Source organism: Pseudophryne corroboree, unplaced genomic scaffold, assembly GCF_028390025.1.
Source record: "Pseudophryne corroboree isolate aPseCor3 unplaced genomic scaffold, aPseCor3.hap2 scaffold_719, whole genome shotgun sequence".
Taxonomy (NCBI): Eukaryota; Metazoa; Chordata; class Amphibia; order Anura; family Myobatrachidae; genus Pseudophryne; species Pseudophryne corroboree.
This window is the reverse complement of record NW_026970301.1, coordinates 33115-164942: the sequence shown is the minus strand read 5'-3', so window position 1 is coordinate 164942 and position 131828 is coordinate 33115. Positions and strand designations below refer to the sequence as shown.

The 131828-nt window shown below is 42.4% G+C and overlaps 52 non-coding genes and 3 pseudogenes across 52 annotated transcripts; 27 read left to right on the top strand and 28 right to left on the bottom strand.

Annotated features, from left to right (window-relative positions):
• The first annotated feature begins 32105 nt into the window (after nucleotides 1–32105).
• Nucleotides 32106–32269, top strand: LOC135039903 (U1 spliceosomal RNA). Its single transcript, XR_010233877.1, has one exon. It is a non-coding gene; the product is annotated as a U1 spliceosomal RNA (small nuclear RNA).
• Nucleotides 32270–32421: 152 nt separating this feature from the next.
• LOC135039911 (U1 spliceosomal RNA) lies at nucleotides 32422–32584 on the top strand. The gene has a single exon (XR_010233883.1). It is a non-coding gene; the product is annotated as a U1 spliceosomal RNA (small nuclear RNA).
• Nucleotides 32585–33258: 674 nt separating this feature from the next.
• LOC135039971 (U1 spliceosomal RNA) lies at nucleotides 33259–33422 on the top strand. The gene has a single exon (XR_010233937.1). It is a non-coding gene; the product is annotated as a U1 spliceosomal RNA (small nuclear RNA).
• A 152-nt stretch (nucleotides 33423–33574) lies between these two features.
• Nucleotides 33575–33737, top strand: LOC135039910 (U1 spliceosomal RNA). Its single transcript, XR_010233882.1, has one exon. It is a non-coding gene; the product is annotated as a U1 spliceosomal RNA (small nuclear RNA).
• A 674-nt stretch (nucleotides 33738–34411) lies between these two features.
• LOC135039994 (U1 spliceosomal RNA) lies at nucleotides 34412–34575 on the top strand. The gene has a single exon (XR_010233960.1). It is a non-coding gene; the product is annotated as a U1 spliceosomal RNA (small nuclear RNA).
• A 150-nt stretch (nucleotides 34576–34725) lies between these two features.
• On the top strand, nucleotides 34726–34889 carry LOC135039880 (U1 spliceosomal RNA). Its single transcript, XR_010233854.1, has one exon. It is a non-coding gene; the product is annotated as a U1 spliceosomal RNA (small nuclear RNA).
• A 6876-nt stretch (nucleotides 34890–41765) lies between these two features.
• Nucleotides 41766–41881, bottom strand: LOC135039959 (U5 spliceosomal RNA). The gene has a single exon (XR_010233925.1). It is a non-coding gene; the product is annotated as a U5 spliceosomal RNA (small nuclear RNA).
• A 274-nt stretch (nucleotides 41882–42155) lies between these two features.
• LOC135039952 (U5 spliceosomal RNA) lies at nucleotides 42156–42271 on the bottom strand. The gene has a single exon (XR_010233918.1). It is a non-coding gene; the product is annotated as a U5 spliceosomal RNA (small nuclear RNA).
• A 275-nt stretch (nucleotides 42272–42546) lies between these two features.
• Nucleotides 42547–42662, bottom strand: LOC135039943 (U5 spliceosomal RNA). Its single transcript, XR_010233910.1, has one exon. It is a non-coding gene; the product is annotated as a U5 spliceosomal RNA (small nuclear RNA).
• Nucleotides 42663–42936: 274 nt separating this feature from the next.
• LOC135039941 (U5 spliceosomal RNA) lies at nucleotides 42937–43052 on the bottom strand. Its single transcript, XR_010233908.1, has one exon. It is a non-coding gene; the product is annotated as a U5 spliceosomal RNA (small nuclear RNA).
• A 264-nt stretch (nucleotides 43053–43316) lies between these two features.
• LOC135039956 (U5 spliceosomal RNA) lies at nucleotides 43317–43432 on the bottom strand. Its single transcript, XR_010233922.1, has one exon. It is a non-coding gene; the product is annotated as a U5 spliceosomal RNA (small nuclear RNA).
• A 270-nt stretch (nucleotides 43433–43702) lies between these two features.
• LOC135039948 (U5 spliceosomal RNA) lies at nucleotides 43703–43818 on the bottom strand. The gene has a single exon (XR_010233915.1). It is a non-coding gene; the product is annotated as a U5 spliceosomal RNA (small nuclear RNA).
• A 144-nt stretch (nucleotides 43819–43962) lies between these two features.
• Nucleotides 43963–44090, top strand: LOC135039936 (U1 spliceosomal RNA; annotated as a pseudogene).
• Nucleotides 44091–44683: 593 nt separating this feature from the next.
• On the top strand, nucleotides 44684–44847 carry LOC135039990 (U1 spliceosomal RNA). Its single transcript, XR_010233956.1, has one exon. It is a non-coding gene; the product is annotated as a U1 spliceosomal RNA (small nuclear RNA).
• A 152-nt stretch (nucleotides 44848–44999) lies between these two features.
• On the top strand, nucleotides 45000–45162 carry LOC135039899 (U1 spliceosomal RNA). The gene has a single exon (XR_010233873.1). It is a non-coding gene; the product is annotated as a U1 spliceosomal RNA (small nuclear RNA).
• Nucleotides 45163–45837: 675 nt separating this feature from the next.
• On the top strand, nucleotides 45838–46001 carry LOC135039871 (U1 spliceosomal RNA). The gene has a single exon (XR_010233845.1). It is a non-coding gene; the product is annotated as a U1 spliceosomal RNA (small nuclear RNA).
• A 152-nt stretch (nucleotides 46002–46153) lies between these two features.
• Nucleotides 46154–46316, top strand: LOC135039920 (U1 spliceosomal RNA). Its single transcript, XR_010233892.1, has one exon. It is a non-coding gene; the product is annotated as a U1 spliceosomal RNA (small nuclear RNA).
• Nucleotides 46317–55530: 9214 nt separating this feature from the next.
• On the top strand, nucleotides 55531–55694 carry LOC135039874 (U1 spliceosomal RNA). Its single transcript, XR_010233848.1, has one exon. It is a non-coding gene; the product is annotated as a U1 spliceosomal RNA (small nuclear RNA).
• A 152-nt stretch (nucleotides 55695–55846) lies between these two features.
• LOC135039900 (U1 spliceosomal RNA) lies at nucleotides 55847–56009 on the top strand. Its single transcript, XR_010233874.1, has one exon. It is a non-coding gene; the product is annotated as a U1 spliceosomal RNA (small nuclear RNA).
• A 655-nt stretch (nucleotides 56010–56664) lies between these two features.
• Nucleotides 56665–56828, top strand: LOC135039981 (U1 spliceosomal RNA). The gene has a single exon (XR_010233947.1). It is a non-coding gene; the product is annotated as a U1 spliceosomal RNA (small nuclear RNA).
• Nucleotides 56829–66572: 9744 nt separating this feature from the next.
• Nucleotides 66573–66735, bottom strand: LOC135039919 (U1 spliceosomal RNA). The gene has a single exon (XR_010233891.1). It is a non-coding gene; the product is annotated as a U1 spliceosomal RNA (small nuclear RNA).
• A 152-nt stretch (nucleotides 66736–66887) lies between these two features.
• LOC135039866 (U1 spliceosomal RNA) lies at nucleotides 66888–67051 on the bottom strand. The gene has a single exon (XR_010233840.1). It is a non-coding gene; the product is annotated as a U1 spliceosomal RNA (small nuclear RNA).
• A 675-nt stretch (nucleotides 67052–67726) lies between these two features.
• On the bottom strand, nucleotides 67727–67889 carry LOC135039898 (U1 spliceosomal RNA). Its single transcript, XR_010233872.1, has one exon. It is a non-coding gene; the product is annotated as a U1 spliceosomal RNA (small nuclear RNA).
• Nucleotides 67890–68041: 152 nt separating this feature from the next.
• LOC135039979 (U1 spliceosomal RNA) lies at nucleotides 68042–68205 on the bottom strand. Its single transcript, XR_010233945.1, has one exon. It is a non-coding gene; the product is annotated as a U1 spliceosomal RNA (small nuclear RNA).
• Nucleotides 68206–68798: 593 nt separating this feature from the next.
• On the bottom strand, nucleotides 68799–68926 carry LOC135039935 (U1 spliceosomal RNA; annotated as a pseudogene).
• Nucleotides 68927–69070: 144 nt separating this feature from the next.
• LOC135039947 (U5 spliceosomal RNA) lies at nucleotides 69071–69186 on the top strand. The gene has a single exon (XR_010233914.1). It is a non-coding gene; the product is annotated as a U5 spliceosomal RNA (small nuclear RNA).
• Nucleotides 69187–69456: 270 nt separating this feature from the next.
• Nucleotides 69457–69572, top strand: LOC135039955 (U5 spliceosomal RNA). The gene has a single exon (XR_010233921.1). It is a non-coding gene; the product is annotated as a U5 spliceosomal RNA (small nuclear RNA).
• Nucleotides 69573–69836: 264 nt separating this feature from the next.
• On the top strand, nucleotides 69837–69952 carry LOC135039940 (U5 spliceosomal RNA). Its single transcript, XR_010233907.1, has one exon. It is a non-coding gene; the product is annotated as a U5 spliceosomal RNA (small nuclear RNA).
• Nucleotides 69953–70226: 274 nt separating this feature from the next.
• LOC135039942 (U5 spliceosomal RNA) lies at nucleotides 70227–70342 on the top strand. Its single transcript, XR_010233909.1, has one exon. It is a non-coding gene; the product is annotated as a U5 spliceosomal RNA (small nuclear RNA).
• Nucleotides 70343–70617: 275 nt separating this feature from the next.
• Nucleotides 70618–70733, top strand: LOC135039950 (U5 spliceosomal RNA). Its single transcript, XR_010233916.1, has one exon. It is a non-coding gene; the product is annotated as a U5 spliceosomal RNA (small nuclear RNA).
• Nucleotides 70734–71007: 274 nt separating this feature from the next.
• LOC135039958 (U5 spliceosomal RNA) lies at nucleotides 71008–71123 on the top strand. Its single transcript, XR_010233924.1, has one exon. It is a non-coding gene; the product is annotated as a U5 spliceosomal RNA (small nuclear RNA).
• Nucleotides 71124–77999: 6876 nt separating this feature from the next.
• Nucleotides 78000–78163, bottom strand: LOC135039879 (U1 spliceosomal RNA). The gene has a single exon (XR_010233853.1). It is a non-coding gene; the product is annotated as a U1 spliceosomal RNA (small nuclear RNA).
• Nucleotides 78164–78313: 150 nt separating this feature from the next.
• LOC135039993 (U1 spliceosomal RNA) lies at nucleotides 78314–78477 on the bottom strand. The gene has a single exon (XR_010233959.1). It is a non-coding gene; the product is annotated as a U1 spliceosomal RNA (small nuclear RNA).
• Nucleotides 78478–79151: 674 nt separating this feature from the next.
• Nucleotides 79152–79314, bottom strand: LOC135039909 (U1 spliceosomal RNA). Its single transcript, XR_010233881.1, has one exon. It is a non-coding gene; the product is annotated as a U1 spliceosomal RNA (small nuclear RNA).
• Nucleotides 79315–79466: 152 nt separating this feature from the next.
• Nucleotides 79467–79630, bottom strand: LOC135039970 (U1 spliceosomal RNA). The gene has a single exon (XR_010233936.1). It is a non-coding gene; the product is annotated as a U1 spliceosomal RNA (small nuclear RNA).
• Nucleotides 79631–80304: 674 nt separating this feature from the next.
• LOC135039908 (U1 spliceosomal RNA) lies at nucleotides 80305–80467 on the bottom strand. Its single transcript, XR_010233880.1, has one exon. It is a non-coding gene; the product is annotated as a U1 spliceosomal RNA (small nuclear RNA).
• A 152-nt stretch (nucleotides 80468–80619) lies between these two features.
• LOC135039892 (U1 spliceosomal RNA) lies at nucleotides 80620–80783 on the bottom strand. The gene has a single exon (XR_010233866.1). It is a non-coding gene; the product is annotated as a U1 spliceosomal RNA (small nuclear RNA).
• Nucleotides 80784–100901: 20118 nt separating this feature from the next.
• Nucleotides 100902–101065, top strand: LOC135039988 (U1 spliceosomal RNA). Its single transcript, XR_010233954.1, has one exon. It is a non-coding gene; the product is annotated as a U1 spliceosomal RNA (small nuclear RNA).
• A 152-nt stretch (nucleotides 101066–101217) lies between these two features.
• LOC135039902 (U1 spliceosomal RNA) lies at nucleotides 101218–101380 on the top strand. Its single transcript, XR_010233876.1, has one exon. It is a non-coding gene; the product is annotated as a U1 spliceosomal RNA (small nuclear RNA).
• A 655-nt stretch (nucleotides 101381–102035) lies between these two features.
• On the top strand, nucleotides 102036–102198 carry LOC135040006 (U1 spliceosomal RNA). Its single transcript, XR_010233971.1, has one exon. It is a non-coding gene; the product is annotated as a U1 spliceosomal RNA (small nuclear RNA).
• A 9470-nt stretch (nucleotides 102199–111668) lies between these two features.
• Nucleotides 111669–111831, bottom strand: LOC135039887 (U1 spliceosomal RNA). Its single transcript, XR_010233861.1, has one exon. It is a non-coding gene; the product is annotated as a U1 spliceosomal RNA (small nuclear RNA).
• Nucleotides 111832–111983: 152 nt separating this feature from the next.
• On the bottom strand, nucleotides 111984–112147 carry LOC135039951 (U1 spliceosomal RNA). Its single transcript, XR_010233917.1, has one exon. It is a non-coding gene; the product is annotated as a U1 spliceosomal RNA (small nuclear RNA).
• A 674-nt stretch (nucleotides 112148–112821) lies between these two features.
• Nucleotides 112822–112984, bottom strand: LOC135039886 (U1 spliceosomal RNA). The gene has a single exon (XR_010233860.1). It is a non-coding gene; the product is annotated as a U1 spliceosomal RNA (small nuclear RNA).
• Nucleotides 112985–113136: 152 nt separating this feature from the next.
• Nucleotides 113137–113300, bottom strand: LOC135039998 (U1 spliceosomal RNA). The gene has a single exon (XR_010233963.1). It is a non-coding gene; the product is annotated as a U1 spliceosomal RNA (small nuclear RNA).
• Nucleotides 113301–113994: 694 nt separating this feature from the next.
• Nucleotides 113995–114135, bottom strand: LOC135039926 (U1 spliceosomal RNA; annotated as a pseudogene).
• Nucleotides 114136–114287: 152 nt separating this feature from the next.
• Nucleotides 114288–114451, bottom strand: LOC135039868 (U1 spliceosomal RNA). The gene has a single exon (XR_010233842.1). It is a non-coding gene; the product is annotated as a U1 spliceosomal RNA (small nuclear RNA).
• Nucleotides 114452–115125: 674 nt separating this feature from the next.
• LOC135039894 (U1 spliceosomal RNA) lies at nucleotides 115126–115288 on the bottom strand. The gene has a single exon (XR_010233868.1). It is a non-coding gene; the product is annotated as a U1 spliceosomal RNA (small nuclear RNA).
• Nucleotides 115289–115440: 152 nt separating this feature from the next.
• Nucleotides 115441–115604, bottom strand: LOC135039983 (U1 spliceosomal RNA). The gene has a single exon (XR_010233949.1). It is a non-coding gene; the product is annotated as a U1 spliceosomal RNA (small nuclear RNA).
• A 49-nt stretch (nucleotides 115605–115653) lies between these two features.
• On the top strand, nucleotides 115654–115817 carry LOC135039997 (U1 spliceosomal RNA). Its single transcript, XR_010233962.1, has one exon. It is a non-coding gene; the product is annotated as a U1 spliceosomal RNA (small nuclear RNA).
• A 98-nt stretch (nucleotides 115818–115915) lies between these two features.
• On the top strand, nucleotides 115916–116078 carry LOC135039929 (U1 spliceosomal RNA). The gene has a single exon (XR_010233899.1). It is a non-coding gene; the product is annotated as a U1 spliceosomal RNA (small nuclear RNA).
• Nucleotides 116079–116752: 674 nt separating this feature from the next.
• Nucleotides 116753–116916, top strand: LOC135039939 (U1 spliceosomal RNA). The gene has a single exon (XR_010233906.1). It is a non-coding gene; the product is annotated as a U1 spliceosomal RNA (small nuclear RNA).
• A 152-nt stretch (nucleotides 116917–117068) lies between these two features.
• Nucleotides 117069–117231, top strand: LOC135039885 (U1 spliceosomal RNA). The gene has a single exon (XR_010233859.1). It is a non-coding gene; the product is annotated as a U1 spliceosomal RNA (small nuclear RNA).
• A 9470-nt stretch (nucleotides 117232–126701) lies between these two features.
• Nucleotides 126702–126864, bottom strand: LOC135040005 (U1 spliceosomal RNA). Its single transcript, XR_010233970.1, has one exon. It is a non-coding gene; the product is annotated as a U1 spliceosomal RNA (small nuclear RNA).
• A 655-nt stretch (nucleotides 126865–127519) lies between these two features.
• Nucleotides 127520–127682, bottom strand: LOC135039901 (U1 spliceosomal RNA). Its single transcript, XR_010233875.1, has one exon. It is a non-coding gene; the product is annotated as a U1 spliceosomal RNA (small nuclear RNA).
• A 152-nt stretch (nucleotides 127683–127834) lies between these two features.
• On the bottom strand, nucleotides 127835–127998 carry LOC135039987 (U1 spliceosomal RNA). Its single transcript, XR_010233953.1, has one exon. It is a non-coding gene; the product is annotated as a U1 spliceosomal RNA (small nuclear RNA).
• Between the last annotated feature and the right edge of the window lie 3830 nt (nucleotides 127999–131828).

Genomic DNA, 131828 nt, shown 5'->3' with positions numbered 1-131828 from the left:
TATCCTCTGCTATATGCATTTTTTTTTGTTAATTAAAGTAATCCAAAACTGGGATTGATATTTTTGCTCTTTTATTTTTACTTAAAGTACAATAACTTTTACCATTTTAATTTGTTTTAATAGTATATTGACAGTATTGTTTTCTTTCAAAAATCCAATTAATTTTCTTTACCCGATTATTAAAATGGTAATTGACAAAAGCAAACTACATTGTCACCAGAAGAGCAATACAAAATGTACAAGTGATATATTAAAATCATCTTTCCAGCTTGAATTTCAATGATGCATTGGGGCAACGATTTTGTGAGAAACATCTTCAGCCTTAAATAAAGATTTTCTTAATTCCTTACCTGTGTGCTAATTAGATATCACCTTGTTTTCACATTAAACAGACTTCCACATGAGAAAGCAGCAAGGATGCAGTGGCGTTAATGTTTCCTGGTGTCAACCTGTATTATTTCAGTAGATATTGAAATGAGGATGCATCTTGCTGCCTTTCCAATGAAGCAAGTTTAATTTAGTAATAGGTGAAAAACCATCCCTACAAAGATGTTAATCAGATACTTGGCTTTGTGGACACTTTTCAGAGAACAAATTTGTTAGCATAAAAATAAAGCCAGAAAATGAAGAGCTGTTTAATCAGTCAATTGGATTTTTTTGCCAGCATATTTCTTTTTCTCTGCAACCCACTGCTAAATTGTGCTTCCTAGCTGTTTTTATAAAATCACTGAATCAAATCTAACTCTGATTACATCAGAGAAGGCCAGGTACCCTACACCATAACAGGGGTTTTCGAAATTTTGACTTGTCTACTTAAATATCACCAAAATCTGATCACAAGGTCAATTACATCCCTGGGTGGGATTGAACCACCAACCTTTTGATTAATAGCTGAACACACTAACCGATTGCGCCACAGAGACACTTTGCAAAAAGTACATACTGACAAAGACTAATAAGCATTCATCTAGAACGTTTCCTAGAAAAACTTTAAAAAGTCAATAATCTGGAGAGTTTTTGTAAGATGTTTCTTCCAGCAACCAATGAAGAAACACATTGGTACTTTCGCATGATGAGTGAGTGCTTCAGGATCTCTTGCACTTACATGTGCAGCAGAGTACTGCACTGGAAGCATGCTGGGCCCATAACCCAGAGGTAGGCAGATTGAAACTATCCTTTGCTATATGCATTTTTTTTTTGTTCATTAAAGTAATCCAAAACTGGGATTGATATTTTAGCTTTTATTTTTACTTAAAGTACAATAACTTTTACCATTTTAATTTTTTTTAATAGTATATTGACAGTATTGTTTTCTTTCAAAAATCCAATTAATTTTCTTTACCCGATTATTAAAATGGTAATTGACAAAAACAAACTACATTGTCACCAGAAGGGCAATACAAAATGTACAAGTGATATATTAAAATCATCTTTCCAGCTTGAATTTCAATGATGCATTGGGGCAACGATTTTGTGAGAAACATCTTCACCCTTAAATAAAGATTTTCTTAATTCCTTACCTGTGTGCTAATTAGATATCACCTTGTTTTCACATTAAACAGACTTCCACATGAGAAAGCAGCAAGGATGCAGTGGCGTTAATGTTTCCTGGTGTCAACCTGTATTATTTCAGTAGATATTGAAATGAGGATGCATCTTGCTGCCTTTCCAATGAAGCAAGTTTAATTTAGTAATAGGTGAAAAACCATCCCTACAAATATGTTAATCAGATACTTGGCTTTGTGGACACTTTTCAGAGAACAAATTAGTTAGCATAAAAATAAAGCCAGAAAATGAAGAGCTGTTTAATCACTCAATTGGATTTTTCTGCCAGCATTTTTCTTTTTCTCTGCAACCCACTGCTAAATTGTGCTTCCTAGCTGTTTTTATAAAATCACTGAATCAAATCTAACTCTGATTACATCAGAGAAGGCCAGGTACCCTACACCATAACAGGGGGTTTGAAATTTTGACTTGTCTACTTAAAGATCACCAAAATCTGATAACAAGGTCAATTAAGTCCCTGGGTGGGATTGAACCACCAACCTTTTGGTTAAAAGCCTTACACACTAACTGATTGCGCCACCGCGACACTTTGCAAAAGTACATACTGACAAAGGCTAATAAGCATTCATCTAGAACGATTCCTAGAAACATTTTAAAAAGTCAATAATGTGGAGAGTTTTTGTATGATGTTTCTTCCATCAACCAATGAAGAAACACATTGGTACTTTCCCATGATGAGTGAGTGCTTCAGGATCTCTTGCACTTACATGTGCAGCAGAGTACTGTAATGGAAGCATGCTGGGTCCATAACCCAGAGGTAGGCAGATTGAAACTATCCTCTGCTATATGCATTTTTTTTTTGTTAATTAAAGTAATCCAAAACTGGGATTGATATTTTTGCTCTTTTATTTTTACTTAAAGTACAATAACTTTTACCATTTTAATTTGTTTTAATAGTATATTGACAGTATTGTTTTCTTTCAAAAATCCAATTAATTTTCTTTACCCGATTATTAAAATGGTAATTGACAAAAGCAAACTACATTGTCACCAGAAGAGCAATACAAAATGTACAAGTGATATATTAAAATCATCTTTCCAGCTTGAATTTCAATGATGCATTGGGGCAACGATTTTGTGAGAAACATCTTCACCCTTAAATAAAGATTTTCTTAATTCCTTACCTGTGTGCTAATTAGATATCACCTTGTTTTCACATTAAACAGACTTCCACATGAGAAAGCAGCAAGGATGCAGTGGCGTTAATGTTTCCTGGTGTCAACCTGTATTATTTCAGTAGATATTGAAATGAGGATGCATCTTGCTGCCTTTCCAATGAAGCAAGTTTAATTTAGTAATAGGTGAAAAACCATCCCTACAAAGATGTTAATCAGATACTTGGCTTTGTGGACACTTTTCAGAGAACAAATTTGTTAGCATAAAAATAAAGCCAGAAAATGAAGAGCTGTTTAATCAGTCAATTGGATTTTTTTGCCAGCATATTTCTTTTTCTCTGCAACCCACTGCTAAATTGTGCTTCCTAGCTGTTTTTATAAAATCACTGAATCAAATCTAACTCTGATTACATCAGAGAAGGCCAGGTACCCTACACCATAACAGGGGTTTTCGAAATTTTGACTTGTCTACTTAAATATCACCAAAATCTGATCACAAGGTCAATTACGTCCCTGGGTGGGATTGAACCACCAACCTTTTGATTAATAGCTGAACACACTAACCGATTGCGCCACAGAGACACTTTGCAAAAAGTACATACTGACAAAGACTAATAAGCATTCATCTAGAACGTTTCCTAGAAAAACTTTAAAAAGTCAATAATCTGGAGAGTTTTTGTAAGATGTTTCTTCCAGCAACCAATGAAGAAACACATTGGTACTTTCGCATGATGAGTGAGTGCTTCAGGATCTCTTGCACTTACATGTGCAGCAGAGTACTGCACTGGAAGCATGCTGGGCCCATAACCCAGAGGTAGGCAGATTGAAACTATCCTTTGCTATATGCATTTTTTTTTTGTTCATTAAAGTAATCCAAAACTGGGATTGATATTTTAGCTTTTATTTTTACTTAAAGTACAATAACTTTTACCATTTTAATTTTTTTTAATAGTATATTGACAGTATTGTTTTCTTTCAAAAATCCAATTAATTTTCTTTACCCGATTATTAAAATGGTAATTGACAAAAACAAACTACATTGTCACCAGAAGAGCAATACAAAATGTACAAGTGATATATTAAAATCATCTTTTCAGCTTGAATTTCAATGATGCATTGGGGCAACGATTTTGTGAGAAACATCTTCACCCTTAAATAAAGATTTTCTTAATTCCTTACCTGTGTGCTAATTAGATATCACCTTGTTTTCACATTAAACAGACTTCCACATGAGAAAGCAGCAAGGATGCAGTGGCGTTAATGTTTCCTGGTGTCAACCTGTATTATTTCAGTAGATATTGAAATGAGGATGCATCTTGCTGCCTTTCCAATGAAGCAAGTTTAATTTAGTAATAGGTGAAAAACCATCACTACAAATATGTTAATCAGATACTTGGCTTTGTGGACACTTTTCAGAGAACAAATTAGTTAGCATAAAAATAAAGCCAGAAAATGAAGAGCTGTTTAATCATTCAATTGGATTTTTCTGCCAGCATATTTCTTTTTCTCTGCAACCCACTGCTAAATTGTGCTTCCTAGCTGTTTTTATAAAATCACTGAATCAAATCTAACTCTGATTACATCAGAGAAGGCCAGGTACCCTACACCATAAGAGGGGGTTTGCAATTTTGACTTGTCTACTTAAATATCACCAAAATCTGATCACAAGGTCAATTACGTCCCTGGGTGGGATTGAACCACCAACCTTTTGATTAATAGCTGAACACACTAACCGATTGCGCCACAGAGACACTTTGCGAAAAGTATATACTGACAAAGACTAATAAGCATTCATCTAGAACGTTTCCTAGAAAAACTTTAAAAAGTCAATAATCTGGAGAGTGTTTGTAAGATGTTTCTTCCAGCAACCAATGAAGAAACACATTGGTACTTTCGCATGATGAGTGAGTGCTTCAGGATCTCTTGCACTTACATGTGCAGCAGAGTACTGCACTGGAAGCATGCTGGGCCCATAACCCAGAGGTAGGCAGATTGAAACTATCCTTTGCTATATGCATTTTTTTTTTGTTCATTAAAGTAATCCAAAACTGGGATTGATATTTTAGCTTTTATTTTTACTTAAAGTACAATAACTTTTACCATTTTAATTTTTTGTAATAGTATATTGACAGTATTGTTTTCTTTCAAAAATCCAATTAATTTTCTTTACCCGATTATTAAAATGGTAATTGACAAAAACAAACTACATTGTCACCAGAAGAGCAATACAAAATGTACAAGTGATATATTAAAATCATCTTTCCAGCTTGAATTTCAATGATGCATTGGGGCAACGATTTTGTGAGAAACATCTTCACCCTTAAATAAAGATTTTCTTAATTCCTTACCTGTGTGCTAATTAGATATCACCTTGTTTTCACATTAAACAGACTTCCACATGAGAAAGCAGCAAGGATGCAGTGGCGTTAATGTTTCCTGGTGTCAACCTGTATTATTTCAGTAGATATTGAAATGAGGATGCATCTTGCTGCCTTTCCAATGAAGCAAGTTTAATTTAGTAATAGGTGAAAAACCATCCCTACAAATATGTTAATCAGATACTTGGCTTTGTGGACACTTTTCAGAGAACAAATTAGTTAGCATAAAAATAAAGCCAGAAAATGAAGAGCTGTTTAATCACTCAATTGGATTTTTCTGCCAGCATTTTTCTTTTTCTCTGCAACCCACTGCTAAATTGTGCTTCCTAGCTGTTTTTATAAAATCACTGAATCAAATCTAACTCTGATTACATCAGAGAAGGCCAGGTACCCTACACCATAACAGGGGGTTTGAAATTTTGACTTGTCTACTTAAAGATCACCAAAATCTGATAACAAGGTCAATTAAGTCCCTGGGTGGGATTGAACCACCAACCTTTTGGTTAAAAGCCTTACACACTAACTGATTGCGCCTCCGCGACACTTTGCAAAAGTACATACTGACAAAGGCTAATAAGCATTCATCTAGAACGATTCCTAGAAACATTTTAAAAAGTCAATAATGTGGAGAGTTTTTGTATGATGTTTCTTCCATCAACCAATGAAGAAACACATTGGTACTTTCCCATGATGAGTGAGTGCTTCAGGATCTCTTGCACTTACATGTGCAGCAGAGTACTGTAATGGAAGCATGCTGGGTCCATAACCCAGAGGTAGGCAGATTGAAACTATCCTCTGCTATATGCATTTTTTTTTTGTTAATTAAAGTAATCCAAAACTGGGATTGATATTTTTGCTCTTTTATTTTTACTTAAAGTACAATAACTTTTACCATTTTAATTTGTTTTAATAGTATATTGACAGTATTGTTTTCTTTCAAAAATCCAATTAATTTTCTTTACCCGATTATTAAAATGGTAATTGACAAAAGCAAACTACATTGTCACCAGAAGAGCAATACAAAATGTACAAGTGATATATTAAAATCATCTTTCCAGCTTGAATTTCAATGATGCATTGGGGCAACGATTTTGTGAGAAACATCTTCACCCTTAAATAAAGATTTTCTTAATTCCTTACCTGTGTGCTAATTAGATATCACCTTGTTTTCACATTAAACAGACTTCCACATGAGAAAGCAGCAAGGATGCAGTGGCGTTAATGTTTCCTGGTGTCAACCTGTATTATTTCAGTAGATATTGAAATGAGGATGCATCTTGCTGCCTTTCCAATGAAGCAAGTTTAATTTAGTAATAGGTGAAAAACCATCCCTACAAAGATGTTAATCAGATACTTGGCTTTGTGGACACTTTTCAGAGAACAAATTTGTTAGCATAAAAATAAAGCCAGAAAATGAAGAGCTGTTTAATCAGTCAATTGGATTTTTTTGCCAGCATATTTCTTTTTCTCTGCAACCCACTGCTAAATTGTGCTTCCTAGCTGTTTTTATAAAATCACTGAATCAAATCTAACTCTGATTACATCAGAGAAGGCCAGGTACCCTACACCATAACAGGGGTTTTCGAAATTTTGACTTGTCTACTTAAATATCACCAAAATCTGATCACAAGGTCAATTACGTCCCTGGGTGGGATTGAACCACCAACCTTTTGATTAATAGCTGAACACACTAACCGATTGCGCCACAGAGACACTTTGCAAAAAGTACATACTGACAAAGACTAATAAGCATTCATCTAGAACGTTTCCTAGAAAAACTTTAAAAAGTCAATAATCTGGAGAGTTTTTGTAAGATGTTTCTTCCAGCAACCAATGAAGAAACACATTGGTACTTTCGCATGATGAGTGAGTGCTTCAGGATCTCTTGCACTTACATGTGCAGCAGAGTACTGCACTGGAAGCATGCTGGGCCCATAACCCAGAGGTAGGCAGATTGAAACTATCCTTTGCTATATGCATTTTTTTTTTGTTCATTAAAGTAATCCAAAACTGGGATTGATATTTTAGCTTTTATTTTTACTTAAAGTACAATAACTTTTACCATTTTAATTTTTTTTAATAGTATATTGACAGTATTGTTTTCTTTCAAAAATCCAATTAATTTTCTTTACCCGATTATTAAAATGGTAATTGACAAAAACAAACTACATTGTCACCAGAAGAGCAATACAAAATGTACAAGTGATATATTAAAATCATCTTTTCAGCTTGAATTTCAATGATGCATTGGGGCAACGATTTTGTGAGAAACATCTTCACCCTTAAATAAAGATTTTCTTAATTCCTTACCTGTGTGCTAATTAGATATCACCTTGTTTTCACATTAAACAGACTTCCACATGAGAAAGCAGCAAGGATGCAGTGGCGTTAATGTTTCCTGGTGTCAACCTGTATTATTTCAGTAGATATTGAAATGAGGATGCATCTTGCTGCCTTTCCAATGAAGCAAGTTTAATTTAGTAATAGGTGAAAAACCATCACTACAAATATGTTAATCAGATACTTGGCTTTGTGGACACTTTTCAGAGAACAAATTAGTTAGCATAAAAATAAAGCCAGAAAATGAAGAGCTGTTTAATCATTCAATTGGATTTTTCTGCCAGCATATTTCTTTTTCTCTGCAACCCACTGCTAAATTGTGCTTCCTAGCTGTTTTTATAAAATCACTGAATCAAATCTAACTCTGATTACATCAGAGAAGGCCAGGTACCCTACACCATAAGAGGGGGTTTGCAATTTTGACTTGTCTACTTAAATATCACCAAAATCTGATCACAAGGTCAATTACGTCCCTGGGTGGGATTGAACCACCAACCTTTTGATTAATAGCTGAACACACTAACCGATTGCGCCACAGAGACACTTTGCGAAAAGTATATACTGACAAAGACTAATAAGCATTCATCTAGAACGTTTCCTAGAAAAACTTTAAAAAGTCAATAATCTGGAGAGTGTTTGTAAGATGTTTCTTCCAGCAACCAATGAAGAAACACATTGGTACTTTCGCATGATGAGTGAGTGCTTCAGGATCTCTTGCACTTACATGTGCAGCAGAGTACTGCACTGGAAGCATGCTGGGCCCATAACCCAGAGGTAGGCAGATTGAAACTATCCTTTGCTATATGCATTTTTTTTTTGTTCATTAAAGTAATCCAAAACTGGGATTGATATTTTAGCTTTTATTTTTACTTAAAGTACAATAACTTTTACCATTTTAATTTTTTTTAATAGTATATTGACAGTATTGTTTTCTTTCAAAAATCCAATTAATTTTCTTTACCCGATTATTAAAATGGTAATTGACAAAAACAAACTACATTGTCACCAGAAGAGCAATACAAAATGTACAAGTGATATATTAAAATCATCTTTCCAGCTTGAATTTCAATGATGCATTGGGGCAACGATTTTGTGAGAAACATCTTCACCCTTAAATAAAGATTTTCTTAATTCCTTACCTGTGTGCTAATTAGATATCACCTTGTTTTCACATTAAACAGACTTCCACATGAGAAAGCAGCAAGGATGCAGTGGCGTTAATGTTTCCTGGTGTCAACCTGTATTATTTCAGTAGATATTGAAATGAGGATGCATCTTGCTGCCTTTCCAATGAAGCAAGTTTAATTTAGTAATAGGTGAAAAACCATCCCTACAAATATGTTAATCAGATACTTGGCTTTGTGGACACTTTTCAGAGAACAAATTAGTTAGCATAAAAATAAAGCCAGAAAATGAAGAGCTGTTTAATCACTCAATTGGATTTTTCTGCCAGCATTTTTCTTTTTCTCTGCAACCCACTGCTAAATTGTGCTTCCTAGCTGTTTTTATAAAATCACTGAATCAAATCTAACTCTGATTACATCAGAGAAGGCCAGGTACCCTACACCATAACAGGGGGTTTGAAATTTTGACTTGTCTACTTAAAGATCACCAAAATCTGATAACAAGGTCAATTAAGTCCCTGGGTGGGATTGAACCACCAACCTTTTGGTTAAAAGCCTTACACACTAACTGATTGCGCCTCCGCGACACTTTGCAAAAGTACATACTGACAAAGGCTAATAAGCATTCATCTAGAACGATTCCTAGAAACATTTTAAAAAGTCAATAATGTGGAGAGTTTTTGTATGATGTTTCTTCCATCAACCAATGAAGAAACACATTGGTACTTTCCCATGATGAGTGAGTGCTTCAGGATCTCTTGCACTTACATGTGCAGCAGAGTACTGTAATGGAAGCATGCTGGGTCCATAACCCAGAGGTAGGCAGATTGAAACTATCCTCTGCTATATGCATTTTTTTTTTGTTAATTAAAGTAATCCAAAACTGGGATTGATATTTTTGCTCTTTTATTTTTACTTAAAGTACAATAACTTTTACCATTTTAATTTGTTTTAATAGTATATTGACAGTATTGTTTTCTTTCAAAAATCCAATTAATTTTCTTTACCCGATTATTAAAATGGTAATTGACAAAAGCAAACTACATTGTCACCAGAAGAGCAATACAAAATGTACAAGTGATATATTAAAATCATCTTTCCAGCTTGAATTTCAATGATGCATTGGGGCAACGATTTTGTGAGAAACATCTTCACCCTTAAATAAAGATTTTCTTAATTCCTTACCTGTGTGCTAATTAGATATCACCTTGTTTTCACATTAAACAGACTTCCACATGAGAAAGCAGCAAGGATGCAGTGGCGTTAATGTTTCCTGGTGTCAACCTGTATTATTTCAGTAGATATTGAAATGAGGATGCATCTTGCTGCCTTTCCAATGAAGCAAGTTTAATTTAGTAATAGGTGAAAAACCATCCCTACAAAGATGTTAATCAGATACTTGGCTTTGTGGACACTTTTCAGAGAACAAATTTGTTAGCATAAAAATAAAGCCAGAAAATGAAGAGCTGTTTAATCAGTCAATTGGATTTTTTTGCCAGCATATTTCTTTTTCTCTGCAACCCACTGCTAAATTGTGCTTCCTAGCTGTTTTTATAAAATCACTGAATCAAATCTAACTCTGATTACATCAGAGAAGGCCAGGTACCCTACACCATAACAGGGGTTTTCGAAATTTTGACTTGTCTACTTAAATATCACCAAAATCTGATCACAAGGTCAATTACGTCCCTGGGTGGGATTGAACCACCAACCTTTTGATTAATAGCTGAACACACTAACCGATTGCGCCACAGAGACACTTTGCAAAAAGTACATACTGACAAAGACTAATAAGCATTCATCTAGAACGTTTCCTAGAAAAACTTTAAAAAGTCAATAATCTGGAGAGTTTTTGTAAGATGTTTCTTCCAGCAACCAATGAAGAAACACATTGGTACTTTCGCATGATGAGTGAGTGCTTCAGGATCTCTTGCACTTACATGTGCAGCAGAGTACTGCACTGGAAGCATGCTGGGCCCATAACCCAGAGGTAGGCAGATTGAAACTATCCTTTGCTATATGCATTTTTTTTTTGTTCATTAAAGTAATCCAAAACTGGGATTGATATTTTAGCTTTTATTTTTACTTAAAGTACAATAACTTTTACCATTTTAATTTTTTTTAATAGTATATTGACAGTATTGTTTTCTTTCAAAAATCCAATTAATTTTCTTTACCCGATTATTAAAATGGTAATTGACAAAAACAAACTACATTGTCACCAGAAGAGCAATACAAAATGTACAAGTGATATATTAAAATCATCTTTTCAGCTTGAATTTCAATGATGCATTGGGGCAACGATTTTGTGAGAAACATCTTCACCCTTAAATAAAGATTTTCTTAATTCCTTACCTGTGTGCTAATTAGATATCACCTTGTTTTCACATTAAACAGACTTCCACATGAGAAAGCAGCAAGGATGCAGTGGCGTTAATGTTTCCTGGTGTCAACCTGTATTATTTCAGTAGATATTGAAATGAGGATGCATCTTGCTGCCTTTCCAATGAAGCAAGTTTAATTTAGTAATAGGTGAAAAACCATCACTACAAATATGTTAATCAGATACTTGGCTTTGTGGACACTTTTCAGAGAACAAATTAGTTAGCATAAAAATAAAGCCAGAAAATGAAGAGCTGTTTAATCATTCAATTGGATTTTTCTGCCAGCATATTTCTTTTTCTCTGCAACCCACTGCTAAATTGTGCTTCCTAGCTGTTTTTATAAAATCACTGAATCAAATCTAACTCTGATTACATCAGAGAAGGCCAGGTACCCTACACCATAAGAGGGGGTTTGCAATTTTGACTTGTCTACTTAAATATCACCAAAATCTGATCACAAGGTCAATTACGTCCCTGGGTGGGATTGAACCACCAACCTTTTGATTAATAGCTGAACACACTAACCGATTGCGCCACAGAGACACTTTGCGAAAAGTATATACTGACAAAGACTAATAAGCATTCATCTAGAACGTTTCCTAGAAAAACTTTAAAAAGTCAATAATCTGGAGAGTGTTTGTAAGATGTTTCTTCCAGCAACCAATGAAGAAACACATTGGTACTTTCGCATGATGAGTGAGTGCTTCAGGATCTCTTGCACTTACATGTGCAGCAGAGTACTGTAATGGAAGCATGCTGGGTCCATAACCCAGAGGTAGGCAGATTGAAACTATCCTCTGCTATATGCATTTTTTTTTTGTTAATTAAAGTAATCCAAAACTGGGATTGATATTTTTGCTCTTTTATTTTTACTTAAAGTACAATAACTTTTACCATTTTAATTTGTTTTAATAGTATATTGACAGTATTGTTTTCTTTCAAAAATCCAATTAATTTTCTTTACCCGATTATTAAAATGGTAATTGACAAAAACAAACTACATTGTCACCAGAAGAGCAATACAAAATGTACAAGTGATATATTAAAATCATCTTTCCAGCTTGAATTTCAATGATGCATTGGGGCAACGATTTTGTGAGAAACATCTTCACCCTTAAATAAAGATTTTCTTAATTCCTTACCTGTGTGCTAATTAGATATCACCTTGTTTTCACATTAAACAGACTTCCACATGAGAAAGCAGCAAGGATGCAGTGGCGTTAATGTTTCCTGGTGTCAACCTGTATTATTTCAGTAGATATTGAAATGAGGATGCATCTTGCTGCCTTTCCAATGAAGCAAGTTTAATTTAGTAATAGGTGAAAAACCATCCCTACAAAGATGTTAATCAGATACTTGGCTTTGTGGACACTTTTCAGAGAACAAATTTGTTAGCATAAAAATAAAGCCAGAAAATGAAGAGCTGTTTAATCAGTCAATTGGATTTTTTTGCCAGCATATTTCTTTTTCTCTGCAACCCACTGCTAAATTGTGCTTCCTAGCTGTTTTTATAAAATCACTGAATCAAATCTAACTCTGATTACATCAGAGAAGGCCAGGTACCCTACACCATAACAGGGGTTTTCGAAATTTTGACTTGTCTACTTAAATATCACCAAAATCTGATCACAAAGTCAATTACGTCCCTGGGTGGGATTGAACCACCAACCTTTTGATTAATAGCTGAACACACTAACCGATTGCGCCACAGAGACACTTTGCAAAAAGTACATACTGACAAAGACTAATAAGCATTCATCTAGAACGTTTCCTAGAAAAACTTTAAAAAGTCAATAATCTGGAGAGTTTTTGTAAGATGTTTCTTCCAGCAACCAATGAAGAAACACATTGGTACTTTCGCATGATGAGTGAGTGCTTCAGGATCTCTTGCACTTACATGTGCAGCAGAGTACTGCACTGGAAGCATGCTGGGCCCATAACCCAGAGGTAGGCAGATTGAAACTATCCTTTGCTATATGCATTTTTTTTTTGTTCATTAAAGTAATCCAAAACTGGGATTGATATTTTAGCTTTTATTTTTACTTAAAGTACAATAACTTTTACCATTTTAATTTGTTTTAATAGTATATTGACAGTATTGTTTTCTTTCAAAAATCCAATTAATTTTCTTTACCCGATTATTAAAATGGTAATTGACAAAAACAAACTACATTGTCACCAGAAGAGCAATACAAAATGTACAAGTGATATATTAAAATCATCTTTCCAGCTTGAATTTCAATGATGCATTGGGGCAACGATTTTGTGAGAAACATCTTCACCCTTAAATAAAGATTTTCTTAATTCCTTACCTGTGTGCTAATTAGATATCACCTTGTTTTCACATTAAACAGACTTCCACATGAGAAAGCAGCAAGGATGCAGTGGCGTTAATGTTTCCTGGTGTCAACCTGTATTATTTCAGTAGATATTGAAATGAGGATGCATCTTGCTGCCTTTCCAATGAAGCAAGTTTAATTTAGTAATAGGTGAAAAACCATCACTACAAATATGTTAATCAGATACTTGGCTTTGTGGACACTTTTCAGAGAACAAATTAGTTAGCATAAAAATAAAGCCAGAAAATGAAGAGCTGTTTAATCACTCAATTGGATTTTTCTGCCAGCATATTTCTTTTTCTCTGCAACCCACTGCTAAATTGTGCTTCCTAGCTGTTTTTATAAAATCACTGAATCAAATCTAACTCTGATTACATCAGAGAAGGCCAGGTACCCTACACCATAACAGGGGGTTTGAAATTTTGACTTGTCTACTTAAAGATCACCAAAATCTGATAACAAGGTCAATTAAGTCCCTGGGTGGGATTGAACCACCAACCTTTTGGTTAATAGCCTTACACACTAACTGATTGCGCCACAGCGACACTTTGCAAAACTATATACTGACAAAGGCTAATAAGCATTCATCTAGAACGATTCCTAGAAACATTTTAAAAAGTCAATAATGTTGAGAGTTTTTGTAAGATGTTTCTTCCATCAACCAATGAAGAAACACATTGGTACTTTCCCATGATGAGTGAGTGCTTCAGGATCTCTTGCACTTACATGTGCAGCAGAGTACTGTAATGGAAGCATGCTGGGTCCATAACCCAGAGGTAGGCAGATTGAAACTATCCTCTGCTATATGCATTTTTTTTGTTAATTAAAGTAATCCAAAACTGGGATTGATATTTTTGCTCTTTTATTTTTACTTAAAGTACAATAACTTTTACCATTTTAATTTGTTTTAATAGTATATTGACAGTATTGTTTTCTTTCAAAAATCCAATTAATTTTCTTTACCCGATTATTAAAATGGTAATTGACAAAAACAAACTACATTGTCACCAGAAGAGCAATACAAAATGTACAAGTGATATATTAAAATCATCTTTCCAGCTTGAATTTCAATGATGCATTGGGGCAACGATTTTGTGAGAAACATCTTCACCCTTAAATAAAGATTTTCTTAATTCCTTACCTGTGTGCTAATTAGATATCACCTTGTTTTCACATTAAACAGACTTCCACATGAGAAAACAGCAAAGATGCAGTGGCGTTAATGTTTCCTGGTGTCAACCTGTATTATTTCCGTAGATATTGAAATGAGGATGCATCTTGCTGCCTTTCCAATGAAGCAAGTTTAATTTAGTAATAGGTGAAAAACCATCCCTACAAAGATGTTAATCAGATACTTGGCTTTGTGGACACTTTTCAGAGAACAAATTTGTTATCATAAAAATAAAGCCAGAAAATGAAGAGCTGTTTAATCACTCAATTGGATTTTTCTGCCAGCATTTTTCTTTTTCTCTGCAACCCACTGCTAAATTGTGCTTCCTAGCTGATTTTTTATAAAATCACTTAATCAAATCTAACTCTGATTACATCAGAGAAGGCCAGGTACCCTACACCATAAGAGGGGGTTTGCAATTTTGACTTGTCTACTTAAATATCACCAAAATCTGATCACAAGGTCAATTACGTCCCTGGGTGGGATTGAACCACCAACCTTTTGACTAATAGCTGAACACACTAACCGATTGCGCCACAGAGACACTTTGCAAAAAGTCCATACTGACAAAGACTAATAAGCATTCATCTAGAACGTTTCCTAGAAAAACTTTAAAAAGTCAATAATCTGGAGAGTTTTTGTAAGATGTTTCTTCCAGCAACCAATGAAGAAACACATTGGTACTTTCCCATGATGAGTGAGTGCTTCAGGATCTCTTGCACTTACATGTGCAGCAGAGTACAGTAATGGAAGCATGCTGGGTCCATAACCCAGAGGTAGGCAGATTGAAACTATCCTATGCTATATGCATTTTTTTTTTGTTAATTAAAGTAATCCAAAACTGGGATTGATATTTTTGCTCTTTTATTTTTACTTAAAGTACAATAACTTTTACCATTTTAATTTGTTTTAATAGTATATTGACAGTATTGTTTTCTTTCAAAAATCCAATTAATTTTCTTTACCCGATTATTAAAATGGTAATTGACAAAAGCAAACTACATTGTCACCAGAAGAGCAATACAAAATGTACAAGTGATATATTAAAATCATCTTTCCAGCTTGAATTTCAATGATGCATTGGGGCAACGATTTTGTGAGAAACATCTTCACCCTTAAATAAAGATTTTCTTAATTCCTTACCTGTGTGCTAATTAGATATCACCTTGTTTTCACATTAAACAGACTTCCACATGAGAAAGCAGCAAGGATGCAGTGGCGTTAATGTTTCCTGGTGTCAACCTGTATTATTTCAGTAGATATTGAAATGAGGATGCATCTTGCTGCCTTTCCAATGAAGCAAGTTTAATTTAGTAATAGGTGAAAAACCATCCCTACAAAGATGTTAATCAGATACTTGGCTTTGTGGACACTTTTCAGAGAACAAATTTGTTAGCATAAAAATAAAGCCAGAAAATGAAGAGCTGTTTAATCAGTCAATTGGATTTTTTTGCCAGCATATTTCTTTTTCTCTGCAACCCACTGCTAAATTGTGCTTCCTAGCTGTTTTTATAAAATCACTGAATCAAATCTAACTCTGATTACATCAGAGAAGGCCAGGTACCCTACACCATAACAGGGGTTTTCGAAATTTTGACTTGTCTACTTAAATATCACCAAAATCTGATCACAAGGTCAATTACGTCCCTGGGTGGGATTGAACCACCAACCTTTTGATTAATAGCTGAACACACTAACCGATTGCGCCACAGAGACACTTTGCAAAAAGTACATACTGACAAAGACTAATAAGCATTCATCTAGAACGTTTCCTAGAAAAACTTTAAAAAGTCAATAATCTGGAGAGTTTTTGTAAGATGTTTCTTCCAGCAACCAATGAAGAAACACATTGGTACTTTCGCATGATGAGTGAGTGCTTCAGGATCTCTTGCACTTACATGTGCAGCAGAGTACTGCACTGGAAGCATGCTGGGCCCATAACCCAGAGGTAGGCAGATTGAAACTATCCTTTGCTATATGCATTTTTTTTTGTTCATTAAAGTAATCCAAAACTGGGATTGATATTTTAGCTTTTATTTTTACTTAAAGTACAATAACTTTTACCATTTTAATTTTTTTTAATAGTATATTGACAGTATTGTTTTCTTTCAAAAATCCAATTAATTTTCTTTACCCGATTATTAAAATGGTAATTGACAAAAACAAACTACATTGTCACCAGAAGAGCAATACAAAATGTACAAGTGATATATTAAAATCATCTTTCCAGCTTGAATTTCAATGATGCATTGGGGCAACGATTTTGTGAGAAACATCTTCACCCTTAAATAAAGATTTTCTTAATTCCTTACCTGTGTGCTAATTAGATATCACCTTGTTTTCACATTAAACAGACTTCCACATGAGAAAGCAGCAAGGATGCAGTGGCGTTAATGTTTCCTGGTGTCAACCTGTATTATTTCAGTAGATATTGAAATGAGGATGCATCTTGCTGCCTTTCCAATGAAGCAAGTTTAATTTAGTAATAGGTGAAAAACCATCACTACAAATATGTTAATCAGATACTTGGCTTTGTGGACACTTTTCAGAGAACAAATTAGTTAGCATAAAAATAAAGCCAGAAAATGAAGAGCTGTTTAATCACTCAATTGGATTTTTCTGCCAGCATATTTCTTTTTCTCTGCAACCCACTGCTAAATTGTGCTTCCTAGCTGTTTTTATAAAATCACTGAATCAAATCTAACTCTGATTACATCAGAGAAGGCCAGGTACCCTACACCATAAGAGGGGGTTTGCAATTTTGACTTGTCTACTTAAATATCACCAAAATCTGATCACAAGGTCAATTACGTCCCTGGGTGGGATTGAACCACCAACCTTTTGATTAATAGCTGAACACACTAACCGATTGCGCCACAGAGACACTTTGCAAAAAGTATATACTGACAAAGACTAATAAGCATTCATCTAGAACGTTTCCTAGAAAAACTTTAAAAAGTCAATAATCTGGAGAGTGTTTGTAAGATGTTTCTTCCAGCAACCAATGAAGAAACACATTGGTACTTTCGCATGATGAGTGAGTGCTTCAGGATCTCTTGCACTTACATGTGCAGCAGAGTACTGCAATGGAAGCATGCTGGGCCCATAACCCAGAGGTAGGCAGATTGAAACTATCCTTTGCTATATGCATTTTTTTTTGTTCATTAAAGTAATCCAAAACTGGGATTGATATTTTAGCTTTTATTTTTACTTAAAGTACAATAACTTTTACCATTTTAATTTGTTTTAATAGTATATTGACAGTATTGTTTTCTTTCAAAAATCCACTTAATTTTCTTTACCCTATTATTAAAATGGTAATTGACAAAAACAAACTACATTGTCACCAGAAGAGCAATACAAAATGTACAAGTGATATATTAAAATCATCTTTCCAGCTTGAATTTCAATGATGCATTGGGGCAACGATTTTGTGAGAAACATCTTCACCCTTAAATAAAGATTTTCTTAATTCCTTACCTGTGTGCTAATTAGATATCACCTTGTTTTCACATTAAACAGACTTCCACATGAGAAAGCAGCAAGGATGCAGTGGCGTTAATGTTTCCTGGTGTCAACCTGTATTATTTCAGTAGATATTGAAATGAGGATGCATCTTGCTGCCTTTCCAATGAAGCAAGTTTAATTTAGTAATAGGTGAAAAACCATCCCTACAAATATGTTAATCAGATACTTGGCTTTGTGGACACTTTTCAGAGAACAAATTAGTTAGCATAAAAATAAAGCCAGAAAATGAAGAGCTGTTTAATCACTCAATTGGATTTTTCTGCCAGCATTTTTCTTTTTCTCTGCAACCCACTGCTAAATTGTGCTTCCTAGCTGTTTTTATAAAATCACTGAATCAAATCTAACTCTGATTACATCAGAGAAGGCCAGGTACCCTACACCATAACAGGGGGTTTGAAATTTTGACTTGTCTACTTAAAGATCACCAAAATCTGATAACAAGGTCAATTAAGTCCCTGGGTGGGATTGAACCACCAACCTTTTGGTTAATAGCCTTACACACTAACTGATTGCGCCACTGCGACACTTTGCAAAAGTACATTCTGACAAAGGCTAATAAGCATTCATCTAGAACGATTCCTAGAAACATTTTAAAAAGTCAATAATGTGGAGAGTTTTTGTATGATGTTTCTTCCATCAACCAATGAAGAAACACATTGGTACTTTCCCATGATGAGTGAGTGCTTCAGGATCTCTTGCACTTACATGTGCAGCAGAGTACTGTAATGGAAGCATGCTGGGTCCATAACCCAGAGGTAGGCAGATTGAAACTATCCTCTGCTATATGCATTTTTTTTTTGTTAATTAAAGTAATCCAAAACTGGGATTGATATTTTTGCTCTTTTATTTTTACTTAAAGTACAATAACTTTTACCATTTTAATTTGTTTTAATAGTATATTGACAGTATTGTTTTCTTTCAAAAATCCAATTAATTTTCTTTACCCGATTATTAAAATGGTAATTGACAAAAGCAAACTACATTGTCACCAGAAGAGCAATACAAAATGTACAAGTGATATATTAAAATCATCTTTCCAGCTTGAATTTCAATGATGCATTGGGGCAACGATTTTGTGAGAAACATCTTCACCCTTAAATAAAGATTTTCTTAATTCCTTACCTGTGTGCTAATTAGATATCACCTTGTTTTCACATTAAACAGACTTCCACATGAGAAAGCAGCAAGGATGCAGTGGCGTTAATGTTTCCTGGTGTCAACCTGTATTATTTCAGTAGATATTGAAATGAGGATGCATCTTGCTGCCTTTCCAATGAAGCAAGTTTAATTTAGTAATAGGTGAAAAACCATCCCTACAAAGATGTTAATCAGATACTTGGCTTTGTGGACACTTTTCAGAGAACAAATTTGTTAGCATAAAAATAAAGCCAGAAAATGAAGAGCTGTTTAATCAGTCAATTTGATTTTTTTGCCAGCATATTTCTTTTTCTCTGCAACCCACTGCTAAATTGTGCTTCCTAGCTGTTTTTATAAAATCACTGAATCAAATCTAACTCTGATTACATCAGAGAAGGCCAGGTACCCTACACCATAACAGGGGTTTTCGAAATTTTGACTTGTCTACTTAAATATCACCAAAATCTGATCACAAGGTCAATTACGTCCCTGGGTGGGATTGAACCACCAACCTTTTGATTAATAGCTGAACACACTAACCGATTGCGCCACAGAGACACTTTGCAAAAAGTACATACTGACAAAGACTAATAAGCATTCATCTAGAACGTTTCCTAGAAAAACTTTAAAAAGTCAATAATCTGGAGAGTTTTTGTAAGATGTTTCTTCCAGCAACCAATGAAGAAACACATTGGTACTTTCGCATGATGAGTGAGTGCTTCAGGATCTCTTGCACTTACATGTGCAGCAGAGTACTGCACTGGAAGCATGCTGGGCCCATAACCCAGAGGTAGGCAGATTGAAACTATCCTTTGCTATATGCATTTTTTTTTGTTCATTAAAGTAATCCAAAACTGGGATTGATATTTTAGCTTTTATTTTTACTTAAAGTACAATAACTTTTACCATTTTAATTTTTTTTAATAGTATATTGACAGTATTGTTTTCTTTCAAAAATCCAATTAATTTTCTTTACCCGATTATTAAAATGGTAATTGACAAAAACAAACTACATTGTCACCAGAAGAGCAATACAAAATGTACAAGTGATATATTAAAATCATCTTTCCAGCTTGAATTTCAATGATGCATTGGGGCAACGATTTTGTGAGAAACATCTTCACCCTTAAATAAAGATTTTCTTAATTCCTTACCTGTGTGCTAATTAGATATCACCTTGTTTTCACATTAAACAGACTTCCACATGAGAAAGCAGCAAGGATGCAGTGGCGTTAATGTTTCCTGGTGTCAACCTGTATTATTTCAGTAGATATTGAAATGAGGATGCATCTTGCTGCCTTTCCAATGAAGCAAGTTTAATTTAGTAATAGGTGAAAAACCATCACTACAAATATGTTAATCAGATACTTGGCTTTGTGGACACTTTTCAGAGAACAAATTAGTTAGCATAAAAATAAAGCCAGAAAATGAAGAGCTGTTTAATCACTCAATTGGATTTTTCTGCCAGCATATTTCTTTTTCTCTGCAACCCACTGCTAAATTGTGCTTCCTAGCTGTTTTTATAAAATCACTGAATCAAATCTAACTCTGATTACATCAGAGAAGGCCAGGTACCCTACACCATAACAGGGGGTTTGAAATTTTGACTTGTCTACTTAAAGATCACCAAAATCTGATCACAAGGTCAATTAAGTCCCTGGGTGGGATTGAACCACCAACCTTTTGGTTAATAGCCTTACACACTAACTGATTGCGCCACAGCGACACTTTGCAAAACTATATACTGACAAAGGCTAATAAGCATTCATCTAGAACGATTCCTAGAAACATTTTAAAAAGTCAATAATGTGGAGAGTTTTTGTAAGATGTTTCTTCCATCAACCAATGAAGAAACACATTGGTACTTTCCCATGATGAGTGAGTGCTTCAGGATCTCTTGCACTTACATGTGCAGCAGAGTACTGTAATGGAAGCATGCTGGGTCCATAACCCAGAGGTAGGCAGATTGAAACTATCCTCTGCTATATGCATTTTTTTTGTTAATTAAAGTAATCCAAAACTGGGATTGATATTTTTGCTCTTTTATTTTTACTTAAAGTACAATAACTTTTACCATTTTAATTTGTTTTAATAGTATATTGACAGTATTGTTTTCTTTCAAAAATCCAATTAATTTTCTTTACCCGATTATTAAAATGGTAATTGACAAAAACAAACTACATTGTCACCAGAAGAGCAATACAAAATGTACAAGTGATATATTAAAATCATCTTTCCAGCTTGAATTTCAATGATGCATTGGGGCAACGATTTTGTGAGAAACATCTTCACCCTTAAATAAAGATTTTCTTAATTCCTTACCTGTGTGCTAATTAGATATCACCTTGTTTTCACATTAAACAGACTTCCACATGAGAAAACAGCAAAGATGCAGTGGCGTTAATGTTTCCTGGTGTCAACCTGTATTATTTCCGTAGATATTGAAATGAGGATGCATCTTGCTGCCTTTCCAATGAAGCAAGTTTAATTTAGTAATAGGTGAAAAACCATCCCTACAAAGATGTTAATCAGATACTTGGCTTTGTGGACACTTTTCAGAGAACAAATTTGTTATCATAAAAATAAAGCCAGTAAATGAAGAGCTGTTTAATCACTCAATTGGATTTTTCTGCCAGCATTTTTCTTTTTCTCTGCAACCCACTGCTAAATTGTGCTTCCTAGCTGATTTTTTATAAAATCACTTAATCAAATCTAACTCTGATTACATCAGAGAAGGCCAGGTACCCTACACCATAAGAGGGGGTTTGCAATTTTGACTTGTCTACTTAAATATCACCAAAATCTGATCACAAGGTCAATTACGTCCCTGGGTGGGATTGAACCACCAACCTTTTGACTAATAGCTGAACACACTAACCGATTGCGCCACAGAGACACTTTGCAAAAAGTCCATACTGACAAAGACTAATAAGCATTCATCTAGAACGTTTCCTAGAAAAACTTTAAAAAGTCAATAATCTGGAGAGTTTTTGTAAGATGTTTCTTCCAGCAACCAATGAAGAAACACATTGGTACTTTCGCATGATGAGTGAGTGCTTCAGGATCTCTTGCACTTACATGTGCAGCAGAGTACTGCAATGGAAGCATGCTGGGCCCATAACCCAGAGGTAGGCAGATTGAAACTATCCTTTGCTATATGCATTTTTTTTTTGTTCATTAAAGTAATCCAAAACTGGGATTGATATTTTAGCTTTTATTTTTACTTAAAGTACAATAACTTTTACCATTTTAATTTGTTTTAATAGTATATTGACAGTATTGTTTTCTTTCAAAAATCCACTTAATTTTCTTTACCCTATTATTAAAATGGTAATTGACAAAAACAAACTACATTGTCACCAGAAGAGCAATACAAAATGTACAAGTGATATATTAAAATCATCTTTCCAGCTTGAATTTCAATGATGCATTGGGGCAACGATTTTGTGAGAAACATCTTCACCCTTAAATAAAGATTTTCTTAATTCCTTACCTGTGTGCTAATTAGATATCACCTTGTTTTCACATTAAACAGACTTCCACATGAGAAAGCAGCAAGGATGCAGTGGCGTTAATGTTTCCTGGTGTCAACCTGTATTATTTCAGTAGATATTGAAATGAGGATGCATCTTGCTGCCTTTCCAATGAAGCAAGTTTAATTTAGTAATAGGTGAAAAACCATCCCTACAAATATGTTAATCAGATACTTGGCTTTGTGGACACTTTTCAGAGAACAAATTAGTTAGCATAAAAATAAAGCCAGAAAATGAAGAGCTGTTTAATCACTCAATTGGATTTTTCTGCCAGCATATTTCTTTTTCTCTGCAACCCACTGCTAAATTGTGCTTCCTAGCTGTTTTTATAAAATCACTGAATCAAATCTAACTCTGATTACATCAGAGAAGGCCAGGTACCCTACACCATAACAGGGGGTTTGAAATTTTGACTTGTCTACTTAAAGATCACCAAAATCTGATAACAAGGTCAATTAAGTCCCTGGGTAGGATTGAACCACCAACCTTTTGGTTAATAGCCTTACACACTAACTGATTGCGCCACAGCGACACTTTGCGAAAGTACATACTTACAAAGGCTAATAAGCATTCATCTAGAACGATTCCTAGAAACATTTTAAAAAGTCAATAATGTGGAGAGTTTTTGTAAGATGTTTCTTCCATCAACCAATGAAGAAACACATTGGTACTTTCCCATGACGAGTGAGTGCTTCAGGATCTCTTGCACTTACATGTGCAGCAGAGTACTGTAATGGAAGCATGCTGGGTCCATAACCCAGAGGTAGGCAGATTGAAACTATCCTCTGCTATATGCATTTTGTTTTGTTAATTAAATTAATCCAAAACTGGGATTGATATTTTTGCTCTTTTATTTTTACTTAAAGTACAATAACTTTTACCATTTTAATTTGTTTTAATAGTATATTGACAGTATTGTTTTCTTTCAAAAATCCAATTAATTTTCTTTACCCGATTATTAAAATGGTAATTGACAAAAACAAACTACATTGTCACCAGAAGAGCAATACAAAATGTACAAGTGATATATTAAAATCATCTTTCCAGCTTGAATTTCAATGATGCATTGGGGCAACGATTTTGTGAGAAACATCTTCACCCTTAAATAAAGATTTTCTTAATTCCTTACCTGTGTGCTAATTAGATATCACCTTGTTTTCACATTAAACAGACTTCCACATGAGAAAACAGCAAAGATGCAGTGGCGTTAATGTTTCCTGGTGTCAACCTGTATTATTTCCGTAGATATTGAAATGAGGATGCATCTTGCTGCCTTTCCAATGAAGCAAGTTTAATTTAGTAATAGGTGAAAAAACATCCCTACAAAGATGTTAATCAGATACTTGGCTTTGTGGACACTTTTCAGAGAACAAATTTGTTATCATAAAAATAAACCCAGAAAATGAAGAGCTGTTTAATCACTCAATTGGATTTTTCTGCCAGCATTTTTCTTTTTCTCTGCAACCCACTGCTAAATTGTGCTTCCTAGCTGTTTTTTTTATAAAATCACTTAATCAAATCTAACTCTGATTACATCAGAGAAGGCCAGGTACCCTACACCATAAGAGGGGGTTTGCAATTTTGACTTGTCTACTTAAATATCACCAAAATCTGATTACAAGGTCAATTACGTCCCTGGGTGGGATTGAACCACCAACCTTTTGATTAATAGCTGAACACACTAACCGATTGCGCCACAGAGACACTTTGCAAAAAGTCCATACTGACAAAGATTAATAAGCATTCATCTAGAACGTTTCCTAGAAAAACTTTAAAAAGTCAATAATCTGGAGAGTTTTTGTAAGATGTTTCTTCCAGCAACCAATGAAGAAACACATTGGTACTTTCGCATGATGAGTGAGTGCTTCAGGATCTCTTGCACTTACATGTGCAGCAGAGTACTGCAATGGAAGCATGCTGGGCCCATAACCCAGAGGTAGGCAGATTGAAACTATCCTTTGCTATATGCATTTTTTTTTTGTTCATTAAAGTAATCCAAAACTGGGATTGATATTTTAGCTTTTATTTTTACTTAAAGTACAATAACTTTTACCATTTTAATTTGTTTTAGTGCAAAAGGCATATCAGCAGTCAGCACTAACTGGTGACATGCCATTTGTACAAGTAAGCCATGTGTGACTAATATATAAACATACTTTATTAAATAACACCTCAAACTATCATACCCTGGATTCAAACCTATAACCTGTTGAATTCTAATCAAACACCCTACCCATGGAGCTACTTGATCCTGCATCTTTTCTAACCTCCAAAAACAGATTCAGTTGCATTTTCCAGCGTGTTTTGTTTGCGCCTTTGCAAATGTCTTACATCGACAAACTTATTTAGTACTATTTTGCAAATAGGGTTACATTGTCGCAACATTGTGTTCCCTAATTGCTTGATTTTTTAAATGCAACAATTGATAAAGACACCTGATAATTGCTCTGTGGAGTCTTATTTTGTGTTTTGTGTTTAGTCTTTAGATCTGAATTTGAATGTACTTGTGAACTAACTTAATTTCCTACTTCTAAATTCATTCCTAAATTCACTACTTACATGAATCCTGTAGTTGGGCATTTTGGGACTTCGATTGTGGGCATTGTTTTGTGTCCAGACCAGCAGCAGGTGGTGTGCATTTGCTGGAAAGGCATCGAAGACCTCCGATATGCTGCATCTCCTGATGTGTGTCTCCCTCAAGTGGCTGTCAGCAAATGCCTGCTAGACACCCCATTCCAAGCTGATTGTGACATCATGGAACATGCATCATAGAACAGGCATGCTAAAACATGGGTCTTCAACCTGCGACCCTCCAGCTGCTGTGGAACTACACATCCCAGCATGCCCTGCCTCAGTTTTAGCATACCTTAATAGCAAAACTGTGGCAGGGCATGCTGGGATGTGTAGTTTCACAGCAGCTGGAGGGCCACAGGATGAAGACCCATGTGCTAGAGCCAAGCCGCAGGTACATTGAATGCTAGCAAGCTGAATATTTAAATCCTTTTTGTTCCGCAGCATTCCAATGCGGAAGATTGCATGGAACCAGAGATCCTTCCATTGAGAAGGACATGCTGCCTGGATGACTACACTGTGCAAATTAAATCACGGAGCCAGTTGGCTTGTGGGTGGCTCTGGTGACTGGGTGGTTGGGTGGGTGGTGTGTCGGAAGTGGAGCGCATGCAAATGATTGTGTATCATCCAGCTAGTGAGAGAGAAAACTCATGCAGGAGTGTGCCTGCTTGTCAGTGGGTTATGCACCTTGCCAGACGTTAAATCTACATAGAGCAGCTGGAGGGGACAAGAGCAGGTTTGCAAAATATAGATAGAAGAGCATATATGCTGGCGCATTCTCCATGATTGTGTCAGCTTATGTTTTGGTGCACTGCACTTTCCTCCACTAAGTTTTAGCCATTTTTGTTAAGCTCAAGTGTAGTTGCTTCTCGGCCTTTTGGCTGTGATCTTGTATCGTGGTTGAAGGGTCTGCTGGAGGGAGGGATTGTTTTCTTCATTGGCGAAAGACCAAAGATATTCCAGGATGGAAGGCTTGGGAACACTATCTGTTTTTCAGTTGTGGAAGAGCACAGAGGTCGGATTGGACTACATTCTATAGTAAAGGATATCTTTCTATTTATTGACCCTCCCCTTATATGTGTCTGTGTTACAATAAAGCTTCGGTTTTGTGAATCCCTCACCCTCTTACACTCCACACCCATAGCCTTATTAACTGTTGTATTATTGTATAGTTTAAATGTATAGTGCAGTTCATGATTTATAGTGTAGGCTGGCCTGTGCTGTAGTTCTGGAACTGTACTATACCGTCAGCATTTGTATTGTGTTTTGGCTGTGCTGCAACACTGTACTTATGTGTGTAATGTTTATGTATGTTTTTTAATGTCAATAAAAACTGCTTTTTCAAGCCAATATCTGAAAACAATCAATGTTTATCTTTGATGGCAATAAAAGTGGTATGATATTTGATGCTTTTGAAAGGCAATATCTGATATGTCCCCTATCTGGGAACCATATATTAAATGGCTTTTCAGAAAAGGGAGATGGGAGAAGAGCTTTCAGTACTTGTAGGACCGATGCACATAAAGAAGCAAAAAAACATACATAAACATTACACACATAAGTACCGCGTTGCGGCAATGCCAAAACACAATAGAAATGCTGACGGTATAGTACAGTTCAAGAACTACAGCACAGGCCAGCCTACACTATAAATCATGAACTGCACTATACATTTAAACTGTACAATAATACAACAGTTAATAAGGCTATGGGTGTGGAGTGTAAGAGGGTGAGGGAATCACAAGCCCGAAGCTTTATTGAAAGACTGACACATATAAGGGGAGGATTAATAAATAGAAAGACATCCTTTACTATAGAATGTAGTCCAATCCGGTCTTTCAACTCTTCCACAATTGAAAAACGGATAGTGTTCCCAAGCCTTCCATCCTGGAATATCTTTGGTCTTTCGCCAATGAAGAAAGCAATCCCTCCCTCCAGCAGACCCTTCAACCACAATACAAGATCACAGCCAAAAGGCCGAGAAGCAACTACACTTGAGCTTAACAAAAATGGCTAAAACTTAGTGGAGGAAAGTGCAGTGCACCAAAACATAAGCTGACACAATCATGGAGAATGCGCCAGCATATATGCTCTTCTATCTATATTTTGCAAACCTGCTCTTGTCCCCTCCAGCTGCTCTATGTAGATTTAACGTCTGGCAAGGTGCATAACCCACTGACAAGCAGGCACACTCCTGCATGAGTTTTCACTCTCACTAGCTGGATGATACACAATCATTTGCATGTGCTCCACCTCCGACACACCACCCACCCAACCACCCAGTCACCAGAGCCACCCACAAACCAACTGGCTCCGTGATTTAATTTGCACAGTGTAGTCATCCAGGCAGCATGTCCTTCTCAATGGAAGGATCTCTGGTTCCATGGAATCTTCCGCATTGGAATGCTGCGGAACAAAAAGGATTTAAATATTCAGCTTGCTAGCATTCAATGTACCTGCGGCTTGGCTCTAGCACATGGGTCTTCATCCTGTGGCCCTCCAGCTGCTGTGAAACTACACATCCCAGCATGCCCTGCCACAGTTTTGCTATAAGGTATGCTAAAACTGAGGCAGGGCATGCTGGGATGTGTAGTTCCACAGCAGCTGGAGGGTCGCAGGTTGAAGACCCATGTTTTAGCATGCCTGTTCTATGATGCATGTTCCGTGATGTCACAATCAGCTTGGAATGGGGTGTCTAGCAGGCATTTGCTGACAGCCACTTGAGGGAGACACACATCAGGAGATGCAGCATATCGGAGGTCTTCGATGCCTTTCCAGCAAATGCACACCACCTGCTGCTGGTCTGGACACAAAACAATGCCCACAATCGAAGTCCCAAAATGCCCAACTACAGGATTCATGTAAGTAGTGAATTTAGGAATGAATTTAGAAGTAGGAAATTAAGTTAGTTCACAAGTACATTCAAATTCAGATCTAAAGTCTAGTTAGTCCACACGTTCTGGCAGTCGCCAGCATTTAAAAATGCCTTGATTAGAGGTACGGAATTAAATGTAGATAAGAAGTAGACACAAAATAAGACTCCGCAGAGCAGTTATCAGGTGTTTTTATCAATTGTTGCATTTAAAAAATCAAGCAATTAGGGAACACAATGTTGCAACAATGTAACCCTATTTGCAAAATAGTACTAAATAAGTTTGTCGATGTAAGACATTTGCAAAGGCGCATCCAAAACACGCTGGAAAATGCAACTGAATCTGTTTTTGGAGGCTAGAATAGGAAATGTGCATCGGTCCTACAAGTACTGAAAGCTCTTCTCCCATCTCCCTTTTCTGAAAAGCCATTTAATATATGGTTCCCAGATAGGGGACATATCAGATATTGCCTTTCAAAAGCAGCAAATATCATACCACTTCTATTGCCATCAAAGATAAACATTGATTGTTTTCAGATATTGGATTGAAAAAGCAGTCTTTATTGACATAAAGAAGCAAAAAAACATACATAAACATTACACACATAAGTACTGTGTTGCAGCACAGCCAAAACACAATACAAATGCTGTCGGTATAGTACAGTTCAAGAACTACAGCACAGGTCAGCCTACACTATAAATCATGAACTGCACTATACATTTAAACAATACAATAGTTAATAAGGCTATGGGTGTGGAGTGTAAGAGGGTGACGGAATCACAAGCCCAAAGCTTTATTGAAAGACAGACACATATAAAGGGAGGATTAATAAATACAAAGATACCCTTTACTATAGAATGTAGTCCAATCCGGTCTTTCAACTCTTCCACAACTGAAAAACGGATAGTGTTCCCAAGCCTTCCATCCTGGAATATCTTCAGTCTCTCGCCAATGAAGAAAACAATCCCTCCAGCAGACTCTTCAACCACAATACAATATCACAGCCAAAAGAGCGAGAAGCAACTACACTTGCGTTTAAACAAAATGGCTAAAACTTAGTGGAGGAAAGTGCAGTGCACCAAAACATAAGCTGACACAATCATGGAGAATGCGCCAGCATATATGCTCTTCTGTCTATATTTTCCAAACCTGCTCTTGTCCCCTCCAGTTGCTCCATGTAGATTTGAAGTCTGGCAAGGTGCATAACTCACTGACAAGCAGGCACACTCCTACATGAGTTTTCTCTCTCACTAGCTGGATGATACACATTCATTTGCATGTGCTCCACCTCCGACACACCGCCCACCCAACCACCCAGTCACCAGAGCCACCCACAAGCCAACTGGCTCCGTGATTTAATTTGCACAGTGCAGTCATCCAGGCAGCATGTCCTTCTCAATGGAATAATCTCTGGTTCCATGGAATCTTCCGCATTGGAATGCTGCGGAACAAAAAGGATTTAAACATTCAGCTTGCTAGCATTCAATGTACCTGCGGTTTGGTTCTAGCACATGGGTCTTCATCCTGTGGCCCTCCAGCTGCTGTGAAACTACACATCCCAGCATGCCCTGCCACAGTTTTGCTTTTAAGGTATGCTAAAACTGAGGCAGGGCATGCTGGGATATGTAGTTCCACAGCAGCTGGAGGGTCGCAGGTTGAAGACCCATGTTCTAGCATGCCTGTTCTATGATGCATGTTCCGTGATGTCACAATCAGCTTGGAATGGGGTGTCTAGCATGCATTTGCTGACAGCCACTTGAGGCAGACACACATCAGGGGATGCAGCATATCGGAGGTCTTCGATGCCTTTCCAGCAAATGCACACCACCAGCTGCTGGTCTGGACACAAAACAATGCCCACAATTGAAGGCTCAAAATGCCAAACTACAGGATTAATGTAAGTAGTGAATTTAGGAATGAATTTAGAAGTAGGAAATTAAGTTAGTTCACAAGTACATTCAAATTCAGATCTAAAGACTAGGTAGGCCTCACGTCCTGGCAGCACCCAGCATTTAAAAATGCCTTGATTATAGGTAGGGAATTAAATGTAGATAAGAAGTAGACACAAAAGAAGACTCCACAGAGCAATTATCAGGTGTCTTTATCAATTTTTGCATTTAAAAAATCAAGCAATTAGGGAACACAATGTTGCGACAATGTAACCCTATTTGCAAAATAGTACTAAATAAGTTTGTCGATGTAAGACATTTGCAAAGGCGCAAACAAAACACGCTGGAAAATGCAACTGAATCTGTTTTTGGAGGTTAGAATAGATGCAGGATCAAGTAGCTCAATGGGTAGGGTGTTTGATTAGAATTTAACAGGTTTTAGGTTTGAATCCTGGGTATGATAGTTTGAGGTGTTATTTAATAAAGTATGTTTATATATTAGTCACACATGGCTTACTTGTACAAATGGCATGTCACCAGTTAGTGCTGACTGCTGATATGCCATTTACACAAACATGCCATGTGTGACTGTATATGCATTTAAGGAGGGCACCCCTGCAATACCACAAACCATTGAGTGTCAAGTATACTAGATATATCTTCATATCTCATGTGCTTTCTCTGAGACCAATCTTGTTATGCCCCTTCCCCACAAGGCATGCGCCTTTTGTCCATATTGCAAAAATGGGGGGGAGGGCATATAATTCTCTGTCACAGGGCACCAAAAAGTCTAGTTATGGCTCTGGTATGCATTATGTAATCTGGCAGACCATCTCTCCAACACTGGCTGGTTGGAATAGAAATCCGGTTATCTATGTGAGCAAATGACCATCAACGATTTACTCTCAAACACTAAAAAATGGACAAAAATGGTCCCCTAAACAAATTGGTTAAATTTTGGGTTTAACCAATTTGTGTAATGACCATTTTTGACCACTTTTCTAGTGTTTGGGAGCAAATGGTTAATTGACATTTGCTCCTATACATTACCAGATTTTCATTCCAACCATCCAGACTGGATAGATAGCCTGACAGATAATTGTGTAGTGTACGCCCAGGATAACTGTTAGTCATGCTTTATTTTATGGCGGCACATAAATGGGTGGACAGATCCAGGGCAAGCACTGCCCACTCATGCATAGTTGTCAACTGATGTGAAGTTCCAGGGGGCAATCTCAGTTATAAAGGGAAGTATCTGGAAATTGTCCCTAGTTAAAAAAAAAAAAAAAAATTTGATCAACTCCATTTATTTAGTATGATATCCCAGGTGATAGGATGCCGGCAGTCAGAACAACATACTTTATTAAATAACACATCTCAAACTACCATACCCAGGATTCAAACCTATAACCTGTTGAATTCTAATCAAACACCCTACCTATTGAGCTATTTGATCCTGCATAAAAATTGTGAACATTATATGAAGCTATTGGTACTTTGCAAAAAAAAAGAATCAGCATTACAACGCAGCAGATCCATGCAGTTTGCAGCCACACACTACATGTATCTGCTCAGCCACAATGCTGATTATTTCTTCACAAAGTACAAGGTGAGCTCCAAACAGAATTCTCTAGCTTAGAATTATACCTTTCTTTGCCAAACCTAGAAGTCGGGCCCCCCACCCTGGGATCCCCCAGAGGGAGGCCTGCACCGTCATGCGGCAGGCTTGTCCGTTTTGGAAGCAGGCTGATGGGCAGCCCAGGATTGCTTCAGTCTGGGCTTGGCAGGTCTGGAAACATGAGCTTGCTTTGGGTATGCCTGACCTTGGGTACGCTTTACCTGGAGGATGAAAGGGCCAAGAAAAGTACTTTTAGCCTTCTGCGTGGTAGGAGTCATACTAGGTAGGCAAGCTGTTTTAGCAGTAGCCAGATCAGCTACAATCTTATTGAGGTCTTCTCCAAAAGGAGATTCAACTGAGGCAGCACAAGGGAACTCTCATCTGGGGACAACAACTGCAGGGAGAACACATATTTTCAGATGAACATGGTAGGGCAGAAGGCTGCCTAATACTGAAGCACCCCCAAACAACAAATCAAATGCAACTTACTTGACAGAGATGTGCCTGAGCAACGGCCCTCCCCAGCCCTATCCCAAATCATACTTATTTTGCATAGGAGATACCATGGTCATGAAGATTGTTCTCCCAGGGTTAGGTTCATTCATTGCATTCTGGGTATGCTGACCCCTGTGATTTCCCCAAATGTGGGAAACTCGACTGCATTATTTGTGGTAGTGGGGGACTGTATTTGTGCTTTCCTCTGGTCAGCTCTGGTAAAATTCAGATTTCTTTGTCTCAGATCTTCCTCTAGCCTTGTTCTTCTTTCGAGAGTTCCCTTGTGCTGCCTCAGTTGGATCTCCTTCACTTGACAGGGGGGTGCCCGAGCAGCGACCCTCCCCAGCTCTAGCCCAACTCCTACTTACCTGCCAGGTGAGATACTATGATCATGAAGTTGCTTCTCCCAGGGCAAGGCTCACCCATTGCACTCTGGGTGTGCTGCCCCTGCGATTTCCCCAAATGTGGGAAACTTGACTGCATAATTTGAGTTTTCCCTGGTCGGCTCTCATGTAATTCAGATCTCTTTGTCTCAGGTCTCTCTCCAGCCTAGTTTGCTGTCTGGTTCCACTTCTTTTTTCTTGAGCCCCTCCCTTCTATACCCTTGTGCACTATCCTGACTTCTCCTCCCGTCTGCTTACTTTGTGCCTCCCAATGCACAATGCAAACTACGGGTAGTGCTGCAGGGCCCACACCCTTTTACTTGCTTTACAGAGCAGCTCTGGAGCTGTTACAGTGCCCAGCTGCTGCAAGAAATCAGCTTGAATGCTTCAGGGGCTGGGGAATGGCCAACATGAGCCCCACACCGAAGGAGGGTGGGGGTGCTTAATGCGAACTAGGGGTCATCCAAGCACCACAAAAGGCCTCCATGCCCTGCACGCTCCTTTTCTCTTTTCATATGCAGACAAGGGTTGAAGCCAACTTTGACCCACTGCTTGGATGACATCACCATATTCAAATCCATCTGCTGCAGGCCATCCCCCAGGAATGCTTGCACTAGTTGTTGCATTTGGTTTGTTGTTTGGGGGTGCTTCAGTATTAGGCAGCCTTCTGCCACCCCATGTTCATCTGAAAATATGTGTTCTCCCTGCAGTTGTTGTCCCCAGATGAGAGTTCCCTTGTGCTGCCTCAGTTGAATCTCCTTTACTTGACAGAGATGTGCCTGAGCAGCGGCCCTCCCCAGCCCTATCCCAAATCATACTTATTTTGCATAGGAGATACTATTGTCATGAAGATTGTTTTCCCAGGGTGAGGTTCATTCATTGCATTCTGGGTATGCTGACCCCTGTGATTTCCCCAAATGTGGGAAACTCGACTGCATTATTTGTGGTAGTGGGGGACTGTATTTGTGCTTTCCTCTGGTCAGCTCTGGTAAAATTCAGATTTCTTTGTCTCAGATCTTCCTCTAGCCTTGTTCTTCTTTCGAGAGTTCCCTTGTGCTGCCTCAGTTGGATCTCCTTCACTTGACAGGGGGGTGCCCGAGCAGCGACCCTCCCCAGCTCTAGCCCAACTCCTACTTACCTGCCAGGTGAGATACTATGATCATGAAGTTGCTTCTCCCAGGGCAAGGCTCACCCATTGCACTCTGGGTGTGCTGCCCCTGCGATTTCCCCAAATGTGGGAAACTTGACTGCATAATTTGAGTTTTCCCTGGTCGGCTCTCATGTAATTCAGATCTCTTTGTCTCAGGTCTCTCTCCAGCCTAGTTTGCTGTCTGGTTCCACTTCTTTTTTCTTGAGCCCCTCCCTTCTATACCCTTGTGCACTATCCTGACTTCTCCTCCCGTCTGCTTACTTTGTGCCTCCCAATGCACAATGCAAACTACGGGTAGTGCTGCAGGGCCCACACCCTTTTACTTGCTTTACAGAGCAGCTCTGGAGCTGTTACAGTGCCCAGCTGCTGCAAGAAATCAGCTTGAATGCTTCAGGGGCTGGGGAATGGCCAACATGAGCCCCACACCGAAGGAGGGTGGGGGTGCTTAATGCGAACTAGGGGTCATCCAAGCACCACAAAAGGCCTCCATGCCCTGCACGCTCCTTTTCTCTTTTCATATGCAGACAAGGGTTGAAGCCAACTTTGACCCACTGCTTGGATGACATCACCATATTCAAATCCATCTGCTGCAGGCCATCCCCCAGGAATGCTTGCACTAGTTGTTGCATTTGGTTTGTTGTTTGGGGGTGCTTCAGTATTAGGCAGCCTTCTGCCACCCCATGTTCATCTGAAAATATGTGTTCTCCCTGCAGTTGTTGTCCCCAGATGAGAGTTCCCTTGTGCTGCCTCAGTTGAATCTCCTTTACTTGACAGAGATGTGCCTGAGCAGCGGCCCTCCCCAGCCCTATCCCAAATCATACTTATTTTGCATAGGAGATACTATTGTCATGAAGATTGTTTTCCCAGGGTGAGGTTCATTCATTGCATTCTGTGTATGCTGACCCCTGTGATTTCCCCAAATGTGGGAAACTCGACTGCATTATTTGTGGTAGTGGTGGACTGTGTTTGTGCTTTCCTCTGGTCAGCTCTGGTAAAGTCAGATTTCTTTGTCTCAGATCTTCCTCTAGCCTTGTTCTTCTTTTGAGAGTTCCCTTGTGCTGCCTCAGTTGGATCTCCTTCACTTGAAAGGTAGTGCCCGAGCAGCGACCCTCCCCAGCTCTAGCCCAACTCCTACTAACCTGCCAGGTGAGATACTATGATCATGAAGGTGCTTCTCCCAGGGCAAGGCTCACCCATTGCACTCTGGGTGTGCTGCCCCTTGCGATTTCCCCAAATGTGGGAAACTTGACTGCATAATTTGTGTTTCCCCTGGACGGCTCTCGTATAATTCAGATCTCTTTGTCTCAGGTCTCTCTCCAGCCTAGTATGCTGTCTGTTTCCACTTCTCTTTTCTTGAGCCCCTCCCTTCTATAACCTTGTGCACTATCCTGACTTCTCCTCCCGTCTGCTTACTTTGTGCCTTCCAATGCACAATGCAAACTACAGGTAGTGCTGCAGGGCCCACACCCTTTTACTTGCCTTACAGAGCAGCTCTGGAGCTGTTACAGTACCCAGCTGCTGCAAGAAATCAGCTTGAATGCTTCAGGGGCTGGGGCATGGCCAACATGAGCCCCACACCGAAGGAGGGTGGGGGTGTTTAATGCGAACTAGGGGTCATCCAAGCGTCGCAAAAGGCCGCCATGCCCTGCATATCCCTTTTCTCTTTTCATAAGCAGACGAGGGTTGAAGCAAACTTTGACCCACTGCTTGGATGACATCACTTGCTGCCTTTCCAATGAAGCAAGTTTAATTTAGTAATAGGTGAAAAACCATCCCTACAAAGGTGTTAATCAGATACTTGGCTTTGTGGACACTTTTCAGAGAACAAATTAGTTAGCATAAAAATAAAGCCAGAAAATGAAGAGCTGTTTAATCACTCAATTGGATTTTTCTGCAAGCGTATTTCTTTTTCTCTGCAACCCACTGCTAAGTTGTGCTTCCTAGCTGTTCTTTTATAAAATCACTTAATCAAATCTAACTCTGATTACATCAGAGAAGGCCAGGTACCCTACACCATAAGAGGGGGTTTGAAATTTTGACTTGTCTACTTAAAGATCACCAAAATCTGATGACAAGGTCAATAACATCCCTGGGTGGGATTGAACCACCAACCCTTTGGTTAATAACCAAACACACTAACCGATTGCACCACCGAGACACTTTGCAAAAGTACATACTGACAAAGGTTAATAAGCATTCATCTAGAACGTTTCCTAGAAAACTTTAAAAAGTCAATAATCTGGAGAGTTTTTGTAAAATGTTTCTTCCATCAACCAATGAAGAAACGCATTGGTACTTTCCCATGATGAGTGAGTGCTTCAGGATCTCTTGCACTTACATGTGCAGCAGAGTACTGCAATGGAAGCATGCTGGGCCCCTTAACCCAGAGGTAGGCAGATTGAAACTATCCTCTGCTATATGCATTTTTTTTTTTGTTAATTAAAGTAATCCAAAACTGGGATTGATATTTTTGCTCTTTTATTTTTACTTAAAGTACAATAACTTTTACCATTTTAATTTGTTTTAATAGTATATTGACAGTATTGTTTTCTTTCAAAAATCCACTTAATTTTCTTTACCCTATTATTAAAATGGTAATTGACAAAAACAAACTACATTGTCACCAGAAGAGCAATACAAAATGTACAAGTGATATATTAAAATCATCTTTCCAGCTTGAATTTCAATGATGCATTGGGGCAACGATTTTGTGAGAAACATCTTCACCCTTAAATAAAGATTTTCTTAATTCCTTACCTGTGTGCTAATTAGATATCACCTTGTTTTCACATTAAACAGACTTCCACATGAGAAAGCAGCAAGGATGCAGTGGCGTTAATGTTTCCTGGTGTCAACCTGTATTATTTCAGTAGATATTGAAATGAGGATGCATCTTGCTGCCTTTCCAATGAAGCAAGTTTAATTTAGTAATAGGTGAAAAACCATCCCTACAAAGATGTTAATCAGATACTTGGCTTTGTGGACACTTTTCAGAGAACAAATTTGTTAGCATAAAAATAAAGCCAGAAAATGAAGAGCTGTTTAATCACTCAATTTGATTTTTTTGCCAGCATATTTCTTTTTCTCTGCAAACCACTGCTAAATTGTGCTTCCTAGCTGTTTTTATAAAATCACTGAATCAAATCTAACTCTGATTACATCAGAGAAGGCCAGGTACCCTACACCATAACAGGGGTTTTTGAAATTTTGACTTGTCTACTTAAAGATCACCAAAATCTGATAACAAGGTCAATTACATCCCTGGGTGGGATTGAACCACCAACCTTTTGGTTAATAGCTGTACACACTAACTGATTGCGCCACAGCGACACTTTGCAAAAGTACATACTGACAAAGGCTAATAAGCATTCATCTAGAACGTTTCCTAGAAAAACTTTAAATAGTCAATAATCTGGAGAGTTTTTGTAAGATGTTTCTTCCATCAACCAATGAAGAAACACATTGGTACTTTCCCATGATGAGTGAGTGCTTCAGGATCTCTTGCAATTACATGTGCAGCAGAGTACTGTAATGGAAGCATGCTGGGTCCATAGCCCAGAGGTAGGCAGATTGAAACTATCCTCTGCTATATGCGTTTTTTTTTTGTTAATTAAAGTAATCCAAAACTGGGATTGATATTTTTGCTCTTTTATTTTTACTTAAAGTACAATAACTTTTACCATTTTCATTTGTTTTAATAGTATATTGACAGTATTGTTTTCTTTCAAAAATCCACTTAATTTTCTTTACCCGATTATTAAAATGGTAATTGACAAAAACAAACTACATTGTCACCAGAAGAGCAATACAAAATGTACAAGTGATATATTAAAATCATCTTTCCAGCTTGAATTTCAATGATGCATTGGGGCAACGATTTTGTGAGAAACATCTTCACCCTTAAATAAAGATTTTCTTAATTCCTTACCTGTGTGCTAATTAGATATCACCTTGTTTTCACATTAAACAGACTTCCACATGAGAAAGCACAAAGGATGCAGTGGCGTTAATGTTTCCTGGTGTCAACCTGTATTATTTCAGTAGATATTGAAATGAGGATGCATCTTGCTGCCTTTCCAATGAAGCAAGTTTAATTTAGTAATAGGTTAAAAACCATCCCTACAAATGTGTTAATCAGAAACTTGGCTTTGTGGACACTTTTCAGAGAACAAATTTGTTAGCATAAAAATAAAGCCAGAAAATGAAAAGCTGTTTAATCACTCAATTGGATTTTTTTGCCAGCATATTTCTTTTTCTCTGCAACCCACTGCTAAATTGTGCTTCCTAGCTGTTTTTATAAAATCACTGAATCAAATCTAACTCTGATTACATCAGAGAAGGCCAGGTACCCTACACCATAAGAGGGGGTTTGAAATTTTCACTTGTCTACATAAAGATCACCAAAATCTGATAACAAGGTCAATTACGTCCCTGGGTGGGATTGAACCACCAACCTTTTGGTTAATAGCCTTACACAGTAACTGATTGCGCCACAGCAACACTTTGTAAAAGTCCATACTGACAAAGGCTAATAAGCATTCATCTAGAACGATTCCTAGAAACATTTTAAAAAGTCAATAATGTGGAGAGTTTTTGTAAGATGTTTCTTCCATCAACCAATGAAGAAACACATTGGTACTTTCCCATGATGAGTGAGTGCTTCAGGATCTCTTGCACTTACATGTGCAGCAGAGTACTGTAATGGAAGCATGCTGGGTCCATAACCCAGAGGTAGGCAGATTGAAACTATCCTTTGCTATATGCATTTTTTTTTTGTTCATTAAAGTAATCCAAAACTGGGATTGATATTTTAGCTTTTATTTTTACTTAAAGTACAATAACTTTTACCATTTTAATTTGTTTTAGTGCAAATGGCATATCAGCAGTCAGCACTAACTGGTGACATGCCATTTGTACAAGTAAGCCATGTGTGACTAATATATAAACATGCTTTATTAAATAACACCTCAAACTATCATACCCAGGATTCAAACCTATAACCTGTTGAATTCTAATCAAACACCCTACCCATGGAGCTACTTGATCCTGCATCTTTTCTAACCTCCAAAAACAGATTCAGTTGCATTTTCCAGCGTGTTTTGTTTGCGCCTTTGCAAATGTCTTACATCGACAAACTTATTTAGTACTATTTTGCAAATAGGGTTACATTGTCGCAACATTGTGCTCCCTAATTGCTTGATTTTTTAAATGCAACAATTAATAAAGACACCTGATAATTGCTCTGTGGAGTCTTATTTTGTGTTTTGTGTTTAGTCTTTAGATCTGAATTTGAATGTACTTGTGAACTAACTTAATTTCCTACTTCTAAATTCATTCCTAAATTCACTACTTACATGAATCCTGTAGTTGGGCATTTTGGGACTTCGATTGTGGGCATTGTTTTGTGTCCAGACCAGCAGCAGGTGGTGTGCATTTGCTGGAAAGGCATCGAAGACCTCCGATATGCTGCATCTCCTGATGTGTGTCTCCCTCAAGTGGCTGTCAGCAAATGCCTGCTAGACACCCCATTCCAAGCTGATTGTGACATCATGGAACATGCATCATAGAACAGGCATGCTAAAACATGGGTCTTCAACCTGCGACCCTCCAGCTGCTGTGGAACTACACATCCCAGCATGCCCTGCCTCAGTTTTAGCATACCTTAATAGCAAAACTGTGGCAGGGCATGCTGGGATGTGTAGTTTCACAGCAGCTGGAGGGCCACAGGATGAAGACCCATGTGCTAGAGCCAAGCCGCAGGTACATTGAATGCTAGCAAGCTGAATATTTAAATCCTTTTTGTTCCGCAGCATTCCAATGCGGAAGATTCCATGGAACCAGAGATCCTTCCATTGAGAAGGACATGCTGCCTGGATGACTACACTGTGCAAATTAAATCACGGAGCCAGTTGGCTTGTGGGTGGCTCTGGTGACTGGGTGGTTGGGTGGGTGGTGTGTCGGAAGTGGAGCGCATGCAAATGATTGTGTATCATCCAGCTAGTGAGAGAGAAAACTCATGCAGGAGTGTTCCTGCTTGTCAGTGGGTTATGCACCTTGCCAGACGTTAAATCTACATAGAGCAGCTGGAGGGGACAAGAGCAGGTTTGCAAAATATAGATAGAAGAGCATATATGCTGGCGCATTCTCCATGATTGTGTCAGCTTATGTTTTGGTGCACTGCACTTTCCTCCACTAAAATTAATGTGTCACACCCATTGGCAGCAACCTTAGAATAGCTGCTGACGGGCACAATTGAGAAAGGAAGGGGGGGGGACATTTGAATCCAGCACATAGATGCAATTCAAATATGTAATTCGTACCTTCCTATTTTAAAATATAATGGATGAACCTCACCCTGTGAGAACAATCTTCATGATCAAGAGATCTCATATGCAAAATAAATATGAGTTGGGATAGGGCTGGGGAGGGCTGCTCGGGCAGCACCTCCCCCGTCAAGTTAAGGAGATTCAACTGAGGAAGCACAAGGGAACTCTCGTCTGGGGACAACAACTGCAGGGAGACCACATCTTTTCAGATGAACATGGGAGGGCGGAAGGCTGCCTAATACTGAAGCACCATATGCAACAACTAGTACAAGCATTCCTGGGGGAAGGTCTGCAGCAGACGGATTTGCATACGGTGATGTTATCCAAGCAGTGGGCCAAAGTTGACTGGAACCCTCATCTGCATATGAAAAGAGAAAAGGGGCATGCAGGGCATGGCGGCCTTTTGCAGTGCTTGGATGACCCCTAGTTCACATTAAACACCCCCACCCTCCTTTGGTGTGGGGCTCATGTTGGCCATGCCCCATCCCCTGAAGCATTCAAGCTGATTTCTTGCAGCAGCTGGGCACTGTAACAGCTCCAGAGCTGTTCTGTAAGGCAAGTAAAAGGGTGTGGGCCCTGCAGCACCACCTGTAGTTCGCATTGTGCGTTGGAAGGCACAAAGTAAGCAGACGGGAGGAGAAGTCAGGATAGTGCGCAAGGGCATTATTTTCTCTTAGTCCGTAGAGGATGCTGGGGTCACATTAAGAACCATGGGGTATAGACGGGATCCGCAAGAGACATGGGCACTTTAAGACTTTCAAAGGGTGTGAACTGGCTCCTCCCTCTATGCCCCTCCTCCAGACTCCAGTTATAGGAACTGTGCCCAGGGAGACGGACATTTCGAGGAAAGGATTTATTGTTAAACTAAGGTGAGCATCTTACCAGCTCACACCTTAAACATGCCGCAGAACGTGGCATTCAACAGAACACAAGCCAACGGCATGAACAATTGCAGCAAAAAGCTGACCAGAACCATAACACAACATGTGTATAACCACAAGTAATAACTGCAGACACAGTATGGACTGGGACGGGTGCCCAGCATCCTCTACAGACTAAGAGAAAAGGATTTACCGGTAGGTATTAAAATCCTATTTTCTCATACGACCTAGAGGATGCTGGGGTCACATTAAGAACCATGGGGTTATACCAAAGCTCTTGAACGGGTGGGAGAGTGCGTACGACTCTGCAGCACCGAATGACCCAACTTAAGGTTATCATCAGCCAAGGTATCAAACTTGTAAAACTTAGCAAAAGTGTTTACTAAATAGCTGCTCGGCAAAGTTGCAATGCCGAGACTCCCCGACCAGCTGCCAAGGATGAACCCACCTTTCTAGTAGAATGGGTCTTCACCTACTTCAGTAACGGCAATCCTGCCGTGGAACGAGCATGCTGAATCTTACCACAGATCCAGCGCATAATGGTCTGCATGGAAGCAGGACACCAAATCCTGTTGGGAGCATACAGGACAAACAGAGCCTCTGTTTTCCTAATCTGAACCGTTCTGGTGACATACATTTTCAAAGTTCTGACCACAGCCAGAGACTTTGACTCAACGAAGGTGTCAGTGGCCAAAGGCACCATGTGGAAAGATGAACCACCTTCGGCAGAAATTGTTGACGTGTCCTCAATTCTGCTCTATCTTCATGAAAGATCAAATAAAGGCTCTTGTGATACTGCATGGTTTGTACTGTTTTCCATGTGCTCCCAGACCTTTAAGCAAGTAGCATGGTCAAGAAAGTTCTGTTTGAAAAGAAACAACATTTACTGTCATTGTTATGCAAATAAACTTACATTAAAGCTAACAAGAAAGCACACTCGTTCTGTCTTTAAACTGATAAAAGAAACCCCAATAATATGGGGCATGCAAAAATTGAGATAAAACTCAGTTTTGCTCCTCTCCACGGAAATCTTTAATAAAAGGCGAAATATTTGTTAGTTCTGAAGAGAAACCAGAGCATGACCAAGATGCCACCTGTCGCCTGAGTGCCATGCCAGCAGTTCTCATTCAGCTGAAAGTGAGCACCCAATTTGAATGAAAGAAAGCAGATTTCTCACCAGGCTTCCCCTTGCTATAAACATGGTTTGTACTCTTTTCTATGTGCTCCCAGATCTTTCAAGCAATTAGTATAGTCAAGAAAGTTCTGTTTGAAAAGAAACAAACATTTACTGTCATTTCTATGCAAATGAGCTTACATTAAAGCACACTCGTTCTATCTTTAAACCGATAAAAGAAACCCCAATAAGACGGAGCATGCAAAAATTGAGATAAAACTCAGTTTTGCTCCTCTCCACGGAAATCTTTAGTAAAAGGCGAAAGATCTGTTCGTTTTGAAGAGAAACCAGAGCATGACCAAGATTCCACCTGTCGCCTGAGTGCCATGCCAGCAATCCTCATTCAGCTCAAAGTGAGCACCCAATTTGAAAGAAAGAAAGCAGATTTCTCACCAGGCTTCCCCTTGCTATAAACATGGTTTGTACTCTTTTCCATGTGCTCCCAGATCTTTCAAGCAATTAGTGTGGTCAAGAAAGTTCTGTTTGAAAAGAAACAAACATTTACTGTCATTTCTATGCAAATGAGCTTACATTAAAGCACACTCGTTCTATCTTTAAACCGATAAAATAAAATCCCAATAAGATGGGGCATGCAAAAATTGAGATAAAACTCAGTTTTGCTCCTCTCCACGGAAATCTTTAGTAAAAGGCGAAAGATTTGTTCGTTCTGAAGAGAAACCAGAACATGACCAAGATTCCACCTGTCGCCTGAGTGCCATGCCAGCAGTCCTCATTCAGCTCAAAGTGAGCACCCAATTTGAAAGAAAGAAAGCAGATTTCTCACCAGGCTTCCCCTTGCTATAAACATGGTTTGTACTCTTTTCCATGTGCTCCCAGATCTTTCAAGCATTTAGTATAGTCAAGAAAGTTCTGTTTGAAAAGAAACAAACATTTACTGTCATTTCTATGCAAATGAGCTTACATTAAAGCACACTCGTTCTATCTTTAAACCGATAAAAGAAACCCCAATAAGACGGAGCATGCAAAAATTGAGATAAAACTCAGTTTTGCTCCTCTCCACGGAAATCTTTAGTAAAAGGCGAAAGATCTGTTCGTTTTGAAGAGAAACCAGAGTATGACTAAGATTCCACCTGTCGCCTGAGTGCCATGCCAGCAGTCCTCATTCAGCGCAAAGTGAGCACCCAATTTGAAAGAAAGAAAGCAGATTTCTCACCAGGCTTCCCCTTGCTATAAGCATGGTTTGTACTCTTTTCCATGTGCTCCCAGATCTTTCAAGCAATTAGAATGGTCAAGAAAGTTCTGCTTGAAAAGAAACAGACATTTATAGTCATTGTTATGCAAATAAACTTACATTAAAGCTAACAAGAAACTGATAAAAGAAACCCCAATAATATGGGGCATGCAAAAATTGAGATAAAACTCAGTTTTGCTCCTCTCCACAGAAATCTTTAATAAAAGGCGAAAGATTTGTTCGTTCTGAAGAGAAACCAGAGCATGACCAAGATTCCACCTGTCGCCTAAATGCTGTGCCAGCAGTCCTCATTCAGATCAAAGTGAGCGCCCAACTTGAAAGTAAGCAGATTTCTCACCTGGCTTCTCCTTGCTATAAGCATGGTTTGTACTGTATTCCATGTGCTCCCAGATCTTTCAAGCAAGTAGCATGGTCAAGAAAGTTCTGTTTGAAAAGAAACAAACATTTACTGTCATTTCTATGCAAATGAGCTTACATTAAAGCACACTCATTCTATCTTTTAACCGATAAAAGAAACCCCAAAAAGATGGGGCATGCAAAAATTGAGATAAAACTCGGTTTTGCTCCTCTCCACGGAAATCTTTAATAAAAGGCGAAAGATTTGTTCGTTCTGAAGAGAAACCAGAGCATGACCAAGATTTTTATCTGAAAATATGTGTTCTCCCTGCAGTTGTTGTCCCCAGATGAGAGTTCCCTTGTGCTGCCTCAGTTGAATCTCCTTTACTTGACAGAGATGTGCCTGAGCAGCGGCCCTCCCCAGCCCTATCCCAAATCATACTTATTTTGCATAGGAGATACCATGGTCATGAAGATTGTTCTCCCAGGGTGAGGTTCATTCATTGCATTCTGGGTATGCTGACCCCTGTGATTTTCCCAAATGTGGGAAACTCGCTTTTATACCCTTGTGCACTATCCTGACTTCTCCTCCTGTCTGCTTACTTTGTGCCTTCCAATGCACAATGCAAACTACAGGTAGTGCTGCAGGGCCCACACCCTTTTACTTGCCTTACAGAGCAGCTCTGGAGCTGATACAGTGCCAAGCTGCTGCAAGAAATCAGCTTGAATGCTTCAGGGGATGGGGCATGGCCAACATGAGCCCCACACCGAAGGAGGGTGGGGGTGTTTAATGCGAACTAAGGGTCATCCAAGCGCCGCAAAAGGCCGCCATGCCCTGCATACCCCTTTTCTCTTTTCATATGCAGATGAGGGTTCCAGCCAACTTTGGCCCACTGCTTGGATGACATCACCGTATGCAAATCCGTCTTCTGCAGAACTTCCCCCAGGAATGCTTGCACTAGTTGTTGCATTTGGTTTGTTGTTTGGGGGTGCTTCAGTATTAGGCAGCCTTCTGCCCTCCCATGTTCATCTGAAAATATGTGTTCTCCCTGCAGTTGTTGTCCCCAGATGAGAGTTCCCTTGTGCTGCCTCAGTTGAATCTCCTTTACTTGACAGAGATGTGCATGAGCAGCGGCCCTCCCCAGCCCTATCCCAAATCATACTTATTTTGCATAGGAGATACCATGGTCATGAAGATTGTTCTCCCAGGGTGAGGTTCATTCATTGCATTTTGGGTATGCTGACCCCTGTGATTTACCCAAATGTGGGAAACTCGACTGCATTATTTGTGGTAGTGGGGGACTGTGTTTGTGCTTTCCTCTGGTCAGCTCTGTTAAAACTCAGATTTCTTTGTCTCAGATTTTCCTCTAGCCTTGTTCTTCTTTCGAGAGTTCCCTTGTGCTGCCTCAGGTGGATCTCCTTCACTTGACAGGGGGGTGCCCGAGCAGCGACCCTCCCCAGCTCTAGCCCAACTCCTACTTACCTGCCAGGTGAGATACTATGATCAGGAAGGTGCTTCTCCCAGGGCAAGGCTCACCCATTGCACTCTGGGTGTGCTGCTCCTACGATTTCCCCAAATGTGGGACACTTGACTGCATAATTTGTGTTTCCTCTGGTCGGCTCTCGTATAATTCAGATCTCTTTGTCTCAGGTCTTTCTCCAGCCTAGTTTGCTGTCTGTTTCCACTTCTTTTATCTTGAGCCCCTCCCTTCTATACCCTTGTGCACTATCCTGACTTCTCCTCCCGTCTGCTTACTTTGTGCCTTCCAATGCACAATGCAAACTACAGGTAGTGCTGCAGGGCCCACACAATCTTTTACTTGCCTTAAAGAGCAGCTCTGGAGCTGTTACAGTGCCCAGCTGCTGCAAGAAATCAGCTTGAATGCTTCAGGGGATGGGGCATGGCCAACATGAGCCCCACACCAAAGGTGGGTGGGGGTGTTTAATGCGAACTAGGGGTAATCCAAGCACCGCAAAAGGCCGCCATGCCCTGCACGCCCCTTTTCTCTTTTCATATGCAGATGAGGGTTGAAGCCAACTTTGACCCACTGCTTGGATGACATCACCATATGCAAATCCATCTGCTGCAGGCCTTGCCCCAGGAATGCTTGCACTAGTTGTTGCATTTGGTTTGTTGTTTGGGGGTGCTTCAGTATTAGGCAGCCTTCTGCCCTCCCATGTTCATCTGAAAATATGTGTTCTCCCTGCAGTTGTTGTCCCCAGATGAGAGTTCCCTTGTGCTGCCTCAGTTGAATCTCCTTTACTTGACAGAGATGTGCCTGAGCAGCGGCCCTCCCAGCCCTATCCCAAATCATACTTATTTTGCATAGGAGACACCATGGTCATGAAGATTGTTCACCCAGGGTGAGGTTCATTCATTGCATTCTGGGTATGCTGACCCCTGTGATTTCCCCAAATGTGGGAAACTCGCCTGCATTTTTTGTGCTAGTGGGGGACTGTGTTTGTGTTTTCCTCTGGTCAGCTCTGGTAAAAGTCAGATTTCTTTGTCTCATATATTCCTCTAGCCTTGTTCTTCTTTCGAGAGTTCCCTTGTGCTGCCTCAGTTGGATCTCCTTCACTTGACAGGGGGGTGCCCGAGCAGTGACCCTCCCCAGCTCTAGCCCAACTCCTACTTACCTGCCAGGTGAGATACTATGATCATGAAGGTGCTTCTCCCAGGGCAAGGCTCACCCATTGCACTCTGGGTGTGCTGCTCCTGTGATTTCCCCAAATGTGGGAAACTTGATTGCATAATTTGTGTTTCCCCTGGTCGGCTCTCGTATAATTCAGATCTCTTTGTCTCAGGTCTCTCTCCAGCCTAGTTTGCTGTCTGTTTCCACTTCTCTTTTCTGGAGCCACTCCCTTCTATGCCCTTGCGCACTATCCTGACTTCTCCCGTCTGCTTACTTTGTGCCTTCCAACGCACAATGCGAACTACAGGTAGTGCTGCAGGGCCCACACCCTTTTAGTTGCCTTACAGAGCAGCTCTGGAGCTGTTACAGTGCCCAGCTGCTGCAAGAAATCAGCTTGAATGCTTCAGGGGCTGGGGCATAGCCAACATGAGCCCCACACCAAAGGAGGGTGGGGGTGTTTAATGCGAACTAGGGGTCATCCAAGCACCGCAAAAGGCCGCCATGCCCTGCATGCCCCTTTTCTCTTTTCATATGCAGATGAGGGTTCCAGCCAACTTTGGCCCACTGCTTGGATGACATCACCGTATGCAAATCCGTCTGCTGCAGACCTTCCCCCAGGAATGCTTGTACTAGTTGTTGCATATGGTTTGATATTTGATGGTGCTTCAGTATTAGGCAGCCTTCCGCCCTCCCATGTTCATCTGAAAAGATGTGGTCTCCCTGCAGTTGTTGTCCCCAGACGAGAGTTCCCTTGTGCTTCCTCAGTTGAATCTCCTTAACTTGATGGGGGAGGGGCTGCCCGAGCAGCCACCCTCCCCAGCCCTATCCCAACTCATACTTATTTTGCATATGAGATCTCTTGATCATGAAGATTGTTCTCACAGGGTGAAGTTCATCCATTATATTTTAAAATAGGAAGGTACAAATTACATATTTGAATTGCATCTATGTGCTGGATTCAAATGTCCCCCCCCCCCCCTTCCTTTCTCAATTGTGCCCATCAGCAGCTATTCTAAGGTTGATGCCAATGGGTGTGACACATTAATTTCTTCTGTGGGGTACACAGGACTCCACAAGGATTCACATTGGGGTGTAGAGTAGGATCTTGATCTGAGGCACCAACCGACTCAAAGCTTTTGACTGTTCCCAAGATGCTCAGCGCATCCTCCTCTATAACCCCGCTTCCATGAACAGGGAGCTCAGTTTGTAGTTGGTGCCTTCAGTAGCAGGCCACTTAACAGGGGCCTGCCTCAGGAAGCCAATTCTTAGCTATTCATTTTGACAAGAAAAGAAGAACTTGTTTTATGAGAATCTACAAGGGCTGCAGCAGGCTAGGTCTAATAGACATCTTTACTGCAGCTTCATCACTCCCAGCGGCACTGTATACTCCCGTGCCCTGGTTGCTGGGTCACTGCAGCGGAGGCTCCGGATTCTTCCTAAGGTCAGTCACACACACACCGCCCTTCCGGATCACGAGGCCGCTGATGAAGGGGAGCGTGGCCGTAGGGGGTGGACCGTGTGCGCACTGGCGTGGACACTGATTACTGGGCAGCCGCTCCACTAGCCACCAGGTACAGTTAAGGAGCACAGGTCTGGGGGGTTTTCTCCTATATTAAACCAATTTTGTACTGCCCGCAGCGCATTGTGATAGGTAATAGGGCCTGATTCAGGTTGGATTGCAATCACAATAAGTGATCCAACTGCAAAAATTGCTAAGAGCATACGCATGTGCCTGCATTTTCTGCAGCACCCCACAGAGAATGCGATCGCCTCTGCCTGTCAATCGGGGCAGGGGGGGAGAGGGGGGTCAGCAACACTCCATTTCCAAGTCAGGGATGGAGCGGTGCGGGGGCAAGGCTTCAAAATGGGGTCTGCAATGGAGGAGACACAGGGGGCGTGGTCACAGCAGCTGTATGACATCACATTCAGCCGCTGTGATCACAAAAATGGTGGCGGCTTCCTGCGCGCACATACAGTCTGCACCAGCAGGAGGCTACACCATTTTTTATGATCACGCTGAACTGCAGTGCGACTGCAATTACAGCATGGTCAAGAAGGGAGGCGTCATGCTGGGTGGCCATAAGAGATGAGCGGGTTCGGTTCCTCGGAATCCGAACCCGCCCGAGCTTCACCCTTTTTTGCTCGGGTCCGAGCAGACTCGGATCCTCTCGCCTTGCTCGGTTAACCCGAGCGCGCCCGAACGTCATCATCCCGCTGTCGGATTCTCACGAGACTTGGATTCTATATAAGGAGCCGCGCGTCGCCGCCATTTTCACACGTGCATTGAGATTGATAGGGAGAGGACGTGGCTGGCGTCCTCTCCGTTTAGATTAGAAGATAGAGACGAGTGACATTTGATTTACTACTAATTTGGGGAGCAGTTGAACTTGTCAGGAGTACTCAGTAGTGCAGAGTTTTGCTGATAGTGACCACCAGTTTTATTATTTATAATCCGTTCTCTGCCTGAAAAAAAACGATACACATACCATATCTGTGCTCAGCCTCAGTGTGCTGCATGATATATCATCTATGTATATCTGACTGTGCTGAGTGCTCACTGCTCACACAGCTTAATTGTGGGGGAGACTGGGGAGCAGTTATAGCAGGAGTACAGTGCACACTTTTGCTGCCAGTGTGACCACCAGTATATTGTCTGCCTGAAAAAGTTAAACACTCCTGTGGTGTTTTTTTTTATTCTATAAATGCATTCTGCTGACAGTGTCCAGCAGGTCCGTCATACATATATTATATAAATATTTACCTGCAGTAGTGTTATATATTTTTTTTCATCTTTATCATCTCTATATTAGCAGACGCAGTACGGTAGTCCACGGCTGTGGCTATCTCTGTGTCGTCAGTGCTCGTCCATAATTGTATACCTACCTACCTGTGGTGGTTTTTTTTTTTCTATCTTCTTCATACTAGTAGTTTAGGAGTCTACTGACAGTGTCCACCAGGTCCATCATTATATTATATACCTACAGTAGTAATATATTTATTATATTATCTATACTAGCAGACGCAGTACGGTAGTCCACGGCTGTGGCTATCTCTGTGTCGTCAGTGCTCGTCCATAATTGTATACCTACCTACCTGTGGTGGGGTTTTTTTTTATCTTCTTCATACTAGCAGTTTAGCAGTCTGCTGACAGTGTCCACCAGGTCCGTCATTATATTATATACCTACAGTAGTAATATATTTATTATATTATCTATACTAGCAGATGCAGTACGGTAGTCCACGGCTGTACCTACCTCTGTGTCGTCAGTGCTCGTCCATAATTGTATACCTACCTGTGGTGGGGTTTTTTTTTCTATCTTCTTCATACTAGTAGTTTAGGAGTCTGCTGACAGTGTCCACCAGGTCCGTCATTATATTATATACCTACAGTAGTAATATATTTAGTATATTATCTATACTAGCAGACGCAGTACGGTAGTCCACGGCTGTACCTACCTCTGTGTCGTCACTCGTCCATAATTGTATACCTAACTGTGGTGGTTTTTTTTTTATATCTTCTTCATACTAGTAGTTTAGCAGTCTGCTGACAGTGTCCACCAGGTCCGTCATTATATTATATATACCTACAGTAGTTATATATATTTTTTTTTATATCATTAATTATCATCTCTATACTAGCAGACGCAGTACGGTAGGCCACGGCTGTGGCTATCTCTGTGTCGTCAGTGCTCGTCCATAATTGTATACCTACCTACCTGTGGTGGAAGTTTTTTTCTATCTTCTTCATACTAGTAGTTTAGCAGTCTGCTGACAGTGTCCACCAGGTCCGTCATTATATTATATATACCTACAGTAGTTATATATATATTTTTTTTTATATCATTAATTATCATCTCTATACTAGCAGACGCAGTACAGTAGTCCACGGCTGTAGCTACCTCTGTGTCGTCAGTCACTCGTCATCCATAAGTATACTAGTATCCATCCATCTCCATTGTTTACCTGAGGTGCCTTTTAGTTGTGCCTATTAAAATATGGAGAACAAAAATGTTGAGGTTCCAAAAATAGGGAAAGATCAAGATCCACTTCCACCTCGTGCTGAAGCTGCTGCCACTAGTCATGGCCGAGACGATGAAATTCCATCAACGTCGTCTCCCAAGGCCGATGCCCAATGTCATAGTACAGAGCATGTAAAATCCAAAACACAAAAGATCAGTAAAAAAATGACTCAAAAATCTAAATAAAAATCGTCGGAGGAGAAGCGTAAACTTGCCAATATGCCATTTACCACACGGAGTGGCAAGGAACGGCTGAGGCCCTGGCCTATCTTCATGGCTAGTGGTTCAGCTTCACATGAGGATGGAAGCACTCAGCCTCTCGCTAGAAAAATGAAAAGACTTAAGCTGGCAAAAGCACAGCAAAGAACTGTGCGTTCTTCAAAATCACAAATCCACAAGGAGAGTCCAATTGTGTCGGTTGCGATGCCTGACCTTCCCAACACTGGACGTGAAGAGCATGCACCTTCCACCATTTGCACGCCCCCTGCAAGTGCTGGAAGGAGCACCCGCAGTCCAGTTCCTGATAGTCAGATTGAAGATGTCAGTGTTGAAGTACACCAGGATGAGGAGAATATGGGTGTTGCTGGCGCTGGGGAGGAAATTGACAAGGAGGATTCTGATGGTGAGGTGGTTTGTTTAAGTCAGGCACCCGGCGAGACACCTGTTGTCCGTGGGAGGAATATGGCCATTGACATGCCTGGTGAAAATACAAAAAAAATCAGCTCTTCGGTGTGGAAGTATTTCAACAGAAATGCGGACAACAGGTGTCAAGCCGTGTGTTGCCTTTGTCAAGCTGTAATAAGTAGGGGTAAGGACGTTAACCACCTCGGAACATCCTCCCTTATACGTCACCTGCAGCGCATTCATCATAAGTCAGTGACAAGTTCAAAAACTTTGGGCGACAGCGGAAGCAGTCCACTGACCAGTAAATCCCTTCCTCTTGTAACCAAGCTCACGCAAACCACCCCACCAACTCCCTCAGTGTCAATTTCCTCCTTCCCCAGGAATGCCAATAGTCCTGCAGGCCATGTCACTGGCAATTCTGACGAGTTCTCTCCTGCCTGGGATTCCTCCGATGCATCCTTGAGTGTAACGCCTACTGCTGCTGGCGCTGCTGTTGTTGCTGCTGGGAGTCGATGGTCATCCCAGAGGGGAAGTCGTAAGACCACTTTTACTACTTCCACCAAGCAATTGACTGTCCAACAGTCCTTTGCGAGGAAGATGAAATATCACAGCAGTCATCCTGCTGCAAAGCGGATAACTGAGGCCTTGGCATCCTGGGCAGTGAGAAACGTGGTTCCGGTATCCATCATTACTTCAGAGCCAACTATAGACTTGATTGAGGTACTGTGTCCCCGGTACCAAATACTATCTAGGTTCCATTTCTCTAGGCAGGCGATACCGAAAATGTACACAGACCTCAGAAAAAGACTCACCAGTGTCCTAAAAAATGCAGTTGTACCCAATGTCCACTTAACCACGGACATGTGGACAAGTGGAGCAGGGCAGACTCAGGACTATATGACTGTGACAGCCCACTGGGTAGATGTATTGACTCCCGCCGCAAGAACAGCAGCGGCGGCACCAGTAGCAGCATCTCGCAAACGCCAACTCTTTCCTAGGCAGGCTACGCTTTGTATCACCGCTTTCCAGAATACGCACACAGATGAAAACCTCTTACGGCAACTGAGGAAGATCATCACAGAATGGCTTACCCCAATTGGACTCTCCTGTGGATTTGTGGCATCGGACAACGCCAGCAATATTGTGCGTGCATTATATCTGGGCAAATTCCAGCACGTCCCATGTTTTGCACATACCTTGAATTTGGTGGTGCAGAATTATTTAAAAAACGACAGGGGCGTGCAAGAGATGCTGTCGGTGGCCACAAGAATTGCGGGACACTTTCGGCGTACAGGCACCACGTACAGAAGACTGGAGCAACACCAAAAACGCCTGAACCTGCCCTGCCATCATCTGAAGCAAGAAGTGGAAACGAGGTGGAATTCAACCCTCTATATGCTTCAGAGGATGGAGGAGCAGCAAAAGGCCATTCAAGCCTATACATCTGACCACGATATAGGAGGTGGAATGCACCTGTCTCAAGCGCAGTGGAGAATGATTTCAACGTTGTGCAAGGTTCTGCAACCTTTTGAACTTGCCACACGTGAAGTCAGTTCAGACACTGCCAGCCTGAGTCAGGTCATTCCCGTCATCAGGCTTTTGCAGAAGAAGCTGGAGACATTGAAGGAGGAGCTAAGACAGAGCGATTCCGCTAGGCATGTGGGACTTGTGGATGGAGCCCTTCATTCGCTTAACCAGGATTCACGGGTGGTCAATCTGTTGAAATCAGAGCACTACATTTTGGCCACCGTGCTCGATCCTAGATTTAAAACCTACGTTGTATCTCTCTTTCCGGCAGACACAAGTCTGCAGGGGTTCAAAGACCTGCTGGTGAGAAAATTATCAAGTCAAGCGGAACTTGATCGGTCAACAGCTCCTCCTTCACAGTCTCCCGCAATTGGGGGTGCGAGGAAAAGGCTCAGAATTCCGAGCCCACCCGCTGGCGGTGATGCAGGGCAGTCTGGAGCGACTGCTGATGCTGACATCTGGTCCGGACTGAAGGACCTGCCAACGATTACGGACATGTCGTCTACTGTCACTGCATATGATTCTCTCACCATTGAAAGAATGGTGGAGGATTATATGAGTGACCGCATCCAAGTAGGCACGTCAGACAGTCCGTACGTATACTGGCAGGAAAAAGAGGCAATTTGGAGGCCCTTGCACAAACTGGCTTTATTCTACCTAAGTTGCCCTCCCACAAGTGTGTACTCCGAAAGAGTGTTTAGTGCCGCCGCTCACCTTGTCAGCAATCGGCGTACGAGGTTACTTCCAGAAAATGTGGAGAAGATGATGTTCATTAAAATGAATTATAATCAATTGCTCCGTGGAGACATTGACCAGCAGCAATTGCCTCCACAAAGTATACAGGGAGCTGAGATGGTGGATTCCAGTGGGGACGAATTGATAATCTGTGAGGAGGGGGATGTACACGGTGATGAATCGGAGGATGATGATGAGGTGGACATCTTGCCTCTATAGAGCCAGTTTGTGCAAGGAGAGATTTATTGCTTCTTTTTTGGTGGGGGTCCAAACCAACCCGTCATTTCAGTCACAGTCGTGTGGCAGACCCTGTCACTGAAATGATGGGTTGGTTAAAGTGTGCATGTCCTGTTTATACAACATAAGGGTGGGTGGGAGGGCCCAAGGCAATTCCACCTTGCACCTCTTTTTTCTTTTATTTTTCTTTGCGTCATGTGCTGTTTGGGGAGTGTTTTTTGGAAGGGCCATCCTGCGTGACACTGCAGTGCCACTCCTAGATGGGCCAGGTGTTTGTGTCGGCCACTTGGGTCGCTGAGCTTAGTCACACAGCTACCTCATTGCGCCTCTTTTTTTCTTTGCGTCATGTGCTGTTTGGGGAGTGTTTTTTGGAAGGGCCATCCTGCGTGACACTGCAGTGACACTCCTAGATGGGCCAGGTGTTTGTGTCGTCCACTTGGGTCGCTGAGCTTAGTCACACAGCTACCTCATTGCGCCACTTTTTTTCTTTGCGTCATGTGCTGTTTGGGGAGTGTTTTTTGGAAGGGCCATCCTGCGTGACACTGCAGTGCCACTCCTAGATGGGCCAGGTGTTTGTGTCGGCCACTTGGGTCGCTGAGCTTAGTCACACAGCTACCTCATTGCGCCTCTTTTTTTCTTTGCGTCATGTGCTGTTTGGGGAGTGTTTTTGGAAGGGCCATCCTGCGTGACACTGCAGTGCCACTCCTAGATGGGCCAGGTGTTTGTGTCGGCCACTTGGGTCGCTGAGCTTAGTCACACAGCTACCTCATTGCGCCTCTTTTTTTCTTTGCGTCATGTGCTGTTTGGGGAGTGTTTTTTGGAAGGGCCATCCTGCGTGACACTGCAGTGCCACTCCTAGATGGGCCAGGTGTTTGTGTCGGCCACTTGGGTCGCTGAGCTTAGTCACACAGCTACCTCATTGCGCCTCTTTTTTTCTTTGCGTCATGTGCTGTTTGGGGAGTGTTTTTTGGAAGGGCCATCATGCGTGACACTGCAGTGCCACTCCTAGATGGGCCAGGTGTTTGTGTCGGCCACTTGGGTCACTGAGCTTAGTCATCCAGCGACCTCGGTGCAAATTTTAGGACTAAAAATAATATTGTGAGGTGTGAGGTGTTAAGAATAGACTGAAAATTAGTGGAAATTATGGTTATTGAGGTTAATAATACTTTGGGATCAAAATGACTCCCAAATTCTATGATTTAAGCTGTTTTTTAGGGTTTTTTGAAAAAAACACCCGAATCCAAAACACACCCGAATCCGACAAAAAAAATTCGGTGAGGTTTAGCCAAAATGCGTTCGAACCCAAAACACGGCCGCGGAACCGAACCCAAAACCAAAACACAAAACCCGAAAAATTTCCGGTGCACATCTCTAGTGGCCATGCCATGTCACTGTGCAGGAGCCAGCACCGCTCACACACTTGTCCCCGGTGCAGCCCCCAACCCCCGGGACACCCGGAGCAACAAAATGTAGATTCAGGCCACCAGGCCACGCCCCTACCTATGAAACCATGCCTCCTTTTTACCATTGCGCTGCTTATCTGCGCGCACTGCATTACAATCTCCCTCGCCACCTCTCTGGGTGTCACCAGTGATAGTGACACCTCTGCCATGCTTGTAGCAGCTGGTCCTAAGATCTACACCTCAAGCCCTGAGTGTTTGCCCTTGTGACTTGTTGATCATCATAGCAAAGCAGATGCTTACAGAAAACTGCAGGGGCTTAGATTGAAAATAAAAAAAATTGATGGGTATAAGGTAGAGAGGAGCGGGTTCGGTTCTCCGAGAACCGAATTCCCCACGAACCCCACGAACTCCTCCTCCGAGGCAGGCTCGGTTGTTCCCGCCTGACTCGGAAAACCTGAACAAGGGAAAATGTCATCATCCCGCTGTCGGATTCTCGCGAGATTCGGATTTCATATAAAGAGTGCAAGCATTCCTGGGGGAAGGCCTGCAGCAGATGGATTTGCATATGGTGATGTCATCCAAGCAGTGGGTCAAAGTTGGCTTCAGAAACAAACAGGAATGCTTGCACTAGTTGTTGCATTTGGTTTGTTGTTTGGGGGTGCTTCAGTATTAGGCAGCCTTCTGCCCTCCCATGTTCATCTGAAAATATGTGTTCTCCCTGCAGTTGTTGTCCCCAGATGAGAGTTCCCTTGTGCTGCCTCAGTTGAATCTCCTTTACTTGACAGAGATGTGCCTGAGCAGCGGCCCTCCCCAGCCCTATCCCAAATCATACTTATTTTGCATATGAGATACCATGGTCATGAAGATTATTCTCCCAGGGTGAGGTTCATTCATTGCATTCTGGGTATGCTGACCCCTGTGATTTCCCCAAATGTGGGTAACTCGACTGCATTATTTGTGGTAGTGGGGGACTGTGTTTGTGTTTTCCTCTGGTCAGCTCTGGTAAAAGTCAGATTTCTTTGTTTCAGATCTTCCTCTAGCCTTGTTCTTCTTTCGAGAGTTCCCTTGTGCTGCCTCAGTTGGATCTCCTTCACTTGACAGGGGGGTGCCCGAGCAGCGACCCTCCCCAGCTCAAGCCCAACTCCTACTTACCTGCCAGGTGAGATACTATGATCATGAAGGTGCTTCTTCCAGGGCAAGGCTCACCCATTGCACTCTGGGTGTGCTGCCCCTGCGATTTCCCCAAATGTGGGAAACTTGACTGCATAATTTGTGTTTCCCCTGGTCGGCTCTCGTATAATTCAGATCTCTTTGTCTCAGGTCTCTCTCCAGCCTAGTTTGCTGTCTGTTTCCACTTCTTTTTTCTTGAGCCCCTCCCTTTTATACCCTTGTGCACTATCCTGACTTCTCCTCCTGTCTGCTTACTTTGTGCCTTCCAATGCACAATGCAAACTACACACCCTTTTACTTGCCTTACAGAGCAGCTCTGGAGCTGTTACAGTGCCAAGCTGCTGTAAGAAATCAGCTTGAATGCTTCAGGGGCTGGGGCATTGTCAACATGAGCCCCACACCGAAGGAGGGTGGGGGTGTTTAATGCGAACTAAGGGTCATCCAAGCGCCGCAAAAGGCCGCCATGCCCTGCATACCCCTTTTCTCTTTTCATATGCAGATGAGGGATCCAGCCAACTTTGGCCCACTGCTTGGATGACATCACCGTATGCAAATCCGTCTTCTGCAGAACTTCCCCCAGGAATGCTTGTACTAGTTGTTGCATTTGGTTTGTTGTTTGGGGGTGCTTCAGTATTAGGCAGCCTTCTGCCCTCCCATGTTCATCTGAAAATATGTGTTCTCCCTGCAGTTGTTGTCCCCAGATGAGAGTTCCCTTGTGCTGCCTCAGTTGAATCTCCTTTACTTGACAGAGATGTGCCTGAGCAGCGGCCCTCCCCAGCCCTATCCCAAATCATACTTATTTTGCATAGGCGATACCATGGTCATGAAGATTGTTCTCCCAGGGTGAGGTTCATTCATTGCATTCTGGGTATGCTGACCCCTGTGATTTCCCCAAATGTGGGAAACTCGACTGCATTATTTGTGGTAGTGGGGGACTGTGTTTGTGCTTTCCTCTGGTCAGCTCTGGTAAAAGTCAGATTTCTTTGTCTCAGATCTTCCTCTAGCCTTGTTCTTCTTTCGAGAGTTCCCTTGTGCTGCCTCAGTTGGAACTCCTTCATTTGACAGGGGGTGCCCGAGCAGCAATCCTCCACAGCTCTGGCCCAACTCCTACTTACCTGCCAGGTGAGATACTATGATCTTCACTGTTAGGGCAATCAGGATGTGGAATTCCCTGCCAGGGAAGGTGGTAATGGCGGACTCTGTAATTGGATTTAAAAAAGGAATGGATACATTTCTGAATGAAAAAGCTATCCAAGGTTATAATACTTAAAATATCAACATGGTTAATCCGGGGGTAACATGAGTTGTAGTAGCTAACTAGTCATAAAACATTATTCAGCAAGTATGTAGAATCATCACAACTTAAAACAGGTTGAACACGATGGGCAATTTGCCTCTATTCAACCTCAAAAACTATGTTACTATATGTTACTATATTACTATGTTACTGTAGTATACAGAACACCACAATGCAATGAGCAGTGATAGTGAGCACTGATGAGGATACTAGAACTGACACTGAGCAGCAAGATGCAGCACTGGACTATTAGTAATGTACTGTAGTATGCTGAGCACAACAATGCAGCACAAGACAATGAGCAGTGATACTGAGCACTGATGAGGATACTACTGAGAACTGACACTGAGCAGGAGAGACACACTACTAGTATTACTGAGCAGCAATAAGTATCCACTGATACTGAGCACTGATATTGAGATTTCCACTGAGAGAACATAGCCACGTCCTCTCCGCTCTCTCTTCAATGCACGAGTAAAAATGGCGGCAACGCGCAGCTCTTTATATGGAATCCGAATCTCGCGAGAATCCGACAGCGGGATGATGACATTTTCCCTTGTTCAGGTTTTCCGAGTCAGGCGGGAACAACCGAGCCTGCCTCGGAGGAGGAGTTCGTGGGGTTCGTGGGGAATTCAGTTCTCGGAGAACCGAACCCGCTCCTCTCTACCTTATACCCATCAATTTTTTTTATTTTCAATCTAAGCCCCTGCAGTTTTCTGTAAGCATCTGCTTTGCTATGATGATCAACAAGTCACAAGGGCAAACACTCAGGGCTTGAGGTGTAGATCTTAGGACCAGCTGCTACAAGCATGGCAGAGGTGTCACTATCACTGGTGACACCCAGAGAGGTGGCGAGGGAGATTGTAAAGCAGTGCGCGCAGATAAGCAGCGCAATGGTAAAAAGGAGGCATGGTTTCATAGGTAGGGGCGTGGCCTGGTGGCCTGAATCTACATTTTGTTGCTCCGGGTGTCCCGGGGGTTGGGGGCTGCACCGGGGACTAGTGTGTGAGCGGTGCTGGCTCCTGCACAGTGACATGGCATGGCCACTAGAGATGTGCACCGGAAATTTTTCGGGTTTTGTGTTTTGGTTTTGGGTTCGGTTCCGCGGCCGTGTTTTGGGTTCGAACGCGTTTTGGCTAAACCTCACCGAATTTTTTTTGTCGGATTCGGGTGTGTTTTGGATTCGGGTGTTTTTTTCAAAAAACCCTAAAAAACAGCTTAAATCATAGAATTTGGGAGTCATTTTGATCCCAAAGTATTATTAACCTCAATAACCATAATTTCCACTAATTTTCAGTCTATTCTTAACACCTCACACCTCACAATATTATTTTTAGTCCTAAAATTTGCACCGAGGTCGCTGGATGACTAAGCTCAGTGACCCAAGTGGCCGACACAAACACCTGGCCCATCTAGGAGTGGCACTGCAGTGTCACGCATGATGGCCCTTCCAAAAAACACTCCCCAAACAGCACATGACGCAAAGAAAAAAAGAGGCGCAATGAGGTAGCTGTGTGACTAAGCTCAGCGACCCAAGTGGCCGACACAAACACCTGGCCCATCTAGGAGTGGCACTGCAGTGTCACGCAGGATGGCCCTTCCAAAAAACACTCCCCAAACAGCACATGACGCAAAGAAAAAAAGAGGCGCAATGAGGTAGCTGTGTGACTAAGCTCAGCGACCCAAGTGGCCGACACAAACACCTGGCCCATCTAGGAGTGGCACTGCATTGTCACGCAGGATGGCCCTTCCAGAAACACTCCCCAAACAGCACATGACGCAAAGAAAAAAAGAGGCGCAATGAGGTAGCTGTGTGACTAAGCTCAGCGACCCAAGTGGCCGACACAAACACCTGGCCCATCTAGGAGTGTCACTGCAGTGTCACGCAGGATGGCCCTTCCAAAAAACACTCCCCAAACAGCACATGACGCAAAGAAAAAAAGTGGCGCAATGAGGTAGCTGTGTGACTAAGCTCAGCGACCCAAGTGGACGACACAAACACCTGGCCCATCTAGGAGTGTCACTGCAGTGTCACGCAGGATGGCCCTTCCAAAAAACACTCCCCAAACAGCACATGACGCAAAGAAAAAAAGAGGCGCAATGAGGTAGCTGTGTGACTAAGCTCAGCGACCCAAGTGGCCGACACAAACACCTGGCCCATCTAGGAGTGGCACTGCAGTGTCACGCAGGATGGCCCTTCCAAAAAACACTCCCCAAACAGCACATGACGCAAAGAAAAATAAAAGAAAAAAGAGGTGCAAGGTGGAATTGCCTTGGGCCCTCCCACCCACCCTTATGTTGTATAAACAGGACATGCACACTTTAACCAACCCATCATTTCAGTGACAGGGTCTGCCACACGACTGTGACTGAAATGACGGGTTGGTTTGGACCCCCACCAAAAAAGAAGCAATAAATCTCTCCTTGCACAAACTGGCTCTATAGAGGCAAGATGTCCACCTCATCATCATCCTCCGATTCATCACCGTGTACATCCCCCTCCTCACAGATTATCAATTCGTCCCCACTGGAATCCACCATCTCAGCTCCCTGTATACTTTGTGGAGGCAATTGCTGCTGGTCAATGTCTCCACGGAGCAATTGATTATAATTCATTTTAATGAACATCATCTTCTCCACATTTTCTGGAAGTAACCTCGTACGCCGATTGCTGACAAGGTGAGCGGCGGCACTAAACACTCTTTCGGAGTACACACTTGTGGGAGGGCAACTTAGGTAGAATAAAGCCAGTTTGTGCAAGGGCCTCCAAATTGCCTCTTTTTCCTGCCAGTATACGTACGGACTGTCTGACGTGCCTACTTGGATGCGGTCACTCATATAATCCTCCACCATTCTTTCAATGGTGAGAGAATCATATGCAGTGACAGTAGACGACATGTCCGTAATCGTTGGCAGGTCCTTCAGTCCGGACCAGATGTCAGCATCAGCAGTCGCTCCAGACTGCCCTGCATCACCGCCAGCGGGTGGGCTCGGAATTCTGAGCCTTTTCCTCGCACCCCCAATTGCGGGAGACTGTGAAGGAGGAGCTGTTGACCGATCAAGTTCCGCTTGACTTGATAATTTTCTCACCAGCAGGTCTTTGAACCCCTGCAGACTTGTGTCTGCCGGAAAGAGAGATACAACGTAGGTTTTAAATCTAGGATCGAGCACGGTGGCCAAAATGTAGTGCTCTGATTTCAACAGATTGACCACCCGTGAATCCTGGTTAAGCGAATGAAGGGCTCCATCCACAAGTCCCACATGCCTAGCGGAATCGCTCTGTCTTAGCTCCTCCTTCAATGTCTCCAGCTTCTTCTGCAAAAGCCTGATGACGGGAATGACCTGACTCAGGCTGGCAGTGTCTGAACTGACTTCACGTGTGGCAAGTTCAAAAGGTTGCAGAACCTTGCACAACGTTGAAATCATTCTCCACTGCGCTTGAGACAGGTGCATTCCACCTCCTATATCGTGGTCAGATGTATAGGCTTGAATGGCCTTTTGCTGCTCCTCCATCCTCTGAAGCATATAGAGGGTTGAATTCCACCTCGTTTCCACTTCTTGCTTCAGATGATGGCAGGGCAGGTTCAGGCGTTTTTGGTGTTGCTCCAGTCTTCTGTACGTGGTGCCTGTACGCCGAAAGTGTCCCGCAATTCTTGTGGCCACCGACAGCATCTCTTGCACGCCCCTGTCGTTTTTTAAATAATTCTGCACCACCAAATTCAAGGTATGTGCAAAACATGGGACGTGCTGGAATTTGCCCAGATATAATGCACGCACAATATTGCTGGCGTTGTCCGATGCCACAAATCCACAGGAGAGTCCAATTGGGGTAAGCCATTTTGTGATGATCTTCCTCAGTTGCCGTAAGAGGTTTTCATCTGTGTGCGTATTCTGGAAAGCGGTGATACAAAGCGTAGCCTGCCTAGGAAAGAGTTGGCGTTTGCGAGATGCTGCTACTGGTGCCGCCGCTGCTGTTCTTGCGGCGGGAGTCAATACATCTACCCAGTGGGCTGTCACAGTCATATAGTCCTGAGTCTGCCCTGCTCCACTTGTCCACATGTCCGTGGTTAAGTGGACATTGGGTACAACTGCATTTTTTAGGACACTGGTGAGTCTTTTTCTGAGGTCTGTGTACATTTTCGGTATCGCCTGCCTAGAGAAATGGAACCTAGATAGTATTTGGTACCGGGGACACAGTACCTCAATCAAGTCTATAGTTGGCTCTGAAGTAATGATGGATACCGGAACCACGTTTCTCACTGCCCAGGATGCCAAGGCCTCAGTTATCCGCTTTGCAGCAGGATGACTGCTGTGATATTTCATCTTCCTCGCAAAGGACTGTTGGACAGTCAATTGCTTGGTGGAAGTAGTAAAAGTGGTCTTACGACTTCCCCTCTGGGATGACCATCGACTCCCAGCAGCAACAACAGCAGCGCCAGCAGCAGTAGGCGTTACACTCAAGGATGCATCGGAGGAATCCCAGGCAGGAGAGAACTCGTCAGAATTGCCAGTGACATGGCCTGCAGGACTATTGGCATTCCTGGGGAAGGAGGAAATTGACACTGAGGGAGTTGGTGGGGTGGTTTGCGTGAGCTTGGTTACAAGAGGAAGGGATTTACTGGTCAGTGGACTGCTTCCGCTGTCGCCCAAAGTTTTTGAACTTGTCACTGACTTATGATGAATGCGCTGCAGGTGACGTATAAGGGAGGATGTTCCGAGGTGGTTAACGTCCTTACCCCTACTTATTACAGCTTGACAAAGGCAACACACGGCTTGACACCTGTTGTCCGCATTTCTGTTGAAATACTTCCACACCGAAGAGCTGATTTTTTTTGTATTTTCACCAGGCATGTCAATGGCCATATTCCTCCCACGGACAACAGGTGTCTCGCCGGGTGCCTGACTTAAACAAACCACCTCACCATCAGAATCCTCCTTGTCAATTTCCTCCCCAGCGCCAGCAACACCCATATTCTCCTCATCCTGGTGTACTTCAACACTGACATCTTCAATCTGACTATCAGGAACTGGACTGCGGGTGCTCCTTCCAGCACTTGCAGGGGGCGTGCAAATGGTGGAAGGTGCATGCTCTTCACGTCCAGTGTTGGGAAGGTCAGGCATCGCAACCGACACAATTGGACTCTCCTTGTGGATTTGTGATTTTGAAGAACGCACAGTTCTTTGCTGTGCTTTTGCCAGCTTAAGTCTTTTCATTTTTCTAGCGAGAGGCTGAGTGCTTCCATCCTCATGTGAAGCTGAACCACTAGCCATGAAGATAGGCCAGGGCCTCAGCCGTTCCTTGCCACTCCGTGTGGTAAATGGCATATTGGCAAGTTTACGCTTCTCCTCCGACGATTTTTATTTAGATTTTTGAGTCATTTTTTTACTGATCTTTTGTGTTTTGGATTTTACATGCTCTGTACTATGACATTGGGCATCGGCCTTGGGAGACGACGTTGATGGAATTTCATCGTCTCGGCCATGACTAGTGGCAGCAGCTTCAGCACGAGGTGGAAGTGGATCTTGATCTTTCCCTATTTTTGGAACCTCAACATTTTTGTTCTCCATATTTTAATAGGCACAACTAAAAGGCACCTCAGGTAAACAATGGAGATGGATGGATACTAGTATACTTATGGATGACGAGTGACTGACGACACAGAGGTAGCTACAGCCGTGGACTACCGTACTGCGTCTGCTAGTATAGAGATGATAATTAATGATATAAAAAAAAATATATATATAACTACTGTAGGTATATATAATATAATGACGGACCTGGTGGACACTGTCAGCAGACTGCTAAACTACTAGTATGAAGAAGATAGAAAAAAACTTCCACCACAGGTAGGTAGGTATACAATTATGGACGAGCACTGACGACACAGAGATAGCCACAGCCGTGGCCTACCGTACTGCGTCTGCTAGTATAGAGATGATAATTAATGATATAAAAAAAAATATATATAACTACTGTAGGTATATATAATATAATGACGGACCTGGTGGACACTGTCAGCAGACTGCTAAACTACTAGTATGAAGAAGATAGAAAAAAAAAACCACCACAGTTAGGTATACAATTATGGACGAGTGACGACACAGAGGTAGGTACAGCCGTGGACTACCGTACTGCGTCTGCTAGTATAGATAATATACTAAATATATTACTACTGTAGGTATATAATATAATGACGGACCTGGTGGACACTGTCAGCAGACTCCTAAACTACTAGTATGAAGAAGATAGAAAAAAAAACCCCACCACAGGTAGGTATACAATTATGGACGAGCACTGACGACACAGAGGTAGGTACAGCCGTGGACTACCGTACTGCATCTGCTAGTATAGATAATATAATAAATATATTACTACTGTAGGTATATAATATAATGACGGACCTGGTGGACACTGTCAGCAGACTGCTAAACTGCTAGTATGAAGAAGATAAAAAAAAACCCCACCACAGGTAGGTAGGTATACAATTATGGACGAGCACTGACGACACAGAGATAGCCACAGCCGTGGACTACCGTACTGCGTCTGCTAGTATAGATAATATAATAAATATATTACTACTGTAGGTATATAATATAATGATGGACCTGGTGGACACTGTCAGTAGACTCCTAAACTACTAGTATGAAGAAGATAGAAAAAAAAAAACCACCACAGGTAGGTAGGTATACAATTATGGACGAGCACTGACGACACAGAGATAGCCACAGCCGTGGACTACCGTACTGCGTCTGCTAATATAGAGATGATAAAGATGAAAAAAAATATATAACACTACTGCAGGTAAATATTTATATAATATATGTATGACGGACCTGCTGGACACTGTCAGCAGAATGCATTTATAGAATAAAAAAAAAACACCACAGGAGTGTTTAACTTTTTCAGGCAGACAATATACTGGTGGTCACACTGGCAGCAAAAGTGTGCACTGTACTCCTGCTATAACTGCTCCCCAGTCTCCCCCACAATTAAGCTGTGTGAGCAGTGAGCACTCAGCACAGTCAGATATACATAGATGATATATCATGCAGCACACTGAGGCTGAGCACAGATATGGTATGTGTATCGTTTTTTTTCAGGCAGAGAACGGATTATAAATAATAAAACTGGTGGTCACTATCAGCAAAACTCTGCACTACTGAGTACTCCTGACAAGTTCAACTGCTCCCCAAATTAGTAGTAAATCAAATGTCACTCGTCTCTATCTTCTAATCTAAACGGAGAGGACGCCAGCCACGTCCTCTCCCTATCAATCTCAATGCACGTGTGAAAATGGCGGCGACGCGCGGCTCCTTATATAGAATCCAAGTCTCGTGAGAATCCGACAGCGGGATGATGACGTTCGGGCGTGCTCGGGTTAACCGAGCAAGGCGAGAGGATCCGAGTCTGCTCGGACCCGAGCAAAAAAGGGTGAAGCTCGGGCGGGTTCGGATTCCGAGGAACCGAACCCGCTCATCTCTTATGGCCACCCAGCATGACGCCTCCCTTCTTGACCATGCTGTAATTGCAGTCGCACTGCAGTTCAGCGTGATCATAAAAAATGGTGTAGCCTCCTGCTGGTGCAGACTGTATGTGCGCGCAGGAAGCCGCCACCATTTTTGTGATCACAGCGGCTGAATGTGATGTCATACAGCTGCTGTGACCACGCCCCCTGTGTCTCCTCCATTGCAGACCCCATTTTGAAGCCTTGCCCCCGCACCGCTCCATCCCTGACTTGGAAATGGAGTGTTGCTGACCCCCCTCTCCCCCCCTGCCCCGATTGACAGGCAGAGGCGATCGCATTCTCTGTGGGGTGCTGCAGAAAATGCAGGCACATGCGTATGCTCTTAGCAATTTTTGCAGTTGGATCACTTATTGTGATTGCAATCCAACCTGAATCAGGCCCTATTACCTATCACAATGCGCTGCGGGCAGTACAAAATTGGTTTAATATAGGAGAAAACCCCCCAGACCTGTGCTCCTTAACTGTACCTGGTGGCTAGTGGAGCGGCTGCCCAGTAATCAGTGTCCACGCCAGTGCGCACACGGTCCACCCCCTACGGCCACGCTCCCCTTCATCAGCGGCCTCGTGATCCGGAAGGGCGGTGTGTGTGTGACTGACCTTAGGAAGAATCCGGAGCCTCCGCTGCAGTGACCCAGCAACCAGGGCACGGGAGTATACAGTGCCGCTGGGAGTGATGAAGCTGCAGTAAAGATGTCTATTAGACCTAGCCTGCTGCAGCCCTTGTAGATTCTCATAAAACAAGTTCTTCTTTTCTTGTCAAAATGAATAGCTAAGAATTGGCTTCCTGAGGCAGGCCCCTGTTAAGTGGCCTGCTACTGAAGGCACCAACTACAAACTGAGCTCCCTGTTCATGGAAGCGGGGTTATAGAGGAGGATGCGCTGAGCATCTTGGGAACAGTCAAAAGCTTTGAGTCGGTTGGTGCCTCAGATCAAGATCCTACTCTACACCCCAATGTGAATCCTTGTGGAGTCCTGTGTACCCCACAGAAGAAATTAATGTGTCACACCCATTGGCATCAACCTTAGAATAGCTGCTGATGGGCACAATTGAGAAAGGAAGGGGGGGGGGGACATTTGAATCCAGCACATAGATGCAATTCAAATATGTAATTTGTACCTTCCTATTTTAAAATATAATGGATGAACTTCACCCTGTGAGAACAATCTTCATGATCAAGAGATCTCATATGCAAAATAAGTATGAGTTGGGATAGGGCTGGGGAGGGTGGCTGCTCGGGCAGCCCCTCCCCCATCAAGTTAAGGAGATTCAACTGAGGAAGCACAAGGGAACTCTCGTCTGGGGACAACAACTGCAGGGAGACCACATCTTTTCAGATGAACATGGGAGGGCGGAAGGCTGCCTAATACTGAAGCACCATCAAATATCAAACCATATGCAACAACTAGTACAAGCATTCCTGGGGGAAGGTCTGCAGCAGACGGATTTGCATACGGTGATGTCATCCAAGCAGTGGGCCAAAGTTGGCTGGAACCCTCATCTGCATATGAAAAGAGAAAAGGGGCATGCAGGGCATGGCGGCCTTTTGCGGTGCTTGGATGACCCCTAGTTCGCATTAAACACCCCCACCCTCCTTTGGTGTGGGGCTCATGTTGGCTATGCCCCAGCCCCTGAAGCATTCAAGCTGATTTCTTGCAGCAGCTGGGCACTGTAACAGCTCCAGAGCTGCTCTGTAAGGCAACTAAAAGGGTGTGGGCCCTGCAGCACTACCTGTAGTTCGCATTGTGCGTTGGAAGGCACAAAGTAAGCAGACGGGAGAAGTCAGGATAGTGCGCAAGGGCATAGAAGGGAGTGGCTCCAGAAAAGAGAAGTGGAAACAGACAGCAAACTAGGCTGGAGAGAGACCTGAGACAAAGAGATCTGAATTATACGAGAGCCGACCAGGGGAAACACAAATTATGCAATCAAGTTTCCCACATTTGGGGAAATCACAGGAGCAGCACACCCAGAGTGCAATGGGTGAGCCTTGCCCTGGGAGAAGCACCTTCATGATCATAGTATCTCACCTGGCAGGTAAGTAGGAGTTGGGCTAGAGCTGGGGAGGGTCACTGCTCGGGCACCCCCCTGTCAAGTGAAGGAGATCCAACTGAGGCAGCACAAGGGAACTCTCGAAAGAAGAACAAGGCTAGAGGAATATATGAGACAAAGAAATCTGACTTTTACCAGAGCTGACCAGAGGAAAACACAAACACAGTCCCCCACTACCACAAAAAATGCAGGCGAGTTTCCCACATTTGGGGAAATCACAGGGGTCAGCATACCCAGAATGCAATGAATGAACCTCACCCTGGGTGAACAATCTTCATGACCATGGTGTCTCCTATGCAAAATAAGTATGATTTGGGATAGGGCTGGGAGGGCCGCTGCTCAGGCACATCTCTGTCAAGTAAAGGAGATTCAACTGAGGCAGCACAAGGGAACTCTCCTCTGGGGACAACAACTGCAGGGAGAACACATATTTTCAGATGAACATGGGAGGGCAGAAGGCTGCCTAATACTGAAGCACCACCAAACAACAAACCAAATGCAACAACTAGTGCAAGCATTCCTGGGGCAAGGCCTGCAGCAGATGGATTTGCATATGGTGATGTCATCCAAGCAGTGGGTCAAAGTTGGCTTCAACCCTCATCTGCATATGAAAAGAGAAAAGGGGCGTGCAGGGCATGGCGGCCTTTTGCGGTGCTTGGATTACCCCTAGTTCGCATTAAACACCCCCACCCACCTTTGGTGTGGGGCTCATGTTGGCCATGCCCCATCCCCTGAAGCATTCAAGCTGATTTCTTGCAGCAGCTGGGCACTGTAACAGCTCCAGAGCTGCTCTTTAAGGCAAGTAAAAGATTGTGTGGGCCCTGCAGCACTACCTGTAGTTTGCATTGTGCATTGGAAGGCACAAAGTAAGCAGACGGGAGGAGAAGTCAGGATAGTGCACAAGGGTATAGAAGGGAGGGGCTCAAGATAAAAGAAGTGGAAACAGACAGCAAACTAGGCTGGAGAAAGACCTGAGACAAAGAGATCTGAATTATACGAGAGCCGACCAGAGGAAACACAAATTATGCAGTCAAGTGTCCCACATTTGGGGAAATCGTAGGAGCAGCACACCCAGAGTGCAATGGGTGAGCCTTGCCCTGGGAGAAGCACCTTCCTGATCATAGTATCTCACCTGGCAGGTAAGTAGGAGTTGGGCTAGAGCTGGGGAGGGTCGCTGCTCGGGCACCCCCCTGTCAAGTGAAGGAGATCCACCTGAGGCAGCACAAGGGAACTCTCGAAAGAAGAACAAGGCTAGAGGAAAATCTGAGACAAAGAAATCTGAGTTTTAACAGAGCTGACCAGAGGAAAGCACAAACACAGTCCCCCACTACCACAAATAATGCAGTCGAGTTTCCCACATTTGGGTAAATCACAGGGGTCAGCATACCCAAAATGCAATGAATGAACCTCACCCTGGGAGAACAATCTTCATGACCATGGTATCTCCTATGCAAAATAAGTATGATTTGGGATAGGGCTGGGGAGGGCCGCTGCTCATGCACATCTCTGTCAAGTAAAGGAGATTCAACTGAGGCAGCACAAGGGAACTCTCATCTGGGGACAACAACTGCAGGGAGAACACATATTTTCAGATGAACATGGGAGGGCAGAAGGCTGCCTAATACTGAAGCACCCCCAAACAACAAACCAAATGCAACAACTAGTGCAAGCATTCCTGGGGGAAGTTCTGCAGAAGACGGATTTGCATACGGTGATGTCATCCAAGCAGTGGGCCAAAGTTGGCTGGAACCCTCATCTGCATATGAAAAGAGAAAAGGGGTATGCAGGGCATGGCGGCCTTTTGCGGCGCTTGGATGACCCTTAGTTCGCATTAAACACCCCCACCCTCCTTCGGTGTGGGGCTCATGTTGGCCATGCCCCATCCCCTGAAGCATTCAAGCTGATTTCTTGCAGCAGCTTGGCACTGTATCAGCTCCAGAGCTGCTCTGTAAGGCAAGTAAAAGGGTGTGGGCCCTGCAGCACTACCTGTAGTTTGCATTGTGCATTGGAAGGCACAAAGTAAGCAGACAGGAGGAGAAGTCAGGATAGTGCACAAGGGTATAAAAGCGAGTTTCCCACATTTGGGAAAATCACAGGGGTCAGCATACCCAGAATGCAATGAATGAACCTCACCCTGGGAGAACAATCTTCATGACCATGGTATCTCCTATGCAAAATAAGTATGATTTGGGATAGGGCTGGGGAGGGCCGCTGCTCAGGCACATCTCTGTCAAGTAAAGGAGATTCAACTGAGGCAGCACAAGGGAACTCTCATCTGGGGACAACAACTGCAGGGAGAACACATATTTTCAGATAAAAATCTTGGTCATGCTCTGGTTTCTCTTCAGAACGAACAAATCTTTCGCCTTTTATTAAAGATTTCCGTGGAGAGGAGCAAAACCGAGTTTTATCTCAATTTTTGCATGCCCCATCTTTTTGGGGTTTCTTTTATCGGTTAAAAGATAGAATGAGTGTGCTTTAATGTAAGCTCATTTGCATAGAAATGACAGTAAATGTTTGTTTCTTTTCAAACAGAACTTTCTTGACCATGCTACTTGCTTGAAAGATCTGGGAGCACATGGAATACAGTACAAACCATGCTTATAGCAAGGAGAAGCCAGGTGAGAAATCTGCTTACTTTCAAGTTGGGCGCTCACTTTGATCTGAATGAGGACTGCTGGCACAGCATTTAGGCGACAGGTGGAATCTTGGTCATGCTCTGGTTTCTCTTCAGAACGAACAAATCTTTCGCCTTTTATTAAAGATTTCTGTGGAGAGGAGCAAAACTGAGTTTTATCTCAATTTTTGCATGCCCCATATTATTGGGGTTTCTTTTATCAGTTTCTTGTTAGCTTTAATGTAAGTTTATTTGCATAACAATGACTATAAATGTCTGTTTCTTTTCAAGCAGAACTTTCTTGACCATTCTAATTGCTTGAAAGATCTGGGAGCACATGGAAAAGAGTACAAACCATGCTTATAGCAAGGGGAAGCCTGGTGAGAAATCTGCTTTCTTTCTTTCAAATTGGGTGCTCACTTTGCGCTGAATGAGGACTGCTGGCATGGCACTCAGGTGACAGGTGGAATCTTAGTCATACTCTGGTTTCTCTTCAAAACGAACAGATCTTTCGCCTTTTACTAAAGATTTCCGTGGAGAGGAGCAAAACTGAGTTTTATCTCAATTTTTGCATGCTCCGTCTTATTGGGGTTTCTTTTATCGGTTTAAAGATAGAACGAGTGTGCTTTAATGTAAGCTCATTTGCATAGAAATGACAGTAAATGTTTGTTTCTTTTCAAACAGAACTTTCTTGACTATACTAAATGCTTGAAAGATCTGGGAGCACATGGAAAAGAGTACAAACCATGTTTATAGCAAGGGGAAGCCTGGTGAGAAATCTGCTTTCTTTCTTTCAAATTGGGTGCTCACTTTGAGCTGAATGAGGACTGCTGGCATGGCACTCAGGCGACAGGTGGAATCTTGGTCATGTTCTGGTTTCTCTTCAGAACGAACAAATCTTTCGCCTTTTACTAAAGATTTCCGTGGAGAGGAGCAAAACTGAGTTTTATCTCAATTTTTGCATGCCCCATCTTATTGGGATTTTATTTTATCGGTTTAAAGATAGAACGAGTGTGCTTTAATGTAAGCTCATTTGCATAGAAATGACAGTAAATGTTTGTTTCTTTTCAAACAGAACTTTCTTGACCACACTAATTGCTTGAAAGATCTGGGAGCACATGGAAAAGAGTACAAACCATGTTTATAGCAAGGGGAAGCCTGGTGAGAAATCTGCTTTCTTTCTTTCAAATTGGGTGCTCACTTTGAGCTGAATGAGGATTGCTGGCATGGCACTCAGGCGACAGGTGGAATCTTGGTCATGCTCTGGTTTCTCTTCAAAACGAACAGATCTTTCGCCTTTTACTAAAGATTTCCGTGGAGAGGAGCAAAACTGAGTTTTATCTCAATTTTTGCATGCTCCGTCTTATTGGGGTTTCTTTTATCGGTTTAAAGATAGAACGAGTGTGCTTTAATGTAAGCTCATTTGCATAGAAATGACAGTAAATGTTTGTTTCTTTTCAAACAGAACTTTCTTGACTATACTAATTGCTTGAAAGATCTGGGAGCACATAGAAAAGAGTACAAACCATGTTTATAGCAAGGGGAAGCCTGGTGAGAAATCTGCTTTCTTTCATTCAAATTGGGTGCTCACTTTCAGCTGAATGAGAACTGCTGGCATGGCACTCAGGCGACAGGTGGCATCTTGGTCATGCTCTGGTTTCTCTTCAGAACTAACAAATATTTCGCCTTTTATTAAAGATTTCCGTGGAGAGGAGCAAAACTGAGTTTTATCTCAATTTTTGCATGCCCCATATTATTGGGGTTTCTTTTATCAGTTTAAAGACAGAACGAGTGTGCTTTCTTGTTAGCTTTAATGTAAGTTTATTTGCATAACAATGACAGTAAATGTTGTTTCTTTTCAAACAGAACTTTCTTGACCATGCTACTTGCTTAAAGGTCTGGGAGCACATGGAAAACAGTACAAACCATGCAGTATCACAAGAGCCTTTATTTGATCTTTCATGAAGATAGAGCAGAATTGAGGACACGTCAACAATTTCTGCCGAAGGTGGTTCATCTTTCCACATGGTGCCTTTGGCCACTGACACCTTCGTTGAGTCAAAGTCTCTGGCTGTGGTCAGAACTTTGAAAATGTATGTCACCAGAACGGTTCAGATTAGGAAAACAGAGGCTCTGTTTGTCCTGTATGCTCCCAACAGGATTTGGTGTCCTGCTTCCATGCAGACCATTATGCGCTGGATCTGTGGTAAGATTCAGCATGCTCGTTCCACGGCAGGATTGCCGTTACTGAAGTAGGTGAAGACCCATTCTACTAGAAAGGTGGGTTCATCCTTGGCAGCTGGTCGGGGAGTCTCGGCATTGCAACTTTGCCGAGCAGCTATTTAGTAAACACTTTTGCTAAGTTTTACAAGTTTGATACCTTGGCTGATGATAACCTTAAGTTGGGTCATTCGGTGCTGCAGAGTCGTACGCACTCTCCCACCCGTTCAAGAGCTTTGGTATAACCCCATGGTTCTTAATGTGACCCCAGCATCCTCTAGGTCGTATGAGAAAATAGGATTTTAATACCTACCGGTAAATCCTTTTCTCTTAGTCTGTAGAGGATGCTGGGCACCCGTCCCAGTCCATACTGTGTCTGCAGTTATTACTTGTGGTTATACACATGTTGTGTTATGGTTCTGGTCAGCTTTTTGCTGCAATTGTTCATGCCGTTGGCTTGTGTTCTGTTGAATGCCACGTTCTGCGGCATGTTTAAGGTGTGAGCTGGTAAGATGCTCACCTTAGTTTAACAATAAATCCTTTCCTCGAAATGTCCGTCTCCCTGGGCACAGTTCCTATAACTGGAGTCTGGAGGAGGGGCATAGAGGGAGGAGCCAGTTCACACCCTTTGAAAGTCTTAAAGTGCCCATGTCTCTTGCGGATCCCGTCTATACCCCATGGTTCTTAATGTGACCCCAGCATCCTCTACGGACTAAGAGAAAATAATGCCCTTGCGCACTATCCTGACTTCTCCTCCCGTCTGCTTACTTTGTGCCTTCCAACGCACAATGCGAACTACAGGTGGTGCTGCAGGGCCCACACCCTTTTACTTGCCTTACAGAACAGCTCTGGAGCTGTTACAGTGCCCAGCTGCTGCAAGAAATCAGCTTGAATGCTTCAGGGGATGGGGCATGGCCAACATGAGCCCCACACCAAAGGAGGGTGGGGGTGTTTAATGTGAACTAGGGGTCATCCAAGCACTGCAAAAGGCCGCCATGCCCTGCATGCCCCTTTTCTCTTTTCATATGCAGATGAGGGTTCCAGTCAACTTTGGCCCACTGCTTGGATAACATCACCGTATGCAAATCCGTCTGCTGCAGACCTTCCCCCAGGAATGCTTGTACTAGTTGTTGCATATGGTGCTTCAGTATTAGGCAGCCTTCCGCCCTCCCATGTTCATCTGAAAAGATGTGGTCTCCCTGCAGTTGTTGTCCCCAGACGAGAGTTCCCTTGTGCTTCCTCAGTTGAATCTCCTTAACTTGACGGGGGAGGTGCTGCCCGAGCAGCCCTCCCCAGCCCTATCCCAACTCATATTTATTTTGCATATGAGATCTCTTGATCATGAAGATTGTTCTCACAGGGTGAGGTTCATCCATTATATTTTAAAATAGGAAGGTACGAATTACATATTTGAATTGCATCTATGTGCTGGATTCAAATGTCCCCCCCCCTTCCTTTCTCAATTGTGCCCGTCAGCAGCTATTCTAAGGTTGCTGCCAATGGGTGTGACACATTAATTTTAGTGGAGGAAAGTGCAGTGCACCAAAACATAAGCTGACACAATCATGGAGAATGCGCCAGCATATATGCTCTTCTATCTATATTTTGCAAACCTGCTCTTGTCCCCTCCAGCTGCTCTATGTAGATTTAACGTCTGGCAAGGTGCATAACCCACTGACAAGCAGGAACACTCCTGCATGAGTTTTCTCTCTCACTAGCTGGATGATACACAATCATTTGCATGCGCTCCACTTCCGACACACCACCCACCCAACCACCCAGTCACCAGAGCCACCCACAAGCCAACTGGCTCCGTGATTTAATTTGCACAGTGTAGTCATCCAGGCAGCATGTCCTTCTCAATGGAAGGATCTCTGGTTCCATGGAATCTTCCGCATTGGAATGCTGCGGAACAAAAAGGATTTAAATATTCAGCTTGCTAGCATTCAATGTACCTGCGGCTTGGCTCTAGCACATGGGTCTTCATCCTGTGGCCCTCCAGCTGCTGTGAAACTACACATCCCAGCATGCCCTGCCACAGTTTTGCTATTAAGGTATGCTAAAACTGAGGCAGGGCATGCTGGGATGTGTAGTTCCACAGCAGCTGGAGGGTCGCAGGTTGAAGACCCATGTTTTAGCATGCCTGTTCTATGATGCATGTTCCATGATGTCACAATCAGCTTGGAATGGGGTGTCTAGCAGGCATTTGCTGACAGCCACTTGAGGGAGACACACATCAGGAGATGCAGCATATCGGAGGTCTTCGATGCCTTTCCAGCAAATGCACACCACCTGCTGCTGGTCTGGACACAAAACAATGCCCACAATCGAAGTCCCAAAATGCCCAACTACAGGATTCATGTAAGTAGTGAATTTAGGAATGAATTTAGAAGTAGGAAATTAAGTTAGTTCACAAGTACATTCAAATTCAGATCTAAAGACTAAACACAAAACACAAAATAAGACTCCACAGAGCAATTATCAGGTGTCTTTATTAATTGTTGCATTTAAAAAATCAAGCAATTAGGGAGCACAATGTTGCGACAATGTAACCCTATTTGCAAAATAGTACTAAATAAGTTTGTCGATGTAAGACATTTGCAAAGGCGCAAACAAAACACGCTGGAAAATGCAACTGAATCTGTTTTTGGAGGTTAGAAAAGATGCAGGATCAAGTAGCTCCATGGGTAGGGTGTTTGATTAGAATTCAACAGGTTATAGGTTTGAATCCTGGGTATGATAGTTTGAGGTGTTATTTAATAAAGCATGTTTATATATTAGTCACACATGGCTTACTTGTACAAATGGCATGTCACCAGTTAGTGCTGACTGCTGATATGCCATTTGCACTAAAACAAATTAAAATGGTAAAAGTTATTGTACTTTAAGTAAAAATAAAAGCTAAAATATCAATCCCAGTTTTGGATTACTTTAATGAACAAAAAAAAAATGCATATAGCAAAGGATAGTTTCAATCTGCCTACCTCTGGGTTATGGACCCAGCATGCTTCCATTACAGTACTCTGCTGCACATGTAAGTGCAAGAGATCCTGAAGCACTCACTCATCATGGGAAAGTACCAATGTGTTTCTTCATTGGTTGATGGAAGAAACATCTTACAAAAACTCTCCACATTATTGACTTTTTAAAATGTTTCTAGGAATCGTTCTAGATGAATGCTTATTAGCCTTTGTCAGTATGGACTTTTACAAAGTGTTGCTGTGGCGCAATCAGTTACTGTGTAAGGCTATTAACCAAAAGGTTGGTGGTTCAATCCCACCCAGGGACGTAATTGACCTTGTTATCAGATTTTGGTGATCTTTATGTAGACAAGTGAAAATTTCAAACCCCCTCTTATGGTGTAGGGTACCTGGCCTTCTCTGATGTAATCAGAGTTAGATTTGATTCAGTGATTTTATAAAAACAGCTAGGAAGCACAATTTAGCAGTGGGTTGCAGAGAAAAAGAAATATGCTGGCAAAAAAATCCAATTGAGTGATTAAACAGCTTTTCATTTTCTGGCTTTATTTTTATGCTAACAAATTTGTTCTCTGAAAAGTGTCCACAAAGCCAAGTTTCTGATTAACACATTTGTAGGGATGGTTTTTAACCTATTACTAAATTAAACTTGCTTCATTGGAAAGGCAGCAAGATGCATCCTCATTTCAATATCTACTGAAATAATACAGGTTGACACCAGGAAACATTAACGCCACTGCATCCTTTGTGCTTTCTCATGTGGAAGTCTGTTTAATGTGAAAACAAGGTGATATCTAATTAGCACACAGGTAAGGAATTAAGAAAATCTTTATTTAAGGGTGAAGATGTTTCTCACAAAATCGTTGCCCCAATGCATCATTGAAATTCAAGCTGGAAAGATGATTTTAATATATCACTTGTACATTTTGTATTGCTCTTCTGGTGACAATGTAGTTTGTTTTTGTCAATTACCATTTTAATAATCGGGTAAAGAAAATTAAGTGGATTTTTGAAAGAAAACAATACTGTCAATATACTATTAAAACAAATGAAAATGGTAAAAGTTATTGTACTTTAAGTAAAAATAAAAGAGCAAAAATATCAATCCCAGTTTTGGATTACTTTAATTAACAAAAAAAAAACGCATATAGCAGAGGATAGTTTCAATCTGCCTACCTCTGGGCTATGGACCCAGCATGCTTCCATTACAGTACTCTGCTGCACATGTAATTGCAAGAGATCCTGAAGCACTCACTCATCATGGGAAAGTACCAATGTGTTTCTTCATTGGTTGATGGAAGAAACATCTTACAAAAACTCTCCAGATTATTGACTATTTAAAGTTTTTCTAGGAAACGTTCTAGATGAATGCTTATTAGCCTTTGTCAGTATGTACTTTTGCAAAGTGTCGCTGTGGCGCAATCAGTTAGTGTGTACAGCTATTAACCAAAAGGTTGGTGGTTCAATCCCACCCAGGGATGTAATTGACCTTGTTATCAGATTTTGGTGATCTTTAAGTAGACAAGTCAAAATTTCAAAAACCCCTGTTATGGTGTAGGGTACCTGGCCTTCTCTGATGTAATCAGAGTTAGATTTGATTCAGTGATTTTATAAAAACAGCTAGGAAGCACAATTTAGCAGTGGTTTGCAGAGAAAAAGAAATATGCTGGCAAAAAAATCAAATTGAGTGATTAAACAGCTCTTCATTTTCTGGCTTTATTTTTATGCTAACAAATTTGTTCTCTGAAAAGTGTCCACAAAGCCAAGTATCTGATTAACATCTTTGTAGGGATGGTTTTTCACCTATTACTAAATTAAACTTGCTTCATTGGAAAGGCAGCAAGATGCATCCTCATTTCAATATCTACTGAAATAATACAGGTTGACACCAGGAAACATTAACGCCACTGCATCCTTGCTGCTTTCTCATGTGGAAGTCTGTTTAATGTGAAAACAAGGTGATATCTAATTAGCACACAGGTAAGGAATTAAGAAAATCTTTATTTAAGGGTGAAGATGTTTCTCACAAAATCGTTGCCCCAATGCATCATTGAAATTCAAGCTGGAAAGATGATTTTAATATATCACTTGTACATTTTGTATTGCTCTTCTGGTGACAATGTAGTTTGTTTTTGTCAATTACCATTTTAATAATAGGGTAAAGAAAATTAAGTGGATTTTTGAAAGAAAACAATACTGTCAATATACTATTAAAACAAATTAAAATGGTAAAAGTTATTGTACTTTAAGTAAAAATAAAAGAGCAAAAATATCAATCCCAGTTTTGGATTACTTTAATTAACAAAAAAAAAAATGCATATAGCAGAGGATAGTTTCAATCTGCCTACCTCTGGGTTAAGGGGCCCAGCATGCTTCCATTGCAGTACTCTGCTGCACATGTAAGTGCAAGAGATCCTGAAGCACTCACTCATCATGGGAAAGTACCAATGCGTTTCTTCATTGGTTGATGGAAGAAACATTTTACAAAAACTCTCCAGATTATTGACTTTTTAAAGTTTTCTAGGAAACGTTCTAGATGAATGCTTATTAACCTTTGTCAGTATGTACTTTTGCAAAGTGTCTCGGTGGTGCAATCGGTTAGTGTGTTTGGTTATTAACCAAAGGGTTGGTGGTTCAATCCCACCCAGGGATGTTATTGACCTTGTCATCAGATTTTGGTGATCTTTAAGTAGACAAGTCAAAATTTCAAACCCCCTCTTATGGTGTAGGGTACCTGGCCTTCTCTGATGTAATCAGAGTTAGATTTGATTAAGTGATTTTATAAAAGAACAGCTAGGAAGCACAACTTAGCAGTGGGTTGCAGAGAAAAAGAAATACGCTTGCAGAAAAATCCAATTGAGTGATTAAACAGCTCTTCATTTTCTGGCTTTATTTTTATGCTAACTAATTTGTTCTCTGAAAAGTGTCCACAAAGCCAAGTATCTGATTAACACCTTTGTAGGGATGGTTTTTCACCTATTACTAAATTAAACTTGCTTCATTGGAAAGGCAGCAAGTGATGTCATCCAAGCAGTGGGTCAAAGTTTGCTTCAACCCTCGTCTGCTTATGAAAAGAGAAAAGGGATATGCAGGGCATGGCGGCCTTTTGCGACGCTTGGATGACCCCTAGTTCGCATTAAACACCCCCACCCTCCTTCGGTGTGGGGCTCATGTTGGCCATGCCCCAGCCCCTGAAGCATTCAAGCTGATTTCTTGCAGCAGCTGGGTACTGTAACAGCTCCAGAGCTGCTCTGTAAGGCAAGTAAAAGGGTGTGGGCCCTGCAGCACTACCTGTAGTTTGCATTGTGCATTGGAAGGCACAAAGTAAGCAGACGGGAGGAGAAGTCAGGATAGTGCACAAGGTTATAGAAGGGAGGGGCTCAAGAAAAGAGAAGTGGAAACAGACAGCATACTAGGCTGGAGAGAGACCTGAGACAAAGAGATCTGAATTATACGAGAGCCGTCCAGGGGAAACACAAATTATGCAGTCAAGTTTCCCACATTTGGGGAAATCGCAAGGGGCAGCACACCCAGAGTGCAATGGGTGAGCCTTGCCCTGGGAGAAGCACCTTCATGATCATAGTATCTCACCTGGCAGGTTAGTAGGAGTTGGGCTAGAGCTGGGGAGGGTCGCTGCTCGGGCACTACCTTTCAAGTGAAGGAGATCCAACTGAGGCAGCACAAGGGAACTCTCAAAAGAAGAACAAGGCTAGAGGAAGATCTGAGACAAAGAAATCTGACTTTACCAGAGCTGACCAGAGGAAAGCACAAACACAGTCCACCACTACCACAAATAATGCAGTCGAGTTTCCCACATTTGGGGAAATCACAGGGGTCAGCATACACAGAATGCAATGAATGAACCTCACCCTGGGAAAACAATCTTCATGACAATAGTATCTCCTATGCAAAATAAGTATGATTTGGGATAGGGCTGGGGAGGGCCTCTGCTCAGGCACATCTCTGTCAAGTAAAGGAGATTCAACTGAGGCAGCACAAGGGAACTCTCATCTGGGGACAACAACTGCAGGGAGAACACATATTTTCAGATGAACATGGGGTGGCAGAAGGCTGCCTAATACTGAAGCACCCCCAAACAACAAACCAAATGCAACAACTAGTGCAAGCATTCCTGGGGGATGGCCTGCAGCAGATGGATTTGAATATGGTGATGTCATCCAAGCAGTGGGTCAAAGTTGGCTTCAACCCTTGTCTGCATATGAAAAGAGAAAAGGAGCGTGCAGGGCATGGAGGCCTTTTGTGGTGCTTGGATGACCCCTAGTTCGCATTAAGCACCCCCACCCTCCTTCGGTGTGGGGCTCATGTTGGCCATTCCCCAGCCCCTGAAGCATTCAAGCTGATTTCTTGCAGCAGCTGGGCACTGTAACAGCTCCAGAGCTGCTCTGTAAAGCAAGTAAAAGGGTGTGGGCCCTGCAGCACTACCCGTAGTTTGCATTGTGCATTGGGAGGCACAAAGTAAGCAGACGGGAGGAGAAGTCAGGATAGTGCACAAGGGTATAGAAGGGAGGGGCTCAAGAAAAAAGAAGTGGAACCAGACAGCAAACTAGGCTGGAGAGAGACCTGAGACAAAGAGATCTGAATTACATGAGAGCCGACCAGGGAAAACTCAAATTATGCAGTCAAGTTTCCCACATTTGGGGAAATCGCAGGGGCAGCACACCCAGAGTGCAATGGGTGAGCCTTGCCCTGGGAGAAGCAACTTCATGATCATAGTATCTCACCTGGCAGGTAAGTAGGAGTTGGGCTAGAGCTGGGGAGGGTCGCTGCTCGGGCACCCCCCTGTCAAGTGAAGGAGATCCAACTGAGGCAGCACAAGGGAACTCTCGAAAGAAGAACAAGGCTAGAGGAAGATCTGAGACAAAGAAATCTGAATTTTACCAGAGCTGACCAGAGGAAAGCACAAATACAGTCCCCCACTACCACAAATAATGCAGTCGAGTTTCCCACATTTGGGGAAATCACAGGGGTCAGCATACCCAGAATGCAATGAATGAACCTCACCCTGGGAAAACAATCTTCATGACAATAGTATCTCCTATGCAAAATAAGTATGATTTGGGATAGGGCTGGGGAGGGCCGCTGCTCAGGCACATCTCTGTCAAGTAAAGGAGATTCAACTGAGGCAGCACAAGGGAACTCTCATCTGGGGACAACAACTGCAGGGAGAACACATATTTTCAGATGAACATGGGGTGGCAGAAGGCTGCCTAATACTGAAGCACCCCCAAACAACAAACCAAATGCAACAACTAGTGCAAGCATTCCTGGGGGATGGCCTGCAGCAGATGGATTTGAATATGGTGATGTCATCCAAGCAGTGGGTCAAAGTTGGCTTCAACCCTTGTCTGCATATGAAAAGAGAAAAGGAGCGTGCAGGGCATGGAGGCCTTTTGTGGTGCTTGGATGACCCCTAGTTCGCATTAAGCACCCCCACCCTCCTTCGGTGTGGGGCTCATGTTGGCCATTCCCCAGCCCCTGAAGCATTCAAGCTGATTTCTTGCAGCAGCTGGGCACTGTAACAGCTCCAGAGCTGCTCTGTAAAGCAAGTAAAAGGGTGTGGGCCCTGCAGCACTACCCGTAGTTTGCATTGTGCATTGGGAGGCACAAAGTAAGCAGACGGGAGGAGAAGTCAGGATAGTGCACAAGGGTATAGAAGGGAGGGGCTCAAGAAAAAAGAAGTGGAACCAGACAGCAAACTAGGCTGGAGAGAGACCTGAGACAAAGAGATCTGAATTACATGAGAGCCGACCAGGGAAAACTCAAATTATGCAGTCAAGTTTCCCACATTTGGGGAAATCGCAGGGGCAGCACACCCAGAGTGCAATGGGTGAGCCTTGCCCTGGGAGAAGCAACTTCATGATCATAGTATCTCACCTGGCAGGTAAGTAGGAGTTGGGCTAGAGCTGGGGAGGGTCGCTGCTCGGGCACCCCCCTGTCAAGTGAAGGAGATCCAACTGAGGCAGCACAAGGGAACTCTCGAAAGAAGAACAAGGCTAGAGGAAGATCTGAGACAAAGAAATCTGAATTTTACCAGAGCTGACCAGAGGAAAGCACAAATACAGTCCCCCACTACCACAAATAATGCAGTCGAGTTTCCCACATTTGGGGAAATCACAGGGGTCAGCATACCCAGAATGCAATGAATGAACCTAACCCTGGGAGAACAATCTTCATGACCATGGTATCTCCTATGCAAAATAAGTATGATTTGGGATAGGGCTGGGGAGGGCCGTTGCTCAGGCACATCTCTGTCAAGTAAGTTGCATTTGATTTGTTGTTTGGGGGTGCTTCAGTATTAGGCAGCCTTCTGCCCTACCATGTTCATCTGAAAATATGTGTTCTCCCTGCAGTTGTTGTCCCCAGATGAGAGTTCCCTTGTGCTGCCTCAGTTGAATCTCCTTTTGGAGAAGACCTCAATAAGATTGTAGCTGATCTGGCTACTGCTAAAACAGCTTGCCTACCTAGTATGACTCCTACCACGCAGAAGGCTAAAAGTACTTTTCTTGGCCCTTTCATCCTCCAGGTAAAGCGTACCCAAGGTCAGGCATACCCAAAGCAAGCTCATGTTTCCAGACCTGCCAAGCCCAGACTGAAGCAATCCTGGGCTGCCCATCAGCCTGCTTCCAAAACGGACAAGCCTGCCGCATGACGGTGCAGGCCTCCCTCTGGGGGATCCCAGGGTGGGGGGCCCGACTTCTAGGTTTGGCAAAGAAAGGTATAATTCTAAGCTAGAGAATTCTGTTTGGAGCTCACCTTGTACTTTGTGAAGAAATAATCAGCATTGTGGCTGAGCAGATACATGTAGTGTGTGGCTGCAAACTGCATGGATCTGCTGCGTTGTAATGCTGATTCTTTTTTTTTGCAAAGTACCAATAGCTTCATATAATGTTCACAATTTTTATGCAGGATCAAATAGCTCAATAGGTAGGGTGTTTGATTAGAATTCAACAGGTTATAGGTTTGAATCCTGGGTATGGTAGTTTGAGATGTGTTATTTAATAAAGTATGTTGTTCTGACTGCCGGCATCCTATCACCTGGGATATCATACTAAATAAATGGAGTTGATCAAATTTTTTTTTTTTTTTTTAACTAGGGACAATTTCCAGATACTTCCCTTTATAACTGAGATTGCCCCCTGGAACTTCACATCAGTTGACAACTATGCATGAGTGGGCAGTGCTTGCCCTGGATCTGTCCACCCATTTATGTGCCGCCATAAAATAAAGCATGACTAACAGTTATCCTGGGCGTACACTACACAATTATCTGTCAGGCTATCTATCCAGTCTGGATGGTTGGAATGAAAATCTGGTAATGTATAGGAGCAAATGTCAATTAACCATTTGCTCCCAAACACTAGAAAAGTGGTCAAAAATGGTCATTACACAAATTGGTTAAACCCAAAATTTAACCAATTTGTTTAGGGGACCATTTTTGTCCATTTTTTAGTGTTTGAGAGTAAATCGTTGATGGTCATTTGCTCACATAGATAACCGGATTTCTATTCCAACCAGCCAGTGTTGGAGAGATGGTCTGCCAGATTACATAATGCATACCAGAGCCATAACTAGACTTTTTGGTGCCCTGTGACAGAGAATTATATGCCCTCCCCCCCATTTTTGCAATATGGACAAAAGGCGCATGCCTTGTGGGGAAGGGGCATAACAAGATTGGTCTCAGAGAAAGCACATGAGATATGAAGATATATCTAGTATACTTGACACTCAATGGTTTGTGGTATTGCAGGGGTGCCCTCCTTAAATGCATATACAGTCACACATGGCATGTTTGTGTAAATGGCATATCAGCAGTCAGCACTAACTGGTGACATGCCATTTGTACAAGTAAGCCATGTGTGACTAATATATAAACATACTTTATTAAATAACACCTCAAACTATCATACCCAGGATTCAAACCTAAAACCTGTTAAATTCTAATCAAACACCCTACCCATTGAGCTACTTGATCCTGCATCTATTCTAACCTCCAAAAACAGATTCAGTTGCATTTTCCAGCGTGTTTTGTTTGCGCCTTTGCAAATGTCTTACATCGACAAACTTATTTAGTACTATTTTGCAAATAGGGTTACATTGTCGCAACATTGTGTTCCCTAATTGCTTGATTTTTTAAATGCAAAAATTGATAAAGACACCTGATAATTGCTCTGTGGAGTCTTCTTTTGTGTCTACTTCTTATCTACATTTAATTCCCTACCTATAATCAAGGCATTTTTAAATGCTGGGTGCTGCCAGGACGTGAGGCCTACCTAGTCTTTAGATCTGAATTTGAATGTACTTGTGAACTAACTTAATTTCCTACTTCTAAATTCATTCCTAAATTCACTACTTACATTAATCCTGTAGTTGGGCATTTTGAGCCTTCAATTGTGGGCATTGTTTTGTGTCCAGACCAGCAGCTGGTGGTGTGCATTTGCTGGAAAGGCATCGAAGACCTCCGATATGCTGCATCCCCTGATGTGTGTCTGCCTCAAGTGGCTGTCAGCAAATGCATGCTAGACACCCCATTCCAAGCTGATTGTGACATCACGGAACATGCATCATAGAACAGGCATGCTAGAACATGGGTCTTCAACCTGCGACCCTCCAGCTGCTGTGGAACTACATATCCCAGCATGCCCTGCCTCAGTTTTAGCATACCTTAAAAGCAAAACTGTGGCAGGGCATGCTGGGATGTGTAGTTTCACAGCAGCTGGAGGGCCACAGGATGAAGACCCATGTGCTAGAACCAAACCGCAGGTACATTGAATGCTAGCAAGCTGAATGTTTAAATCCTTTTTGTTCCGCAGCATTCCAATGCGGAAGATTCCATGGAACCAGAGATTATTCCATTGAGAAGGACATGCTGCCTGGATGACTGCACTGTGCAAATTAAATCACGGAGCCAGTTGGCTTGTGGGTGGCTCTGGTGACTGGGTGGTTGGGTGGGCGGTGTGTCGGAGGTGGAGCACATGCAAATGAATGTGTATCATCCAGCTAGTGAGAGAGAAAACTCATGTAGGAGTGTGCCTGCTTGTCAGTGAGTTATGCACCTTGCCAGACGTCAAATCTACATGGAGCAACTGGAGGGGACAAGAGCAGGTTTGGAAAATATAGACAGAAGAGCATATATGCTGGCGCATTCTCCATGATTGTGTCAGCTTATGTTTTGGTGCACTGCACTTTCCTCCACTAAGTTTTAGCCATTTTGTTTAAACGCAAGTGTAGTTGCTTCTCGCTCTTTTGGCTGTGATATTGTATTGTGGTTGAAGAGTCTGCTGGAGGGATTGTTTTCTTCATTGGCGAGAGACTGAAGATATTCCAGGATGGAAGGCTTGGGAACACTATCCGTTTTTCAGTTGTGGAAGAGTTGAAAGACCGGATTGGACTACATTCTATAGTAAAGGGTATCTTTGTATTTATTAATCCTCCCTTTATATGTGTCTGTCTTTCAATAAAGCTTTGGGCTTGTGATTCCGTCACCCTCTTACACTCCACACCCATAGCCTTATTAACTATTGTATTGTTTAAATGTATAGTGCAGTTCATGATTTATAGTGTAGGCTGACCTGTGCTGTAGTTCTTGAACTGTACTATACCGACAGCATTTGTATTGTGTTTTGGCTGTGCTGCAACACAGTACTTATGTGTGTAATGTTTATGTATGTTTTTTTGCTTCTTTATGTCAATAAAGACTGCTTTTTCAATCCAATATCTGAAAACAATCAATGTTTATCTTTGATGGCAATAGAAGTGGTATGATATTTGCTGCTTTTGAAAGGCAATATCTGATATGTCCCCTATCTGGGAACCATATATTAAATGGCTTTTCAGAAAAGGGAGATGGGAGAAGAGCTTTCAGTACTTGTAGGACCGATGCACATTTCCTATTCTAGCCTCCAAAAACAGATTCAGTTGCATTTTCCAGCGTGTTTTGGATGCGCCTTTGCAAATGTCTTACATCGACAAACTTATTTAGTACTATTTTGCAAATAGGGTTACATTGTTGCAACATTGTGTTCCCTAATTGCTTGATTTTTTAAATGCAACAATTGATAAAAACACCTGATAACTGCTCTGCGGAGTCTTATTTTGTGTCTACTTCTTATCTACATTTAATTCCGTACCTCTAATCAAGGCATTTTTAAATGCTGGCGACTGCCAGGACGTGTGGACTAACTAGACTTTAGATCTGAATTTGAATGTACTTGTGAACTAACTTAATTTCCTACTTCTAAATTCATTCCTAAATTCACTACTTACATGAATCCTGTAGTTGGGCATTTTGGGACTTCGATTGTGGGCATTGTTTTGTGTCCAGACCAGCAGCAGGTGGTGTGCATTTGCTGGAAAGGCATCGAAGACCTCCGATATGCTGCATCTCCTGATGTGTGTCTCCCTCAAGTGGCTGTCAGCAAATGCCTGCTAGACACCCCATTCCAAGCTGATTGTGACATCACGGAACATGCATCATAGAACAGGCATGCTAAAACATGGGTCTTCAACCTGCGACCCTCCAGCTGCTGTGGAACTACACATCCCAGCATGCCCTGCCTCAGTTTTAGCATACCTTATAGCAAAACTGTGGCAGGGCATGCTGGGATGTGTAGTTTCACAGCAGCTGGAGGGCCACAGGATGAAGACCCATGTGCTAGAGCCAAGCCGCAGGTACATTGAATGCTAGCAAGCTGAATATTTAAATCCTTTTTGTTCCGCAGCATTCCAATGCGGAAGATTCCATGGAACCAGAGATCCTTCCATTGAGAAGGACATGCTGCCTGGATGACTACACTGTGCAAATTAAATCACGGAGCCAGTTGGTTTGTGGGTGGCTCTGGTGACTGGGTGGTTGGGTGGGTGGTGTGTCGGAGGTGGAGCACATGCAAATGATTGTGTATCATCCAGCTAGTGAGAGTGAAAACTCATGCAGGAGTGTGCCTGCTTGTCAGTGGGTTATGCACCTTGCCAGACGTTAAATCTACATAGAGCAGCTGGAGGGGACAAGAGCAGGTTTGCAAAATATAGATAGAAGAGCATATATGCTGGCGCATTCTCCATGATTGTGTCAGCTTATGTTTTGGTGCACTGCACTTTCCTCCACTAAGTTTTAGCCATTTTTGTTAAGCTCAAGTGTAGTTGCTTCTCGGCCTTTTGGCTGTGATCTTGTATTGTGGTTGAAGGGTCTGCTGGAGGGAGGGATTGCTTTCTTCATTGGCGAAAGACCAAAGATATTCCAGGATGGAAGGCTTGGGAACACTATCCGTTTTTCAATTGTGGAAGAGTTGAAAGACCGGATTGGACTACATTCTATAGTAAAGGATGTCTTTCTATTTATTAATCCTCCCCTTATATGTGTCAGTCTTTCAATAAAGCTTCGGGCTTGTGATTCCCTCACCCTCTTACACTCCACACCCATAGCCTTATTAACTGTTGTATTATTGTACAGTTTAAATGTATAGTGCAGTTCATGATTTATAGTGTAGGCTGGCCTGTGCTGTAGTTCTTGAACTGTACTATACCGTCAGCATTTCTATTGTGTTTTGGCATTGCCGCAACGCGGTACTTATGTGTGTAATGTTTATGTATGTTTTTTTGCTTCTTTATGTGCATCGGTCCTACAAGTACTGAAAGCTCTTCTCCCATCTCCCTTTTCTGAAAAGCCATTTAATATATGGTTCCCAGATAGGGGACATATCAGATATTGCCTTTCAAAAGCATCAAATATCATACCACTTTTATTGCCATCAAAGATAAACATTGATTGTTTTCAGATATTGGCTTGAAAAAGCAGTTTTTATTGACATTAAAAAACATACATAAACATTACACACATAAGTACAGTGTTGCAGCACAGCCAAAACACAATACAAATGCTGACGGTATAGTACAGTTCCAGAACTACAGCACAGGCCAGCCTACACTATAAATCATGAACTGCACTATACATTTAAACTATACAATAATACAACAGTTAATAAGGCTATGGGTGTGGAGTGTAAGAGGGTGAGGGATTCACAAAACCGAAGCTTTATTGTAACACAGACACATATAAGGGGAGGGTCAATAAATAGAAAGATATCCTTTACTATAGAATGTAGTCCAATCCGACCTCTGTGCTCTTCCACAACTGAAAAACAGATAGTGTTCCCAAGCCTTCCATCCTGGAATATCTTTGGTCTTTCGCCAATGAAGAAAACAATCCCTCCCTCCAGCAGACCCTTCAACCACGATACAAGATCACAGCCAAAAGGCCGAGAAGCAACTACACTTGAGCTTAACAAAAATGGCTAAAACTTAGTGGAGGAAAGTGCAGTGCACCAAAACATAAGCTGACACAATCATGGAGAATGCGCCAGCATATATGCTCTTCTATCTATATTTTGCAAACCTGCTCTTGTCCCCTCCAGCTGCTCTATGTAGATTTAACGTCTGGCAAGGTGCATAACCCACTGACAAGCAGGCACACTCCTGCATGAGTTTTCTCTCTCACTAGCTGGATGATACACAATCATTTGCATGCGCTCCACTTCCGACACACCACCCACCCAACCACCCAGTCACCAGAGCCACCCACAAGCCAACTGGCTCCGTGATTTAATTTGCACAGTGTAGTCATCCAGGCAGCATGTCCTTCTCAATGGAAGGATCTCTGGTTCCATGGAATCTTCCGCATTGGAATGCTGCGGAACAAAAAGGATTTAAATATTCAGCTTGCTAGCATTCAATGTACCTGCGGCTTGGCTCTAGCACATGGGTCTTCATCCTGTGGCCCTCCAGCTGCTGTGAAACTACACATCCCAGCATGCCCTGCCACAGTTTTGCTATTAAGGTATGCTAAAACTGAGGCAGGGCATGCTGGGATGTGTAGTTCCACAGCAGCTGGAGGGTCGCAGGTTGAAGACCCATGTTTTAGCATGCCTGTTCTATGATGCATGTTCCATGATGTCACAATCAGCTTGGAATGGGGTGTCTAGCAGGCATTTGCTGACAGCCACTTGAGGGAGACACACATCAGGAGATGCAGCATATCGGAGGTCTTCGATGCCTTTCCAGCAAATGCACACCACCTGCTGCTGGTCTGGACACAAAACAATGCCCACAATCGAAGTCCCAAAATGCCCAACTACAGGATTCATGTAAGTAGTGAATTTAGGAATGAATTTAGAAGTAGGAAATTAAGTTAGTTCACAAGTACATTCAAATTCAGATCTAAAGACTAAACACAAAACACAAAATAAGACTCCACAGAGCAATTATCAGGTGTCTTTATCAATTGTTGCATTTAAAAAATCAAGCAATTAGGGAACACAATGTTGCGACAATGTAACCCTATTTGCAAAATAGTACTAAATAAGTTTGTCGATGTAAGACATTTGCAAAGGCGCAAACAAAACACGCTGGAAAATGCAACTGAATCTGTTTTTGGAGGTTAGAAAAGATGCAGGATCAAGTAGCTCCATGGGTAGGGTGTTTGATTAGAATTCAACAGGTTATAGGTTTGAATCCAGGGTATGATAGTTTGAGGTGTTATTTAATAAAGTATGTTTATATATTAGTCACACATGGCTTACTTGTACAAATGGCATGTCACCAGTTAGTGCTGACTGCTGATATGCCTTTTGCACTAAAACAAATTAAAATGGTAAAAGTTATTGTACTTTAAGTAAAAATAAAAGCTAAAATATCAATCCCAGTTTTGGATTACTTTAATGAACAAAAAAAAAATGCATATAGCAAAGGATAGTTTCAATCTGCCTACCTCTGGGTTATGGGCCCAGCATGCTTCCATTGCAGTACTCTGCTGCACATGTAAGTGCAAGAGATCCTGAAGCACTCACTCATCATGCGAAAGTACCAATGTGTTTCTTCATTGGTTGCTGGAAGAAACATCTTACAAAAACTCTCCAGATTATTGACTTTTTAAAGTTTTTCTAGGAAACGTTCTAGATGAATGCTTATTAATCTTTGTCAGTATGGACTTTTTGCAAAGTGTCTCTGTGGCGCAATCGGTTAGTGTGTTCAGCTATTAATCAAAAGGTTGGTGGTTCAATCCCACCCAGGGACGTAATTGACCTTGTAATCAGATTTTGGTGATATTTAAGTAGACAAGTCAAAATTGCAAACCCCCTCTTATGGTGTAGGGTACCTGGCCTTCTCTGATGTAATCAGAGTTAGATTTGATTAAGTGATTTTATAAAAAAAACAGCTAGGAAGCACAATTTAGCAGTGGGTTGCAGAGAAAAAGAAAAATGCTGGCAGAAAAATCCAATTGAGTGATTAAACAGCTCTTCATTTACTGGCTTTATTTTTATGATAACAAATTTGTTCTCTGAAAAGTGTCCACAAAGCCAAGTATCTGATTAACATCTTTGTAGGGATGGTTTTTCACCTATTACTAAATTAAACTTGCTTCATTGGAAAGGCAGCAAGATGCATCCTCATTTCAATATCTACGGAAATAATACAGGTTGACACCAGGAAACATTAACGCCACTGCATCTTTGCTGTTTTCTCATGTGGAAGTCTGTTTAATGTGAAAACAAGGTGATATCTAATTAGCACACAGGTAAGGAATTAAGAAAATCTTTATTTAAGGGTGAAGATGTTTCTCACAAAATCGTTGCCCCAATGCATCATTGAAATTCAAGCTGGAAAGATGATTTTAATATATCACTTGTACATTTTGTATTGCTCTTCTGGTGACAATGTAGTTTGTTTTTGTCAATTACCATTTTAATAATCGGGTAAAGAAAATTAATTGGATTTTTGAAAGAAAACAATACTGTCAATATACTATTAAAACAAATTAAAATGGTAAAAGTTATTGTACTTTAAGTAAAAATAAAAGAGCAAAAATATCAATCCCAGTTTTGGATTACTTTAATTAACAAAAAAAATGCATATAGCAGAGGATAGTTTCAATCTGCCTACCTCTGGGTTATGGACCCAGCATGCTTCCATTACAGTACTCTGCTGCACATGTAAGTGCAAGAGATCCTGAAGCACTCACTCATCATGGGAAAGTACCAATGTGTTTCTTCATTGGTTGATGGAAGAAACATCTTACAAAAACTCTCCACATTATTGACTTTTTAAAATGTTTCTAGGAATCGTTCTAGATGAATGCTTATTAGCCTTTGTCAGTATATAGTTTTGCAAAGTGTCGCTGTGGCGCAATCAGTTAGTGTGTAAGGCTATTAACCAAAAGGTTGGTGGTTCAATCCCACCCAGGGACTTAATTGACCTTGTGATCAGATTTTGGTGATCTTTAAGTAGACAAGTCAAAATTTCAAACCCCCTGTTATGGTGTAGGGTACCTGGCCTTCTCTGATGTAATCAGAGTTAGATTTGATTCAGTGATTTTATAAAAACAGCTAGGAAGCACAATTTAGCAGTGGGTTGCAGAGAAAAAGAAATATGCTGGCAGAAAAATCCAATTGAGTGATTAAACAGCTCTTCATTTTCTGGCTTTATTTTTATGCTAACTAATTTGTTCTCTGAAAAGTGTCCACAAAGCCAAGTATCTGATTAACATATTTGTAGGGATGGTTTTTCACCTATTACTAAATTAAACTTGCTTCATTGGAAAGGCAGCAAGATGCATCCTCATTTCAATATCTACTGAAATAATACAGGTTGACACCAGGAAACATTAACGCCACTGCATCCTTGCTGCTTTCTCATGTGGAAGTCTGTTTAATGTGAAAACAAGGTGATATCTAATTAGCACACAGGTAAGGAATTAAGAAAATCTTTATTTAAGGGTGAAGATGTTTCTCACAAAATCGTTGCCCCAATGCATCATTGAAATTCAAGCTGGAAAGATGATTTTAATATATCACTTGTACATTTTGTATTGCTCTTCTGGTGACAATGTAGTTTGTTTTTGTCAATTACCATTTTAATAATCGGGTAAAGAAAATTAATTGGATTTTTGAAAGAAAACAATACTGTCAATATACTATTAAAAAAAATTAAAATGGTAAAAGTTATTGTACTTTAAGTAAAAATAAAAGCTAAAATATCAATCCCAGTTTTGGATTACTTTAATGAACAAAAAAAAATGCATATAGCAAAGGATAGTTTCAATCTGCCTACCTCTGGGTTATGGGCCCAGCATGCTTCCAGTGCAGTACTCTGCTGCACATGTAAGTGCAAGAGATCCTGAAGCACTCACTCATCATGCGAAAGTACCAATGTGTTTCTTCATTGGTTGCTGGAAGAAACATCTTACAAAAACTCTCCAGATTATTGACTTTTTAAAGTTTTTCTAGGAAACGTTCTAGATGAATGCTTATTAGTCTTTGTCAGTATGTACTTTTTGCAAAGTGTCTCTGTGGCGCAATCGGTTAGTGTGTTCAGCTATTAATCAAAAGGTTGGTGGTTCAATCCCACCCAGGGACGTAATTGACTTTGTGATCAGATTTTGGTGATATTTAAGTAGACAAGTCAAAATTTCGAAAACCCCTGTTATGGTGTAGGGTACCTGGCCTTCTCTGATGTAATCAGAGTTAGATTTGATTCAGTGATTTTATAAAAACAGCTAGGAAGCACAATTTAGCAGTGGGTTGCAGAGAAAAAGAAATATGCTGGCAAAAAAATCCAATTGACTGATTAAACAGCTCTTCATTTTCTGGCTTTATTTTTATGCTAACAAATTTGTTCTCTGAAAAGTGTCCACAAAGCCAAGTATCTGATTAACATCTTTGTAGGGATGGTTTTTCACCTATTACTAAATTAAACTTGCTTCATTGGAAAGGCAGCAAGATGCATCCTCATTTCAATATCTACTGAAATAATACAGGTTGACACCAGGAAACATTAACGCCACTGCATCCTTGCTGCTTTCTCATGTGGAAGTCTGTTTAATGTGAAAACAAGGTGATATCTAATTAGCACACAGGTAAGGAATTAAGAAAATCTTTATTTAAGGGTGAAGATGTTTCTCACAAAATCGTTGCCCCAATGCATCATTGAAATTCAAGCTGGAAAGATGATTTTAATATATCACTTGTACATTTTGTATTGCTCTTCTGGTGACAATGTAGTTTGTTTTTGTCAATTACCATTTTAATAATCGGGTAAAGAAAATTAATTGGATTTTTGAAAGAAAACAATACTGTCAATATACTATTAAAACAAATTAAAATGGTAAAAGTTATTGTACTTTAAGTAAAAATAAAAGAGCAAAAATATCAATCCCAGTTTTGGATTACTTTAATTAACAAAAAAAAAATGCATATAGCAGAGGATAGTTTCAATCTGCCTACCTCTGGGTTATGGACCCAGCATGCTTCCATTACAGTACTCTGCTGCACATGTAAGTGCAAGAGATCCTGAAGCACTCACTCATCATGCGAAAGTACCAATGTGTTTCTTCATTGGTTGCTGGAAGAAACATCTTACAAACACTCTCCAGATTATTGACTTTTTAAAGTTTTTCTAGGAAACGTTCTAGATGAATGCTTATTAGTCTTTGTCAGTATATACTTTTCGCAAAGTGTCTCTGTGGCGCAATCGGTTAGTGTGTTCAGCTATTAATCAAAAGGTTGGTGGTTCAATCCCACCCAGGGACGTAATTGACCTTGTGATCAGATTTTGGTGATATTTAAGTAGACAAGTCAAAATTGCAAACCCCCTCTTATGGTGTAGAGTACCTGGCCTTCTCTGATGTAATCAGAGTTAGATTTGATTCAGTGATTTTATAAAAACAGCTAGGAAGCACAATTTAGCAGTGGGTTGCAGAGAAAAAGAAATATGCTGGCAGAAAAATCCAATTGAATGATTAAACAGCTCTTCATTTTCTGGCTTTATTTTTATGCTAACTAATTTGTTCTCTGAAAAGTGTCCACAAAGCCAAGTATCTGATTAACATATTTGTAGTGATGGTTTTTCACCTATTACTAAATTAAACTTGCTTCATTGGAAAGGCAGCAAGATGCATCCTCATTTCAATATCTACTGAAATAATACAGGTTGACACCAGGAAACATTAACGCCACTGCATCCTTGCTGCTTTCTCATGTGGAAGTCTGTTTAATGTGAAAACAAGGTGATATCTAATTAGCACACAGGTAAGGAATTAAGAAAATCTTTATTTAAGGGTGAAGATGTTTCTCACAAAATCGTTGCCCCAATGCATCATTGAAATTCAAGCTGAAAAGATGATTTTAATATATCACTTGTACATTTTGTATTGCTCTTCTGGTGACAATGTAGTTTGTTTTTGTCAATTACCATTTTAATAATCGGGTAAAGAAAATTAATTGGATTTTTGAAAGAAAACAATACTGTCAATATACTATTAAAAAAAATTAAAATGGTAAAAGTTATTGTACTTTAAGTAAAAATAAAAGCTAAAATATCAATCCCAGTTTTGGATTACTTTAATGAACAAAAAAAAAATGCATATAGCAAAGGATAGTTTCAATCTGCCTACCTCTGGGTTATGGGCCCAGCATGCTTCCAGTGCAGTACTCTGCTGCACATGTAAGTGCAAGAGATCCTGAAGCACTCACTCATCATGCGAAAGTACCAATGTGTTTCTTCATTGGTTGCTGGAAGAAACATCTTACAAAAACTCTCCAGATTATTGACTTTTTAAAGTTTTTCTAGGAAACGTTCTAGATGAATGCTTATTAGTCTTTGTCAGTATGTACTTTTTGCAAAGTGTCTCTGTGGCGCAATCGGTTAGTGTGTTCAGCTATTAATCAAAAGGTTGGTGGTTCAATCCCACCCAGGGACGTAATTGACCTTGTGATCAGATTTTGGTGATATTTAAGTAGACAAGTCAAAATTTCGAAAACCCCTGTTATGGTGTAGGGTACCTGGCCTTCTCTGATGTAATCAGAGTTAGATTTGATTCAGTGATTTTATAAAAACAGCTAGGAAGCACAATTTAGCAGTGGGTTGCAGAGAAAAAGAAATATGCTGGCAAAAAAATCCAATTGACTGATTAAACAGCTCTTCATTTTCTGGCTTTATTTTTATGCTAACAAATTTGTTCTCTGAAAAGTGTCCACAAAGCCAAGTATCTGATTAACATCTTTGTAGGGATGGTTTTTCACCTATTACTAAATTAAACTTGCTTCATTGGAAAGGCAGCAAGATGCATCCTCATTTCAATATCTACTGAAATAATACAGGTTGACACCAGGAAACATTAACGCCACTGCATCCTTGCTGCTTTCTCATGTGGAAGTCTGTTTAATGTGAAAACAAGGTGATATCTAATTAGCACACAGGTAAGGAATTAAGAAAATCTTTATTTAAGGGTGAAGATGTTTCTCACAAAATCGTTGCCCCAATGCATCATTGAAATTCAAGCTGGAAAGATGATTTTAATATATCACTTGTACATTTTGTATTGCTCTTCTGGTGACAATGTAGTTTGCTTTTGTCAATTACCATTTTAATAATCGGGTAAAGAAAATTAATTGGATTTTTGAAAGAAAACAATACTGTCAATATACTATTAAAACAAATTAAAATGGTAAAAGTTATTGTACTTTAAGTAAAAATAAAAGAGCAAAAATATCAATCCCAGTTTTGGATTACTTTAATTAACAAAAAAAAAATGCATATAGCAGAGGATAGTTTCAATCTGCCTACCTCTGGGTTATGGACCCAGCATGCTTCCATTACAGTACTCTGCTGCACATGTAAGTGCAAGAGATCCTGAAGCACTCACTCATCATGGGAAAGTACCAATGTGTTTCTTCATTGGTTGATGGAAGAAACATCATACAAAAACTCTCCACATTATTGACTTTTTAAAATGTTTCTAGGAATCGTTCTAGATGAATGCTTATTAGCCTTTGTCAGTATGTACTTTTGCAAAGTGTCGCGGAGGCGCAATCAGTTAGTGTGTAAGGCTTTTAACCAAAAGGGTTGGTGGTTCAATCCCACCCAGGGACTTAATTGACCTTGTTATCAGATTTTGGTGATCTTTAAGTAGACAAGTCAAAATTTCAAACCCCCTGTTATGGTGTAGGGTACCTGGCCTTCTCTGATGTAATCAGAGTTAGATTTGATTCAGTGATTTTATAAAAACAGATAGGAAGCACAATTTAGCAGTGGGTTGCAGAGAAAAAGAAAAATGCTGGCAGAAAAATCCAATTGAGTGATTAAACAGCTCTTCATTTTCTGGCTTTATTTTTATGCTAACTAATTTGTTCTCTGAAAAGTGTCCACAAAGCCAAGTATCTGATTAACATATTTGTAGGGATGGTTTTTCACCTATTACTAAATTAAACTTGCTTCATTGGAAAGGCAGCAAGATGCATCCTCATTTCAATATCTACTGAAATAATACAGGTTGACACCAGGAAACATTAACGCCACTGCATCCTTGCTGCTTTCTCATGTGGAAGTCTGTTTAATGTGAAAACAAGGTGATATCTAATTAGCACACAGGTAAGGAATTAAGAAAATCTTTATTTAAGGGTGAAGATGTTTCTCACAAAATCGTTGCCCCAATGCATCATTGAAATTCAAGCTGGAAAGATGATTTTAATATATCACTTGTACATTTTGTATTGCTCTTCTGGTGACAATGTAGTTTGTTTTTGTCAATTACCATTTTAATAATCGGGTAAAGAAAATTAATTGGATTTTTGAAAGAAAACAATACTGTCAATATACTATTAAAAAAAATTAAAATGGTAAAAGTTATTGTACTTTAAGTAAAAATAAAAGCTAAAATATCAATCCCAGTTTTGGATTACTTTAATGAACAAAAAAAAAATGCATATAGCAAAGGATAGTTTCAATCTGCCTACCTCTGGGTTATGGGCCCAGCATGCTTCCAGTGCAGTACTCTGCTGCACATGTAAGTGCAAGAGATCCTGAAGCACTCACTCATCATGCGAAAGTACCAATGTGTTTCTTCATTGGTTGCTGGAAGAAACATCTTACAAACACTCTCCAGATTATTGACTTTTTAAAGTTTTTCTAGGAAACGTTCTAGATGAATGCTTATTAGTCTTTGTCAGTATATACTTTTCGCAAAGTGTCTCTGTGGCGCAATCGGTTAGTGTGTTCAGCTATTAATCAAAAGGTTGGTGGTTCAATCCCACCCAGGGACGTAATTGACCTTGTGATCAGATTTTGGTGATATTTAAGTAGACAAGTCAAAATTGCAAACCCCCTCTTATGGTGTAGGGTACCTGGCCTTCTCTGATGTAATCAGAGTTAGATTTGATTCAGTGATTTTATAAAAACAGCTAGGAAGCACAATTTAGCAGTGGGTTGCAGAGAAAAAGAAATATGCTGGCAGAAAAATCCAATTGAATGATTAAACAGCTCTTCATTTTCTGGCTTTATTTTTATGCTAACTAATTTGTTCTCTGAAAAGTGTCCACAAAGCCAAGTATCTGATTAACATATTTGTAGTGATGGTTTTTCACCTATTACTAAATTAAACTTGCTTCATTGGAAAGGCAGCAAGATGCATCCTCATTTCAATATCTACTGAAATAATACAGGTTGACACCAGGAAACATTAACGCCACTGCATCCTTGCTGCTTTCTCATGTGGAAGTCTGTTTAATGTGAAAACAAGGTGATATCTAATTAGCACACAGGTAAGGAATTAAGAAAATCTTTATTTAAGGGTGAAGATGTTTCTCACAAAATCGTTGCCCCAATGCATCATTGAAATTCAAGCTGAAAAGATGATTTTAATATATCACTTGTACATTTTGTATTGCTCTTCTGGTGACAATGTAGTTTGTTTTTGTCAATTACCATTTTAATAATCGGGTAAAGAAAATTAATTGGATTTTTGAAAGAAAACAATACTGTCAATATACTATTAAAAAAAATTAAAATGGTAAAAGTTATTGTACTTTAAGTAAAAATAAAAGCTAAAATATCAATCCCAGTTTTGGATTACTTTAATGAACAAAAAAAAAATGCATATAGCAAAGGATAGTTTCAATCTGCCTACCTCTGGGTTATGGGCCCAGCATGCTTCCAGTGCAGTACTCTGCTGCACATGTAAGTGCAAGAGATCCTGAAGCACTCACTCATCATGCGAAAGTACCAATGTGTTTCTTCATTGGTTGCTGGAAGAAACATCTTACAAAAACTCTCCAGATTATTGACTTTTTAAAGTTTTTCTAGGAAACGTTCTAGATGAATGCTTATTAGTCTTTGTCAGTATGTACTTTTTGCAAAGTGTCTCTGTGGCGCAATCGGTTAGTGTGTTCAGCTATTAATCAAAAGGTTGGTGGTTCAATCCCACCCAGGGACGTAATTGACCTTGTGATCAGATTTTGGTGATATTTAAGTAGACAAGTCAAAATTTCGAAAACCCCTGTTATGGTGTAGGGTACCTGGCCTTCTCTGATGTAATCAGAGTTAGATTTGATTCAGTGATTTTATAAAAACAGCTAGGAAGCACAATTTAGCAGTGGGTTGCAGAGAAAAAGAAATATGCTGGCAAAAAAATCCAATTGACTGATTAAACAGCTCTTCATTTTCTGGCTTTATTTTTATGCTAACAAATTTGTTCTCTGAAAAGTGTCCACAAAGCCAAGTATCTGATTAACATCTTTGTAGGGATGGTTTTTCACCTATTACTAAATTAAACTTGCTTCATTGGAAAGGCAGCAAGATGCATCCTCATTTCAATATCTACTGAAATAATACAGGTTGACACCAGGAAACATTAACGCCACTGCATCCTTGCTGCTTTCTCATGTGGAAGTCTGTTTAATGTGAAAACAAGGTGATATCTAATTAGCACACAGGTAAGGAATTAAGAAAATCTTTATTTAAGGGTGAAGATGTTTCTCACAAAATCGTTGCCCCAATGCATCATTGAAATTCAAGCTGGAAAGATGATTTTAATATATCACTTGTACATTTTGTATTGCTCTTCTGGTGACAATGTAGTTTGCTTTTGTCAATTACCATTTTAATAATCGGGTAAAGAAAATTAATTGGATTTTTGAAAGAAAACAATACTGTCAATATACTATTAAAACAAATTAAAATGGTAAAAGTTATTGTACTTTAAGTAAAAATAAAAGAGCAAAAATATCAATCCCAGTTTTGGATTACTTTAATTAACAAAAAAAAAATGCATATAGCAGAGGATAGTTTCAATCTGCCTACCTCTGGGTTATGGACCCAGCATGCTTCCATTACAGTACTCTGCTGCACATGTAAGTGCAAGAGATCCTGAAGCACTCACTCATCATGGGAAAGTACCAATGTGTTTCTTCATTGGTTGATGGAAGAAACATCATACAAAAACTCTCCACATTATTGACTTTTTAAAATGTTTCTAGGAATCGTTCTAGATGAATGCTTATTAGCCTTTGTCAGTATGTACTTTTGCAAAGTGTCGCGGTGGCGCAATCAGTTAGTGTGTAAGGCTTTTAACCAAAAGGTTGGTGGTTCAATCCCACCCAGGGACTTAATTGACCTTGTTATCAGATTTTGGTGATCTTTAAGTAGACAAGTCAAAATTTCAAACCCCCTGTTATGGTGTAGGGTACCTGGCCTTCTCTGATGTAATCAGAGTTAGATTTGATTCAGTGATTTTATAAAAACAGCTAGGAAGCACAATTTAGCAGTGGGTTGCAGAGAAAAAGAAAAATGCTGGCAGAAAAATCCAATTGAGTGATTAAACAGCTCTTCATTTTCTGGCTTTATTTTTATGCTAACTAATTTGTTCTCTGAAAAGTGTCCACAAAGCCAAGTATCTGATTAACATATTTGTAGGGATGGTTTTTCACCTATTACTAAATTAAACTTGCTTCATTGGAAAGGCAGCAAGATGCATCCTCATTTCAATATCTACTGAAATAATACAGGTTGACACCAGGAAACATTAACGCCACTGCATCCTTGCTGCTTTCTCATGTGGAAGTCTGTTTAATGTGAAAACAAGGTGATATCTAATTAGCACACAGGTAAGGAATTAAGAAAATCTTTATTTAAGGGTGAAGATGTTTCTCACAAAATCGTTGCCCCAATGCATCATTGAAATTCAAGCTGGAAAGATGATTTTAATATATCACTTGTACATTTTGTATTGCCCTTCTGGTGACAATGTAGTTTGTTTTTGTCAATTACCATTTTAATAATCGGGTAAAGAAAATTAATTGGATTTTTGAAAGAAAACAATACTGTCAATATACTATTAAAAAAAATTAAAATGGTAAAAGTTATTGTACTTTAAGTAAAAATAAAAGCTAAAATATCAATCCCAGTTTTGGATTACTTTAATGAACAAAAAAAAAATGCATATAGCAAAGGATAGTTTCAATCTGCCTACCTCTGGGTTATGGGCCCAGCATGCTTCCAGTGCAGTACTCTGCTGCACATGTAAGTGCAAGAGATCCTGAAGCACTCACTCATCATGCGAAAGTACCAATGTGTTTCTTCATTGGTTGCTGGAAGAAACATCTTACAAAAACTCTCCAGATTATTGACTTTTTAAAGTTTTTCTAGGAAACGTTCTAGATGAATGCTTATTAGTCTTTGTCAGTATGTACTTTTTGCAAAGTGTCTCTGTGGCGCAATCGGTTAGTGTGTTCAGCTATTAATCAAAAGGTTGGTGGTTCAATCCCACCCAGGGATGTAATTGACCTTGTGATCAGATTTTGGTGATATTTAAGTAGACAAGTCAAAATTTCGAAACCCCCTGTTATGGTGTAGGGTACCTGGCCTTCTCTGATGTAATCAGAGTTAGATTTGATTCAGTGATTTTATAAAAACAGCTAGGAAGCACAATTTAGCAGTGGGTTGCAGAGAAAAAGAAAAATGCTGGCAGAAAAATCCAATTGAGTGATTAAACAGCTCTTCATTTTCTGGCTTTATTTTTATGCTAACTAATTTGTTCTCTGAAAAGTGTCCACAAAGCCAAGTATCTGATTAACATATTTGTAGGGATGGTTTTTCACCTATTACTAAATTAAACTTGCTTCATTGGAAAGGCAGCAAGATGCATCCTCATTTCAATATCTACTGAAATAATACAGGTTGACACCAGGAAACATTAACGCCACTGCATCCTTGCTGCTTTCTCATGTGGAAGTCTGTTTAATGTGAAAACAAGGTGATATCTAATTAGCACACAGGTAAGGAATTAAGAAAATCTTTATTTAAGGGTGAAGATGTTTCGCACAAAATCGTTGCCCCAATGCATCATTGAAATTCAAGCTGGAAAGATGATTTTAATATATCACTTGTACATTTTGTATTGCCCTTCTGGTGACAATGTAGTTTGTTTTTGTCAATTACCATTTTAATAATAGGGTAAAGAAAATTAAGTGGATTTTTGAAAGAAAACAATACTGTCAATATACTATTAAAACAAATTAAAATGGTAAAAGTTATTGTACTTTAAGTAAAAATAAAAGCTAAAATATCAATCCCAGTTTTGGATTACTTTAATGAACAACAAAAAAATGCATATAGCAAAGGATAGTTTCAATCTGCCTACCTCTGGGTTATGGACCCAGCATGCTTCCATTGCAGTACTCTGCTGCACATGTAAGTGCAAGAGATCCTGAAGCACTCACTCATCATGCGAAAGTACCAATGTGTTTCTTCATTGGTTGCTGGAAGAAACATCTTACAAACACTCTCCAGATTATTGACTTTTTAAAGTTTTTCTAGGAAACGTTCTAGATGAATGCTTATTAGTCTTTGTCAGTATATACTTTTTGCAAAGTGTCTCTGTGGCGCAATCGGTTAGTGTGTTCAGCTAACCCTTGTGCACTATCCTGACTTCTCCTCCTGTCTGCTTACTTTGTGCCTTCCAATGCACAATGCAAACTACAGGTAGTGCTGCAGGGCCCACACCCTTTTACTTGCCTTACGGAGCAGCTCTGGAGCTGTTTCAGTGCCAAGCTGCTGTAAGAAATAAGCTTGAATGCTTCAGAGGCTGGGGCATTGTCAACATGAGCCCCACACCAAAGGAGGGTGGAGGTGTTTAATGCGAACTAGGGGTCATCCAAGCGCCGCAAAAGGCCGCCATACCCTGCACGCCCCTTTTCTCTTTTCATATGCAGATGAGGATTGAAGCCAACTTTGACCCACTGCTTGGATGACATCACCATATGCAAATCCATCTGCTGCAGGCCTTCCCCCCGGAATGCTTGCACTAGTTGTTGCATTTGGTTTGTTGTTTGGGGGTGCTTCAGTATTAGGCAGCCTTCTGCCCTCCCATGTTCATCTGAAAATATGTGTTCTCCCTGCAGTTGTTGTCCCAAGATGAGAGTTCCCTTGTGCTGCCTCAGTTGAATCTCCTTTACTTGACAGAGATGTGCCTGAGCAGCGGCCCTCCCCAGCCCTATCCCAAATCATACTTATTTTGCATAGGAGATACCATGGTCATGAAGATTGTTCTCCCAGGGTGAGGTTCATTCATTGCATTTTGGGTATGCTGATCCCTGTGATTTCCCCAAATGTGGGTAACTCGACTGCATTATTTGTGGTAGTGGGGGACTGTGTTTGTGTTTTCCTCTGGTCAGCTCTGGTAAAAGTCAGATTTCTTTGTTTCAGATCTTCCTCTAGCCTTGTTCTTCTTTCGAGAGTTCCCTTGTGCTTCCTCAGTTGGATCTCCTTCAGTTGACAGGGCGGTGCCCGAGCAGCGACCCTCCCCAGCTCAAGCCCAACTCCTACTTACCTGCCAGGTGAGATACTATGATCATGAAGGTGCTTCTTCCAGGGCAAGGCTTACCCATTGCACTCTGGGTGTGCTGCCCCTGCGATTTCCCCAAATGTGGGAAACTTGACTGCATAATTTGTGTTTCCCCTGGTCGGCTCTCGTATAATTCAGATCTCTTTGTCTCAGGTCTCTCTCCAGCCTAGTTTGCTGTCTGTTTCCACTTCTTTTTTCTTGAGCCCCTCCCTTTTATACCCTTGTGCACTATCCTGACTTCTCCTCCTGTCTGCTTACTTTGTGCCTTCCAATGCACAATGCAAACTACACACCCTTTTACTTGCCTTACAGAGCAGCTCTGGAGCTGTTACAGTGCCAAGCTGCTGTAAGAAATCAGCTTGAATGCTTCAGGGGCTGGGGCATTGTCAACATGAGCCCCACACCGAAGGAGGGTGGGGGTGTTTAATGCGAACTAAGGGTCATCCAAGCGCCGCAAAAGGCCGCCATGCCCTGCATGCCCCTTTTCTCTTTTCATATGCAGATGAGGGTTCCAGCCAACTTTGGCCCACTGCTTGGATGACATCACCGTATGCAAATCCGTCTTCTGCAGAACTTCCCCCAGGAATGCTTGTACTAGTTGTTGCATTTGGTTTGTTGTTTGGGGGTGCTTCAGTATTAGGCAGCCTTCTGCCCTCCCATGTTCATCTGAAAATATGTGTTCTCCCTGCAGTTGTTGTCCCCAGATGAGAGTTCCCTTGTGCTGCCTCAGTTGAATCTCCTATACTTGACAGAGATGTGCCTGAGCAGCGGCCCTCCCCAGCCCTATCCCAAATCATACTTATTTTGCATAGGCGATACCATGGTCATGAAGATTGTTCTCCCAGGGTGAGGTTCATTCATTGCATTCTGGGTATGCTGACCCCTGTGATTTCCAAAATGTGGGAAACTCGACTGCATTATTTGTGGTAGTGGGGGACTGTGTTTGTGCTTTCCTCTGGTCAGCTCTGGTAAAAGTCAGATTTCTTTGTCTCAGATCTTCCTCTAGCCTTGTTCTTCTTTCGAGAGTTCCCTTGTGCTGCCTCAGTTGGATCTCCTTCACTTCACAGGGGGTGCCCGAGCAGCAATCCTCCACAGCTCTGGCCCAACTCCTACTTACCTGCCAGGTGAGATACTATGATCTTCACTGTTAGGGCAATCAGGATGTGGAATTCCCTGCCAGGGAAGGTGGTAATGGCGGACTCTGTAATTGGATTTAAAAAAGGAATGGATACATTTCTGAATGAAAAAGCTATCCAAGTTTATAATACTTAAAATATCAACATGGTTAATCCGGGGGTAACATGAGTTGTAGTAGCTAACTAGTCATAATACATTATTAAGCAAGTATGTAGAATCATCACAACTTAAAACAGGTTGAACACGATGGGCAATTTGCCTCTATTCAACCTCAAAAACTATGTTACTATATGTTACTATATTACTATGTTACTGTAGTATACAGAACACCACAATGCAATGAGCAGTGATAGTGAGCACTGATGAGGATACTAGAACTGACACTGAGCAGCAAGATGCAGCACTGGACTATTAGTAATGTACTGTAGTATGCTGAGCACAACAATGCAGCACAAGACAATGAGCAGTGATACTGAGCACTGATGAGGATACTACTGAGAACTGACACTGAGCAGGAGAGACACACTACTAGTATTACTGAGCAGCAATAAGTATCCACTGATACTGAGCACTGATATTGAGATTTCCACTGAGAGAACATAGCCACGTCCTCTCCGCTCTCTCTTCAATGCACGAGTAAAAATGGCGGCAACGCGCAGCTCTTTATATGGAATCCGAATCTCGCGAGAATCCGACAGCGGGATGATGACATTTTCCCTTGTTCATAGAATTTGGGAGTCATTTTGATCCCAAAGTATTATTAACCTCAATAACCATAATTTCCACTCATTTTCAGTCTATTCTTAACACCTTACACCTCACAATATTATTTTTAGTCCTAAAATTTGCACCGAGGTCGCTGGATGACTAAGCTCAGCGACCCAAGTGGCCGACACAAACACCTGGCCCATCTAGGAGTGGCACTGCAGTGTCACGCAGGATAGCCCTTCCAAAAAACACTCCCCAAACAGCACATGACGCAAAGAAAAAAAGAGGCGCAATGAGGTAGCTGTGTGACTAAGCTCAGCGACCCAAGTGGCCGACACAAACACCTGGCCCATCTAGGAGTGGCACTGCAGTGTCACGCAGGATGGCCCTTCCAAAAAACACTCCCCAAACAGCACATGACGCAAAGAAAAAAAGAGGCGCAATGAGGTAGCTGTGTGACTAAGCTCAGCGACCCAAGTGGCCGACACAAACACCTGGCCCATCTAGGAGTGGCACTGCAGTGTCACGCAGGATGGCCCTTCCAAAAACACTCCCCAAACAGCACATGACGCAAAGAAAAAAAGAGGCGCAATGAGGTAGCTGTGTGACTAAGCTCAGCGACCCAAGTGGCCGACACAAACACCTGGCCCATCTAGGAGTGGCACTGCAGTGTCACGCAGGATGGCCCTTCCAAAAAACACTCCCCAAACAGCACATGACGCAAAGAAAAAAAGAGGCGCAATGAGGTAGCTGTGTGACTAAGCTCAGCGACCCAAGTGGCCGACACAAACACCTGGCCCATCTAGGAGTGTCACTGCAGTGTCACGCAGGATGGCCCTTCCAAAAAACACTCCCCAAACAGCACATGACGCAAAGAAAAAAAGAGGCGCAATGAGGTAGCTGTGTGACTAAGCTCAGCGACCCAAGTGGCCGACACAAACACCTGGCCCATCTAGGAGTGGCACTGCAGTGTCACGCAGGATGGCCCTTCCAAAAAACACTCCCCAAACAGCACATGACGCAAAGAAAAATGAAAGAAAAAAGAGGTGCAAGATGGAATTGTCCTTGGGCACTCCCACCCACCCTTATGTTGTATAAACAGGACATGCACACTTTAACCAACCCATCATTTCAGTGACAGGGTCTGCCACACGACTGTGACTGAAATGACGGGTTGGTTTGGACCCCCACCAAAAAAGAAGCAATTAATCTCTCCTTGCACAAACTGGCTCTACAGAGGCAAGATGTCCACCTCATCATCATCCTCCGATTCATCACCGTGTACATCCCCCTCCTCACAGATTATCAATTCGTCCCCACTGGAATCTACCATCTCAGCTCCCTGTGTACTTTGTGGAGGCAATTGCTGCTGGTCAATGTCTCCACGGAGCAATTGATTATAATTCATTTTAATGAACATCATCTTCTCCACATTTTCTGGAAGTAACCTCGTACGCCGATTGCTGACAAGGTGAGCGGCGGCACTAAACACTCTTTCGGAGTACTACTTGTGGGAGGGCAACTTAGGTAGAATAAAGCCAGTTTGTGCAAGGGCCTCCAAATTGCCTCTTTTTCCTGCCAGTATACGTACGGACTGTCTGACGTGCCTACTTGGATGCGGTCACTCATATAATCCTCCACCATTCTTTCAATGGTGAGAGAATCATATGCAGTGACAGTAGACGTCATGTCCGTAATCGTTGGCAGGTCCTTCAGTCCGGACCAGATGTCAGCATCAGCAGTCGCTCCAGACTGCCCTGCATCACCGCCAGCGGGTGGGCTCGGAATTCTGAGCCTTTTCCTCGCACCCCCAATTGCGGGAGAATGTGAAGGAGGAGCTGTTGACCGATCAAGTTCCACTTGACTTGATAATTTTCTCACCAGCAGGTCTTTGAACCCCTGCAGACTTGTGTCTGCCGGAAAGAGAGATACAACGTAGGTTTTAAATCTAGGATCGAGCACGGTGGCCAAAATGTAGTGCTCTGATTTCAACAGATTGACCACCCGTGAATCCTGGTTAAGCGAATGAAGGGCTCCATCCACAAGTCCCACATGCCTAGCGGAATCGCTCTGTCTTAGCTCCTCCTTCAATGTCTCCAGCTTCTTCTGCAAAAGCCTGATGACGGGAATGACCTGACTCAGGCTGGCAGTGTCTGAACTGACTTCACGTGTGGCAAGTTCAAAAGGTTGCAGAACCTTGCACAACGTTGAAATCATTCTCCACTGCGCTTGAGACAGGTGCATTCCACCTCCTATATCGTGGTCAGATGTATAGGCTTGAATGGCCTTTTGCTGCTCCTCCATCCTCTGAAGCATATAGAGGGTTGAATTCCACCTCGTTACCACTTCTTGCTTCAGATGATGGCAGGGCAGGTTCAGGCGTTTTTGGTGTTGCTCCAGTCTTCTGTACGTGGTGCCTGTACGCCGAAAGTGTCCCGCAATTCTTCTGGCCACCGACAGCATCTCTTGCACACCCCTGTCGTTTTTTAAATAATTCTGCACCACCAAATTCAAGGTATGTGCAAAACATGGGACGTGCTGGAATTTGCCCAGATATAATGCACGCACAATATTGCTGGCGTTGTCCGATGCCACAAATCCACAGGAGAGTCCAATTGGGGTAAGCCATTCTGCGATGATCTTCCTCAGTTGCCGTAAGAGGTTTTCAGCTGTGTGCGTATTCTGGAAAGCGGTGATACAAAGCGTAGCCTGCCTAGGAAAGAGTTGGCGTTTGCGAGATGCTGCTACTGGTGCCGCCGCTGCTGTTCTTGCGGCGGGAGTCAATACATCTACCCAGTGGGCTGTCACAGTCATATAGTCCTGAGTCTGCCCTGCCCCATTTGTCCACATGTCCGTGGTTAAGTGGACATTGGGTACAACTGCATTTTTTAGGACACTGGTGAGTCTTTTTCTGAGGTCTGTGTACATTTTCGGTATCGCCTGCCTAGAGAAATGGAACCTAGATGGTATTTGGTACCGGGGACACAGTACCTCAATCAAGTCTATAGTTGGCTCTGAAGTAATGATGGATACCGGAACCACGTTTCTCACCGCCCAGGATGCCAAGGCCTCAGTTATCCGCTTTGCAGCAGGATGACTGCTGTGATATTTCATCTTCCTTGCAAAGGACTGTTGGACAGTCAATTGCTTGGTGGAAGTAGTAAAAGTGGTCTTACGACTTCCCCTCTGGGATGACCATCGACTCCCAGCAGCAACAACAGCAGCACCAGCAGCAGTAGGCGTTACACTCAAGGATGCATCGGAGGAATCCCAGGCAGGAGAGAACTCGTCAGAATTGCCAGTGACATGGCCTGCAGGACTATTGGCATTCCTGGGGAAGGAGGAAATTGACACTGAGGGAGTTGGTGGGGTGGTTTGCGTGAGCTTGGTTACAAGAGGAAGGGATTTACTGGTCAGTGGACTGCTTCCGCTGTCGCCCAAAGTTTTTGAACTTGTCACTGACTTATGATGAATGCGCTGCAGGTGACGTATAAGGGAGGATGTTCCGAGGTGGTTAACGTCCTTACCCCTACTTATTACAGCTTGACAAAGGCAACACACGGCTTGACACCTGTTGTTCGCATTTCTGTTGAAATACTTCCACACCGAAGAGCAGTTTTTTTTGGTATTTTCACCAGGCATGTCAATGGCCATATTCCTCCCACGGACAACAGGTGTCTCCCCGGGTGCCTGACTTAAACAAACCACCTCACCTCCCCAGCGCCAGCAACACCCATATCCTCCTCATCCTGGTGTACTTCAACACTGACATCTTCAATCTGACTATCAGGAACTGGACTGCGGGTGCTCCTTCCAGCACTTGCAGGGGGTGTGCAAATGGTGGAAGGTGCATGCTCTTCACGTCCAGTGTTGGGAAGGTCAGGCATCGCAACCGACACAATTGGACTCTCCTTGTGGATTTGTGATTTTGAAGAACGCACAGTTCTTTGCTGTGCTTTTGCCAGCTTAAGTCTTTTCATTTTTCTAGCGAGAGGCTGAGTGCTTCCATCCTCATGTGAAGCTGAACCACTAGCCATGAACATAGGCCAGGGCCTCAGCCGTTCCTTGCCACTCCGTGTGGTAAATGGCATATTGGCAAGTTTACGCTTCTCCTCCGACGATTTTTATTTAGATTTTTGAGTCCTTTTTTTTACTGATCTTTTGTGTTTTGAATTTTACATGCTCTGTACTATGACATTGGGCATCGGCCTCGGCAGACGACGTTGATGGAATTTCATCGTCTCGGCCATGACTAGTGGCAGCAGCTTCAGCACGAGGTGGAAGTGGATCTTGATCTTTCCCTATTTTTGGAACCTCAACATTTTTGTTCTCCATATTTTAATAGGCACAACTAAAAGGCACCTCAGGTAAACAATGGAGATGGATGGATACTAGTATACTTATGGATGACGAGTGACTGACGACACAGAGGTAGCTACAGCCGTGGACTACCGTACTGCGTCTGCTAGTATAGAGATGATAATTAATGATATAAAAAAAATATATATATAACTACTGTAGGTATATATTATATAATGACGGACCTGGTGGACACTGTCAGCAGACTGCTAAACTACTAGTATGATGAAGACAGAAAAAAAAACCCCACCACAGGTAGGTAGGTATACAATTATGGACGAGCACTGACGACACAGAGATAGCCACAGCCGTGGCCTACCGTACTGCGTCTGCTAGTGTAGAGATGATAATTAATGATATAAAAAAAAATATATATAACTACTGTAGGTATATATAATGTAATGACGGACCTGGTGGACACTGTCAGCAGACTGCTAAACTACTAGTATGAAGAAGATAGAAAAAAAACTTCACCACAGGTAGGTATACAATTATGGACGAGTGACGACACAGAGGTAGGTACAGCCGTGGACTACCGTACTGCGTCTGCTAGTATAGATAATATACTAAATATATTACTACTGTAGGTATATAATATAATGACGGACCTGGTGGACACTGTCAGCAGACTCCTAAACTACTAGTATGAAGAAGATAGAAAAAAAAACCCACCACAGGTAGGTAGGTATACAATTATGGATGAGCACTGACGACACAGAGATAGCCACAGCCGTGGCCTACCGTACTGCGTCTGCTAGCATAGATAATATACTAAATATATTACTACTGTAGGTATATAATATAATGACGGACCTGGTGGACACTGTCAGCAGACTGCTAAACTACTAGTATGAAGAAGATAGAAAAAAAACCCCCACCACAGGTAGGTATACAATTATGGATGAGTGACGACACAGAGGTAGGTACAGCCGTGGACTACAGTACTGCGTCTGCTAGTATAGATAATATACTAAATATATTACTACTGTAGGTATATAATATAATGACGGACCTGGTGGACACTGTCAGCAGACTCCTAAACTACTAGTATGAAGAAGATAGAAAAAAAAACCCCACCACAGTTAGGTATACAATTATGGACGAGTGACGACACAGAGGTAGGTACAGCCGTGGACTACCGTACTGCGTCTGCTAGTATAGATAATATACTAAATATATTACTACTGTAGGTATATAATATAATGACGGACCTGGTGGACACTGTCAGCAGACTCCTAAACTACTAGTATGAAGAAGATAGAAAAAAAACACCCCACCACAGGTAGGTATACAATTATGGACGAGCACTGACGACACAGAGATAGCCACAGCCGTGGACTACCGTACTGCGTCTGCTAGTATAGATAATATAATAAATATATTACTACTGTAGGTATATAATATAATGATGGACCTGGTGGACACTGTCAGCAGACTCCTAAACTACTAGTATGAAGAAGATAGAAAAAAAAAACCCACCACAGGTAGGTAGGTATACAATTATGGACGAGCACTGACGACACAGAGATAGCCACAGCCGTGGACTACCGTACTGCGTCTGCTAATATAGAGATGATAAAGATGATAGAGATGAAAAAAAAATATAACACTACTGCAGGTAAATATTTATATAATATAATGTATGACCGACCTGCTGGACACTGTCAGCAGAATGCGTTTATAGAATAAAAAAAAAAAACACCACAGGAGTGTTTAACTTTTTCAGGCAGACAATATACTGGTGGTCACACTGGCAGCAAAAGTGTGCACTGTACTCCTGCTATAACTGCTCCCCAGTCTCCCCCACAATTAAGTTGTGTGAGCAGTGAGCACTCAGCACAGTCAGATATACATAGATGATATATCATGCAGCACACTGAGGCTGAGCACATATATGGTATGTGTATCGTTTTTTTTCAGGCAGAGAACGGATTATAAATAATAAAACTGGTGGTCACTATCAGCAAAACTCTGCACTACTGAGTACTCCTGACAAGTTCAACTGCTCCCCAAATTAGTAGTAAATCAAATGTCACTCGTCTCTATCTTCTAATCTAAACGGAGAGGACGCCAGCCACGTCCTCTCCCTATCAATCTCAATGCACGTGTGAAAATGGCGGCGACGCGCGGCTCCTTATATAGAATCCGAGTCTTGTGAGAATCCGACAGCGGGATGATGACGTTCGGGCGCGCTCGGGATAACCGAGCAAGGCGGGAGGATCCGAGTCTGCTCGGACCCGTGCAAAAAAGGGTGAAGTTCGGGCGGGTTCGGATTCCGAGGAACCGAACCCGCTCATCTCTAATGGCCACCCAGCATGACGCCTCCCTTCTTGACCATGCTGTAATTGCAGTCGCACTGCAGTTCAGCGTGATCATAAAAAATGGTGTAGCCTCCTGCTGGTGCAGACTGTATGTGCGCGCAGGAAGCCGCCACCATTTTTGTGATCACAGCGGCTGAATGTGATGTCATACAGCCGCTGTGACCACGCCCCCTGTGTCTCCTCCATTGCAGACCCCATTTTGAAGCCTTGCCCCCGCACCGCTCCATCCCTGACTTGGAAATGGAGTGTTGCTGACCCCCCTCTCCCCCCCTGCCCCGATTGACAGGCAGAGGCGATCGCATTCTCTGCGGGGTGCCGCAGAAAATGCAGGCACATGCGTATGCTCTTAGCAATTTTTGCAGTTGGATCGCTTATTGTGATTGCAATCCAACCTGAATCAGGCCCTATTACCTATCACAATGCGCTGCGGGCAGTACAAAATTGGTTTAATATAGGAGAAAAACCCCCAGACCTGTGCTCCTTAACTGTACCTGGTGGCTAGTGGAGCGGCTGCCCAGTAATCAGTGTCCACGACAGTGCGCACACGGTCCACCCCCTACGGCCACGCTCCCCTTCATCAGCGGCCTCGTGATCCGGAAGGGCGGTGTGTGTGTGACTGACCTTAGGAAGAAACCGGAGCCTCCGCTGCAGTGACCCAGCAACCAGGGCACGGGAGTATACAGCGCCGCTGGGAGTGATGAAGCTGCAGTAAAGATGTCTATTAGACCTAGCCTGCTGCAGCCCTTGTAGATTCTCATAAAACAAGTTCTTCTTTTCTTGTCAAAATTAATAGCTAAGAATAGGCTGCCTGAGGCAGGCCCCTGTTAAGTGGCCTGCTACTGAAGGCACCAACTACAAACTGAGCTCCCTGTTCATGGAAGCGGGGTTATAGAGGAGAATGCACTGAGCTTCTTGGGAACAGTCAAAAGCTTTGAGCCGGTTGGTGCCTCAGATCAAGATCCTACTCTACACACCAATGTGAATCCTTGTGGAGTCCAGTGTACCCCACAGAAGAAATTAATGTGTCACACCCATTGGCAGCAACCTTAGAATAGCTGCTGACGGGCACAATTGAGAAAGGAAGGGGGGGGGGACATTTGAATCCAACACATAGATGCAATTCAAATATGTAATTTGTACCTTCCTATTTTAAAATATAATGGATGAACCTCACCCTGTGAGAACAATCTTCATGATCAAGAGATCTCATATGCAAAATAAGTATGAGTTGGGATAGGGCTGGGGAGGGTGGCTGCTCGGGCAGCCCCTCCCCCGTCAAGTTAAGGAGATTCAACTGAGGAAGCACAAGGGAACTTTCGTCTGGGGACAACAACTGCAGGGAGACCACATCTTTTCAGATGAACATGGGAGGGCGGAAGGCTGCCTAATACTGAAGCACCATCAAATATCAAACCATATGCAACAACTAGTACAAGCATTCCTGGGGGAAGGTCTGCAGAAGACGGATTTGCATACGGTGATGTCATCCAAGCAGTGGGCCAAAGTTGGCTGGAACCCTCATCTGCATATGAAAAGAGAAAAGGGGCATGCAGGGCATGGCGGCCTTTTGCGGTGCTTGGATGACCCTTAGTTCGCATTAAACACCCCCACCCTCCTTTTGTGTGGGGCTCATGTTGGCTCTGCCCCAGCCCCTGAAGCATTCAAGCTGATTTCTTGCAGCAGCTGGGCACTGTAACAGCTCCAGAGCTGCTCTGTAAGGCAACTAAAAGGGTGTGGGCCCTGCAGCACTACCTGTAGTTCGCATTGTGCGTTTGAAGGCACAAAGTAAGCAGACAGGAGGATAAGTCAGGATAGTGCGCAAGGGCATAGAAGGGAGCGGCTCAAGAAAAGAGAAGTGGAAACAGACAGCAAACTAGGCTGGAGAGAGACCTGAGACAAAGAGATCTGAATTATACGAGAGCCGACCAGGGGAAACACAAATTATGCAGTCAAGTTTCCCACATTTGGGGAAATCGCAGGGGCAGCACACCCAGAGTGCAATGGGTGAGCCTTGCCCTGGGAGAAGCACCTTCATGATCATAGTATCTCACCTGGCAGGTAAGTAGGAGTTGGGCTAGAGCTGGGGAGGGTCGCTGCTCGGGTACCCCCCTGTAAAGTGAAGGAGATCCAACTGAGGCAGCACAAGGGAACTCTCGAAAGAAGAACAAGGCTAGAGGAAAATCTGAGACAAAGAAATCTGACTTTTACCAGAGCTGACCAGAGGAAAGCACAAACACAGTCCCCCACTACCAAAAATAATGCAGTCAAGTTTCCCACATTTGGGGAAATCACAGGGGTCAGTATACCCAAAATGCAATGAATGAACCTCACCCTGGGAGAACAATCTTCATGACCATGGTATCTCCTATGCAAAATAAGTATGATTTGGAATAGGGCTGGGGAGGGCCGCTGCTCAGGCACATCTCTGTCAAGTAAAGGAGATTCAACTGAGGCAGCACAAGGGAACTCTCATCTGGGGACAACAACTGCAGGGAGAACACATATTTTCAGATGAACATGGGAGGGCAGAAGGCTGCCTAATACTGAAGCACCCCCAAACAACAAACCAAATGCAACAACTAGTGCAAGCATTCCTGGGGGAAGTTCTGCAGAAGACGGATTTGCATACGGTGATGTCATCCAAGCAGTGGGTCAAAGTTGGCTTCAACCCTCATCTGCATATGAAAAGAGAAAAGGGGCGTGCAGGGCTTGGCGGCCTTTTGCGGTGCTTGGATGACCCCTAGTTCGCATTAAACTCCTCCACCCTCCTTTGGTGTGGGGCTCATGTTGGCCATGCCCCATCCCCTGAAGCATTCAAGCTGATTTCTTGCAGCAGCTGGGCACTGTAACAGCTCCAGAGCTGCTCTGTAAGGCAAGTAAAAGGGTGTGGGCCCTGCAGCACTACCTGTAGTTTGCATTGTGCATTGGAAGGCACAAAGTAAGCAGACGGGAGGAGAAGTCAGGATAGTGCACAAGGGTATAGAAGGGAGCGGCTAAAGAAAAGAGAAGTGGAAACAGACAGCAAACTAGGCTGGAGAGAGACCTGAGACAAAGAGATCTGAATTATACGAGAGCCGACCAGGGGAAACACAAATTATGCAGTCAAGTTTCCCACATTTGGGGAAATCGCAGGGGCAGCACACCCAGAGTGCAATGGGTGAGCCTTGCCCTGGGAGAAGCACCTTCATGATCATAGTATCTCACCTGGCAGGTAAGTAGGAGTTGGGCTAGAGCTGGGGAGGGTCGCTGCTCGGGCACCCCCCTGTCAAGTGAAGGAGATCCAACTGAGGCAGCACAAGGGAACTCTCGAAAGAAGAACAAGGCTAGAGGAAGATCTGAAACAAAGAAATCTGACTTTTACCAGAGCTGACCAGAGGAAAACACAAACACAGTCCCCCACTACCACAAATAAAGCAGTCGAGTTTCCCACATTTGGGGAAATCACAGGGGTCAGCATACCCAGAATGCAATGAATGAACCTCACCCTGGGAGAATAATCTTCATGACCATGGTATCTCCTATGCAAAATAAGTATGATTTGGGATAGAGCTGGGGAGGGCCGCTGCTCAGGCACATCTCTGTCAAGTAAAGGAGATTCAACTGAGGCAGCACAAGGGAACTCTCATCTGGGGATAACAACTGCAGGGAGAACACATATTTTCAGATGAACATGGAGGGCAGAAGGCTGCCTAATACTGAAGCACCCCCAAACAACAAACCAAATGCAACAACTAGTGCAAGCATTCCTGGGGGAAGGCCTGCCGCAGATGGATTTGCATATGGTGATGTCATCCAAGCAGTGGGTCAAAGTTGGCTTCAACCCTCGTCTGCATATGAAAAGAGAAAAGGGGCGTGCAGGGCATGGTGGCCTTTTGCGGCGCTTGGCTGACCCCTAGTTTGCATTAAACACCTCCACCCTCCTTCGGTGTGGGGCTCATGTTGGCTATGCCCCAGCCCCTGAAGCATTCAAGCTGATTTCTTGCAGCAGCTGGGCACTGTAACAGCTCCAGAGCTGCTCTGTAAGGCAAGTAAAAGGGTGTGGGCCCTGCAACACTACCTGTAGTTTGCATTGTGCATTGGAAGGCACAAAGTAAGCAGACGGGAGGAGAAGTCAGGATAGTGCACAAGGGTATAGATGGGAGGGGCTCAAGAAAAAAGAAGTGGAAACAGACAGCAAACTAGGCTGGAGAGAGACCTGAGACAAAGAGATCTAAATTATACGAGAGCCGACCAGGGGAAACACAAATTATGCAGTCAAGTTTCCCACATTTCGGGAAATCGCAGGGGCAGCACACCCAGAGTGCAATGGTGGGCCTTGCCCTGGGAGAAGCACCTTCATGATCATAGTATCTCACCTGGCAGGTAAGTAGGAGTTGGGCTAGAGCTGGGGAGGGTCGCTGCTCGGGCACCCCCCTGTCAAGTGAAGGAGATCCAACTGAGGCAGCACAAGGGAACTCTCGAAAGAAGAACAAGGCTAGAGGAAGATCTGAAACAAAGAAATCTGACTTTTACCAGAGCTGACCAGAGGAAAACACAAACACAGTCCCCCACTACCACAAATAAAGCAGTCGCGTTTCCCACATTTGGGGAAATCACAGAGGTCAGCATACCCAGAATGCAATGAATGAACCTCACCCTGGGAGAACAATCTTCATGACCATGGTATCTCCTATGCAAAATAAGTATGATTTGGAATAGGGCTGGGGAGGGCCGCTGCTCATGCACATCTCTGTCAAGTAAAGGAGATTCAACTGAGGCAGCACAAGGGAACTCTCATCTGGGGACAACAACTGCAGGGAGAACACATATTTTCAGATGAACATGGGAGGGCAGAAGGCTGCCTAATACTGAAGCACCCCCAAACAACAAACCAAATGCAACAACTAGTACAAGCATTCCTGGGGGAAGTTCTGCAGAAGACGGATTTGCATATGGTGATGTCATCCAAGCAGTGGGTCAAAGTTGGCTTCAACCCTCGTCTGCATATGAAAAGAGAAAAGGGGCGTGCAGGGCATGGCGGCCTTTTGCGGCGCTTGGATGACCCCTAGTTCGCATTAAACACCTCCACCCTCCTTCGGTGTGGGGCTCATGTTGGCTATGCCCCAGCCCCTGAAGCATTCAAGCTGATTTCTTGCAGCAGCTGGGCACTGTAACAGCTCCAGAGCTGCTCTGTAAGGCAAGTAAAAGGGTGTGGGCCCTGCAGCACTACCTGTAGTTCGCATTGTGCGTTGGAAGGCACAAAGTAAGCAGACAGGAGGAGAAGTCAGGATAGTGCGCAAGGGCATAGAAGGGAGCGGCTCAAGAAAAGAGAAGTGGAAACAGACAGCAAACTAGGCTGGAGAGAGACCTGAGACAAAGAGATCTGAATTATACGAGAGCCGACCAGGGGAAACACAAATTATGCAGTCAAGTTTCCCACATTTGGGGAAATCGCAGGAGCAGCACACCCAGAGTGCAATGGGTGAGCCTTGCCCTGGGAGAAGCACCTTCATGATCATAGTATCTCACCTGGCAGGTAAGTAGGATTTGGGCTAGAGCTGGGGAGGGTCGCTGCTCGGGTACCCCCCTGTCAAGTGAAGGAGATCCAACTGAGGCAGCACAAGGGAACTCTCGAAAGAAGAACAAGGCTAGAGTAAAATATGAGACAAAGAAATCTGACTTTTACCAGAGCTGACCAGAGGAAAGCACAAACACAGTCCCCCACTACCACAAATAATGCAGTCAAGTTTCCCACATTTGGGGAAATCACAGGGGTCAGCATACCCAGAATGCAATGAATGAACCTCACCCTGGAAGAACAATCTTCATGACCATGGTATCTCCTATGCAAAATAAGTATGATTTGGAATAGGGCTGGGGAGGGCCGCTGCTCAGCCCTATTCCAAATCATACTTATTTTGCATAGGAGATACCATGGTCATGAAGATTATTCTCCCAGGGTGAGGTTCATTCATTGCATTCTGGGTATGCTGACCCCTGTGATTTCCCCAAATGTGGGAAACTCGACTGCTTTATTTGTGGTAGTGGGGGACTGTGTTTGTGTTTTCCTCTGGTCAGCTCTGGTAAAAGTCAGATTTCTTTGTTTCAGATCTTCCTCTAGCCTTGTTCTTCTTTCGAGAGTTCCCTTGTGCTGCCTCAGTTGGATCTCCTTCACTTGACAGGGGGGTGAGATACTATGATCATGAAGGTGCTTCTCCCAGGGCAAGGCTCACCCATTGCACTCTGGGTGTGCTGCCCCTGCGATTTCCCCAAATGTGGGAAACTTGACTGCATAATTTGTGTTTCCCCTGGTCGGCTCTCGTATAATTCAGATCTCTTTGTCTCAGGTCTCTCTCCAGCCTAGTTTGCTGTCTGTTTCCACTTCTCTTTTCTTTAGCCGCTCCCTTCTATACCCTTGTGCACTATCCTGACTTCTCCTCCCGTCTGCTTACTTTGTGCCTTCCAATGCACAATGCAAACTACAGGTAGTGCTGCAGGGCCCACACCCTTTTACTTGCCTTACAGAGCAGCTCTGGAGCTGTTACAGTGCCCAGCTGCTGCAAGAAATCAGCTTGAATGCTTCAGGGGATGGGGCATGGCCAACATGAGCCCCACACCAAAGGAGGGTGGAGGAGTTTAATGCGAACTAGGGGTCATCCAAGCACCGCAAAAGGCCGCCAAGCCCTGCACGCCCCTTTTCTCTTTTCATATGCAGATGAGGGTTGAAGCCAACTTTGACCCACTGCTTGGATGACATCACCGTATGCAAATCCGTCTTCTGCAGAACTTCCCCCAGGAATGCTTGCACTAGTTGTTGCATTTGGTTTGTTGTTTGGGGGTGCTTCAGTATTAGGCAGCCTTCTGCCCTCCCATGTTCATCTGAAAATATGTGTTCTCCCTGCAGTTGTTGTCCCCAGATGAGAGTTCCCTTGTGCTGCCTCAGTTGAATCTCCTTTACTTGACAGAGATGTGCCTGAGCAGCGGCCCTCCCCAGCCCTATTCCAAATCATACTTATTTTGCATAGGAGATACCATGGTCATGAAGATTGTTCTCCCAGGGTGAGGTTCATTCATTGCATTTTGGGTATACTGACCCCTGTGATTTCCCCAAATGTGGGAAACTTGACTGCATTATTTTTGGTAGTGGGGGACTGTGTTTGTGCTTTCCTCTGGTCAGCTCTGGTAAAAGTCAGATTTCTTTGTCTCAGATTTTCCTCTAGCCTTGTTCTTCTTTCGAGAGTTCCCTTGTGCTGCCTCAGTTGGATCTCCTTCACTTTACAGGGGGGTACCCGAGCAGCGACCCTCCCCAGCTCTAGCCCAACTCCTACTTACCTGCCAGGTGAGATACTATGATCATGAAGGTGCTTCTCCCAGGGCAAGGCTCACCCATTGCACTCTGGGTGTGCTGCCCCTGCGATTTCCCCAAATGTGGGAAACTTGACTGCATAATTTGTGTTTCCCCTGGTCGGCTCTCGTATAATTCAGATCTCTTTGTCTCAGGTCTCTCTCCAGCCTAGTTTGCTGTCTGTTTCCACTTCTCTTTTCTTGAGCCGCTCCCTTCTATGCCCTTGCGCACTATCCTGACTTATCCTCCTGTCTGCTTACTTTGTGCCTTCAAACGCACAATGCGAACTACAGGTAGTGCTGCAGGGCCCACACCCTTTTAGTTGCCTTACAGAGCAGCTCTGGAGCTGTTACAGTGCCCAGCTGCTGCAAGAAATCAGCTTGAATGCTTCAGGGGCTGGGGCAGAGCCAACATGAGCCCCACACAAAAGGAGGGTGGGGGTGTTTAATGCGAACTAAGGGTCATCCAAGCACCGCAAAAGGCCGCCATGCCCTGCATGCCCCTTTTCTCTTTTCATATGCAGATGAGGGTTCCAGCCAACTTTGGCCCACTGCTTGGATGACATCACCGTATGCAAATCCGTCTTCTGCAGACCTTCCCCCAGGAATGCTTGTACTAGTTGTTGCATATGGTTTGATATTTGATGGTGCTTCAGTATTAGGCAGCCTTCCGCCCTCCCATGTTCATCTGAAAAGATGTGGTCTCCCTGCAGTTGTTGTCCCCAGACGAAAGTTCCCTTGTGCTTCCTCAGTTGAATCTCCTTAACTTGACGGGGGAGGGGCTGCCCGAGCAGCCACCCTCCCCAGCCCTATCCCAACTCATACTTATTTTGCATATGAGATCTCTTGATCATGAAGATTGTTCTCACAGGGTGAGGTTCATCCATTATATTTTAAAATAGGAAGGTACAAATTACATATTTGAATTGCATCTATGTGTTGGATTCAAATGTCCCCCCCCCCTTCCTTTCTCAATTGTGCCCGTCAGCAGCTATTCTAAGGTTGCTGCCAATGGGTGTGACACATTAATTTCTTCTGTGGGGTACACTGGACTCCACAAGGATTCACATTGGTGTGTAGAGTAGGATCTTGATCTGAGGCACCAACCGGCTCAAAGCTTTTGACTGTTCCCAAGAAGCTCAGTGCATTCTCCTCTATAACCCCGCTTCCATGAACAGGGAGCTCAGTTTGTAGTTGGTGCCTTCAGTAGCAGGCCACTTAACAGGGGCCTGCCTCAGGCAGCCTATTCTTAGCTATTAATTTTGACAAGAAAAGAAGAACTTGTTTTATGAGAATCTACAAGGGCTGCAGCAGGCTAGGTCTAATAGACATCTTTACTGCAGCTTCATCACTCCCAGCGGCGCTGTATACTCCCGTGCCCTGGTTGCTGGGTCACTGCAGCGGAGGCTCCGGTTTCTTCCTAAGGTCAGTCACACACACACCGCCCTTCCGGATCACGAGGCCGCTGATGAAGGGGAGCGTGGCCGTAGGGGGTGGACCGTGTGCGCACTGTCGTGGACACTGATTACTGGGCAGCCGCTCCACTAGCCACCAGGTACAGTTAAGGAGCACAGGTCTGGGGGTTTTTCTCCTATATTAAACCAATTTTGTACTGCCCGCAGCGCATTGTGATAGGTAATAGGGCCTGATTCAGGTTGGATTGCAATCACAATAAGCGATCCAACTGCAAAAATTGCTAAGAGCATACGCATGTGCCTGCATTTTCTGCGGCACCCCGCAGAGAATGCGATCGCCTCTGCCTGTCAATCGGGGCAGGGGGGGAGAGGGGGGTCAGCAACACTCCATTTCCAAGTCAGGGATGGAGCGGTGCGGGGGCAAGGCTTCAAAATGGGGTCTGCAATGGAGGAGACACAGGGGGCGTGGTCACAGCGGCTGTATGACATCACATTCAGCCGCTGTGATCACAAAAATGGTGGCGGCTTCCTGCGCGCACATACAGTCTGCACCAGCAGGAGGCTACACCATTTTTTATGATCACGCTGAACTGCAGTGCGACTGCAATTACAGCATGGTCAAGAAGGGAGGCGTCATGCTGGGTGGCCATTAGAGATGAGCGGGTTCGGTTCCTCGGAATCCGAACCCGCCCGAACTTCACCCTTTTTTGCACGGGTCCGAGCAGACTCGGATCCTCCCGCCTTGCTCGGTTATCCCGAGCGCGCCCGAACGTCATCATCCCGCTGTCGGATTCTCACAAGACTCGGATTCTATATAAGGAGCCGCGCGTCGCCGCCATTTTCACACGTGCATTGAGATTGATAGGGAGAGGACGTGGCTGGCGTCCTCTCCGTTTAGATTAGAAGATAGAGACGAGTGACATTTGATTTACTACTAATTTGGGGAGCAGTTGAACTTGTCAGGAGTACTCAGTAGTGCAGAGTTTTGCTGATAGTGACCACCAGTTTTATTATTTATAATCCGTTCTCTGCCTGAAAAAAAACGATACACATACCATATATGTGCTCAGCCTCAGTGTGCTGCATGATATATCATCTATGTATATCTGACTGTGCTGAGTGCTCACTGCTCACACAGCTTAATTGTGGGGGAGACTGGGGAGCAGTTATAGCAGGAGTACAGTGCACACTTTTGCTGCCAGTGTGACCACCAGTATATTGTCTGCCTGAAAAAGTTAAACACTCCTGTGGTGTTTTTTTTTTTTATTCTATAAACGCATTCTGCTGACAGTGTCCAGCAGGTCGGTCATACATTATATTATATAAATATTTACCTGCAGTAGTGTTATATTTTTTTTTCATCTCTATCATCTTTATCATCTCTATATTAGCAGACGCAGTACGGTAGTCCACGGCTGTGGCTATCTCTGTGTCGTCAGTGCTCGTCCATAATTGTATACCTACCTACCTGTGGTGGGTTTTTTTTTTCTATCTTCTTCATACTAGTAGTTTAGGAGTCTGCTGACAGTGTCCACCAGGTCCATCATTATATTATATACCTACAGTAGTAATATATTTATTATATTATCTATACTAGCAGACGCAGTACGGTAGTCCACGGCTGTGGCTATCTCTGTGTCGTCAGTGCTCGTCCATAATTGTATACCTACCTGTGGTGGGGTGTTTTTTTTCTATCTTCTTCATACTAGTAGTTTAGGAGTCTGCTGACAGTGTCCACCAGGTCCGTCATTATATTATATACCTACAGTAGTAATATATTTAGTATATTATCTATACTAGCAGACGCAGTACGGTAGTCCACGGCTGTACCTACCTCTGTGTCGTCACTCGTCCATAATTGTATACCTAACTGTGGTGGGGTTTTTTTTTCTATCTTCTTCATACTAGTAGTTTAGGAGTCTGCTGACAGTGTCCACCAGGTCCGTCATTATATTATATACCTACAGTAGTAATATATTTAGTATATTATCTATACTAGCAGACGCAGTACTGTAGTCCACGGCTGTACCTACCTCTGTGTCGTCACTCGTCCATAATTGTATACCTACCTGTGGTGGGGTTTTTTTTTCTATCTTCTTCATACTAGTAGTTTAGCAGTCTGCTGACAGTGTCCACCAGGTCCGTCATTATATTATATACCTACAGTAGTAATATATTTAGTATATTATCTATGCTAGCAGACGCAGTACGGTAGGCCACGGCTGTGGCTATCTCTGTGTCGTCAGTGCTCATCCATAATTGTATACCTACCTACCTGTGGTGGGTTTTTTTTTCTATCTTCTTCATACTAGTAGTTTAGGAGTCTGCTGACAGTGTCCACCAGGTCCGTCATTATATTATATACCTACAGTAGTAATATATTTAGTATATTATCTATACTAGCAGACGCAGTACGGTAGTCCACGGCTGTACCTACCTCTGTGTCGTCACTCGTCCATAATTGTATACCTACCTGTGGTGAAGTTTTTTTTCTATCTTCTTCATACTAGTAGTTTAGCAGTCTGCTGACAGTGTCCACCAGGTCCGTCATTACATTATATATACCTACAGTAGTTATATATATTTTTTTTTATATCATTAATTATCATCTCTATACTAGCAGACGCAGTACGGTAGGCCACGGCTGTGGCTATCTCTGTGTCGTCAGTGCTCGTCCATAATTGTATACCTACCTACCTGTGGTGGGGTTTTTTTTTCTGTCTTCATCATACTAGTAGTTTAGCAGTCTGCTGACAGTGTCCACCAGGTCCGTCATTATATAATATATACCTACAGTAGTTATATATATATTTTTTTTATATCATTAATTATCATCTCTATACTAGCAGACGCAGTACGGTAGTCCACGGCTGTAGCTACCTCTGTGTCGTCAGTCACTCGTCATCCATAAGTATACTAGTATCCATCCATCTCCATTGTTTACCTGAGGTGCCTTTTAGTTGTGCCTATTAAAATATGGAGAACAAAAATGTTGAGGTTCCAAAAATAGGGAAAGATCAAGATCCACTTCCACCTCGTGCTGAAGCTGCTGCCACTAGTCATGGCCGAGACGATGAAATTCCATCAACGTCGTCTGCCGAGGCCGATGCCCAATGTCATAGTACAGAGCATGTAAAATTCAAAACACAAAAGATCAGTAAAAAAAAGGACTCAAAAATCTAAATAAAAATCGTCGGAGGAGAAGCGTAAACTTGCCAATATGCCATTTACCACACGGAGTGGCAAGGAACGGCTGAGGCCCTGGCCTATGTTCATGGCTAGTGGTTCAGCTTCACATGAGGATGGAAGCACTCAGCCTCTCGCTAGAAAAATGAAAAGACTTAAGCTGGCAAAAGCACAGCAAAGAACTGTGCGTTCTTCAAAATCACAAATCCACAAGGAGAGTCCAATTGTGTCGGTTGCGATGCCTGACCTTCCCAACACTGGACGTGAAGAGCATGCACCTTCCACCATTTGCACACCCCCTGCAAGTGCTGGAAGGAGCACCCGTAGTCCAGTTCCTGATAGTCAGATTGAAGATGTCAGTGTTGAAGTACACCAGGATGAGGAGGATATGGGTGTTGCTGGCGCTGGGGAGGTGAGGTGGTTTGTTTAAGTCAGGCACCCGGGGAGACACCTGTTGTCCGTGGGAGGAATATGGCCATTGACATGCCTGGTGAAAATACCAAAAAAAACTGCTCTTCGGTGTGGAAGTATTTCAACAGAAATGCGAACAACAGGTGTCAAGCCGTGTGTTGCCTTTGTCAAGCTGTAATAAGTAGGGGTAAGGACGTTAACCACCTCGGAACATCCTCCCTTATACGTCACCTGCAGCGCATTCATCATAAGTCAGTGACAAGTTCAAAAACTTTGGGCGACAGCGGAAGCAGTCCACTGACCAGTAAATCCCTTCCTCTTGTAACCAAGCTCACGCAAACCACCCCACCAACTCCCTCAGTGTCAATTTCCTCCTTCCCCAGGAATGCCAATAGTCCTGCAGGCCATGTCACTGGCAATTCTGACGAGTTCTCTCCTGCCTGGGATTCCTCCGATGCATCCTTGAGTGTAACGCCTACTGCTGCTGGCGCTGCTGTTGTTGCTGCTGGGAGTCGATGGTCATCCCAGAGGGGAAGTCGTAAGACCACTTTTACTACTTCCACCAAGCAATTGACTGTCCAACAGTCCTTTGCAAGGAAGATGAAATATCACAGCAGTCATCCTGCTGCAAAGCGGATAACTGAGGCCTTGGCATCCTGGGCGGTGAGAAACGTGGTTCCGGTATCCATCATTACTTCAGAGCCAACTATAGACTTGATTGAGGTACTGTGTCCCCGGTACCAAATACCATCTAGGTTCCATTTCTCTAGGCAGGCGATACCGAAAATGTACACAGACCTCAGAAAAAGACTCACCAGTGTCCTAAAAAATGCAGTTGTACCCAATGTCCACTTAACCACGGACATGTGGACAAATGGGGCAGGGCAGACTCAGGACTATATGACTGTGACAGCCCACTGGGTAGATGTATTGACTCCCGCCGCAAGAACAGCAGCGGCGGCACCAGTAGCAGCATCTCGCAAACGCCAACTCTTTCCTAGGCAGGCTACGCTTTGTATCACCGCTTTCCAGAATACGCACACAGCTGAAAACCTCTTACGGCAACTGAGGAAGATCATCGCAGAATGGCTTACCCCAATTGGACTCTCCTGTGGATTTGTGGCATCGGACAACGCCAGCAATATTGTGCGTGCATTATATCTGGGCAAATTCCAGCACGTCCCATGTTTTGCACATACCTTGAATTTGGTGGTGCAGAATTATTTAAAAAACGACAGGGGTGTGCAAGAGATGCTGTCGGTGGCCAGAAGAATTGCGGGACACTTTCGGCGTACAGGCACCACGTACAGAAGACTGGAGCAACACCAAAAACGCCTGAACCTGCCCTGCCATCATCTGAAGCAAGAAGTGGTAACGAGGTGGAATTCAACCCTCTATATGCTTCAGAGGATGGAGGAGCAGCAAAAGGCCATTCAAGCCTATACATCTGACCACGATATAGGAGGTGGAATGCACCTGTCTCAAGCGCAGTGGAGAATGATTTCAACGTTGTGCAAGGTTCTGCAACCTTTTGAACTTGCCACACGTGAAGTCAGTTCAGACACTGCCAGCCTGAGTCAGGTCATTCCCGTCATCAGGCTTTTGCAGAAGAAGCTGGAGACATTGAAGGAGGAGCTAAGACAGAGCGATTCCGCTAGGCATGTGGGACTTGTGGATGGAGCCCTTCATTCGCTTAACCAGGATTCACGGGTGGTCAATCTGTTGAAATCAGAGCACTACATTTTGGCCACCGTGCTCGATCCTAGATTTAAAACCTACGTTGTATCTCTCTTTCCGGCAGACACAAGTCTGCAGGGGTTCAAAGACCTGCTGGTGAGAAAATTATCAAGTCAAGTGGAACTTGATCGGTCAACAGCTCCTCCTTCACATTCTCCCGCAATTGGGGGTGCGAGGAAAAGGCTCAGAATTCCGAGCCCACCCGCTGGCGGTGATGCAGGGCAGTCTGGAGCGACTGCTGATGCTGACATCTGGTCCGGACTGAAGGACCTGCCAACGATTACGGACATGACGTCTACTGTCACTGCATATGATTCTCTCACCATTGAAAGAATGGTGGAGGATTATATGAGTGACCGCATCCAAGTAGGCACGTCAGACAGTCCGTACGTATACTGGCAGGAAAAAGAGGCAATTTGGAGGCCCTTGCACAAACTGGCTTTATTCTACCTAAGTTGCCCTCCCACAAGTAGTACTCCGAAAGAGTGTTTAGTGCCGCCGCTCACCTTGTCAGCAATCGGCGTACGAGGTTACTTCCAGAAAATGTGGAGAAGATGATGTTCATTAAAATGAATTATAATCAATTGCTCCGTGGAGACATTGACCAGCAGCAATTGCCTCCACAAAGTACACAGGGAGCTGAGATGGTAGATTCCAGTGGGGACGAATTGATAATCTGTGAGGAGGGGGATGTACACGGTGATGAATCGGAGGATGATGATGAGGTGGACATCTTGCCTCTGTAGAGCCAGTTTGTGCAAGGAGAGATTAATTGCTTCTTTTTTGGTGGGGGTCCAAACCAACCCGTCATTTCAGTCACAGTCGTGTGGCAGACCCTGTCACTGAAATGATGGGTTGGTTAAAGTGTGCATGTCCTGTTTATACAACATAAGGGTGGGTGGGAGTGCCCAAGGACAATTCCATCTTGCACCTCTTTTTTCTTTTATTTTTCTTTGCGTCATGTGCTGTTTGGGGAGTGTTTTTTGGAAGGGCCATCCTGCGTGACACTGCAGTGCCACTCCTAGATGGGCCAGGTGTTTGTGTCGGCCACTTGGGTCGCTGAGCTTAGTCACACAGCTACCTCATTGCGCCTCTTTTTTTCTTTGCGTCATGTGCTGTTTGGGGAGTGTTTTTTGGAAGGGCCATCCTGCGTGACACTGCAGTGACACTCCTAGATGGGCCAGGTGTTTGTGTCGGCCACTTGGGTCGCTGAGCTTAGTCACACAGCTACCTCATTGCGCCTCTTTTTTTCTTTGCGTCATGTGCTGTTTGGGGAGTGTTTTTTGGAAGGGCCATCCTGCGTGACACTGCAGTGCCACTCCTAGATGGGCCAGGTGTTTGTGTCGGCCACTTGGGTCGCTGAGCTTAGTCACACAGCTACCTCATTGCGCCTCTTTTTTTCTTTGCGTCATGTGCTGTTTGGGGAGTGTTTTTGGAAGGGCCATCCTGCGTGACACTGCAGTGCCACTCCTAGATGGGCCAGGTGTTTGTGTCGGCCACTTGGGTCGCTGAGCTTAGTCACACAGCTACCTCATTGCGCCTCTTTTTTTCTTTGCGTCATGTGCTGTTTGGGGAGTGTTTTTTGGAAGGGCCATCCTGCGTGACACTGCAGTGCCACTCCTAGATGGGCCAGGTGTTTGTGTCGGCCACTTGGGTCGCTGAGCTTAGTCACACAGCTACCTCATTGCGCCTCTTTTTTTCTTTGCGTCATGTGCTGTTTGGGGAGTGTTTTTTGGAAGGGCTATCCTGCGTGACACTGCAGTGACACTCCTAGATGGGCCAGGTGTTTGTGTCGGCCACTTGGGTCGCTGAGCTTAGTCATCCAGCGACCTCGGTGCAAATTTTAGGACTAAAAATAATATTGTGAGGTGTAAGGTGTTAAGAATAGACTGAAAATGAGTGGAAATTATGGTTATTGAGGTTAATAATACTTTGGGATCAAAATGACTCCCAAATTCTATGAACAAGGGAAAATGTCATCATCCCGCTGTCGGATTCTCGCGAGATTCGGATTCCATATAAAGAGCTGCGCGTTGCCGCCATTTTTACTCGTGCATTGAAGAGAGAGCGGAGAGGACGTGGCTATGTTCTCTCAGTGGAAATCTCAATATCAGTGCTCAGTATCAGTGGATACTTATTGCTGCTCAGTAATACTAGTAGTGTGTCTCTCCTGCTCAGTGTCAGTTCTCAGTAGTATCCTCATCAGTGCTCAGTATCACTGCTCATTGTCTTGTGCTGCATTGTTGTGCTCAGCATACTACAGTACATTACTAATAGTCCAGTGCTGCATCTTGCTGCTCAGTGTCAGTTCTAGTATCCTCATCAGTGCTCACTATCACTGCTCATTGCATTGTGGTGTTCTGTATACTACAGTAACATAGTAATATAGTAACATATAGTAACATAGTTTTTGAGGTTGAATAGAGGCAAATTGCCCATCGTGTTCAACCTGTTTTAAGTTGTGATGATTCTACATACTTGCTTAATAATGTATTATGACTAGTTAGCTACTACAACTCATGTTACCCCCGGATTAACCATGTTGATATTTTAAGTATTATAAACTTGGATAGCTTTTTCATTCAGAAATGTATCCATTCCTTTTTTAAATCCAATTACAGAGTCCGCCATTACCACCTTCCCTGGCAGGGAATTCCACATCCTGATTGCCCTAACAGTGAAGATCATAGTATCTCACCTGGCAGGTAAGTAGGAGTTGGGCCAGAGCTGTGGAGGATTGCTGCTCGGGCACCCCCTGTGAAGTGAAGGAGATCCAACTGAGGCAGCACAAGGGAACTCTCGAAAGAAGAACAAGGCTAGAGGAAGATCTGAGACAAAGAAATCTGACTTTTACCAGAGCTGACCAGAGGAAAGCACAAACACAGTCCCCCACTACCACAAATAATGCAGTCGAGTTTCCCACATTTTGGAAATCACAGGGGTCAGCATACCCAGAATGCAATGAATGAACCTCACCCTGGGAGAACAATCTTCATGACCATGGTATCGCCTATGCAAAATAAGTATGATTTGGGATAGGGCTGGGGAGGGCCGCTGCTCAGGCACATCTCTGTCAAGTATAGGAGATTCAACTGAGGCAGCACAAGGGAACTCTCATCTGGGGACAACAACTGCAGGGAGAACACATATTTTCAGATGAACATGGGAGGGCAGAAGGCTGCCTAATACTGAAGCACCCCCAAACAACAAACCAAATGCAACAACTAGTACAAGCATTCCTGGGGGAAGTTCTGCAGAAGACGGATTTGCATACGGTGATGTCATCCAAGCAGTGGGCCAAAGTTGGCTGGAACCCTCATCTGCATATGAAAAGAGAAAAGGGGCATGCAGGGCATGGCGGCCTTTTGCGGCGCTTGGATGACCCTTAGTTCGCATTAAACACCCCCACCCTCCTTCGGTGTGGGGCTCATGTTGACAATGCCCCAGCCCCTGAAGCATTCAAGCTGATTTCTTACAGCAGCTTGGCACTGTAACAGCTCCAGAGCTGCTCTGTAAGGCAAGTAAAAGGGTGTGTAGTTTGCATTGTGCATTGGAAGGCACAAAGTAAGCAGACAGGAGGAGAAGTCAGGATAGTGCACAAGGGTATAAAAGGGAGGGGCTCAAGAAAAAAGAAGTGGAAACAGACAGCAAACTAGGCTGGAGAGAGACCTGAGACAAAGAGATCTGAATTATACGAGAGCCGACCAGGGGAAACACAAATTATGCAGTCAAGTTTCCCACATTTGGGGAAATCGCAGGGGCAGCACACCCAGAGTGCAATGGGTAAGCCTTGCCCTGGAAGAAGCACCTTCATGATCATAGTATCTCACCTGGCAGGTAAGTAGGAGTTGGGCTTGAGCTGGGGAGGGTCGCTGCTCGGGCACCGCCCTGTCAACTGAAGGAGATCCAACTGAGGAAGCACAAGGGAACTCTCGAAAGAAGAACAAGGCTAGAGGAAGATCTGAAACAAAGAAATCTGACTTTTACCAGAGCTGACCAGAGGAAAACACAAACACAGTCCCCCACTACCACAAATAATGCAGTCGAGTTACCCACATTTGGGGAAATCACAGGGATCAGCATACCCAAAATGCAATGAATGAACCTCACCCTGGGAGAACAATCTTCATGACCATGGTATCTCCTATGCAAAATAAGTATGATTTGGGATAGGGCTGGGGAGGGCCGCTGCTCAGGCACATCTCTGTCAAGTAAAGGAGATTCAACTGAGGCAGCACAAGGGAACTCTCATCTTGGGACAACAACTGCAGGGAGAACACATATTTTCAGATGAACATGGGAGGGCAGAAGGCTGCCTAATACTGAAGCACCCCCAAACAACAAACCAAATGCAACAACTAGTGCAAGCATTCCGGGGGGAAGGCCTGCAGCAGATGGATTTGCATATGGTGATGTCATCCAAGCAGTGGGTCAAAGTTGGCTTCAATCCTCATCTGCATATGAAAAGAGAAAAGGGGCGTGCAGGGTATGGCGGCCTTTTGCGGCGCTTGGATGACCCCTAGTTCGCATTAAACACCTCCACCCTCCTTTGGTGTGGGGCTCATGTTGACAATGCCCCAGCCTCTGAAGCATTCAAGCTTATTTCTTACAGCAGCTTGGCACTGAAACAGCTCCAGAGCTGCTCCGTAAGGCAAGTAAAAGGGTGTGGGCCCTGCAGCACTACCTGTAGTTTGCATTGTGCATTGGAAGGCACAAAGTAAGCAGACAGGAGGAGAAGTCAGGATAGTGCACAAGGGTTAGCTGAACACACTAACCGATTGCGCCACAGAGACACTTTGCAAAAAGTATATACTGACAAAGACTAATAAGCATTCATCTAGAACGTTTCCTAGAAAAACTTTAAAAAGTCAATAATCTGGAGAGTGTTTGTAAGATGTTTCTTCCAGCAACCAATGAAGAAACACATTGGTACTTTCGCATGATGAGTGAGTGCTTCAGGATCTCTTGCACTTACATGTGCAGCAGAGTACTGCAATGGAAGCATGCTGGGTCCATAACCCAGAGGTAGGCAGATTGAAACTATCCTTTGCTATATGCATTTTTTTGTTGTTCATTAAAGTAATCCAAAACTGGGATTGATATTTTAGCTTTTATTTTTACTTAAAGTACAATAACTTTTACCATTTTAATTTGTTTTAATAGTATATTGACAGTATTGTTTTCTTTCAAAAATCCACTTAATTTTCTTTACCCTATTATTAAAATGGTAATTGACAAAAACAAACTACATTGTCACCAGAAGGGCAATACAAAATGTACAAGTGATATATTAAAATCATCTTTCCAGCTTGAATTTCAATGATGCATTGGGGCAACGATTTTGTGCGAAACATCTTCACCCTTAAATAAAGATTTTCTTAATTCCTTACCTGTGTGCTAATTAGATATCACCTTGTTTTCACATTAAACAGACTTCCACATGAGAAAGCAGCAAGGATGCAGTGGCGTTAATGTTTCCTGGTGTCAACCTGTATTATTTCAGTAGATATTGAAATGAGGATGCATCTTGCTGCCTTTCCAATGAAGCAAGTTTAATTTAGTAATAGGTGAAAAACCATCCCTACAAATATGTTAATCAGATACTTGGCTTTGTGGACACTTTTCAGAGAACAAATTAGTTAGCATAAAAATAAAGCCAGAAAATGAAGAGCTGTTTAATCACTCAATTGGATTTTTCTGCCAGCATTTTTCTTTTTCTCTGCAACCCACTGCTAAATTGTGCTTCCTAGCTGTTTTTATAAAATCACTGAATCAAATCTAACTCTGATTACATCAGAGAAGGCCAGGTACCCTACACCATAACAGGGGGTTTGAAATTTTGACTTGTCTACTTAAAGATCACCAAAATCTGATAACAAGGTCAATTAAGTCCCTGGGTGGGATTGAACCACCAACCTTTTGGTTAATAGCCTTACACACTTTCTGATTGCGCCACCGCGACACTTTGCAAAAGTACATACTGACAAAGGCTAATAAGCATTCATCTAGAACGATTCCTAGAAACATTTTAAAAAGTCAATAATGTAGAGAGTTTTTGTATGATGTTTCTTCCATCAACCAATGAAGAAACACATTGGTACTTTCCCATGATGAGTGAGTGCTTCAGGATCTCTTGCACTTACATGTGCAGCAGAGTACTGTAATGGAAGCATGCTGGGTCCATAACCCAGAGGTAGGCAGATTGAAACTATCCTCTGCTATATGCATTTTTTTTTGTTAATTAAAGTAATCCAAAACTGGGATTGATATTTTTGCTCTTTTATTTTTACTTAAAGTACAATAACTTTTACCATTTTAATTTGTTTTAATAGTATATTGACAGTATTGTTTTCTTTCAAAAATCCAATTAATTTTCTTTACCCGATTATTAAAATGGTAATTGACAAAAGCAAACTACATTGTCACCAGAAGAGCAATACAAAATGTACAAGTGATATATTAAAATCATCTTTCCAGCTTGAATTTCAATGATGCATTGGGGCAACGATTTTGTGAGAAACATCTTCACCCTTAAATAAAGATTTTCTTAATTCCTTACCTGTGTGCTAATTAGATATCACCTTGTTTTCACATTAAACAGACTTCCACATGAGAAAGCAGCAAGGATGCAGTGGCGTTAATGTTTCCTGGTGTCAACCTGTATTATTTCAGTAGATATTGAAATGAGGATGCATCTTGCTGCCTTTCCAATGAAGCAAGTTTAATTTAGTAATAGGTGAAAAACCATCCCTACAAAGATGTTAATCAGATACTTGGCTTTGTGGACACTTTTCAGAGAACAAATTTGTTAGCATAAAAATAAAGCCAGAAAATGAAGAGCTGTTTAATCAGTCAATTGGATTTTTTTGCCAGCATATTTCTTTTTCTCTGCAACCCACTGCTAAATTGTGCTTCCTAGCTGTTTTTATAAAATCACTGAATCAAATCTAACTCTGATTACATCAGAGAAGGCCAGGTACCCTACACCATAACAGGGGTTTTCGAAATTTTGACTTGTCTACTTAAAGATCACCAAAATCTGATAACAAGGTCAATTAAGTCCCTGGGTGGGATTGAACCACCAACCTTTTGGTTAATAGCCTTACACACTAACTGATTGCGCCACCGCGACACTTTGCAAAAGTACATACTGACAAAGGCTAATAAGCATTCATCTAGAACGATTCCTAGAAACATTTTAAAAAGTCAATAATGTGGAGAGTTTTTGTATGATGTTTCTTCCATCAACCAATGAAGAAACACATTGGTACTTTCCCATGATGAGTGAGTGCTTCAGGATCTCTTGCACTTACATGTGCAGCAGAGTACTGTAATGGAAGCATGCTGGGTCCATAACCCAGAGGTAGGCAGATTGAAACTATCCTCTGCTATATGCATTTTTTTTTGTTAATTAAAGTAATCCAAAACTGGGATTGATATTTTTGCTCTTTTATTTTTACTTAAAGTACAATAACTTTTACCATTTTAATTTGTTTTAATAGTATATTGACAGTATTGTTTTCTTTCAAAAATCCAATTAATTTTCTTTACCCGATTATTAAAATGGTAATTGACAAAAGCAAACTACATTGTCACCAGAAGAGCAATACAAAATGTACAAGTGATATATTAAAATCATCTTTCCAGCTTGAATTTCAATGATGCATTGGGGCAACGATTTTGTGAGAAACATCTTCAGCCTTAAATAAAGATTTTCTTAATTCCTTACCTGTGTGCTAATTAGATATCACCTTGTTTTCACATTAAACAGACTTCCACATGAGAAAGCAGCAAGGATGCAGTGGCGTTAATGTTTCCTGGTGTCAACCTGTATTATTTCAGTAGATATTGAAATGAGGATGCATCTTGCTGCCTTTCCAATGAAGCAAGTTTAATTTAGTAATAGGTGAAAAACCATCCCTACAAAGATGTTAATCAGATACTTGGCTTTGTGGACACTTTTCAGAGAACAAATTTGTTAGCATAAAAAT